Source organism: Polyodon spathula, chromosome 9, assembly GCF_017654505.1.
Source record: "Polyodon spathula isolate WHYD16114869_AA chromosome 9, ASM1765450v1, whole genome shotgun sequence".
Classification (NCBI taxonomy): domain Eukaryota; kingdom Metazoa; phylum Chordata; class Actinopteri; order Acipenseriformes; family Polyodontidae; genus Polyodon; species Polyodon spathula.
The window spans coordinates 39,193,642-39,308,516 of NC_054542.1; the positions used below are offsets into that span (position 1 = coordinate 39,193,642).

At 37.0% G+C, this 114,875-nt stretch overlaps 2 protein-coding genes across 9 annotated transcripts; one reads left to right on the top strand and one right to left on the bottom strand.

Annotated features, from left to right (window-relative positions):
• Positions 1 to 13,524: 13,524 nt before the first annotated feature.
• Positions 13,525 to 38,877, bottom strand: LOC121320818 (gamma-tubulin complex component 3-like). 2 transcript variants are annotated; one of them, XM_041259474.1, is made up of 22 exons: positions 38,662 to 38,876; positions 37,022 to 37,129; positions 36,142 to 36,209; positions 35,626 to 35,703; positions 34,425 to 34,642; positions 31,172 to 31,338; positions 30,495 to 30,613; positions 27,667 to 27,792; positions 27,265 to 27,333; positions 26,723 to 26,855; positions 25,926 to 26,092; positions 25,512 to 25,622; positions 24,858 to 24,966; positions 24,080 to 24,269; positions 22,741 to 22,876; positions 22,583 to 22,651; positions 20,698 to 20,833; positions 18,935 to 19,023; positions 18,719 to 18,850; positions 16,746 to 16,886; positions 16,031 to 16,147; positions 13,525 to 15,605 (listed from the first exon to the last, which is right to left on the bottom strand). In XM_041259474.1, exons 1-22 carry the CDS (start codon positions 38,735 to 38,737, stop codon positions 15,444 to 15,446), a joined length of 2,721 nt encoding a protein of 906 aa, XP_041115408.1. In that variant the 5' UTR covers positions 38,738 to 38,876; the 3' UTR covers positions 13,525 to 15,443. The 2 variants fall into 2 exon arrangements, 1 of the variants encoding a protein (XP_041115408.1); XR_005950882.1 differs by lacking the exon at positions 13,525 to 15,605 and adding an exon at positions 16,535 to 16,599 and having other exon boundaries at positions 16,056 to 16,147; positions 38,662 to 38,877.
• Positions 38,878 to 40,224: 1,347 nt separating this feature from the next.
• Positions 40,225 to 105,632, top strand: atp11a (ATPase phospholipid transporting 11A). 7 transcript variants are annotated; one of them, XM_041259475.1, is made up of 31 exons: positions 40,225 to 40,701; positions 68,551 to 68,673; positions 71,099 to 71,188; positions 71,373 to 71,453; positions 74,947 to 75,054; positions 77,793 to 77,921; positions 78,620 to 78,723; positions 79,720 to 79,770; positions 80,278 to 80,342; positions 80,682 to 80,763; positions 82,070 to 82,220; positions 82,379 to 82,576; positions 83,611 to 83,784; positions 85,427 to 85,596; positions 85,999 to 86,070; positions 86,171 to 86,244; positions 86,477 to 86,580; positions 86,907 to 87,088; positions 88,663 to 88,914; positions 89,125 to 89,299; positions 90,245 to 90,347; positions 90,979 to 91,124; positions 91,404 to 91,463; positions 91,597 to 91,724; positions 92,028 to 92,163; positions 92,567 to 92,590; positions 94,897 to 94,962; positions 95,120 to 95,223; positions 96,153 to 96,318; positions 102,032 to 102,141; positions 104,067 to 105,632. In XM_041259475.1, exons 1-31 carry the CDS (start codon positions 40,663 to 40,665, stop codon positions 104,074 to 104,076), a joined length of 3,477 nt encoding a protein of 1,158 aa, XP_041115409.1. In that variant the 5' UTR covers positions 40,225 to 40,662; the 3' UTR covers positions 104,077 to 105,632. The 7 variants fall into 7 exon arrangements, with proteins under 7 accessions (XP_041115409.1, XP_041115414.1, XP_041115412.1 ...); XM_041259480.1 differs by having other exon boundaries at positions 82,115 to 82,220; XM_041259478.1 differs by lacking the exon at positions 104,067 to 105,632 and adding an exon at positions 100,521 to 100,621 and having other exon boundaries at positions 102,032 to 102,119.
• Positions 105,633 to 114,875: the final 9,243 nt, after the last annotated feature.

Consider the following 114,875-nt stretch of genomic DNA (forward strand, 5'->3'; position numbering starts at 1 on the left):
ATTTTTCCTTTCTTTAATTGAGCTAGGTTTCTTTCAGAGGAAAAAAAACATATGTTGCTAGTGTGGCCCATTAATTATAAATATATGGCAAAAAAAAAGTTTTTAAACAATAACTCATTTCTTTTTATTTTTACACAAGGGCATATATTTTAACAGGTCTGTTTAAAAAAAAACTGCATAATAAATGTACTGAAATCAGGTAATGTAAGACAAAAGGAAGAGACACAATGGAATGTAGATGATCTGTAATCCATGTGTTTCACCCTGGAATGCAATATTTTGATAACAAAAATAATTGTGCACTCCATGTATAAATAAATTCAGTGAATCCGCTTTTTCTACGGTATTTTGTAATTTGCCTTCATTAACTACCTCCTTACACAATAAAGAACAATGCAAGTTTTAGATATCTGTAAACATGTTCCAAAATAACACATTTTCACAATTACCATTGGGAATTATACCAACAGTCTTTGGAGTCACATTGTTCAGGTTGGTATGCCTCATATTGACAGAAATTGTTCAACTAAAGATGCCCACTTACCTAAATCATTAAATACCTTTAAATCTTGAACAGCAGAATGAATAGAGTAGTGTTGTCACATACAAAGAAACCTGTGTATAAGGAGCGCCCACATGACTCTAAAAATGTGTCCTTTGTAGCTAAATTCTTATTATATACAGGTTGTTTTACCCCAAACTTAAAAACACAACACAGGCTTCACAGCATTTCAATATTATTTCTCCCCATCACTCTAACTGTACACAATTATTGATTTTATTTCTCAATGTTTTTATCAGCTCGTCCCACAGATGTAGATCTCTTTTAATTCTTGCAGTCTCTTTCCTTGTACTAAAAGCAGCTTTCATTCCAGATGATATTGTTATTGACTGTGGCTGTTATCCTTGATAAGGGGAGGCATAAAATCTGTGGCTTCAGTAGAATACCTCGTGAACAACACAAATACTTGGCTGCATGTTAGTTGAAAAGACTGAAATTCTATGTGCAGCTTACAGTGATGTCCTCTCACCTTTTAGTTTGTGAATATTGAATGATGTCGATGTGTGTTTTTAATAATATAAAATATAATTAAATTTTATTAAAAGAAATACTGAGATGTGCCTTTTTTCTCCCCCACGCTGGGTTAAATGAAGAAACACGCAAATGTTTTTTTTTCTTTACTTGCCAGGATGCATATGTTTTGCTGTCCAAAAACGGAAGCTTTCTCCTATATTGCTGCTTGGATAGTTCTGGCTGAATATACCAGAAAAGAAAATATTTGACTTCAAATAATGACAGTGATAACAAAGGGATCCCTTCTATTATAGTTGTGTAAGTATTTTCTTTCTTTGTTTACACTCATGAATATGGGTCAGCATAAATATATTTAGACACATCCCCTTATTTTTCAAACAAATTGTATATCTTATTGTTTCTCCTGTGGTATAATCACCATACAATGACATTAAGTGCATGGCGTGTGTGTGTGTATATACACAGTGCCTATAGAAAGTCTACACCCCCTTGAGCTTTTTTCACATTTTGTTGTGTCAGTGCGTCAGAGTTTCATGCATTTAAATGAGGATTTTTTTCCCACTCGTCTACACACCATACTCCACACTGTTAAGGAGAAAAAAGTTTTTATTGAGAAAAAAATCAGATGTTAAAAATACAAAACTGAAAGATCATAGTTGGATAAGCCTCCTTCCCCCTGAGTTAATACTTGGTGGAAGCACCTTTGGCAGCAATTACAGCTGTGAGTCTGTTGGGATAGGTCTCTACCAACTTTGCACACTTAGATTTGGCAATATTTGATCATTCTTCTTTACAAAACTTTTCAAGCTCTGTCAAGTTCCATGGGGAGTGTTGATGGACAGCAATCTTCAAGTCATGCCAAAAAATTGACCTGTCTTGGCCATAAAAGCCTGTAGCTCTTGCAAAGTTGCCATTGGCCTCTTGGTAGCCTCTCTGATCAGTCTCCTTCTTGCTCAATTATCCAGTTTGGAGGGACGTCCTGATCTAGTCTTGGTGGTGCCATACACATTCCGCTTCTTAATAATCGTCTTGATTGTGCTCCAAGGGATATTCAAGGCCTTTGATATTTTTTTATACCCATCCCCTGATCTGTGCCATTCAAAAACTTTGTCCCAGAGTTCTTTTGAAAGTGACTTGGTGCTCATGGTTGAGTCTTTGCTTTGAAATGCACTACCCAGCAGAGGGAACCTACAGAAACTGCGGAAGTTATCTTGAAATTATGTGAATCACTACAATTTAACACAAGTGGAGGCCACTCGAAAATCTGTGGTATGACATGAAGATTGCTGTCCATCAATGCTCCCCAAGGAACTTGACAGAGCTTGAACAGTTTTGTAAAGAAGAATGGTCAAATATTTCAAAATCTAGCAAAGCAAAGTTGGTAGAGACCTATCCCAACAGACTCACAGCTATAATTGCTGCCAAAGGTGCTTCCACCAAATATTAACTCAGGGGAGGTGGAGACTTATCCAATTATGATCTTTCAGTTTTGTATTTCTAATATATAATTTTTTTCTCAATAAAAACTTTTTTCCCCTTAACAGTGTGGAGTATGGTGTGTAGATAAGTGGAAAAGAAAATTATCATTTAAATGCATGAGGCACTGACACACCAAAATGTGAAAAAAGGAGGTGTAGACTTTCTATAGGCACTGTATATACTACCGTCCACATTGACACAAATAAAAGCTCCAGTAATCCCTTTTGTATTAATATTGCTTAATTATAATGCTATCACAGTATAAATATATTTCTTCAGTCCAGACCCTTTATTGTTGCAGTATGTAAATCAAAGCTGTAAACTATTGACTAGTCTCACTTTTAACCTGTTTTCGACTTATAAGTATCTATCTTTGCAACTATACTACTGATATGAAAGCTGGCAAGTTTTGCTAAAATGTCTGTAATTTCACAAAAAATAGTCACTGCCTCTCATAACAGAGTCTAAGTGCCTTTTCTGGAGATCAGACTTCCCACCCCCAACTTCCCTGAAGGAATTAATGGTAATCACTAAATGGTCACATATCCCTGCAGAACAAATTAAACCCTTTGCAGACTTGTGGTGTAAAATCTTGTTGCTGTCCTGACTGTCTGTAGTGAGTGCTCCACCCGATTGACAGTATAATACTGTACCATACCAAATTCATTGAAATAGTGTCCTTCACGTGCAAGCATCCCAGGGCGCTTTACAAGAAGAAGCTGCCCGACAGAAGAGCTCCACACTTCCCACTAGTGAAAGGCTTCAGCATTCCAGAGAACATTCCAAAGTGAAGCAGCTTGAAAAAGAAACGCCCTTGAACCAGAGGTTTTTAATCAAGTTCTTGGAACAACCAAGAGGCCATCGTTGTCCGCTTTTAAAGTGCAAGGCAGTTTGTAGGGAATAAGTAACTCATGAAGACAGGCAGGGCCAGAATCATGAATTGCCTTGTAAGTGAGGAGCAGTGTTTTGAAATCAAAGCTTTACCATCCCCTGCATATACTAATTTCACATTGTTTTTTTCATGATATTCACACTTTCACTTTTCATAATATCACAAGATCATGTATAAAGGTATAGCAGAACAAGGAGCTTTTTACCTGCATCCAGATACATTGTGTAATATGTTGACTTACTGTCTCTGATGAGTCACAAAACAGTCACTATCTGCTATGCTTTAGGCCAGCTATGCTGATGGTCTCAGTACAGTATTATGTTGCAGTCCAGTAGTTTTCCACTGAATTGTGTGTTTAATTGAGTAACTTCAGGACCCAGATGCAACTTTTATAACCCCAGGCTGTTGACTGTTCACACTGTACACCCATTAAAAAAAACATATATCTCTATTCACCTTCTTTCCCGATCTCTTATCCACCTCCAGATCAAAAATCTATTTCCTACTGCAAACATTTTTGAAAGCCAGGCTCACATTACAACCAAGCAGTTGCTTTTTGGTGTCTTTTTCTTGACAATTCAAATAGTAAGTGTAATGGGTCCCATGGAAGGTTGTGCTACGCAGTATTATCATTATTTTTGTTAAAGAGCTAACAATGACGTATAATGAAGAGATTTACAATACGGCCACTGCTACAATGGATGCAGCAGGCACAAGATTACAAGATGAAAAAGACATCCTTGCACTTTTCAGTATGAATGCTGTTTAGCAGTCTGATACACTTTGTCTGAACTTTGTGTCTTAAGCTGGCACCTCTATTCAGTACCTAAGCTTTTGCAGTTAAGTTTGTGTTGAGAAGTGTGTATGGGTTTCACTGATCACAGAAAGTTAACACTAGATACTTACTAAGTTCTGATTTCTTTTGACTTTGTCTTTGTTGATTTTACACAAACACAAGATTCCACCTCCATTTGGTAGTGGAACAAACAATCCCAGGGAGCCTCTTTTTTATTTAAATGATGAATTGGAGGAACCAAAATAAACATAAAATAATACCTTGGTCTCAAAACAGTGACAGATTAAAACAAATGCTTTACAGAGAGCAGAAGCATACACCTCACCATGCTGCTCTGACTGAAATGAACTACAGAAGGCATACAAACAAACAAATGACAGAAGAAAATTTGAAGAAGGTTCGCAATCGGTAAGAAATAAAAAACAAAAAGTTATTGTTCTGAGTATTTTTTTTTCTATTTCTATTTCTAGTATGATTTAATCCTTGCAGAACACTTTGCCTCTGCTTTTGCACTTTTCTTCAAAACCAAGCCCTTTGTTTCTTATACCAGAAAGGCCATGCTATAAAAAAAACTGTTCGTAGATTTAAACGGCAATTTATATCATTATCTGTAAAAGTCCTGGACATGGGATATTGTTTACTGTACCTTACAGCCCCTGTCATCGAAAGCAATAATGGACCGCACTGCGATGAAATGATTCAAAAACAATCTCAGCAAATCACAGTGCAATTTTAAAACCAATAAAAAGATTTCACAACTGAATACCTTGGCATGCCCAATTAAACACCTTCAATGTAAACCCACAGATGAAGATTATAACTCATGCCATGTTTTTAAAAGAAACATTGCATTAGCTACTGTTTCTATACTTATTAGATTGAATTACTTGAAGTCATTGAAATGGGAAATTGTTGGATGTGACCTGAAGGCACATATAATTACACAGCATTTAATCCATGGACTTCTTTATATTCCAATTGCTATACTGTGTTTCTTTTTTATTGGATGCATTTACACTGTATGCTACTACACTTACTACCAATTGTATGCAATAACCTTGCAGCTTAATTATAAAAAGTGCTGAAGCTCATTATTGAGTCTGTTCATTGGATCTGTTGTGTTGTAGAATAGGTATACATCGAATCGTACATGCATTTACATATGAAGGGTCCATCAACCACTGTACGTGCAGCATGTGTAGGTAATGTAAGGCCACCCTGACAATCCTGTGGATTTTTTTTACAGTAACACTGTGCTTTCAAAACCATATCTTTTTGTAACAACCTGAGGAGGGTATACACTCTTTTTAATATAAGCTGTCCTTATAAATGACACTGTTATAAATACTCCAACTGCCGCAGTGAAAATCTGAAAACAAATCATAAAAAAAAAAGATTTGGCAGACTTTATTTCACGCTTTTCCTATTCAGCATGCCATTCTCCAAAATCTCATCACATGGTGCCAAGCAGGCGTTTCTGAAGATCTCAAAAGTCCTCATCTGTAGCATTGAATTCCTTCGATTTCCTTACTCTTCTGCGTGCTTTTTATTTTCATGAGAGGAATGTTTCAATGTCAATTAATGACACAGTTTTACTAAGATGTACCAGTTCTTACTTTGTACAGATGAAGACTTTTGCCTGCAATCATATGTTTCAGAAACGATCAATGGCAGCATCTGAAGTGAGAGTATTTGGCCCCCATTTCTATGCTTTCTTTTTTCCAAAGTGTCCACTTTAAACAATCTGAGAAATGCCGTTTGTTTAGTTAAAAATATGTAATTAAATTGCATCACTGCAGTACCGCTCAGGAAAAAAAAACAAAAAAAACAAACATTTTAACTCCTTTCTACATCATGGGGGCTGGCTTCCAAAAAGGCACCTGCAGTTCATTAAAAAAAAAAGAAAAAAAAAAGAAAAAAGTTTTTGCAATTTAATATCGATTTTGGCAATGATTTTACATTCATTGTAATGTTTTTGAATAGCGGAACGAATTCAGTGAGAACAAAGCTGATGACCTGTTACTTTAGCAGCACCATTTCATTTAATCAGGAAGCCATTAAACTGAGCTAAGAACCTTTTTTTAAATTGAACCACCGCACCCCTCTAGGAACACCTGAAAGGAGTTCTGGAACCATTTCAAAAATCTTACCTGTTGTCCATTACGTAAGTATCACATGTAATTCTGACAGAAGCACAAGTCATAGCAAAAATGATATTTGGTCCAATACCAGATAAATAAAGCTCTCAAGCTGCTTGCAGGACTTTCAGGTGCCAACATTAAAATGAGGTGCTGAAAGGGCCTGGGGTCTAGGAAGAGCAATTATGAGAGACTACCTGAATGTAACGTATTCAAACTGAGAGAGTTTCATATATATGTTTATTAAAACCAAAGTATGTTTTAACATGAGCTTCTTTAACCCTTTACAAGGGACATATGGGTGCCACAAATACAGTGGTGGTAACTTTCTTATTTTTGCAACGAGGCACACACAGCAGGGTTGCAAATGTTACTGACAGGTTCGATCTAGTCACTCACATGGTCAGTTTCCTTGTGATACTTGAGTCACGCTCAAATGTATTATAAGAAGAAACAGTTTGAACAACCACTCAATTCCTTGTGTACCTTATTGGGGTTAAAAACTGCATGTGAGACCTACATAATGAATGTTAGTACACAGCAGGGAAGATTAAGGGAATTATTTCACGAGCAAAGATTTCACATCATTATGAAGAAAAAAGAGCACAATTGATCACGTTGCTCACATTTTATTTAAATAAGAGAGCTATATTTGGACTGGAAGAAGAAGAATATGTAACTGAAAGCTTTGGTTTGTCTATAAATCCTCAATGTAGTCTATTTACAGGTGTGAGAAAAATAACCTTATGTAGCACTGTACAGCGTAATGCAAACACCTAAACAGAACTTTGCTGCCATCTAGTGGTTCATTTTGAACTCCAGTAAAAAAAAAAAAAATGACAACAACTTTCCACATTTAAATTGCTCTCTACAGATTCAAAGTAAATGTACTTTTTACGGGCGTTCTTCAAATTTGATTACAAGAAAAAAATACAAACAAAAGACCCAGAAATAGTGGGTAAGGCTATACTGTACTTCTACTGTCTTCTCAACATTGATGAAACAACAATAATTGCAAAGCATATGACATGGTTTATTTAGATTTCCAGAAACCTTTTGACATAAAAGATTACTTCTCAAACTGAGAGCAGTAGGGATTCAAGGAAATGGACGAACATGGATTAGGGAGTGGTTAACATGTAGAAAACAGAAAGTACTGATTAGAAGAGAAACCTCCAAATGGAGCGAGGTAACCAGTGGCGTACCACAGGGATCAGCACTAGGTCTTCTGCTCTTCCTAATCTACATTAATGATTTAGATTCTGGTATAGTAAGCAAACTTGTTAAATTTGCAGACGATACAAAAATAGGAGGAGTGGCAAACACTGATGCAGCAGCAAAGGTCATCCAAAATGATCTAGACAGATCTGGGCAGACACATGCCAAATGACATTTAATATAGACAAGTGTAAGGTACTGCATCCAGGCAATAAAAATGTGCGTTATAAATAATATGACACTGATATTGAAGAAAGAATCTATGAAAAAGACCTAGGAGTTAATGTTGACTCAAAAATGTCTTCATCTAGACAATAATTCAAAGCTATAAAAAAAGCAATAAATCAAGGGAAGTAATGTTAAAATTTTAGAATGCATTAGTAAGACCTCATCTAGAATATTGTGTTCAGTTCTGGTCACATCACTACAAAAATGATATTGTTGCTCTAGAAAGAATGCAAACAAGAATGACCAGAATTTTTCCGGGTTTAAAAGGCATGTCATATGCAGACAGTCTAAAAGAATTGAATCTATTCAGTCGAACAAAGAAGACTACACAGTGATCTGATTCAAGAATTCATAACTCTAAAAGGTATTGACAATGTCGACCCAAGGAACTTTTTCTACCTGAAAAAAGAGAAAAGGACCAGGGGTCACAAATGGAGATTAGATAAAGAGGCATTCAGAACAGAAAACAGGTGGCACTTTTTTACACAAAGAATTGTGAAGGTCTGGAACCAACTCACAATAATGTTGCTACTAACAACCAAAGGAGCAAGATTGGCCAAATGGCCTCCTGTTGTTTGTAAACTTTCTTATGTTCTAATTATATGCCAATGACTTTCTTAGGTAATTGAGGCACTGTGTCCCTTAGCCACTACTGTCATTTGAAAGCACACACTGTACACAAATTATTGATACCTTTCTAGTGAAGGGGGGCAGGGTATTTGATTTTGGCACCCTCATTTGGGGGGGCAAGGGCAATACATTTGGTATCAAAAAACTTATTTATTTACACATTTTCGAGTTAACAGTGCCTCTTCTGCCTCCTCAGATGAGGCACCACTGCAAAGTAGTGCAGACCCTTTTTTATGGTTTCTGAATTGCAATGAAAAGTTTGCGTTCAAAGTTTAAAGAATTAAATATATAGGGTTGTTATTTTGTTTCACTCATGCCAGAATTACAGTTTTCCACTTAGTACCAACATACACTGAGTGTACAAAAAATTAGGAAAACCTTCTTAATATTGAATTGCACCTCCTTTTGCCCTCAGAACAGCTTCAATTTGTCGGGGCATGGACTCTACAAGGTGAAAAAAGCATTCCACAGGGATGCTGACATCTCTTCTCTGAATAGCTCATTCCATCTCATCCCACAGATGATCAATTGGATTGAGATCTGGTGACTGGGCAGGCCACTGTAGTAATCTGAATTCACTGTCATGTTCATGGAACCATTCCTGGACAATCCTAGCCTTGTGGCATGGGGCATTATCCTGCTGAAATAATCCATTAGCATATGGATACACTGCTGCCATGAAGGGATGTACCTGATTGGCAGTGATGTTCAGATATCCTGTGGCATTCAAACGTTGCTCCATTTATCAAGGGGCCCAATGTGTGCCATGAAAACACACGCCACACCATCACACAACCACCACCAGCCTGCAATGTTGACATGCAGCATGATGGACGCATTTACTCGTGGTTTTCTCCATACCCTAGTCCTCCCATCAGCGTGAAACAGCTGGAACAGGGATTCATCAGACCAGGCAATGCTTTTCCAATCCTCCAGTATTTTCGTTCCTTAGCCAACTGCAACCGCAGTTTCTTGTGTTTTGCTGAAAGAAGTGGAACTCTGTTAGGTCATCGGTTGTCATACCCCATTCATGTCAAGGTACAACGAGTTGTGCATTCTTTTATGGGTCTTTCGGAACCAATGTTGTACTGGACTGTCAGTTGACTAGCTGTAGCCCTTCTGTTGCTCTGCACAATTCATGTCAGCCTCCTTTGGCCTCTTTCATCAATGAGCCATTTTCGAACACTGGCCTGCCGTTGGCTGAATGTCCTTTGGGTGGTGGATCATCCTTGATACACATGGGAAACTGTTGAATTTGAAAACCAAGCAGTGTTGCTGTTCTTGACACACTCAAACCGGTGCACCTGGCACATACTACCATACCCCATTAAAAGGCACTTAAATCTTTTGTCTTGCCCATTTACCCTCTGAATGGCACACATACACAATCCATGTCTCAATTGTGTCAAGGCTTAAAAATCCTTCTAACCCCTTCATCTACACTGAAGTGGATTTAACAGGTTACATCAATAAGGGAACATAGCTTTCACCTGGATTCACCTTGTCAGTCTATTTCATGGAAAGAGCAGGTGTTCCTAATGTTTTGTATACTTTCCAAAGATGGGAAAAACTGCAAATATGTGGTGACAGAATATGTTTAAGGACATTATTATTGTTTCTAAAAAATAATAGGCATAAGATATCGAAGTGAAAATTTTGTTTGGGGTAAGTGTGCTGTCACTAGATTTAAAAAAATAATAATATTGAGAGACGAAAATGGCAATATAAGATATGCAAAATAAATAGACGCAATATGTAGAAAATAATGATAACAGTGGAGATGAAAATATGAATGACTATCAAGAATACTGGGGATGATGATGAAGATGATGAATTATGAGTTGAGTGACACCATGAAGGTCCAGATCATGAAGATGAAGACGATGATGTGCTCCATAATGATGAAGACCACGGTGACGAAGAAGACGACGACAGTGGTGAACACGGTGGTGATGATGAAGATAGTGATGAAGAAGAAATACGATGGTGATTGTGACAAGCTAGCATCAGGGAGGAGACTCAGAGTCAAGAAGCTGCAGTAAAAGCGCTGTTGGGCACATTTATTTACAAAAATGCTAACAAAACAGGAGCAAAATAAAAAGTTAAACAAAACACAGGAACAAATGCCAAAAGCAACATTCACCTTGAGGCTGGGCTGTAGCCTACATTAAATTCTTTCAATTCTTCTCCCCAAACTCCAATCTCCTCCACCAAACAAAGGATTTTCCCTTCCATTGTATACATGTAGCCATTCTCAAATTACCACTTAATTATCTAACTAGGGAATGGTTGTATTCCTCTTTTGGGTTCTGGCAGATTTTGTGTGGCTTCTTGTGGGGCTGGGTGCAGCGGTCCAGACACCGGTGCCTCCACCAGGAGACCAATCACTAGCAAGAGGGAACCCGGTCGACACAGATGAGCTGTCAGGAGCACAGACCGGGAGGAAGCAGCCCCAGGCAGATGTGCAAGCACCAGTGATTTTGTATTATATGTGATACAGAAATGGGCATTATATGGTTAAGTATAGTTCAGCCTGTATTTTTCTGGACACCTACCACAATACAATTATAGGTGTTACTTCTTATGCAGAACACTGGATCAAAGCATAGAGACGTGATCCTGATAAACCATGTTATCTAATCCCAATGTAATTACTGAATTCCCATAATGTCTCTTTTTGAGTTCTGGTCAGGGCAGGACTTTGGGTTGGCCATTTAACAGATGATTTATGTTCTGTCCTAATTTCTTTTTTTTCCCCTGTATTTGCAGTGGCTGGTAACTCGTTGGTTGAGAGCGCTTTGATTGCTGGGACTGTGGTTACTGTGCTCTTGATGGCGTCAATGTTTTTTTGCATGTGTGTGCTGTTTTATCTGTGTATGGAAATGATGTGTAAGTACTATATACAAATTCTAATGTATGTACATTGTGCGATAAACTAAGCATATAACATTTATTGGTAATGTTGAAAAAAAAAAAAGGTACAGACTAATGGACTGCAGTAATTTGTACTGGTTTTATTTGTATTTTCTTAATAAATCAAATTACAATGTCAATGCATCATGCATCATCACAAATGACATATTTCCATACCTTTTCTTCAACTTGATGTTTTTTTTCAGACAACACCGCTTAGACAAACATGAAGAGGAACAGCAATGGCACCCAAGGCTATGAAATAAACAATGATAAAGACAGCAGCAGTGAAGAAAAACCAAACAGTGAATTGGAAAAAAAATCTTTGTTTCAGCTCCCCCTCCAGTGTCCCAACGTACGTCCTGCAGATTCTTTTGTAAAAATACCTTCTTCATCTTCAGAATCCTGGATTACTTGTTCTTCAGATACAAACTACATTAAGGCATAGATGTATTTTCATTAAGGAGGTGAACAGAACTGTTTAGTGTGCTGTCAGAAACACAAGAGCCAATCAGAATAATCCAATGGAAGCAGAGCCTAGTATTAGGGTGTAGCGCTCTCCAATGGAAGTGGATGCAGGACTCTGTGGTGTTTTATTTTCTTTGTGCTACGAATAACTGTACCAAATTATCAGACCTGCAAAATAACTGTAAACATGTTATCAGATGCAACCACATGGTATTATGCATTTTAAGGACATGTTCAAGGAACATTGTGTTGGTTTCAAAAGGAATCACTAGCACTTCATTGAGAATCACAACATACTAAATGATATGCTGTATATTCTAAAGCATCTCGGTCAACCTGCTTTGTAGGCACAAATGCTAATCATATCTTTGTTGCTACCGGTCATACATTGCTCTACATGGGAATATGTACCATAAAATAACCTATCTATATATATCAAACTAAAATCTACACTAGGATTGCTTTTTAATTCGGATGTATCCTTACAGTGGATTTTAAAAAGGAACACATTACAACTATCCTGTATATGCAATTTAATCTTATTTTCATTGAGAAAGACATATCAACGTATGTTCTAAGGAAATAAAAACTTGACAGAACTGTTGCCAATTACAATTTTATAGTGAGCATATAAACATCTTCAAATTGTTGGCTGTGTTTCCAGATCTTCACCTTGACTAACCAGAACCTGCTCTATTAATCCATCGTTCAATACAGACTAATTAAATACAAGGTCTCAATTGAGGGATTCAGCGAGATGGAATATCTGTACTCGTTTGCCTCTGCTGATAGGAGTGGCCATGGCCTGAACAGTGCCTTGGTTATTAATAATACATTGAACAGTATTTTTCGTTTTTATACACAATGTGCTGTGCAGCAGGATATCATGGTGAAGGTCAAGAGCTGCTAATTGGGTAGAGGCTGCTATCTCTATGGATTTGATGTTTCCTAATCTGCTTTAAGGGAAGACTAAAGAAAAAACAGGCTCTGAAAGGTGTGGGCTTCCAGGGTCACCCCAATGAAATATTGAAGTGTTTACACAAGAAGCCTACATTGTAGATGCTTGAGAGTTCAATACTTCAATTTTTCTTGTATTGTCTCTTGTATCACAATATATATCAAACAATATTTACTAACAGGAGATTCATGACAACCATGGATACTGGTTAACTGCCAGGGGTATAAAAAAACTGCAGTGTTGTGCCTCACGAATCCCTGACTGCTAATGTTAAGGAAATTTGACTTTTAGTTTCAGGTCTGTCACCTTTTTGCCAAATAGACCCTATGTACTCTGTGTTTTGGTTGGCGCTTGCATTGTCCTACATTGCTACATTAACTGTTTTTCTGCTTTAGCTTTGCATAGTATAGTAAGCTTTTTGTTCGGTTGAGCACACCAGTTACACTAACATCGTTGTATCTCTTTGTTCCAATTATTTTCAGTATTATATTTTGTTCTGATATTCACCATCTTGATTACTGCCTTTTTATGATTTTAGACAAGGCTTAGTATGCAGCAAGTTGATTTACTACAGCATTGGACAGATCCGGATAGTAAAATCTTTGCAGATACCTTGTTTGCCAATATAAATCTGGTACAGAATGTAAACACAGCACACCACACCTGTGAAATGCAAGTATCCAACAGCAGTTTCTCATTCAGTTAAATGTACTGGGTTTAAAAGGAAAAAGAAAAAACCAAAATGCCTGCAAGTATTTGCTTGCTAAATAAATATCAAAGCCGTATGGGTAGTTTATTTGCATGTATGCATGGTTTATTACTCTGTAAACAAGGTAAAAAAAAAAAAAAAAAAACATTAGTTCCAACACAGAGGCATAAAGTATTTACTAGATCAACATCTTCAGCCTACTATCTGAACATGGTTCAGATAAGAAAAACAGGCCATTGTGACCAAATATTAATGATTAAAATGTTAAGTATTTGTATTTAGGAGTCAGTTTTGAGCTTAATAGTCTTTCGGATGGTGTACTGATAGCAAAATGGACATAAATACTACTGTCTGCATTTTGTACTTCTTATTAAATGAACAACCCCAAGTTGAGTAACATGAGCATATTTCGGTGCATAAATCAATACTGATGCAAACCGGAGGAATTCCCAAAAATCATCACTTGAGCAAAGGCATTTTAAAATATTTTGGATTTCAAAACACAAATTGAAGGTTTAAAAATAAACAAAATAATTAAAATCATGAGCTCAGACATTCATATAAACACCTCTTTCATTAAAAGCACCTTTTCATCAAAAACACATACAAATCAAGAAATCATTTTATTTAAGAATCAGTGGCAGAACTGTTTTTTTTTTTTTTTGTTTGTTTGTTTGTTTAAATGTGTGTATTTGCTATATACATCTGTCCTATATAAATCTGCTGAAATATTTTCCTGATGCGTTGCTCCAGACTGCTACAGGCCAGAAACAACATCAGATCCAAGCCGAAAAGAGGTATGCTGTAACAGGAGAGATCTGCGGTCACACTGAATAAATACACTACTGCAGAATTTAAAAGAACCATACATTCATTCAGGCTGTATAGGCTGTTAAACACAACTTGACCCACAAGTGAAGGTGCTCAGTAAGCTTGTGGCATGTCCATTTCTAAGACATTTAACAGATAAGTGAATTACATTATGTTTGATGCTGAGTTATCAAAAGCTGCAACAAGAAAGACATTACTCAGTCCAAAAAGACAATGTCATTTGAAAATGTGATTGCTAGAGGAGCCTCAATTAAATTAGCAAGCTGACAGTCCCAAAGTTAAGCACATCTCTTGATTCAAGTTATATTTAACACCATTGTTGAACAGCTTTGTTAAGATAGTAATATGGTGCCAAAATAAATAAATCTGAAATTATAAAACTTGAATTCCTCTAATCCACAACGGCCAAAGCAAAGTGCCGCTTGGTAGTCTTCGTAGATCAGACACTGCAAGACCATCTGAACATCGAATACTCACGACATCAGCTAGTAGTCAGCATTGCTGCATGCTGTCGAATGCCCAAATGTATACTTACAGACTTTTATTTTAATTTTTTTTTAAATTGGCAAGTGATGGTTTTGTTAAATGTTGCCATTGCTTATATAAATGTTAAGAAGAGTCAATCTGTCTACTCCTGTTCTGAAAGAATAAATGTTTTTGCAATACAAGGACAACGTCTCTGCAATTGTAGTCTCCAATCCTTTTAAACATACGCACAACAAAGAATGTGTACACAAACCCAGTGCAACAGTAGCAAAATGTGGGAATTTACAGTGGGAGAAAAAAGCAACTTTTTACACAGTGATTTAGGAAGAAAAAAAACTACTCAAATTCAAACAGCAAACAATGTATATGAAGAATTACACAATGTATGCAATTTACTAGCACTGATGTGATGTCATCTAGTGAAGAGACTGAATTGCCATTTTTAGTCTTTACAAGTCAGCTATAAAAACAAGACCAAAAAAATTGAAATTGACCCTGTGCTATTAAATGACACATCATTTAGCCACGCGGTTTACTGGAGCAGTTTTGGGGTTGCTAGATTTTGGCAACAACACAGAAACTTTTCATAACCCAGCAACTGATAAACTTAAAATATCCATGTAGCCCTATTGAGTTGTTGTATAAAATGCTGCTGGCTGTTTTACATGTAGCTGCTTCGCCGCCCCCTAGTGGTCCCCAAGGACATCCGCAGCCGAGGTTCTCTTGCTTTGTAGTGCTCATTGAAATCGAGTCTGAAGCTGAGAAACTGAAGACTTTCATCTGAACTCGTCATCAGCAACACCAAGAACTGCTGCACAACACCCTGAAATAAAACGCAGTGTTATCCAATCTGCTAGAATGAGAATCTGGCAGTTGATATTAGTATTTCAAAACCAATTAAAACTAGAATACATAATAAATGCACAACAAAAGAGAAATATTTGCAATAAAGAAAAAACAGACCAATTTGGTTTGCAGATCGGGAACTTGTGCTACCAACCATTTAGTATAAGGGGTACAGATTGTTCAAATTTGATTATTCCCTTTAAGGTATTTGTCAAAATAACACAGTACACATTCTTCAGCATTATTAAGCAGCTTTAAATGTCATGTTTGTTGCTTCCGGTTATTCTTAGTAACTATTGAGTTTCACGTCTTACAACTCTTCAGACAGACTCAAAGCTAATTAAAGGCTTAGAAGAAAAAAGGCTAACAAGAAAAGACATTTATTGCAAAGTAGTGACATACCTGGTAGAAATGTGTAAGTATGCGTAGCTGAGAGCACATTTTTGGTATAGTTTCACAAAATTCTTGAACTCGTTTGTTTTCTACCTCTTCATCTGCTGTGGTTACTCCCCACTCACCCTGAAATACATGAGCAGGTTCAGCATTACATTTGTATTACAGTAGTGCTAAAGAAGAATCTGCAGTCGCTTGAGTGGTATATGAGAATAACATAAAACTTCAACTTTATGGGGATTTATTATTTAAATTCTAATTATTTTTCCTTCATAGCCTCAGATAAATCTAATTTAAATCTGCAAGGGGATTTTCTCTCTAATCACAGTGATAAATGGCGATTTAAAAACTTTTTTCTGCAATTGCTTTTTTGTTTTAAAGTGTGAATTCATAAATCTTTCGAAGTACAGTACAGCAATACAGAGTACAAAACAAAAACAATTGATTTGTTTTTGCTTTGCTCAAACAGCAAAACCATATTTTTAACAATGTGTATTTGAATGATTTGCTTACTGTAACTTGCAACTGTGGCTGCGGTCATATTAATAGTGTTTCTATGACCTTTAATGTAACAGGAGCTGTGAGGGCAAGACAGAGAGGACACATTGGCACCTTGAAGGTTTTTTTTTGTGAACATGTGTCTTGCACAATAGCCCTGAATCACATTTATACTTATGGCAGAGTATCACTGGCCCTAGGGATCATTGGTAGTTGTAAAGGTTACCTCAGATTGGAGCCGTTTCTTCTTTTCTTCAAACTGCAGTCTGAGTTGGAACTCCTCCAGTGCAGCCCGGTACAAGGTGTCCTGTGCATTCTGGAACTCAATAATTTGATCAAAGATGGCTCGAAGCTGATTCAGAAGAGCCTGATAGAAAGAAACATTTCAAGTACCATTTCAATTTCAGGAGAAGTTACTTTAGTTATGCCTTGTGTTAACTGTTTCAGCGTGGATTCTTGTGCGTGTGTAGATACCAAAATATCTCCGTTAAAATACAACATATACTACTACAAACATGTTTTGCTGGTCCTGAGGCAAACCAGGAGACAATGACATATATTTTAAATAGCACAAATGTACGTTCAAATAATAAAACGAAATAATGCAGTCAAATTTCATGATCCACCAAAATCCACACAACGGTCATATTCTGGCAGTCTCTTGACACCTTAGTATCATTAAAAACGCTTTCTTTAAGCAGTTTTACCAGTTTAACAACACTAAGATACCTAGCCTCTATTTGAAATCAAGAATAAAAACAACAATTATTTTGCACTGTCGGAGCACAATAACACGTAGAAACTTTCTATCCTTGGACTGGGTTGAATTTTAGGCCAGCTTTAAACACTGTATACAAATATATTTATAACTAGGCTTGCTACTTTGACATTAAATCAGTAAAGCTTTTTAAACAGCGAATTCACCAAAAACTGAAATAGATTTATATACGATAAACGTCGGTAAAACCACTCGCTATTTTTTTATTTTCTTAATAAAAATAATAATTTAGAAATCATCTCTAGTCTGTTGGTGTAGTTTTTATACTTACCGTCTGTCCCGTCTCCATTCCGCTCTGAATGGCTAGGCGTCGCTGTCAGTCAACTCAGTGGTCTGCTGTGGTTTCACTGTCATTTCACCCTGTTCTGACAGATCTCATTGCCAGAATGCTCTCATTCATTTAAATGCCTGTCAATCATCCGACCGGCACTGACTGTGCACTTTCATTTGCCAGCTACAATGTCTGTCATTCAATGCGCTGAATTTGAAATTAGCAGGTAAGGTTGTAGGTAAGCTTTTGCTATATACACACACACACACACACACACACACACGGTGACAGTACTTGTTCTATTTAAAAATGTGACGCAAGAGGAAAACACTAAATGAGTATTGTGCAGAATACCCTGACTTTGAAGTGAAAACTGTAAAGAAACGTGGCACAGGAGATGAAGAAATGATCCTGGTATGTAACAAAGCAGAAGTCACTGCAAAGGCAAACAGAATGGTTGAACAGATACAATCACTAGGTCAAAAAAATATGAAGGATAGCACCGAGAAACTGTCTTAAAGTATAATGGAAGCTTGCTTGGTGAAAATGCAGGAAAAAAACAAGAATCTGGTGCTGAATTTCCCTCCAGATTTAATGTGTGCTCTGTGTTTTGAATTTTGATTCTGCTCAATGCTGCTAGTTGAAGGGGGGGAGCGCAGACAAATAATAAGTGTAAATTAGATCTCTTTAACTATCTGTTTTGTTCAGTGCATACTTTTACTAGTAAACGTGTGCTATAAAAGAAGGTGTAATAAACGTTTATATGCTGCGTTTTCTCTGGTTTATTTGAGTTTTTTTATTTTTTTATTTTTTTTTTAATTGTGTAGGATCTTTATCTATACCAGGCATAGCTCCGCATTGACCAAACGTCACTTCAATTTGAATGTTGTTCTATTAGAATGTTGGTGACCATGGTTTTGTTGCATGTTGAACAATAAAGGGGTTTAATCATCAATTTGGCCAAAAAATAAAAATCAAACAGTAGCAAGCCTATTTATAACACTAAGTTACTGGGCATCAGAATATTGAAGAAACTTACATTTATAGGGCAGAAAAATAAGATAGGGATTAGGGAAAAAAAACCATCTTACCAGAAACCATAATCAACTATACAATTTTTGGGTTAAAAAAAAAAAAAAAACAGTCTTACTCGTGAGTTAGTGTCTAGTAGACACCGTGAAATGATGGTATCAAGGAACACTTCGTGAGCTGCAATGATGTGGTCCAAATCTTGCGCATGTTGCACCTTGTTCCAGAGTTCATCCCAAGAGCATTCCAGCACCTACAAACCCAAAGTGATCACTAATCAACATGGATAAATACACACACGCAAGCATCATTACTGATTACAAACAATGGAACATACCTCAAAGGTAATGTAATACTGCATTTGGTGAATAAAGTGGACCATTTCTGATGCCAGGATGTGACACTGATGCAGCACTCCAGAGAGTTCTGTAAAGAACGCAAAGTCACAATGAAGAAACCCTTGACCTAATTAGAAGAGCGATATCTATAGCTAATGGATATGGTTTACAATAACAACAAAGTAAAAGGCAAACACAAGACATTAGAGGACTGGCAGGTTGCTGCCGTTCATTTGATATTATTAGTGTATGAAGCACCCGTTAGCAAATGTATTTTGCCAAGAACCACCATGTAAGCAAAGTAATTGGCTAGAGTTACAAGAGCTATCAGAGCAGATCAAGCACAGACTATTGTGTCTATAGCAGAGCAAATGAAACTTAGCACTATTACATTCAATATTTAGATATTCAAATCTTATACTGTATGTCTTCAATCTAGGTTCCTTCTGCAAACAATTGGTGATCTTACAGACCCTACAGCCAATTGTCCAGAGCACATGAAACATTTAAAGATAAAGCAAACTGATATTTAATTCGGGTGACCCTGGGAGCCCAAAGCACCTCTTTCAAAGCCCTTTCGTCTCTAGCCTCCCCTTAAAGGAGGAGATTAGGAAACATCAAACCTTCAGAGGTTGTAGACTTTGCCCAATTAGCGGCTCTTGACCTTCACCCTGATATCCTGCTACAAAGCCTATACAGACTATATTGTGTGCCAAAAATAGAAAGTACTGTCCAATGCATTATTAACACCAGGCTCATTGCAGTTTGTCAAACGTTTGTAAATGAATGTGTGGGATTATTAACAGAGGTGGTCACTGAATCCTTCTAGGCCCAATGCTTGCTGTTTTTACACCTTACTAATTAGTCACCACAGGTGGGAGATTGGGAAATAACTAGGATACATCTGTACTGAAAAACTAAAAGTTCACATCTAAAAATAAATAAATAAAACAAACAGTAATGGTCATAAGTAGATTGTGAAGAAAACCAAAGGTTTCTGAATGTAAAACATGATAAACATTCCAAATACATCTATTAATCTTGCTTTTTGCATTTTTATTGTTTAAAACTAATGTATTGGCAAGGAGTTCAATTAAAGCATGCAAAATCAAGTGGAGTACTTGGAAACTATTTTGACATTTCACACATGATCCTACGTAATCAATCAGAAACATGTCACTGGTTATCGACTCTTAAGACAACGGGGCAACTTTACTGTGTGCTCTTTCCTAATATGAGAAGCTCTGACTCTGCAACCAGATGCCTGAGTACACAAGCATATTTCATCCCATATCCATGATCTCTGCTTGACTGTACTGAAGTTACCTCTTGCTAACAAATGCAACAATTTAACACAAGTATAATACTGCCACCTAGTGGAATAAAATGCTAAAATAATAATAATGAACAGGACCCACTGAGAACTATCTTTGGATCAGTAAAAGTGAAGTTTTTTGGTGGTGGTGTTGTCGTTTGTTTGTTTGTTTTGTTTTGTTTAGTGGGTCAAATGCTAGATGTTGTGCACAACTGCACATTTTGAAAAAGGTGTATCCCACAAAAAGTCCATTTAAGATCCAATACAACAGTTGGATTGCACACTAATATTGGACTCCATTCTGAAACCAGCCATATTGAAAATACTGATCGGGCTGTTGAGGCTAATCTGTCTTCTAAGACATAGTTGTGGACATGTTAGTCATCCACAGTAGGATTCCCTTATTTAAAAATCAAATCTATTTTCTATCTATTATTAGCTGCTTACCTGGCATGCTCTTGAGGAGTTTGGCATTGCACATTTGGCCTTTCCAAATATCAGTAAGAATATATTCCATTCGCTTAGCTCTCCAGAGGAAGTTGAACACACGCAAGTAATGACTCATGCACTCCCGAGTGAATACCTACAAATACATTCAATATTCAAAAGTGAACAAAAAAGTCTCCCAGCAAGATACATATTAGGGATCATAAGCCAAGAAAGTTTTTTAAATACATCACCCAGCCACTCTGCGAACTCTCTCCTGTCCTATTTGGCATCATGACCATCCTTTATTGAATGCCCCTTTTACACTGGCACACCCAAGCCCAGCCAGCCTGATACAGCTCAGGTATTACAGTGAAGAGCCAAGCCGACCGAATGAAGTCACGCGTAACGAACGTGCCAAGTAGCAGAGAATAGAGAGGAGGCGTATGGCAAAAAAGTGAATTTTTTTTTTCCCCCTCATGCTTTGTCGTTCAAACATTTGCATGCAGTATGAACTTTCTAGCCTAAAATTAGTAATAACAATCATTAAAAATAACACTGAAGTCATGCTTGAATATGTTGATTATTATAGCTCTATACAAAGATGGTCTTTAGTTTTCATTGTTATTTTATTTAAGATTAACTTATTTATAAAGCGATATTAAAGCCAAACGTCTTATCTAACATAAGTTAAAGGAGTTTCATTATTTCTGTTTAATATATAACAGAAGGGTCCAAGTTAAATCAAAACACTGACTCGCTCGTCAAATAATTATAAACTGCTAATGTATGGAGATTGACATTTAGTGAAAATCGACCAAAAGAAAAAGTGCAAATCCATGATACTTTAGTTTTACCCTTGTTAACCTGTAAAAAGACAACTTCAACGACAGTGTACACTGAAAAGAAACTTAAACATATTTAAACATATTTATAAAATAAAAGCAAAAGCAATAAGGTTACAGATGCGGCAGTCGAGATACACCAGCGTCATGACGAAAGTCAGTAACTCCGCCCATGGCCTGCTTCGGCCCAGAGCCAGATTCAGATACGTTATCGGGCCGGAGTTTCCCGGTACGTGTCGGTTCGGTTCGGGTCGGGTATATTGCCAGTGTAAAAGCAGCAGACTCGTGACGGTCCCAGGCCCTCACGGGTCGGGTGTGCCAGTGTAAATGGGGTATAATCTGATAGAATGAAGAGGCCTTGGTCCTTATATTTTCATTACCCTTGAGTCTTGGAGGCTGAGAATGACCTCAGCCACACAGCTCTCTAGGAAATGATGTTTGACTGTGTAAACATTTTAAAATAAATAAAAACAATGAGTGCTCTGTATTTAACCACAATGGTATATTGTATTCTTTTTTTTTTTTTTTAAAGGCTTGACATCAAACAAGATGAAAATATATTTAAATGAACACTAAGATATGTGATGAAGAAAAATGGTTTAACACAATAGGATAGGATTGCAACATGAATAAAAACGAAGTCCTTCTGAAACAGGCGAAAGCTCTACCCTCTGGAAAGGCCCTGTATAAATCACTTGAGAAACACTTAAATAATCTGGGTAATAGACAAGAGTTTAAGTTTTTATTGATTGCAGAACTTAAAATGTGACTACATTATGTATGTTAGCTTTTCGTACATGGTGGAATTTTACTAACCAGGCTATTAAAAAACTAAATTAGGATTCAGTCTTCACATGTAATATTTAAAACCACTTTACTGAAGAAACCTTTTTCATCCACGTCAATAATTAAAACCTAGTGAGATTAAAGAGTCAAGAATGTGTTATCCAAGTGCTTAGTACTTTTATGATTTGTTAGGAAATTTCAAGTGAACAGCTTCCACCTTCATTATTTAAAGAAATTCAGACATACTCTCAGAAATCACCTCCCGTATAACATACCGTTGCAATTGGCCCGTCGACGTGGTAGTCCATACTGAACACATCCCAGCCCGTATCACCTGGGGATACCTAGGAGAGGACAGTTTCGTTAGTACTTTACAATGCTTTATGAAGCTCACATTAAAGAGTTTCTACAACAACAATTTCTGAAATGGTACCTCCAGAAGTCGGACATCAAGTCGCTTGAGAATCTCAGGACTGTCAAACTGGGCATTGGTTGCTCTGACTGCCGTCTCAAGGATTCCTGTTAGATTATGCTGATACAAGGTAGTGGCTGGCCTCACCAATTCAGGCCTGCGAGTTAAGAACAAACATTCACCAAATAGAACCATAACTTGGTCTGGAAGCCCAATACTAGCTAAGCAGTGTAGAATAGTTAATCTGTCTTATATTTGATGAAAATTAGGTCAAGGTTACTACCTTTGATTCTAAAATAATTATCTCTCTATTCAAACTATTTGGCAAAAGTATTAAGCTTTTGGACATTATGACATCTTAAATTGCAAGAAGTTAAACGGGATCTTGATCAGACTTGAAAGAATAAATACAGTTCAGAGGGGTCTGACAACTTTAAACATGTAATTTCAGTTTACCACTGTGCTTACCATTTCAGACACTTGCAAGACTTTGATAACTCTTTGATGACATGTACTGACTGTGCACAGATGGCTTCAATTCTAAATATCACTGAATATACAGTAGTGAGTCTTGAATTAACTGGTACAGTGAGACACAAATTAACCTGAACGTGTGTGTTTTAGTGAACAGTTTTTTGGGGGTTTTTGCATTTTGCATCTGACAATATGTAACCCAAAAATAAAACAGCAAGAAGCCAAAAATGTGTGTTTAACTGAAAACCACTTCTAATTCAAAACTGAATCCAAAGTTCTAATCCGATGGTGCTGTACAAATTAGCTTTTTGCTATGATGTGGAAACACTTTCACCAGGTTTTTTTTTTTTTTTTTTAAGGAGCACAGAAAAAAGATGTGTGATTTCTCATTTAATACAAAAGGTGCTTTAAAAGCACAAAACATTTTCATATTAGATCACTGTATAATTGAACAAATAATAGCCTACTTTACCAATAAACTTTGTAATGACAATAGGATTTCTATTTCAAATTAACATAAAACAACTCTGATTCAGAGTAAATTGTCTTCAGGCAAACTGTAACGGAAGTGCGTTTGAGTTCAAGCACTGGAGTACATGCCAACTACAAACTCAGATTAAACATAGGACAGATTCTACTGCATGGATTAAATACACGTACACAAGAAAACTTGTGTACATATGTCATCCCATACATAGTAAATACAACACAATTCAAAAGTAAAATAAAAACAAAACAATACTTTTTGTTAGGAGTATCAGTTGTTGTGATTTATAGTAAGTAAATACGTCAGTGTAGGCTGTCTTATTATAATAGACAAGCACAATGTATTAACATGAACATTGTTAAAATAAAAGGGCTTTTTGCGGTTCCCTGGGACACTTACTTTAGCAGGTCCATTAAATGGCGTATGAAATCTCCTTGACCCAGAAGCAAGTATCTTCTCATGGCCTGCATGTGTTCCAGCAGGTGGTAATTCTTGTTTAGAACATCAAGCAGGTATTTACTTGTCTCAAAATAGGCTGCATCAATATTGCCTTGGAAGGCACCTTCCAAATCAGTAAATAACTCGGCAGCTAGAAACAACAAAATTGACCATCGGCATTTAAAAAACGAAATTATACTATCTATGCAAGGCCAAACATATTTCAATAATTGAAGTACCACTCTACACGTTATATCGATTTGTGACAAAAACAGCAAAGCCAATAGTTTACTTCACTGGAGACTAATGGAAAACAGTGATGAATGCCAAAAACAGAAACAAACAAACAAAAAATCTATTTGCATTTTAATATGCAGGTTGTTTTAACTTCCCTACCTTTTCCAAAACCACTGTCAGTATTTGGGGGTCATTTAAAGTGGTATTTCAAGGCGTTTGCAGGTATATGTGCAAAATGGAATGGAATGTAGTCAACATTGTGTACGTAATGCAAAATAATGGTTTATATATATATATATATATATATATATATTATATATATATATATATAAATATATATATATATATATATATATATATATATATTACTTTCAGAAGTAAAACATGCATTACAACTAATATTACTACCACTACCACCACCACCACCACATTAATTCAAATAAAGCACAGTTAAACCTATGCGTTTAAACAAACAAAACAAAGCAACACCACTGAGTCATACCATCCTTGGGAGAATCCGAAGATTTTGATGCAGCTATTATTTTACCAGGAGGAGTTCGGTCATGGCAAACTTGATGCAAGAAGTTAATAGATTTTCCAATTAGAAGCACCTGTCACGAGAAACACTGCACATTTACTGAAGTTATACTGGAAGCCTGAATCCAAGCTAAAAAGCTTATTTCAGTCAACAGTCCTACTGTAAACATCATTAATTAATGAGTGCTTAAAATTGTGATGCAAGACTTTTCACAACTGGATAAGCAGTTTTTCTAGATACACGTTAAAAATGTGAATGTGGCATAGATAAGAGACAGACACCTCCTTGATCTCTGCATTTTGATCCTTCAATATATTGTCCTAAAGAAACTCCTTACCCAAGCTCATCACAACTGGAGAAGTGCTGTATGTATAGTTGTGTCACTTCATGTCAGGATTGGCTTCAATATTACTATAGTAATAACACTACATAGCACGAACTAGGATTATGTAAAAATGTGTCGTGAAAAACTATTGTGGTGGATGCCTCAAGTTTACCTTCATTAATTTCTATACTAGACTAAAGTTAGCTTGGGAATCATAAAAAAAAAAAAAAAACAGTCCAAAGCAAAGAGACCTTCTATATACAAACACTCAGAATATCAAACAAATTATATACCTTTCTGGCCTGATCCATAGCTATAAAGGAAGGGATCATCGATTTTCTAAGAGTATACTTATCATGCCATAGTCGGTCAGTCTTCACTGTTGGGTCAGAGGCTACAAAAAACTGCAACAAAAGCAAAGATCATTTTTCAATATTCAGAACAAAACAGTTTCCTGTGTTCCTTTCCATTTATATAGATGGAGAAAATAAAACATTTTACCGCAGAGCTCTCACATTAAGTAACCAGGTTCAGTACAGATATTAAGGTCTTCTGTGTAGATAGCTTAAATAACAAACACAAACAATGCTTGATGAGCTTGATATATTACGACCTGGTCATTCATCAGCCTTTTTACTACTATCCAATTCCTGTTTTAATCAATACCCATAAAAAAAGGATATAACCTGAATACAAAAAGCACTTGCCTCATGGTACGTGTCCTCCAGCTCCCCATCGTAAATCCAGTGGTACAGAAAGTTTAGGATGGGATGGGAGACCAGGCTGAGAATGTGTTGCACTAGTGCCCTCATGTACGGGTCCCCTGTTTTACCGTAAGCATGGACAGCTGTCGCTAGCTCTCCCCCTTTTCTCCCTGCAACAACAAAGTCTATACATTAAATACCAATTAAATGAAAGAGAGAGGAGAAATGTACCTGCTGCTAGTGCTGCTGTCTACTCTGTGCCACTTAACATCGTTAACCAGGGTAAGCAAGAGGACGAAAATCTATACTCAGGTCCAACAAACTGACAGTTTCTCTTTCATTTTGTAAACCATCATACGCTATATAAAACAAAATGTCCCTAATGGAATGGAGCCTCAAGAACTGTCCCTAAAGACAGCTCAAAGGAGGGGTAGTTAAGCTGTTCTATAAATAATCTACAAGTAAAATGATTAAACCTTAAAACATATTTTTCTATTTCAAAATTAGAAAGAAAAGCGAGTATGACAACTACATGGGGAATAAATCCTTTATCTATTTGCAATAAACTGATTAACCCAGACAATCAATGTCCTCGCTGTGCACATAAGCACACAAAGAGGATGCAGTTAGTGATCACCTATTGCTTTCTTTGGGGTCAAGTTATGCAACAGCAGCTGTTAGTTTGGCTTAGTCATTTTTAGATTGTTTGACACAAAATAGTATCTTTAATTGAAAAGCTTTATAAGCAAAACTCCATGAAAAGGTACAGTGCATTTGAAAGCTATGTAAAATATCCCAACCTTGACAGTGATCCACAAGTGCTGCAAGGGTTTTCAGTCTGATCTTTGGATCATAAGTCCAAACAAGAAGGCGTCTGAGAGTCAAGCTGTTTTCAACCCCCAGGTTCACACCTTGGTCATCTTCAACCTGCATCTGATGATAAAAAATAAATAGACAAATAATTAAATAAATAATTAAATAAATAATAGTAATAATAATACTGTATAGGCTAGACTCACTGTCATTTCTAACACACTAAAAGCAACAAACAGTGCCCCCACCCCTCATTATTGTGTAACTACAATCAAACATTTTTTTAAAAACCTGCATATAACAAAAAAAAAAAATCGACAATTATACCCAAATGAAATCCAGAAATCTATTGGAGGTTATGAGTCTATGATGAAAGTTTGAAGACCAACAGGATCATTCGGTGCATAAGGGAACACATTTTGAATGAGACAAAACACACACAATAGGTTTCTCTCAGTACCTAAATAGCTTCCTTAAAATATATCCTAGCAAGCAGGCAATTGATTTCATTTCCTCCATAAATTCTTACCTGGGAATGCAAAACAGAGAGTAGTCTGTAGTACTCCTTAAGTTCCTGATGTAAAGCAGCACAAAAACTCTGAAACAAGTAAAGTGAAATTAATACAATGCCACACAGCAGTAAGAGTGCATCTTTATTTTTGCAGCGACTAATATTTATCCTTTCAAGTTGGGCATTTTCTTCTTTAACAATAACTGCATGTATTGCTTTTCCACAGTGATCTGTTACTGTTTATTGGATTTTCTTGTTTTTGACACAGTACTTACTGTATTTCATTTCTACAGTGGTCGACCTATTGGCATTTACCATTTATTAACAAACACTCATGACCTGTAATTGCAACTGATCAATCAATAACTAACATGCAATAATAAAACCTGAGAAAATCGAAAACAAATCTCAGTCTGTTACCTGTCCAACAAGTCCAAATGCCCGGTCTAGGCTCCTCTGATCTGTGTATTTTCTCACTTTGTTATGTAACCACCCCAATTCTGCTAGCCTGCTTGTGATGTCTCTCAGCGACTTAGATACTGCAATCTACAATACAGAACAAAATACATATAAAACACATGCACTTAGGCACAAAGATCATGAAATGTAAGTTTCACTCATGCTAAAACATACATGCCCATCCCTTTTATTAGCTGCATCAACACGCAGACTTGGGGGGATTTAATTAGTCTGACATTACTTTTGCTTCAAATGATAATTTCCTACCAATTTAATGATTTAAAGCAATAATAAACAAGTCCCTGTACCAAGCACAGTCAAACAGCAAAAATAACACTATGTAACACAATTTTTGTTCCTGGGTAGTAAGTGTTATTTCCTAATTGCTTATGTATAGAAAAAAAGTAAGTAGTTTTTCGAGATTTAGAAATATACTGTAAATACAGTATAATCGTAAATCTCGAAAAACTACTCACTTCTAAATCTTTTGTAGTCATTTTTGTATTACTTTAGTATAAATACATGTTAATTTGGATTCATATGTTGTTGTTTTTTGACAAAAAGACACACATTTGCCCGTTTTCCCATTGGAAATAGTGATATTTTGAAACATCACTGTCCTGGTCACAAAAGCAAAGTTTGTGGGGAATAACAACCTTTGTCTATACTTTTGAGGCATAAGCAATTAGGAAATAACACTTACTACCCAGGAACAAAAAAAAAAAAAAAAAATGTTACACAGTGTAATAATTCAAGGGTACATGCTGCAACCAAACACTTCAGGGTCATTTCAATATTTGTTTTTCAGGAAAGATTCATTAGCCTTGTATCACAGTTATAAATGTGACCTCATTTCTCCAGATTTTACTGGCGAATTGAAATGGTGTTGTCCTTTTTGGGAAGATTGGTGCCAATTAGAAAGGTGAAAGTAAAAGGGTTAGAAGGACATCAGCAGATTTGGCCTTGGTCTCTACTTTTAGAGCCAGGTATTTATTCAATACAAGCAATGGGAATATACTGGAACAGTTGCCATAAATAGAAGTTCTCTCTACTTAGTCTATGTATACATGTTACTGTTTGATTGAAAGCTGACTTGGTGAATGACATTTTCCAGAAGTAAGCTAATAAAGGCACTAGTCAAAATATGTCGTGACACTTTTATTCATTTTCAGAAAGAATCTATGCAGGAGGTAGCACGGAACAAGTAGTAGTATAACGTGCAATGACACCATCAAGTACAAATGCTAGAGGCACAGTTGCGATTCCCAGTTTAAAACCAGACAAATAGGATTTTTGTTTTTTCATTAACGATTAATTCCTTTAAATACACCCACAAAGCAAAAAAAGCCATGAAATAGGTGTCTGTCATAGTCCCTGAAAAACACTGGAGATTTAGAATGTTCACTGTGATTATAAACTGTGCTGTTACTGGATTTGAGAAGTTCTCTGGATGTATTAACCCCAGAAGAGTACTTTTGGGCAATAGCATTCCTTTTTCTCAGGGTATTAAAAAAATCAAAAGCTTTGACAAAGATTCATTGTTGTCTTTTCTATAAATACACGTATATAACACAGCCCACAGTTTCTCTCTACAAACTGTTATTCTGCGTGGTGGGCAAAGCAAGATGTCTAAAACAGGTGTACAATATACCTTGCGATTTATTCAGTTCAAATGCTAACTATGGCGTTGTTTCTGCTTCAGTCGAAATGACAGAAAAAACAAATACTGAAATCCGGAACCCTAAAATAATACATTATTTATCATGATTTTTTTTTTTTTTTTTTTTAATTGTAATATGTACATTTAGGCCACTTCTGGCAATATAGTCTGGAGCTCAAATATGAAACGCTGAAAATCAAGGTTTGCCGGAGCACACTGATTATTAGTCCCATTCAGGGAGATCAATTATGTCAGTTGGGGAAAACAATTTCTGCAAATTACTGACTGCCTTTCTCTTATCTTGTCCTCCAAATGTGAATCAAGGAAGGACAATGCTAGAAGTATTAAGTGTTCAAACTGAAGGTCATTGGCTTAAACCTAGGTGATTTTCAAACAAGTTTAAATCAATTATTTCCATTAAGATAGCGCAAAGATTAACACTGAGTAACTTTTGGGGGAAAATGTTAGACAATAGTAATATATACAAACTTTTAACATATAATGTGGATAGCCTCCAATTTAAGTGTACCAATCTTACAGTGTTTGGAGGCAAAAGAGAGAAAAAAAAAAAAAAAGCCAAACATACTATAAAAATAATTCAGTACAGAGGCTCCATAGTTGCAGAATATTGATACAGTTAGGTTAAAAGTTGAAGAAATAAGTCATGGAGGTGGATTTCCTTCCTGTGCTGTACATTGTGAATATTGGATCCGTTTTTTTAATCTTAAAATTTTTGCTGGCTAATCATTTGTTATATTTTCAGGTTATATATGTTGCCTTCATCTGAGCACTTCATTAGAAGTGGAGAGTCTAGGCAGACACAGTGCTACTTCTTCAGTATTGGCACAGCGCATGATACGTGTTAGTGACCAGTCTTACATGAACAATCTGTCAAAGTTATACAAATAACATTTACTTTTAAAATGTTATTATTATTTATTTATTTTTGAAGTTGTGAATTCACACTTTAGGTCCCTGTATCAAATTCTTTTACGTAAGCAATTTATACAAGTGGACACATCCCAATGTGTGTAATATGATAGTTATAAATTTAACAATACATTACAAACATGTTTTAAGAAAAATGCAAAACATAGAATAAGACATCACTATACTATATTTCACTTACCTTTCCATCTATTTTATAGCAGCTTTCAGAACTGCACATTTTGATGCATTTTCCATCAATTCCCTGGAAGACATATAAAATGTCTCTTACGAGGGCAGACTCACTTACTTCAACACAGCCTGGAGAAAAAAAACAAGAACAAAAAAACCCACAAAGTTTCACTGGAATATTACACTGTACAGTTTTGAAAAGGTCAGTAGTTAATCATTTAAAACAGGCCAAGATCTTTTAAAGGCTGAAAGCTTAAGTACCAGTAAATGTTTCAATTTGGGGAAAAAATATTGTAAATTGAAGGGCAATAAGTGAAACTGGTAGACTTTCTGTGCCACCTCACAGAATCTATGTTATGGATTTACTATTTGTCTGGACATTTTCTGGACTTGCAAGGAGCTTACTGGAGCATGCATTAGGCAATCATACTCTGCCATGCATGCAGTGAACAATGAGCGCTTGGTAATCACAGAATTATAAGATGGATATATCAGCAGCCTGCAGGCCAGAGTTGGCATGTACAAGCATAGATACTTTTAATCATTCCACAACAGACCAGACAGGTTGATGCGAGCAAGAATAACAGAAAGGGAATGATTCAAAACCCTTATTTGAATAGCACAATGTAATGAAGGTTTTTTCGACTGGCAGTGAACTAGTTTTTCAGCCGTAAACAGTCTACACACCGCTTCCTGTGTCCCCTTCCCTTCTAGACCTTGGCACACTGCGGGTCACAGAGTTTGCAAGGCCTCTTGAGGTAGAAGTTGGCACTGAAGGCGCTGCGGCAGAGAGATTCCACGCGAGCCGTGAGCTCAGCTGCTGGCGAAGACAGTCTCCCATGCCTTGAGTTTGTCTGAAACAACAAAACTGCATTAAAGCTCATACAAAGTAAACATTTACGAAGGCACTACAAACAGTCATGCCTCACATTTTAAGGATCAGCACCACACCACCACATCTTTGTAACATTCCTAAATACTGAACATACCAGCAACATTAGCCATCTGTTAATTGTTTTTTTTCATGAAACACTGTTACACCACTCCACCAGTACCAGTACACAAAATAACTTTATTTGGTTTAAAGTGAGTGTGTACAGGCATGGAGCTTACCTTAGTTTTGTTTAATATTCCCATTACTTTGAACAATTTATATATATATATATATATATTGCTGCATTCACGATTCACACGTACTGTCCTCATAGGGGATATTACGTGATTACGCCGTGTTCAGCCAAATATATGGCAAATGTTGTTATGGATGTTTGCTTTTTATTGCCATCAGTAGCTCCATCCACAAGAATTCTGAATGTTTTCCTTTCAAACTGTGAAGCATTGAACTTGCGTTTTTGTGGTTTGACAATTTTGTTTTACATACCACGGGTCTCTCGTCCGGTTCCTCAAAATATTTCTAAACGTGGCTTCCTTTGTTTAGCGAAGCCATTTTAAGTATAGAACAAACTCAGAAAAAATGCTTGTCATTAACGTTATATTACTTCGCCGTGGAATTGCTAACACATACAGTGCACCAATGAAGCACCAGATCGACCAAGAATAAAACCCGCCCCAGTGTCAATCTTTCTGTTGCACCAATTAGAAAAGCTACTTGGAGGCAATTGCCAAACCCCTTCCTTTTAATAATATCCTCCCTTACTGTGGCACTAGAGCAGTTTGATACGAAACAGACAACTGATGATAAATTACTAAAATTAATACATAAAAAATATGCATTTGGTGACATTTGTCATGTGACCAGTTATACGTCTAGCATACTATTAAACGTTTTATCACTTCTTTATAGTTTATACTTTTAAACTTCCCATCCCTAATTGATGCATGTTTTTTGATAAAAGAAGCAACTAAGACATTTTTAGTTATGCTGTAATTTTACTGTATTATTGTAATATTGTAATCTCCAGTTTAACTTTTTACACAATTCAAATGATCTGTCTGTCACACTGCATAACCTCACAAAAGGTTAATAAAACATTTTAAATATTATTTTATGCTCAGCACCCACAGCAGTTTTTTTTTTTTTTTTTTTTTTTTAATGTTAAAATGATCTTTCATTTTAAAAACATTGACATGTAACCAAGCTTTTGAAAAATATACTATTACATTTTTTTTTTATGAAGCACGGGCTCTGCAGAAGGCCCTTACATGACACATGACTGACGGAATGTTTTGCCCATCTGTCTGTCAATAATCTAATCTCTATGGCACCCGTGTTTTGAGCATGCCCCCCTGTTCGCTAAGGGGTCAATGTGTACTTGGCTTTAGTTACAGCTGGAAAAAAATTCGATTAGAGTAAGCAGCATTGCACAGCCATTCTTTATGGGGATTTTTGTTTACAATATCAGAGAAAATTGAACATACGAGCCTAAAGAAACTAGTCCTAATCAAAGTAATGGGAATATTAAACAAAGGTAAGCTCTGTTTTGGTAAACTTCCACGCCTGTAAACACTCACTTTAAAAAAGATACCGGTATATTACAGCAATATGAAATACAATGTGACAATAAGGAACACTTTATCCTAATTTGTCATTACATTTATACTTGAACATCTACATACCCCTCTGTTTAAATGGAATTTTGGCAAACAACAATTCAACTGCATAACCAAAAACAACTTGAAGGCGTTATTTTTCAGAAAGGCGATATTTATCAGTTTAATGATAGCCAGTTCACAAACATAAAAGTCTAATTATGGTTTTTGTTCAACTTTATGCAACAGCCTTCTAATTGCAACAGAGAAAATAACAACTACAAGTGATACCAGAGTGCTTCTTTAAAACTTAATGATGTGTAAAATCCTCACATTCCACAATTTACTGCCCTCATACTAGTACTCGAGTGTAGCATCATCACAAACAGGAATATATATTTTGCTCGTAAAATCAATACTTAAATGCTTACATACATATTTAATTATACTGTGTAAAATCAACAACACTGTAGATTCCAGCAACATTAAGATGAAGTTAAGATAGACTGTCCCTGCCTATCCTCATTATACTGTATACTTTTTCACAGCACCAGCCAGCTTTTCGTATAACTGTTTTGTTATTGAATGTTAACATTTTATTTTCAATAAATAAAAAACACTCGGGTCTTTCATATTAAAATCCATAATGATCCACAACTCAGGCAGAAAAAAAAAAAAACTAGCAAGAAAGTGGAACACATTTTCACTTTGTAGGAATTGCTTTCGGAACACTTTTCCAGGAAGAAGGTGGTATAGTTACAGCTCCCTTTGTCCCCGTGTTGCCATTATTGTAAAGACAGTACACACAGCCTATTTACCTCGACTACATTCAATTGTTTTGCTCAGAGCTCAAGGTACCTTTATACCATTGCCCAGAACAAAAAATGTATTTATCCCATTTCTCAGAGCTCAAGGTACATTTATCTTATCAATGTAGTATTTCTACACATATCAAACTGTATCAGGGGAAAACATAAAAATGAGGCTTGTATTCTAATGTAAGCTCATTTTATTGGACTCTGGTGTTTGACTTTTTACATAACTATCTTAATTAAAAGGAGGAGAATCCCACTGAAAACATAATGTTCAATGTTTATGTTGGGTTTCTAATATTTGCACAACTCTTAAATCTTTATACATTGTACACCACTGTAATGTAAACTGAAATAAAAAAACATAATAAATACTAAACTACTGAAAACCCCTAAACTTTTTTATTACAATGTTTTAGTGTGAAGGCACAAGCCATAACATCTTTTTTACCTTGCTGTTTATGATTGAGTGTTTGATGTAATGGATGAATTACTAATTGTGTATTTACTGCACACAAATGCTCCCTGCGTTTGTCAAATATGCCAAACAGTCCAACCTCATTCAACTGCAAGTTCCCTTCTAAATCCTTTAGGACTTGATATTTTCTTGGATGACAGCAAAAACACCACAAACTCACCCTGGAAGCAGAGACTGTGGGGTAGGTGTGGGCCCATTCGTTGCATATATACTGAGACTGCTGACCCCACTGCTGCCCATACTACCAGAGCTCTGTGCAGACTGAGTCCTATCAGGATAGCTTAGCGGGAGGCTCTGTGGCCTGGCACAGTAGTATTGTGGGGTAGACTGAGCATCTCTTGGCAAAGCCTGAGCAAACAGTGCTGTATAATTAGCAACCTAGAAAAAGAAAAGAAGAAAATCCAATTGAATCTTCTAGACAAATAATAAAAAAACAATTTAACAGACTATTCCTGCGAGTCCTACAGTATTTACTAAGCTTTTCTCCAGTGACTAGTTTGCACTTACTAATGTTTTAAAACTTAACTGTGTCAAGGCCAAAAATTAGAAGTCTTCCATGGGGAATTAATTTACTGTGAAACTACTACTATTTCTAAATTGGTTTTTGTTCTAACAATACTATATCACATAGATGACCATTACATCCACTTCAAAATTAGAAAATAACTATCCTAATTAAACACCAGTATCTCGCCTTTCACATTATAGCAAACAGTCAGTGTGGTTAATCATCTGCAATAAAACAAAGCAGGAAAGAATTACACTATTTCCACTCAACTGCATCTTTTATATAATCTGCACAGCCTACAATATCTGCCAACAAGGCTACACGAAAAGGCTGCTGCAAACCTGAAAGCCCTCCTCATTCCAGGGACTTCTTTAAATATTAGATACTTCAGTAATTAAAGAGAAATGTGTAGATCTAAACTGCAAAAGGACTAATATATTTAAAACTAGCATGCAAAATATAATCTAATACCAATTACTGGGCAGATACTTTTTAAACAGTTAACAGGGGCAGGAACAAGACCACTGTTGTATTGCAGTTTCATCCATTCCAGGTTTTCACTACTCCCCTGATAAGCCACTGTGTAGGTAACAAGCTCAGGTATGATTTATTAAACTCACTGTAAAACCAGTAATGGATTAACCTGCTATGCAATGATCTTATTTCCATCCCTGATTAATCGAACAAAATAGTTTCCACTCTTCATCTGAAGAAGAAAACTTTGTGGTCTTCAGGTGATACTACTAACAGGTATTACCAAAAGTAATCTTTGTTGTACCTTTTTTATGTGAATCAGCACAGTTTATCAAACTCCACAGACTTAATGAATGTATAAATTAAATCCTGCTATTACCCTGGCAGGTGGTTTACGTGGATCCTCACAAAGGCTGAGCAAGAGGTAGAGTATGGACCATCTGTTCTTTAACACCCCCTGTGTGGGAAAAAGTGAAATAGTACTTTTTACAATGTAATACAAATCTATGTTTAATGACCAGCCAAACACTATTATGAGGTCACAAAATGTAATTAAGCCAACTTAATTTTGTTTGTGTCTTGAACTTAGCTAAAATGTACTGGATAATAAGTGCATACTGTTACAGTATAGAGGGTGAGTTACAGTAGAAGTCACAGTTAATAATATACTGTTCAATTACTTTTGAGCCGCCCCATATCAAATTTTATTCAGCTACAGTGTATGGATTATACATCTACTAAATGTTTTACTGCATCCAACCAGACAACCTCAATACTGGTATATACCAGAGAATTGAATTATACACAATCAGCCCACAATGTAAAAGTGAAACTCTTGCAGGTTAAATTAGCTGGGTACTGCAGCACTAGAAAAAGATTAATTTTAAAAACAAACCTGTGACTGAAGTTTCCTGTGGAGCTCTGATAAAAGTGCAGCATCTGCTTCTCTTCTCTGCTTTACAACTGAAAGAATGGGCCTTTTTAACATCAGACAAAACACACACACACACACACACACACACAACGTACAAATTTTATGTTTTTGTCCTGAAGATGCTTAATGATGATGACAAAGAAGAGCGACCAGAATTATACAAAGTTTTACCTAAATCTTTTTCCGTACTAGTCTGTCTTTTATCCTCTCCCCTCCGGGCTTAAAAGGCATGTCATATGCAGAAAGGCTAAAAGAATTGAATCTGTTTAGTCTTGAACAAAGAAGACTACGTGGCGACCTAATTCAAGCATTCACAATTCTAAAAGGTATTGACAGTGTCGACCCAAGGGACTTTTTCAGCCTGAAAAAAGAAACAAGGACCAGGGGTCACAAATGGAGTTTAGAAAAAGGGGCATTCAGAACAGAAAATAGGAGACACTTTTTTACACAGAGAATTGTGAGGGTCTGGAATCAACTCCCCAGTAATGTTGTTGAAGCTGACACCCTGGGATCCTTCAAGAAGCTGCTTGATGAGATTTTGGGATCAATAAGCTACTAACAACCAAACGAGCAAGATGGGCCGAATGGCCTCCTCTCGTTTGTAAACTTTCTTATGTTCTTATAACACATTGCTTTAGTCACTTTAGACTTCATAAGATATTATTACTAAATACTAAGGGGGGGGGGGGGGGGGGGGGGGGGGGGGGGGGGGGGGGGGGGGGGGGTTGAATATAAATTCTGCAATGGAGAATCAAGTCTGCACAAAAAACAATGAAACACATCAGAGTTTCAGCTAATCTTCTGAAATTAAACATTAAAAACATCAAAAAGGTTAACTCACGTTCTTTTTTTATCTTTTCGACAACAAGAAACTCATCCTGTTCAATTGTAGGAGCGTAATTACTTCCAACAACTCGGACAGCATACTGGAACTGGTGTGCAACATCAACTGAGAAACAAATTCAAAACAAAACAAAAAAAAAACAGGTATGAATATTAAATATTCACTCATATTGCTCAATACATACAATTTCAAAACAATTACATACTTTAGAGGATTGTTACTATAGTTAGTATACAGTAAGCACTTGTCATGGACTACTATGTTACCATGGCCAAGATTAAGATCTTATAATGGTTGTTAAATTAGGCTCCAGAATTAGGTCATTGTAACTAGTACCAGGAGTGACACTTGAATGGTCAGGTCACATGCCACAGTGAAACACCCCCTTAAAACAGTTTTCCAATAGTACTGAAATCTTAAATTATATTGCATATTGCAGTAACAAACACTGACATAACTAAGAAATAAAAAAGTGTTTAGATTTTACTAATTGGCTGTATTATTTTACTCTCTGAATTATACAAATTCTAAATGAAAGTGATTAAACTAACACAACCAAACATTGTGCCGTGGGAATGGCATTGTAAGGGATGTTTCATTATTGCTATTTGCATTATGATAGGGATGTAGGGTGTGGTATCAAAACAAACTTCCTGCAGACCTTTCAGGTCAATACCAATGGCTCACTACCTGCATTCAACGTAGGGGTTACTGTGCACATCATTTGATGCCTTCAGGTGTTGCATATGTTTTCTTTTTACAGTTGCACAAGTAAAACAATTTGTCTTCTGGCAAATGTGCCATTCCATCCAAGCAGAAGTAAACATTTGTGTCTAACCACTTCACAGCAAACATAATTCACATAATTAATGACACCGCGAGGATTACAAACTACAAAAGGAAATACTGTACCAATTCAAAAGCATTTCAATGATTAGGATTCCTTGCAAACTTATTTATGCATTTTGAAACAAATGCAAAATAAAAAGTAGATTATATAGCCTGACAACTACACAGCTGTAAATTATGAATTCAGCTGGATTAATGCAGGCACTGTATTTGGTTTTGAGAAAGGTGATTTACAGCTAGGGCCCAGACTATCCTAGGTCTACTTGCCACAGATCAGTACAGAACAAACTTGTGCAAGGATTCCTATAGATTCCTGTCACTCACTTTAACATTTTTATTTGATTAGTTACCGCAGCGACTTCGGTCCTGTTGTCTTGATATCTAATACAGTGTACATAGCTCACCTCTGCAGTCGGAAAAAAAAAACACGCAAAGTTATAATGACAACACCGTTACAAAACTGTAACAATGTAAGTCAAACCTATCTTCTATACCATTGTTTGCATAAAGACAGGTAACTGTACACTGTGGTCTCTTTCTGTGTGCAGTGCACTCCACTTGTCAGTCTGACCGAGACAGCACTTTTGCTATGCAGTGCAAAATCACATTGTACGAGTCTTGATATGAAAAAAGGAGACTAGTGACAGTCTGGCCTATGCAAGGCCTATCTCATTCTACACTGTGCACAAGAGTAAACAGCCATTTGCCGTTACCATTTACTGTGTGATGCTGCTGAACACCGGGTGTCATCAGATCACATCTACTTTGTTTTTTGTTTTGTTTTTTACCTTCGCTCTTGCCCATGATCCGACAGCACAAGCTCTGAAGCAAGACATTCGGGGATTTCTGATCCACGCCTGCCATGGCGCTGCTAAGTGCAATAAGGTTCCGGTTCGGTGTCCAAATCTACCTGCAGCCGTTACTCTTGTCTTGACTATCCGCTCTTAGCAACGACGCCATTTTAACTGAACCCGCCGAAAGCGTCCCCACAATCATCCGATAAGGCACGGGCGAAATTAATGAAAACACTGCCTTCCAGCGAACAAAGTGCGCACTAGAGGTTCCGAGGGGAGAATAGTTCCTACGTTACTTTGACTGCACCCGCTGAAGTATTGGTATTGCTGGTGCTGTTTTCAGCAAGCTGCAAATAAATGGTTTTGTTCTATTTGTATATATTGTTTTACTTGGAATAAAAAAATATCAATCTGCCAAGGTGGTATGTGTCCACGATTCACCAAAGTATTGCAAAGTTTAACATTTGTTTTCCATATAACTTATCCAGCTGATAATTATTATTTTTTGTCTTGAACAGCTCGTTGAGCCCAGAATGTTGCTCTTTTGGTATGTTGAAAAATAGATGCAATAAATGTTAAATGATCAAATTCAGCCAAAAGGAATAAAGAATGTGAGACGGGGAGATGTTCCTCGCTACCAGCTTGTTGCATCAGTGTATTCTGGTTTACTATTTGTGTATTCTGGTTTATTAGACCTCGTTATCTAAAAAAAAAAAAATCCATTGCAGCAGCAGGGAAATTGACTGCTCAGTGTCTTATTATAAAGCTTATACATTTAAAAGGAAAACGGATGTGCTTGCAAAGAAAAGTGAGATTCCACCCAGTTTTGTGTGTGTTTTTGTATTTATTTTTTTAATATGTTATTTGCAGTAGTTGTACACGTCCAGTAAATTATAACACATTTCCATTCATTTTGATCTAAAATCAAATATCTATCTGTATTCATAACTCACTTTTTAAATAAATAATCGCAGTTTAAAAATACCGTTATGTACTTCACAATACATTCACCGTGCTACACTAGACTATAGCAATGCCAGAATGACACAGTGAGTGCCAAACAATGTAGTTAAAAAGTGCTCAACCCAAACCTTATTAGCCCCAGTAACACTGCAGTTTATTTCTAATTCATTGCCATTACTTTCTTTAAAAGTCAGAAGGTACATCACTGGTGAATAAGCTGTGTGCAGTACAGACAGCAAACATTCGAACACTGAAAAGTCGTGATTTAACAGTATACATATATGCATGCATTAGACTCTAAAACATTAAACAACCGGTCGTTTCGAGTTAGGTTTATAACACACAAAGTACGTCATCCATTCTATCTGACTCTTATTTTCCCGATTGTGGTAACAAAACAGCACCAATAAATCTAATTCCTGCCAGATGTGATCGGACACATAGTAGTCACTCTGCCGACAATTACGTTCTATAACAATGTATTTTCAGTCGATATTGTTACACATATCCAATACTCTGTAGTCAGTGGGTGTGACAATGAAGGGCGCAAGCGCACACGACTTCTCTGACGTACGCTAGAAGAGAAAAGCTGCCTGAGCGGAGCGACAAGACAGGATAACACAGGCACGGGAAAGGTGAGAATGAGGGCAGGACTCGAAAAATAAAAAAAAAGAAGAGAAGAGAAGAGAAAAACACAAGGAAAGAAAAGAAACAGACACAGACAAAAAAAAAAAAAAGTCAATACAAGAAAACAGTGCGGGTTTTTCTCACGACCAAATAAATACAAACGAGAGGAACCAGAAAACTATGAAGCACACTTATTAATACCTATCCAGAACCCACATAAAGAAAAAAGATTTAAGAGAAAGGACATTGTAAAGTCTCTCCTTCTTCGCATTGATACCGGTGTACTGCCAGCCACAATAGCCTCATGGATCTTAGAACAGAAAGAAAAGATAGGTAGCGTTTCAGCGTTTGAAGAACATTTGGAAAAAATATATAGCTACATATATATATAAATCAGTGGGAAGAATGGACTGCAGCCTGTTGCGGAGTCTTATTAATAGATACGTAAGTATAATGCACATGTATCTGTTGTTACTGTGTTACAATATACGTCAAAGTTGTTGTTCTACTATGTTATGTTACCCACATGTTGATATTTCTAATCTGGGTATTGTATTCTGCATTTCAGTTTAATGATAACGGTCCAGTTTCTAAGCGTAGGCTACCAATGGCAGGTATTTTCTTTCTTTTTTTTTAAGTTTTTTTGGTTTGATTTATTTATTTATTTATTTAAATTTAAAACTGGTTGGTGGGTAAAATGGTAATTGTGTTTATAAACATCATATGATGTCCATACTTAACCGCAAGTAAGAAAACGCGAAGTATTTCAAGTAGGAGTCAACAGCACAGCATCGTGCAAACTAGACTCCCAAGGCGGATTACACAGCGAACCCGCACTTCCAGTTGTGTTTTTTTTTTTATTTGTTTGTTTTGTTTTTTGTTTATTTTTTTATCTTGGTTTTATTCAACGGAGAGCACAATTAAACCAGTATCTACTGAAAAGATACTGCTGAAAGCCAAGGGTGGCTTATGTCATCGTGCAGCAGAAGATCAACCTGTTGATGTGTAATGTATTGCAAGATTTACACCAATGTGTGTGTGTTTTTTTTTTTTTTTTTTTTTTTTTTTTAGAAATATTAGATGTACTTTATCATTTGGTAGTGAAAATATAATGTAGCATTGTTTTGTAAATGGTGTAAAAGTAGTGTGTGCCTGTATCAACTAACCCAAAAGATGAACAGTTCATTGGTGGAATCCTGGACATTCATTCAGGAAAATTTAAATTAGCATGCATGTAGTAGTCTGCAGGTGTGTTTGTTTAGCTTGAGACTGTGGCCAGTCAAAGAAGGGTTCAGACACATTCCAGAATGGTTGAGGAGAGCCCAGTCCATTCTAGAATTTGTCTGGAAGCTTGAACCATTCCACCATTTGGATTGTTTCGCATGAAATACATAATTTTAAATCAAATCAAATCATATTTGTATTTCATACACAAAGTATCTCAGAGCACACATAATCCCAAGGCGTGCCAAGTACACAAAGCTGCCAACAAGTAGACTATTACATAAAAAAAAAACAGTCTTAATGTGTTGAAAACAGCAATTCAAAAAATGATACAAAATGTGGTTTTAATTGTAAAAGCAACTGTCTGTATCAATAAAACCGGTTTGACACAAAAAATGTAACAATATTAGAATTAAAAAATGCAGTTTAGATTGTAAAATAGGAACACTAAAACAGAAAAGTTATTTTATAAAAATACGCTTTCAATCTTGACTGAAAAACGGAGCCGGAGAACATTGCTGTTTTAAAGGGGGTAATTATCACAGCTGTAAAAACATACTAAGATTTATCTTTGGAAAACCATTTTTTCTTGCTTATTTTGCTTAAGAACCATGTTTGAATGTAACCAACTTTTTCACAGTAGAATCGTGATCTGTACATTTAAACAGTAGTAACCATAGGATATATGGTTTATTCAGGGTAGGTATGATCCCTGGGGTAAATCTGGCAGTACTTAAAATAGATTTGAAAACTGGATTTTACCCTGCAGAATCAGAGTTGCCCTGAATGACTCTATATAGAATGTTGCTCATTTCAAAAAGGGGACTGACAGAGATATACAATCATTTACTGTACATTGAAAAAATTGGTATGCATTATATTAAAAAAAAAATTAGAAGTATGTCAGTGGCAATTGTTTTCTATTTATTTTTTTTTTAATTTAGTGTGTCCAATTATTATTTTCCCCCTGATTTTTCTCTCAATTTGGAATGCCCAGTTGCTTTTCCCCTCACCACAGCAATTCCCCACACAGCTCAGAAGACCCAAAGATTCAGAAGGTGTCCTCTGATCCCATGACCCAGCCAGCTTCCTTTTTCACCCAGGAACTCGAGAGCAGATGTCAGCAAGCTACCAACCTCCGGTGGACAAAGGCCAGCCCTGCAGATGTCTGCCGTTTTGAGCTCACTGGGCGCCTGGCCAGCAGGGTTCGCTGTAGCGTGATGAGGAGAAACAGTCCCTGCTAGTTTTGCTACCCTAACCCACGGGAGCACTAGACAGTGCGACGCTCCCTTTGGAGTCCCCAGTGAAGACCGTCCTACTTCGCACAGCCAGGACGCGAACCCGCGCTGTGCGACTTTTTACTTTGTCAAGCCTGAAGATTGTTTGTATTTAACTGCGATTAGATTAACACATTTTATTCTCTAACTACCATTTATTAAAATCAAATTGACAGTTTATTTTATAATTTAATGACAATTTTTCTAACGTAGTGGTTTTACGTTCTACCAGGCACTCAAGGGTTGAGGATCTATGAACAGACATTAGTTTGATATGGAGTGTGATAGCAGATGAAGTGCCAGGAAGAGTCTTTCTGTCTGGTTATAGAGAATTGTGTGGAGTGGATTGTGTTGCTGCTTTGCTAAACATTTGTTTAAAATGATAGCTTACTATCCTGTCAGTGCCATCCTCTGTTGCTTAAATTGACATCTTTATTGAAATGTTCTCACATTAGTATAATACATAGATGTATGGAACTGAAATATACACAATAACATTGTCGGTAAGAAAAAAATATAGCCTATCAATGAACTGATTAATACATGCTATAATTAGCTAACTGTACTTGGCTATGAACACAGTAAAAGAGGCATAATTGAGTTATCAACACTTTGTGTTTAATCACCCTGATTTTGTAAGGTTTAGGGAGCTCATGATAAATTCAGCTTCACTTATGGTGATCAATAAATATTTGTTTTGGCTCATAAAAACAGCACGGGACATGAGCACTGTTGATGCTTTCTGAAGAACAGTTTTGAGAATCCCACAGTCTTCTGAAATCTCAAATTGATGAATCATTCATCAAATGTTTATTGTATTGCTACAGCAGTACACTTTGGGGGTATTGGTTCAACTCAGCACTATTGTGTAAGGCCCTGTGGGATTCTATGCTATTATATAGGTGAGTCCTAGTGTAAAGTGCAGGGGGAGTTGAGAGTGGCCCTTTTAAGTCCAATGAACTAAGCGACTGCTTGGAAAATGTTGATCATCCGTAGAGATGGTAATAAAAATAACTGCTCTGGAAATGTGCAATTATAAGACTGATCTAATCTTTTTGATACATGGCAGCCAGGCTGACTAGCAGGGCATTGAAAGTGATTTGCCACAATGGTCTGCAGAAGGGACTTGCACGTGTACTGTGCAGTCACATCCTCGGATTTAATTTCTGACACTTGGGGAGATGACTCGTAATCCTTATTGCATAAAGACAATGTAAAAGGGACACCTAAAAAACACCTGCATCAGTATTTAAGCTGATCTTTGTATGGTACTGTAGCTGGGGGCATTTTAAGAGGGCAAGATAATGTTAATCAAGGCACTGTGGAACAAAGCGCCAGCCATTTCCTGGTGCACATTACCAGTACACACATTACTCAAGTTAAAAACCGGTTTGTAAAAAAAAAAAATATTTGTAGATTTTTAAAGCAATAATGCACGCGTGCACACACACACACACATGTACACTGCTTTTGAATGTCTGTAAGCCTTTGGAGATGGAATTAAATATTTTGTAACCTTCCTACTGCTAACTTTGCCTTTTATGGCTACACAGTGTATAGCCTTTATAAAAGCTTGTTATTCCAGAAGATAGATGGAAAGTGTACAGTGTAATATCAGTTCCTTGATTTAAATTCAAATTGTATCGGGCACTCGGTGAGCCCACTTAAAGCTGCTGTTTCTCACAGTCACGCTTAGTTGTGTGCTGATGCATTTCCTTGGTGTATGTTTACTAGATTTTTCCTAAGCTTAACCTTTTGTGCACTTTATCAGAAAGCAGTGAATAATAGTCACATGAGGAAACATGTAGCCGGTATTCTCTGCTAAATCAGAGGCTGCTGCAATCTCAAACAATTGGGCTTAAGTGTTTTGATAGATTCATCACATTTGCAGGCACACACAAGTTGTACTTAAGGCAAATGGAGCCTGATCTGTGCAGTATACTCAATATTTATCCATTTATGTTGTGTGCTCTCTGTCTGTGTTTTCCTCTAGTGCTGTATCTTTGCACTGTTTTGTCAAAATGGAGGAAGCATTTGTCGTTCCAGTTTGTAGTTTTTTTAGCAGTTCTATGTAAATTGCACTGAAGGAAAAATGTTGGTAACTCTGACCCATTGGTTGAGCTGCTAGGAGTCAGACAAGTGTGTAAGCTGTAACCTCTATTTGAGTGTATTGTCAAACAAATGATGTACTTGGTCCTTCATTTGCTTTAAAACTGTTTTTATTTTAGATGCATTTTAGAAGGTCTTGAAGCTGCAGTGTCCCACAATGATGATGTTCGCCTAAAATATAATTTCTGTTTACTATATCATTCATAGTCTGACTTATGTGCATGAAACCTGCTATGCCCTTTTTTTCAAAGTGGTGGTTTGCTGTTATACTGATATCAGAAACAGATGCTATTTTCAACGTCCCCTTATAATGTAACAATTCGTTATGTAAAAACTGTTTTTAAAACTTTGCGGTTTTAATTACAGCTTCAGGTTTCTGATTTAAAAAAAAAAAAACATGCCAACTCAGTGCTCTTCACATGACGTAGTAGGATGAGAAGTGTGTTTGTGCTTCATCTGATGTCTGCTAAGAAATAAATAACAATAAATATAATAATGTGCATGTGCTTAAAAAGGTAGACTTCCTCCTGAGGGCATTGTCTGAATGTAATAATAATAAATAATAATAATCTTTATTTTTATATAGCGCCTTTCATAGTGGACCACCATCACAAAGAGCTTTACAAGATACGAGACTAGGGTGTGTGAACTATGCTTCAACTGCAGAGTCACTTACCATAAATGTAAGACATTTAAACTTTCAACACGTAAGAGTAGGAATTGTGACCTATAATAAAGTGGCACTGGATGATTTTAAAATGATATACATTAAATCCATACTTTTTCTATTTACAAAAATATACTGAAAAAAAACATTGTGAGTATGGCCATGAAACCTTTCTACTGTAAAAGTAATTCTGTAAGCACAATAGTAGAGAACATTTAAAAACACAAGAAGGCTGGACTAGACACTTCAGCAAATGTCGCTTTGTTAAACAAGGGGTGGGGGATAATAAAAATTCTACCTACAGAACTTACTGTACCCAGCTGTTTTAAATATAGATCTATTCTTTTTTTTCTAGGCAGTGATGTAACAATTGTTTTATCCCATTATACTTTGTAACCTTTGAAAACTGCAGTTGTCTCCCCTTCCTGGGGTTTAAATGTCTGAGTCACATTTGCATTCTGAAGAGATGTCATCACATTGGCTAATTCTGAACGATTACATGGGAAATAGACTGTATTCAATTCATAAAATAACTACAGTGTACGGTTACTGGAGTAAGGCTATTACAACAACTGCTCCTGTAAAGTATTTGGTAGTGCTGATCTGCTAAATATATTCTGAAGTACCGATTCTGCTTGCTGTATCAACTATTCCTCTAGTCTGAATGGGGAAGTAAGAATCTTGTTAACCTGCTTCCTGCAGAGGATTACAGACAGTTAGTCTTTCTTGCAAGAGTGGTTCCTGTAAATTATCCTGCTCCTTGACACTTTGTCATCTGCTGAGGCCAGTGAATGAATATCCCCCATTCCCAAAGGCAGTAGGTTTCATAAAATGCTTAAAATCAGAGGTACAATGAGGAAAAATGTATGGGTCCCAACTGCTTAACTTGTGTTCTCATTAGTAAAACGTAAATGCTTTTTATCGGTAACCAGTGTTTTTCCCGTTGTCACTTTTTTCCCAGCAGAGGATATAAGTTGATCAAATCAGACCCTCATGGGCAAGGAAGGAGCACAAAATGATGAAAATCTTGCTCAAGCATGAATCCCTCAAGATTTATCATGTGCATTTCTTTGTATAAGGACTTTTGCCGAAGTAACAAAGTTAAAAGTAATTATACTGTGAACGGTCCAGTAATTACCAGTAATTGCTTTTCAATAAATGTAATATGTGACAGATGAAAGCTGATTATACAAAGCCCTGGAATATCTGGAAATCAGCTGTAAAATTTAAGTTTAGCTTAAATTAAAATAATACACCTAGTGTAATTTCAGAACTGTGGCAAACCGTTTTAAACACTGCATCCTTAAAACAGTGAATAATTGTTTTTTTAAACTAAGCTTTATTTCTGTGGTTCTCAGACCAGCTGTCTGCTAATCAATCTTGAATCTGACTAATCAATGTCTGCCCTTTGAGTTTCAGTCAGTGGAGTTTTAGTACATTTATTCAAGGACGCTTACATCAAGAAGCTTAACAGAATTATATATATACACTCTTCCTTGCTGGGCATATGTCACTGTTTCATGTTAATTTATTTTTGTAATACCTTGAGAGCCCCCTTAGTGAAATTTAATAAAACTTGCTATGGATGTTATCTGAACACCAGTTTTTGACACAATCTGAATTAAGTCAAGATCAAAATCTTCCACAGGAGTTTATTTCTTCTCATTGGTTGGGCTAATGAAGCCTGGGAACTGGTGCTAACTTGGAAACTTGGGTATTCTTATTAAGAAGTTCTTCATCTTGAAAATGTAAGACATGGTGGTTGATACATGGAAGGTTATACAATGGCATTTATGACTAACTTTGTTTGTGGCATCTACAATATATACTGTGTAACAACCGATCTCATTTAGAAATATTTTTTGCATTCATGCAAATTTAACAACCCAATGACTGTGAAAATCGCATGGTTCCAGATCACGCCACATTGCTCAGTGGTTACGTGTCCTCTATCAATACTTGGTAGGGAGATGATTTTATGTGCATACCTTGTTTATTGTGTTATAAGGTTTCTCTTATAATAATAGATTCCGTTTGTAAAACATGATCTGAACAATATTTACTGCACTTCAAATTTAAGTGAGAGAATGCCCCCAGTGATTGTGTTTACCTTGCTTTCAAAGTGTACTGTGCTTTTGTTCTGTGAATGTATCTGTTTACCACTCTAATGCAGGTTGCTATGTGAGTCAGAGGTTGTGGAACTGTAGCCCTGTCATCCCTGCTACATTGTACAATGAGAGAGAACTGCCTTATGGAACTAAAACTAGACAATTGCCTGATCGTTTTAGAGCCACTTTGAAAGGCTGGTCTTGAGGTAAAACTAACCCTTGCTGTCTTGCAAGTCCCAGACACTTTAAAAGTGAGACGTCCTCCTTTTTTATTTTCAAAGAAGTGGTGGTGAGGGGTGGGAGTTGAACAGCCTTTCACCTCTGGAGGCCAGTGAGGGTGGCATTCATTTCAGTGTTAACGTGTGACAGAGTACATTGAACTACGAATTGGCAGACATTTTTATTTAAGGAATTATTTAATTATCTATACTACTTTAATTACTGTAAGTGGGGAGGTTGCAATACCGTTAATATTTGCTTAAAATGTTGAAATGTTGTTTAAATTAAATAGGAGCTGTCCACTCCTAGTACTATAAACACAACAGTGTGTTTGCAGTATCTTTTCCTTTCTTGTCTATCATATTTGAATATATATTGTTCACCCAGTATTTTTTTGGAAGACATGAAATTGTATTTAAGGATAAATCTATAAAGCTGCATCAACTTCGTTCGATTTACAGACTGCTGTTTTGCTTGTGCTGAAGCTACAATGTGGTTAATATTTAATGCTATGAACATTGTACTTAAAAGGGGATTATTGAAGATCAAAAGGAAGTTACAATGTCTTCCTAAATTATTGACAAATTTAAAGGCATAATATAGTTGTTGGCCTTGAAGCAGCATAGTTTACCATAGAGCAGTACATTTCATTTAGACATGCTGCAGCTTGTGGTAAATGGGTTTTAAATGGGTCGATTTCCAGTAAGGGACTAAAATGTTAAGTAGCTTAGTCTGGGTTAACCCTGATAATTTGTCTCTAGGTACCTTTGTGACAGCCAGAGTACAGGATTGGCAGAACCTCTGTCTTACCACCCAGGTGTGGCTGTCACAGGCGTGGGGCATGCGTTCAGACAGTGCAGTGTGGGTTAGAATGCTTTATGAATATCTTCGTGCTGCCAATACTTTAACTTGCATTAGGGTCAGCATCTTGTTCCACAATAAGTGCTAACATCATAACTGACACCCTAAAACAGTCACTCAACTGGAGTATTTGCAGAATATTAAATATCCTAACCTTTAACCTTCAAATGTTCAAATGCAAGCTAACCTCATTGCTTTACAAGAACCCATGTGTCATAGAGACACCAAAGTGAACAATTTACTTCCTGTGGATACAAAGAAGTCTTGATCCCTGATCCGCTCATTGAGCTAACTTGTTTCATGGTTGACAGCGAAGTTAATGAAGGGCAAAAGGGTGGGCCAGTATTTTAGCCAGTGTGACAACATCGAAGGTGAAACTTCTAATAAAAGGCCTCTGTTTCATCCAAGCAAGGACAGTTGGATTTCTGTTCATCATTGCTTTCGCAAAATAACTGGAGCATAAAATGACTCTTGTCTAAAAACATTTGATTTAAAGTCATTATAACGAGACCAGATTACTTTTGCTTTGATAATGTTGTGACAGTGAGAAGCCAGGAGTGCTACACCAATGTATACCGCTGCTAGGCTGACTGTTTTTCACACTTACTGTTGCATGAACAGTAAGTGCCACAGAAAACATGTTCATTGTCATAGCATTAATACTAAAAAATAACTTTTAGTTTAATATTCCCAAATATTAATTAAAAAGTTATGATGAAGACATGCAGTGCTGATTTTAAAAAAATAAATAAAATAATAATACTTACAAACTTTTCTATTTTATTTTAAATGCTCAAAGTTGTTTTTCATACTTGTCATTTGAAATCTTTTTTTTTTTTCATGTGGAAAGTCATTAGCTATCTAAGCATCAAGGCTGTCACATTTATGTGTATTTTTGTAACCATATATTTTTTTTTAAATGCAGTAAGCCCAATGGAAATGATACACAGGCTCAAAGTATATACAGAATTAAAATAAGTTTAAAAAAAAAAAAACATATATAACAATAATGGATTGCATAAATAAACCATCTGGCATGTTGCAAAAAGTTATGTGCATGTGTTCTGATAGAGCAATATACTTGTACAGTGCTTGGACATGGAGATGGCTGATTCAAGTAAGGTGCAGTGTTTTTTGCTCGCATACATGGCCTCCTTAGTTAACCAGTGCTTCCACACTGCACAACGATGATGATCATTAGATGTTCTAGAAAAACTAACTACGCAAACTAACAATAAAAGCCAGGAAACTATACCAGCAAAACAGCTACAGAAGTACACAAATGGGTATTTTAGCATGGTATTGTTTTTCCCTTAATTAGCACATGAAGGAAAGAAAGGACAGAAAATTACAAAAAACAACTTAATTATCCCTCAGCAAAATTATTCTGGTATGAACTGGTGGCTGCATTGGCACAGCTGGTGGCGAAATTTATGAATACAGTTATCAATAATTCATCACTGGGGGAATGCATGCATCTGAGTTACAATTTCTCCCTTCTTATGTTGTCTTTTTTTGTTTTTTTTAATAGTTTTCTCAATTTTACCCCCTTCTCCCCAATTGAGATATCCACTTCAGTTTGGCTTACCCTGGTCTCTGTGACAGAGAGATAGAATAGCTGAAAGGTGGAAGCCAGTTCTTTTCAGTGGGTTCTTATACCATCCAGCTGTTGCATCTGACACAAGAAGGTCACAGGCATTGCTTTGAAAGGGGCTGATGGCTGACAGTGGCTGCACACTTTTTTTTTTTTGTTCCCATCAGAGATCCCTTGGACGAAGCACAGCGTGTTCTGTATTTCAAAGAATAAATAGACTGAACTAAGCACCCACTGGAATGTGTTTGCATTCTTGTTGAGCATATGGCTACAATACTGATTTCATTCTCAAGGACCAGGGTTGGAGATTAATATGCATAACTCCAGGCCTTGTCACACGACATCCTTGTTAAACCTTTGATAACTATGCGGTATGAACTTCAAAAACAGTTTCTTTTATTTGTTACTTATTTACTTATGCTGCATCAGCTTTATTTTAAACGAAATATATAAAGTCTTTACTCTCCAACCTTGCCTCATTTATTTTCTTGACTGATCCACATATTAAATATGTACTGCTGGCTCAGCTCATAGTGGAAAATTAAATGCCCCTCGGGAAAACTATTGTTACCTCCAGGGTGCCTGTGGCTTCGGACATTATAGCCCACCGTCGCTAACAGTAGTCTTCCCTCGGGACAATAATTTTCCACTATGATCATCCTCTCCAGTCCATATATAGTTTTTTTTTTTTTTTTTTTTTTTTTTGTGTGCTACTGCTCAGGAGTGCTTGTTTGTATATTTGCATGTGTGTAGTTTAAGAACAACAATGTAATTACATATTTAGAAGTTGGAATAATTTGTTTAGACGAATGGAAGGATCATTTGACCAGCGTGTGACATTGGAGATGCCTCCAGCAGAACAGTCTCCATTGATGCTTCACAGCATAGGTTCCAAGCGCACTTACAGCTGGGGGTATCGGTACTTAGGAAAACTGCAGAAATGTTAAATGTGCTATGGCACTGCCGACCGTGGACGGGAGTTCCCAGGCGGCGACTCACAATTGGGCAAGCAGTGCCTGGGCAGGGTGGGGGTTAGGTTGTCTGGGGAGTCCTTGGCTCTCCACACACGTTTCCGAGCACGCGAGTGCTCGTCTTCGTCTATACCAAGTTAGTTCAGGGGTTGCATCTCTGTGGCAGGTTGAACAATTGGACATTCTAAAATTGGGAGAAAAATTGGAAAAATGAATAAAAATAATTGTTAAAAATTAAATTTAATACAATTAAAAAAAAAAAAGTATGGTTTGTACGCTTTATGTGCGTTAATCTCATATGCTTGCTGGTTTATCCTAAAATAAAAATGGCAGTGTATTTGTTCTCTGGTATTCCCTGATGTTGCTTTACATTTTTTATATACCAACATTAATTGAAAAGCACTAGCAAATACATTTGGTTTAACAATTTTATGTTTTGGTTTTTAATCTCCAGTAAAGAATTAAGATATAAGTATGTGCTTGATTTATCTGTGTTTTTAAAATGCTGCAAGCATGGTTGTCTTGTGCTGCTTGGTGCTTTTCCAAGTTTTTTTGGAATAGAACAATCCTTTAAATGCATTTTTAATTAAGAGTTCTATCATGCTGCGAGAAGAGTTTTTAGCTCTTCTTATTATTTAAATTAAACGCATAAACCATTTGTGTGAATGTCATTTACCGTTTTTAAACTAGAGCTTGTTTTAACCATTTACTGCCCTGGCTATGTTCCCATGCCTATTTTCTCAATGTCAAATATATTGGGCACGGGGCAACAAAGGGTTAATATGAAAGTACACTTTACTCGATTCATGCCAGTATTCATGATGGTTTGCATTCGTTTCATGTTCAGTTTTAAAGTATAATGCTGGTCAATGTCTTAAGATAAGATGCTACATTTTTGGTTTAATATTAAGTGCACTGATGTTTTGTTCTTCATTTCCTATTTAAATGCTTTCACTTTTTTACAACCTTCCTCCTATATTGTCTATCACACCATAATAGAGATAACATACCATACTTAGTAACGCGAACCGGTATTTTAATATAATTTTGCATTTAACTTTTGTGTTGCGAATGCCAATCAGCTGGTACCTTTTATACAGGTATGTGACAGTGTGGTGTAAAAATGTACTTAGAATATCTCTTGTGCATTGTTTAGAAGTCTGATAGTGGACTGTAGCCTGACTCATTTGCCATTAGTCAGAGCACAGAAAAAGCATAGACACAAAATAAGAAGGCTGCAAGCTTATTTTCAGTCTGCAGAGTTTGGAGCTGATTACCTCCTTCCTTTAGGAAGGCTGCTATTATGGCAGGCAATATCTTAAGATCACAAGCCGTGTAAATATGTATGGCGTAGCTTGTTTGCATTTTAAATTGTAGCTGGCCAAATGAGAGAATTATTGTCTGTAGTGCAAGCAATAAAAGGTATTTAAGTCAAGAATAATATCTTAGTGTTCAGTTCTTGTTTTTTAGTTTATTTTCTCCCTTTAAAAAAATACAGATTCTAGGTTAAATCTTCAATCTTGTTATGGAATTACCAGACCTCTGAAGGGGGTTCCACCTGAGTGCTTGTTGTTGGTAGATAGCATTTAATTTTAACACCTTGGCTATTACACCTTTACCTCAGATAACCTCCCCTGGTAATCTTGTATATTGCTTTAATAGCCACATCTGACAATGTTAGTTATAGGTTTAGCTGTGAAAGACTATACTGTGATAAAGTTAAGATTTCCTGGCAGGAAACTCATTTGGAATGATACTGACATTTTATTGGTACCAAGGTAAGGATTGAAAGCTCTTGAGAGTTTAATGTCAGAAATTGTAGGTGGTTTTTGTTGATTTTTACTGCTTTCTAGGTCTTTCTCCAGTATTTTCATGCCAGATTAACTACATTAAAGGATCACTGAAAGATACTTCCTCCCAACCCCTGCCCTTCAGTTTGATGGACTGTCCCCTATCACAGCCAAGCAACAGAGAGACTTCAGTTCCAACTCCCTTAGAGCATAGGGAGTGAGGGTGTTGGCAAGGAGAATATCGAGCCTTGAGAATCTTTGACACCCGCTTTAAAAATAGTCAGCTTCTGTTACACACAGCACACGCTGGTCTGACAGAGCTGGAGCCTGCTTGCTTGCATGCATGAGGAATTCACAAGTACTGTATGTGCAAGAAACCCATCCAAACAAACTGAAAGGCCGCTAGTTGTATGTAATATGCCGTCATACAATATGTCCAGAGCCACTGCACTTCTTCCTTTACATACCGTATACTTGTCCATATTACTTAGGGGTAAATTGGATTAACCTTTTCCTCACTGGGATAAACCAGAGATTTATTTCGAGCATTTTACAGCACTGGGGAATCGGCCTGGATTGCATCAGCCACCTGGCACAAATATACTGTAGATCTAAAGTCACTACCGTCGGTCTTTAATCCGTCCAAAACACTGAATTACCTACAGGTCTTGGAATGTATTTGTAGCAATTGAAAATGAATTCAACTTTAGCTCTGCAAGACATTATCAGTGTGTGATTCATTTTTCAAGACCTTTTTTTGAATCCCCTTGTGGTATAGTGAATATCCATGTGTTTCTTGGTAATCCTCCTATTTAACACTGCTTTCCTGAACAACTGGTCCCCTTGTTTCAATAAGTCATGAAGCTATCATGTGATAGCCTGGCACACACATTAGCCTGAGCACGTGCCCAGGGAATAGAACATGAAGTTGTGTCCACAGGATCCGTAGCCAGGAATTGTTTAGCTGTTTGGAGGCCTTAGAAAATGTAAATAATACGACTTCTAATCTGTTAAACAGTAATTTTGTAGTGTTTTTAGCAATCCTGTATATTTAACATCAGGAATGCAGCCCCTAAAGTGAAGTTAGTAGACGGCATGTATCGGAGTCTTTGCTTGTGGAGTACAGATGCAGGGGCTGCCCAGTAATTGGACCTGTCAGATATACTCAGGAGCCCAGGCTGTGAATTACTACACCTGACAATTCTGTACCCTGCGACTAGGTGATGTACAGTTATTGCCGCTTGTTGTTGGGCGCAGAATGTTTAGTGCTTTTAAAGTTTGTCTAGTTGTAAGTCTTGTATGTAAATATATCTGGCAATAATCGGACCACAGAGGAACCCGGTCAATACTCTTGTATTTGAAGAAAATGCATTGTTTCGCAAATTTAAGACCCCTTTCTGTCTGGGTTGAATAGAATATGAAAAACTGAAGGGATGTAAATTGACATTCACTTGTAAATGAATGTACAGCATCAACAGTTGTCCAGGAAGTAAGAGGCTTTATTTTACTGTATTTAAAACTTTCCGTGGCTGAAACGTGGCAGAGTTTTTGTGCATCCCTGGTGACATTGTTAACAGATCTTGCTCCGTTAAGATTGCATTGGATCAGCAGGGACGTTCTTTCTGGAATTCATTTAATGGTAAACCGTAGCTCCAGTTTCACTTACCCACTGTATAAGACCTTACTGAATCCCAGAAGTTTGTATTCATTCATTCATTTTAATCCTGAACACTCCTATTGAGGCAGAACATCTTATTTTCAAGAATGTTTTATTTGCTTTATGAATATCGGGATGGAAATAAATCACCCATTGCATATTAGATGTTTTGATCCCTTCCTGGTTTTACGAGGAGTTTAAGACACAATTGAGGTTGTTACCTATTTACAAACCACTAACTAAGATCGTGCAACAGTCTCTTGAGAGAGACAGGAGGTTTACCGACAGACTGGAGAATTGCAAACATAATACCGTGGAACATTACCTATATGGTAACAGTATCCTGGGAGACAGTCAGAATGGTTTTAGGAAAGGACGATCTTGTCTTACTATACTGCTTGATTTTATTGAGGATGCAACATCGACAATGGATAATTGCAAAGCATGACATGGTTCATTTAGATTTCCAAAAAGCTTTTGACAAGTCCTGCATAAAAGAAATTCTCAAACCTGAACGTAGTAGGGATTCAAGGGAATGCATGCACATGGATTAGGGAGTGGTTAACATGTAGCAAACAAAGTATTGACTGGAGTGAGGTAACGATTGGGGTACCACAGGGATCAGTATTAGGTCCTCTGCTCTTCCTAGTCTACATTTAGTGACTTAGATTCTGGTAAATTAAGCAAGCTTGTTAAATTTGCAGACAACACAAATACAGGAGGAGTGACAAACACTTTTGTATCAGCAAAGGTCATTCAAAATGATCTAGACAGCATTCGGAACTGGGCAGACACATGGCAAATGACATTTTAATATAGAAAAGTGTAAGGTACAGGCCACAAATGTCCATTATAATACCATATGGGAGATACTGAAATTGAAGAAGGAATCTATGAAAAAGATCTAGGAGTTTATGTTGACTCAGAAATATCTTCATCAAAACAATGTGGGGAAGCTATAAAAAAGGCCAAAAAAAAAATGCTTGGCTATATGATGAAAAGTGTTGAAATTTAAATCAAGGGAAGTAATGTTAAAACTTTACAATGCATTAGTAAGGCCTCATCTAGAATATTGTGCTCAGTTCTGGTCACATCACTACAAAAATGATATTGCTGCTCTAGAAAGAGTGCAAAGAAGAGCGTCCAGAATTATTCCTGGTTTAAAAAGCATGTCATATGCAGACAGGCTAAAAGGCTATATTCAGTCTTGAACAAAGAAGACTACACGACGATCTGATTCAGGCATTCAGAATTCTAAAAGGTATTGACAATGTCGACCCAGGGGTCTTTTTCAACCTGAAAAAATAAACAAGGACCAGCGGTCACAAATGGAGAATTGATAAAGAGGCATTCAGAACAGAAAATAGGAGGCACTTTTTTAAACATAGAATTGTGGAAGTCTGGAACCAACTCCCCTATAATGTTGTTGAAGCTGACACCCTGGGATCCTTCAAGAAGCTGCTTGATGAGATTTTGGGATCTATAAGCTACTAACAACCAAATGAGAAAGATGGTTCGAATGGCCTCCTCTTGCTTGTAGCCTTCCTATGGTCTTATACACTGTGGCTAATCAAGCTTCTATTAAAACTTGGAATGGGTGAAACTGCTATGCAGTAGGAGTATTATATTCATCTGTGGAATAACAATTGGTAACTGAGTTTCGCAAATTTGAAAAACTAATATTCATGAAACTACTGAACAATTTTAAATGCCTTAGATTTGCTGGCAGGCAAACTGATTCATTGCCAAAATGAAAATGCTGCAGGGTAACTTCGAATTTTGCATGCTGATTTGAACATTGTTCTGTGTTTAGCCAAGTTCCTTACCTCCACAGCTGATTTTACAGCTTGCAATGAACACAGAGACCTTTGACAGCCCATTTCCTGATAAGTCCTATTTTGAAAGACCTCTGCACTGATGTTAACATTTTGATACCTATAATTCCTAGAATTTTCTTAGAGAACAGTGGCTGTTTTAGAAAGCTTGTTGAAAACATTAAAACACTTTACTTCTCCTGTGTGTGTTATGCTAGTGTGCCTGATGATGGATTCAACTTCACAAGGGGAACATTAACACATGTCAAAGGCTTCTTCCTACGTTATTGTAATTCACATAGCTAATAAATTATTTCTATACGTCTTATCTTTAGTGGCCAGGAATTATATATGCAAATCTTGTGGTTTGAAAGAAGTACACATTGTCGTAAATCTCAGTTACTTCCTATTGGAAATCATTTTCACTTTATATATCGTAAACGGGGCATCACTCACGGTCGTTCATTTGCCCCTAATAATCAAGACCCAGGACACAGAAATTGAATTTTATAAGCGCTAACGTGCTATTTTTAATATTTACGCAAAAACTAACAAGCCTAGCTCCCATTCGGAGCACTAGCTAAACATAGGATCTTCCCTGACTAACACGGGACAGCTAAGCTGATTCCCCATCCACAAACCACAACAGACAGATTTACACAATACCTTTTTACGGTTGTACACACTCACAACCGGGCTGTTGACACCACAGCGGCCCTGAGCAGACTGACTGCTTTCTTTTTAAACCCTGCATCTGGTTCTAATCATGTCCAGGTGAGGGTGATAATTCCACAATTAAGTTCAACAAACATGCATTTGTACATGTTTTTAGCAGGGAAGAATCTGAGGGAGACCTTATAATATCTTACTACTATATATATATATATATATATATATATATATATATATATATATATATATATATATATATATATATATATATATATATATATATATATATATATATATTAATTTTGTGTGTGTGTGTATATATATTAGTTTGCAGAAGTATTGACCCCCTACAAGTAATGTCACATGTTTTTTTAATTACAAATAATTTTTTTTCAAAGTAAAAAAATTATTCAAAGCTGTAGTGGTTAAACTGAACACTGTTATATCAGGAGGAAGTTAAATGTCAGCAAAACATGCAAAGAAAATGTACAAAGTGAAATTTATTGGTTGCATAAGTATTCAGCCCCTTAAATCAGTACTTGGTAGAATCACCTTTTGCAGCAATTACTGCTGTGAGTTTTTGGATAGGTCTGCATTAGCATTGTACAGTAGGATGGTGAAATTTTTGCCCATTCTTCATGGGAAAATTGCTCCAGTTCTGATAAGTTTGTTGGGGATTGTTGATGGACTGCAATCGTCAAGTCTGGCCATAAATTTTCTATTGGATTCAAGTCAGGATTTTGACTGGGCCACTCAAGAACATTAATTCTCTTATTGTTCAACCACTCCAGTGTGGCTTTGTGCTTTGGGTCATTGCCCTTCTAAAATGTCCTCTCAAGTTTCGGAGCCTTGGCTGAGTCAAACAGATTTTCCTCAAGGATTTGCCTATACTTTGCAGCATCCATTCTCCCTTCTATCCGGACAAGCTTCCCAGTCCCTGCTGAAGAGAAGCATCCCCATTACATGATGCTGCCACCACCATGCTTGACAGTTGGGATGGTGTTGACTGGGTGATGTGCAGTGTTTGGCTTGCGCCAGATGTAACGCTTGCAGTATCATCTATATGCTTTTTCACAAACTTCATATGTGCCTTAAGATTAGACTTTTTGAGTAATGGCTTATTTCTTGCCACCTGTCCATACAGGCCAGCTTTGTGTAGGGACCGGCTTATTGATGATGTGTGAACACTGACTCCCAGATCTGTCAAGGTCATTGTTGTCTTCAGAGGGACATCCTGAACCAGTGTCCTGCTTGCCCGGCTGCTCAATTTGGGAGGGCAACCTGATCTGGGTGGTGTCTGGGTGGTATGATGCATCTTCCACTTCTTAATGACAAGGGCGCTAAAACTAGGGGTGCTGCGGGTGTGGCAGCATGGTGTTGCTTTGCATGGCTTCCATCATATTCAGGGGTTACAGTTTTGTTCAATGGCTTTCAGCACCCCTACTGTAAAAATCGTTCCAGTGCCACTACTTAATGATGGACTTCGCTGTGCTGAGAGGGATAATCAGTGCCGTTGAAATTTTTTTGTACCCTTCTCTTGCTCTGTGCCTCTACCACTTTATCCCTGATTTGTTTTGAAAGCTCCTTTGTCTTCATGGTTGCTTTGTTGGATCACTATGTGAGTTGCTGCTTGAAAGTCTTTATATACCTGAGGGAAATGATCTACAAGGTAAACCACTTTGAGTACACACAGGCTGAAACCATTTCACTAATTTTGTGACCTTTCAAACAAATCATTTGCACCTGAGCTGATTTAGGGCTGCTGTAGCAAAGGGGTTGAATACTTATGCAACTGAGATTAATCTGTTTTTCTCTGTAAAGCTTACTATTTTTATATTCTATATGTTTTTTTTTTTAACTTTATCAATGTGGAGTAGTTTGTGTAGATTCTACATGTAAAGTCTAATATGAAAGCGTTGTGGAGTACACCCAGGTGCCAATTAAATGTGAAAACTTTGCAGTGGGGTGAATACTTCTACAAACCACTGTATATATTGTATAGCCATAATAGTAGTACAGTGTGTCGTCATGTTCGATTTCAAAATGTCACACTTCAGTTGTTGTCAGTTTTGCATTAAGTATGTAGAAAACTACAAATCGGAATGTAATATGTTACTGTAACATTATTGTGCAGGTTTCATTCTATATAGAGGGTGTTGCTCTGTCTACCCCTCCTCCCCATTCTTCTTTGTTCTAGGATAAATAGATTAACTTATTTCAGCCTATCTTCTGAGACCATTCCTTTTAAGCCCTGGAATTAATCTGGTGGCTCTTCATTGGACTCATCAGGGCCCAAAAGTCCCTTTTGTGCTGTAGTGACCAGAAGTTTACACAGTACTGGGGGGGGGTGGAAAGTAGGAGGATCCTTTGCGAGGAATAAATAAATAAATAAATAAAATGGAGTAAAAGCTTGTGGTTCTGATTTCAAGTTTTCCAGAGTTGTATAATACATAGGTTTGAAATCTGCCTTCATTAAACCCGAGCTCCTGTATCAGCTGATGGTATTCACTGTACCTTTTTCTTTTCTTGAGGATGTCATGGGCCCACAGCGATTTTTACTTTTTTTTTTTTTTCCCTCCGGTAGAGCAGGGCAATCGCAATTATTTTTTTTTTGTTTGTTCTTCATTGTTCCAGTTTTTGTGTTGTCAGATGCCCAGTACCACTCAAAGTTTGATATGATGGGATGGCAGTAGTTGCATTTTTTAGTCATGTGCTAAAAAAAAAAAAAAAAAAAAAAAAAAAAAAATCCTGATTTATATTTTGTCCCACATTATTAGTGTATTAACACACAGTTCAAACGCAGCAAGGACAACAGCTTCAAAACCAAACATTTATCTAAATGTGTTTTTTCAGCATCAGATTTTGACATGCTTTACATTTAAATGAGAGGACAACACCCATTGGCTGTCGGGCAGTCCATGGACATGGCCTTGTCCCCTGGGATTAACCCCTCAACAGAAGAAACATGCAAGTGCTGTAGTAGTAACCCCTGCTTCATTACAAACTTTAGTCAAAAACGCATGGGAAGACTCACATGAATGGCTGTCAATGAAAGATAAGCAGGCAGTTGAGCACTCAAAGATCAAACCAATTACAAATAGAATGAGTAGTTTTCCTGCTCTGTTTGGACTGCAGCAAGCTTACTGTACATTAAACACAGTATTACCTAGAATAGAGATGAATAAAGGTTTTCTTATAGAGAGTGTCTGCTTTTATAACTATGGTTAAAGAAAATAACCAGAGTTGAAAAGTTTTATGAATATCAAACTGGTATCCTAAGATTGCTGTCACAATTTCACCCAAGGTACCAACATGCTGTTGCAAAGCAATATATCTGGTGTTGTATGGCAGAAATTTCACTCCTCAAATAACATAGGCCTATTGTCTGTGTGTAAGTGGGCGCGTACAATTTTAGAAGTTCGTATGAGGACAGCGTCTTCATTAGGCTAATGCTGACCAATCCAAATGGAATAAAGGTTAACCTTGGTACATTAGCTTAGGCTGTGGCTCTAATACTGTTACTCATCATGTTTGACAGCCACAATTAAGTTGTTAAATGTTCTCTCTGAGGCAAACTGGCTGCCTTTCCTTAGGACCAGATGTGGCCAATCAGTACTATAAATAAGCTTTTGTTGCAGAGGCAATAGGCACAGATGTATAGCAGGTGCCTCAATACAACGATTGTATTACTTTTGGATAAGCAGAAGATATACAGTACACAGGACCACTTTGGAACTAGTGTTGAAAATGTTTTTGTGTGAAAGTATTGTGAAGGAAGTCCTGTTTCTCACGCACCCAAAACATGATCTCAAACGCAATGTTTGTTTTGTTTATGACAGATCAGCCATAAAGGTGAATGTGCTTAACCAGCTTCTATTCAGGTGCTGTATCATGTTTGGCGCAAAGTGAACTGCAGCACTAGAAAAAGAAATGCCCATTGTGTAAATGATGGATCAATATGTGTGCAGCAGCCACCAGTGTCTTTATTTTCATCAGTGTAAACAGTTTACAAATGGACTCTACAGGTGTAGAATTATTTACAACATGATGATCTCTTGGTATTGATTCACAGGGAAGTCAATGGACAAGGAGCTTCAGGTTGGAAATCAAAATAGAGGTGCTTAAAATATATTAATTCAAGGTATATAGTTTGTTAAATGCACCAAATGGATTTTATATTTATTCACAACATGTACTGCAGTATAAGAATATAGTACAAACAGTGTTGTAACCAGAGCTGGCATTCTCCCGAGGTCAAACTTAGGTCTCAAACTAGAGCTGCAGAATTTATGACTGCTTTGAATTTACTATTCAACCTCCGAATCTATGTTACATGACAAACCAACAGAGAAAATGAAGTCTTTTGTACTTTGAGAATATTTACATGAGCATCAGCATTGATGATGCAAAACAAAACAACTGAGGACACGACCTCGATGTCCTCCTAGCTATTTACGGCCACGAGTACAGATATTCGTAACACTAATATCAAATTGACATAACTGTCTTCTTTATCCATAGAAAACAGCGACAGCACTCACTGTAATGGATAATGACAACAGGTTTGCTTTGCCAGCACCCATTGTACATTTCGACAGATTTATATTTCTTTCTTTATTGTTCTTAAGCTGGAGCCATTGAAAAGGTATTTTCGGCAAATTAGGGACAAATCTGTATCTGTTCCTCTATTTTCCTCATCTAGGGCTGTGACAGTTTTTCAGTTTGTTTAAGCCATGCCTAATTTATCACCGTTCCCCTCAGACATCTGGATGCAGTGATTGCTCTTATCTTCCAGGACCATTATTTGTCAGGTGGAGTGCACAGACCACTTCAGTGTCATTATTTCTATCTCTGTGCTGACACAGATTTGTAGTTTAATATGTCCAGAATGAAATAGTGCATGCTGGGATGGAGCGTTAGAATCTTTTCTTGGTGTTTAAGAAGAAAACATTGAATGGCGTAGTTTCGTCTGAGTTAATACAGTAGAACTTTGCTGTATCCGATTATCAGTCGAAAAAAATGTATATGTCAAAGCTTTATTACAACAAGTGAGCTGCAAGTTAAATGGATGCCAAGAGTAAAACACGCATACTTTGTTTTAAGATGATGGAGACAGGGGATACATTTTCTATATTGCAAGTTATTTTATAACATTTTATCAGCATTTAAAGGTGTCATTTTCTTACTGTATACTACCAACAAAAAAAATATGATTTGAAAAAAAGGTTTTATTCAACCATTTCTGTTTCTCTGTGTAGAATCATATATTGCCATTTTAAAGCACATCATGTTTTCAAGACCAGATGTTTAGGCTGAACTGCAAAGCAAGCAGGACTGAACAGTACAGTACATTTGTATTTCAAAGAACAGTGAATATGTTTTACATTTGATAAAATTGTGTACCATAAATAATATTCATAGTAAAGTCCTAACCACTGGTACAAGAGAGTAGCATACAAATACAGGTGCACTAGCCATTTCTGAAAATCATACACCAAAATTAATTTTATCATAGTATTGGAACTAAAGACATCTTTTTTTTGGGGGGGGGGTTTGATGACAACATATTGATGATATTTAGGATATTGCACTTGTGGGATGGATGGCTAATTTAAAATATGTGCATGCATTTGAAGAGGGATTAATTATCCTTTCAGGGATACCTGAAAAGGCACTGAAGTAGTTATACAGGCATCTCTGACCACCCCTGTCTGTCCCAAGACTCGTTGGAGGACTGTGCATTTGATAATCAGCTTTTGCCATGACTTGATTATATTACACAAAAACAGCTGAGCGAGAAAATTCCACAGCGTTCATGAAATCCAATCTTCATCTTCCTGTGTACCTGCCACAGCTGGTAATTTTGCCCTATTCCTCATATGGCATTTTAAATAAAATATTCATTCATTGTTCACTCAATGGCACTGGGTCAGTCATAGGTAACTTTGCAATTAAGAAGGGGTGCTGATACTAGTGTGAGGGGAAGGAATTGCAGTACTACATGTGGTCAGATGGCTTAAGCTGCTCTTAAAAGTCATTTTAAAACGCATGAAATGTGTAGTTATAGGCCATATGGTTAGCAGGGGAAACAAAAGAATGGTGGTGTACAGTAGTGCTGTCAACTGAAAGACATGATGTAACCGGAAAGCAGATTGGGAAAAGCAGGATGTTACTATAAAAAGCATAATGCAAAATTGCAACATTGGTTAATGCAAGGCAGAATTATTGATCTCCTTGCTCATAGGGGAAAAAGGTCTGCCCTTCTGTCTATAAATGGACTTTAAATGGATTGTCAATGTTTCTGATGCAGCCAGCTTTACAGTTACAGGGTAATTATGAAGAATAATAGCAGGCATACCATTATATAATAATGATAGTTTAGTGTGTTCAAGAAATGCACCAGCACAGCTGGAACTGTAATTGAATTGCACTCAACAGTAGTTGTCATTGCTGTTAAGTCGACACAATTTAATTTCTTACAATTTTCCAAAAACCTAATTAGCTACCCCACCACCACCACCACTCATGTAGGTTAAGCATTTGAAACAAGAAAATAAGGATAGACATTTTGATGGTTCATGACAGCAGTTTCAGGAGATTGAATTGTGAAAGCCCAGTTTGTGCTCCCCTCTCCCATATTACTATGTTGTGAGTTATTTTGTCAACTCCCCACTGTGCTGTTTTTACAGGCTTTACAGTTTGGACACACCCTAGCAAAGTATGTGTGCAGTTACAAAACAGAACATATATGTAATAGTTACAGGGAGATAATTGCTTTCAAAGGATATGTGTATGTACTTGCATTTGGAGTCTAAAGTAAGCCTGTTCAGTGCACTACAGTACAGAATGTGCATGGGCCTGGCAAAAGGGTATCTCTTCTGGAGTCTGTGGGGGAAACAGGAAATTAGTCGAGATTTGTATTACAAGAAAAATGATGGCAGCCCAGGTCCCCGTTCAATTTGATCACCTTCTCAGTGCTTCAGCATTAACTTTGGAGTTGCGCCTTTGGTAAGGCACCAGTCTTAAAGGAGCACTCAAATGGTCAATAGTAATAAAAAAAATTGGGACTTCGATCTGTAGGCTTGCAACAAGAGAAGTTATATAAAGAGGAGCCGCATTATTCCTGCTAAGATGATAGTCACGTTAACAGGGGGAAGTGTTAGGTACATGGGTCGTCACTGAATAATAATGAGGCAGACAGAGTATTGAGTGTTGCCATGCCGCGCAGGCGTGCAACCTCCTCAGACACGCCCCCCAGCCAATCTGGACCTCCTGATCAGCTCAGTGCCGGGCCAGTCTAACTGTTCAGTTGCTTGCCTAGCAACGCATCTATCTGTCTGTCCGTTCATCGGTACGTACGTCTCTGTCACAATCACTTATTTGATACTATTCTGTAACTAGTGTTGATATATTTCATGGTCATCATTTTTTTCATAATACTAATGATAGCTCTAACTTTGACTTCCCAGCTGTGGTGGGGGGAAGCTTGCTGCTAACATTCTTGTTTAACGAGGCTTCGCTATTACTACTGTATCCTTGGTTGTACCTGCTGATGTGAGCATGTGGTCAGTCCTGTCTTGCACATTAGAATGGTGGGAAAAACAAATACAGAATTTAGAATTTAGAATCCTGATGTGAAGGGGTGCCTACTCCTCCTGTCATTTCACTGTGAAATGTAGCCCAATGTAAATATTGTAGATCGTAAGATAAGGATGACAGTTTTGCTCTAGGCTGTAAATACAAGCCAAAATGCTTTCTGTACTGTGTATTGACAGTACAGTCTCTTTGGGAAGCTAGAAGCAATAGTGGCCTCTGCCTGGTGTTTTCCTACCAAGTCAGGCACAATGGAAACGATTCTCCTTACTCTTTGGTTGTTCTTAAAATAGAGTAAGTTCAGAGGGAGGCTAATCAATTATTACATTTATAGGTAATGAGTACCATTAAGTTTTAAATAATTGACTGTGTTAGTTTCTTTAATTATTGTTAATATTTGACAAGAAGTACAAGGTTAACTAGGGTTAAATAAACCTCTGTACCACCCTTTCTTTGGAAGATTAATTTGTATTGTCATTTGGCACTTGCTAGCACTTGCTCCATGACCCCACTGTAAAATGAGACAGTATATGTATATGGGTTTTGATTATTTTAATTAAAAAAATAATCTAGGGGCTTATATAATATAAATAATTGAATTAAGGAATGCTAAACCTGTAAAGTGACTGAGCTTAACAATTAACCCTAGAGCTAGATTTAAAACTGGGGCAGAGCAGTGTTTCAAGTAGGCCCGTGTACAATAATACATTACTGTCAATATTGATTAGCCATGAGATGGGACATCTTTGGAACAGTCTTAGCTGTTTAGACAATTTGCTACAAATTCTTAATATAAAAATATAAACCGACAAACTGCCATTGCTGCAGTCGCAGGTACTCATACTGTACTGTATAGAAATATTTTACTGTTCTTCACAGAAAAATGGTGCCGTGGGGCCTTTTGCACTCTAAGCAGATAGGATTACTGCTGATTTCAGGGATTCAATAATGCCGAACTATATTATACCAGCTGTTAGTGTTCTCAATCCCTAAGCTGCTGTGCTGTACTGCAGCACGTTACAAAGAAGCATTGGCTTTTGTTAGCGCCTCTTGTCTGCTGTACTGTAGTTGAAGAAATGCACTGTTTAGGGTTGTCTGGGTAAAAATAAAAGTTTTAGTTTTTTTTTTTTTACAATACAATGATGCATTGTCCATTAGAAATGAAGGACTGGGTTACTGTGCATGCACATTTCAATGAGTTGTTGTTTTCGGATCTGATGTCGCAGCTGCAATACAGTATATGTCATGCATGGCAGTCTTTGCTTGCTTGTTTCACTGGTGAGGTTCATCTGTCGGGTTCTTTATTAATTAATTCATTCATTCATTCATTCATTCATTCATTTTTAATAAATTTAGTAGTCACCAATTGATTTTAGCCTGTGTTTTTTGTTTTTTTTAGCTCAGCTCACTGCTACCACCATGACTCTGCAGCGGCGAAGATAAACACGCACTGTCCTCCAAAGCGTATGCGCTTTTATTCACTCTGCAGCTCTGCCATGCAGCCAGCCTAAAGCTACAGTGTTGGAGGACACCGCAGCTCTGGGCAGCTTACAGGCAAGCCCGCGGGCGTCCGACCAGTCTGGTGTGTGGTGAGCCGAGGATACCCTGGCCGAGCCATTTTGCCGGATGCGCCACTCGGGAGCCCGTATTTATTTATTTATTTATTTATTTATTTATTTGTTATGCAGAGAGGGAAAAAGGATCCTGCTTGTGGGAGTTCAGTAAATGTCTTTTAAAATTTACCAGGAAGAACTAATCATGCTGTTGCGTGGGAAACTAAATTGAGATTAATGTCTTGTTTAAAGGGTCAGTATGTTGCCTTTCTTGTACTGGCCATGCCTGATCTCAACTGTAAAGCCAGCAAACTGTAAAAAATCTAATTGTCACATGAGGATGTAGTGCAAGCAACATGTCGGCAATGAAGCAGTTAGAAGGATTTATCTAAGCAGGTTCAATGCCAGGTAAAGGTACACGAAGAAAAATAACTGAGGCTAATCACTCCCAAAGTGAGGTGGAAGTCCAGTGCATCAGCCCACAGTGGCACGCCTTACTGCATCCCTTTACCAGTATTTGAAATTTCAGTGCATCCTTTTTTTTTTTTTATTGTTAAGTCATTTGCTTCATGATGTATAAATTATATAAAACAAATGTAATTATCTGCTGTGGTGTATCATCACTGCTGTTCCCATGTTCTTCTGTAAATATTATTTAAATAAGTGCTTTCCATTCACTTGGCTTCATTTTTTAAATTAATTGAACACAAAGTGAGTTAATTTTCTATAAATATCCTGTAGGTGTTCTTGTGGTGTGCTAAACAAACAGAACATAAAATGAGAACATCGTAGAAACAGGTACAGTGCTCTTGGTCATTTTCAATTAACTTAACGTCACAAACCCTGAGCGATGTATTTAGCCTCCCTGCATCGAGCAGAGCTGGCGACAATATTCAACAGTCGTGATTGCGATTATGTCAAGATATGAACATTAGTACAAAATTAACTGCAGCCCAGACACAGAGGTTGAACACAGTCTCTTTTTCTTAAAATCCTCTGAACCTTTTATTTTCTATAGTTGAGATGTGCAGATCAGTGATAGAATAAATACTGGAGCAGATAAATAAATAAACTAGTAAAAATCACATACAGCAAGATTCCTTAAATGAAAACTATTTTTAGTGTTTTTTTAATTGAATTTTATTTGCTATAAAATATGAGTACTGTATGTGGTTTGGGTAATTTTTAATTGGGAAATAAAACCACTACTCAGTGCTATAATTCCAGACACAGACTCTAGCTAGGATACTGTAGCACATAATTGCCTGTTAACATGGACCCAAATCTGTCCTACAAATATCAAATGTGCTTTTCCCCTCTGTTTGCAGTGAATATTAGCTATGCATCAAAAGCACCTCCAGGCTACTTTCTTGTGACACTTGGAGATGGTCTACTTCTGACAAGTCTAAACGAGTTCCATTTAATATGAAAAATGAATGCTAACCGCTTACAGTACTGGGGTAATATATGGCACTGCCTGGCTAAAAATAGCATCTGAAAAAGTTGTAGTCCATATTCTGGACATATGTAATAGTGTCTGAGCTACCATGTGATGCTCTAAAGAAACCGTCTGATAGTTTAACTTATGCAAATGCTTGCACATGTGTACTGTACTGTAGATTGTAATGTTTCTTAAAATGTGCACATTCATATATTTAAATACACACATACACCGTGGTATGCTTGAAGTAATTGAGTTAAAAGTGGATATAGTAGCCTGTTGCTGGCAAGGTTGTATGCTTCAAAGGTAATGTTCAATTAGCTGCTTGAAGCAGTATGTGAAGTATATTTTTTGGGCAACATGTCATTACATGTGTAAAATAAGTAGCTCTTTAATACTGCAAAGCTCATTTAAAGCGATATTGATTTGAAGAATCCTGGGTATTAAGAATTTGGCTATGAGCAGAAATAGAAGCTTGACTGTCACATTAGATTATATATATATATATATATATATATATATATATATATATATATATATATACACACACACACACACAGTTTTTTTATATTCTTATACAGTAGGAAACAAATGTAGTTGCTCTGGAATATATATTTTTTTTTTTTTAAAAGAAGTTTCTGAAAACATTACTGACAGAGCTGGCTTCAACAATGCAGCTTTGCAATCACTATGGGAGCAGGCAGTGCGGTTCACTGAACTGAGGTGACGTCTTTGTGTTGCAGTGTGCCGGAGAAGAAAATTGGGTGGACAGTCGGACAATATACATTGGGCACCGGGAACCCCCTTCAGGCACAGATGCTTACATACCACAGAGATATCCAGACAACAGGATTGTTTCTTCAAAGGTAAGGAGGATCACAAGTATTTTAAGCATATATCATTGGCCTGAGACCTGACCTCCCTTTCCTCCCTCGGTTAATAATTGAATCAATTTAACATGGGATCAGACAAATGATATATGCACTGAACAATTATGGAATCATATTGCAGCTGTTTTTTTAATCTCTCTTAATATTCCCTTTTCAGAAATAGTGTTCAATCCCATGAATATTTTACAGGTGGCTGTAATTTGTATATTTCTCAAAGTCATTAGCCTATGTTAAATCAAGGTAATTATTATTTGCTATTGAAATTGTCTTTTGGGGTCCCCTGTGGTTCAGCTAGTAAAAGCTCAGTTTGGAGCTCAGGGTGAGTCATGCATCCCATGTTGACTGGGAACCCATAGAGTACTGCATCAGCCACTGAGCCTCTGAAGAGTTAAGAAGGAAACATCTGATGGTGCCAGTTCTGTTGCTAATGTCTAGTGATTATTTAATTCAGTTATAAAGTTATTTATGGAAATGAAACTAAGCTAGTTTCTGACAATGTAGGTATTAACTTGTCACAACATTTAATTTTTTAGAAAATGTGTTCGTCGGCAGTTTTAGTAAGCAGTAAGAATTGGATCAGAGAATCAAATAGTGTCAAGTTGCAGGCAATTCTGTCTTTAAGGACCCTGTGTCATGCATGCATAAAATTATGTACCATAGTATTGTTTATTGAACAACGAAGGCCATACTTCATGTTCTGTGCTATTATTCTGAGGTCAATATAGAGTTCTTCATTAGAGATATTGTGATAAACAGTAAACACTGAGCTGCGTAAATACATCAGGTATGAAATGTGCAGACTAGGCCTAATGTATATCATATAAGAAAGACAATATTAATACCACCAATGCCAAATTCATTGATTCTGTTTGCTACAAAATTATATTATTAAATAAATAAACTCGATGCTCGCTATGCATAACATTTACCTTGCAAGCTGGCCCAGTGTTTGGAGCGTGCAAAGCGTTTGAGTGACGTATTGTACCTACATCTATACCCCTTGATTCTAACTCGCTTGCCAGATCTAAAGCAGCACTGTTGACACTGTCTTTTATGCTAATCCCACACACCACTTGCCATTTCAGAAACTGCTGCACAAATTCTGGCAAGGTGGTAAAATGGTACAAGGCAAAACACATTGCAATACGTTGTGGTTCTATTATCTATCAACTACAGGTACTGTATGTAATATATGGCAGACGCAGACATTGATTTTTGCCTTTGAATTAATGTGCAGCAGTCTTTGATCGAATATTCAGATATTTATGTGTACTGAAGAAAATAATATTACTCCATACTGCTGTTTTCACATCACACTACTAAAGTCTTCTCTCATTGATCAATTAAGGAGCATGGACACAAAGCGAAATGGGCAGAGATTTGTGATGCATGCCAAAATTAAATCTGATCAGATTAAACTGATGTTAATGCTGGTCAATAGCAGCTAACAGAAACTGAAGCTATATGAGGAATCAGAATGTGAGCAGCCTGCAGCATGAACAAAACCCAGCTGGTGGCTGTGCATTTGAGAAATGTTGCTCAAGACCTTCATAAAAGTAAAATAAACTTTCTCCAGCTTCATTATTTGAGCAGCTGCGCTCTCTGCAAAACTATGTAATATTTGACAGTTCTGTTTTAAGGAATGTTTAGCATCCACCCAAATCTAGCAGTTAGGTTGACTAGATTGCCATTTAGTGAACGATTTAGAAGTAGGGGCAGGGGAAGGCTGGCTAATTAATTAGGTTGTCTACATAATCTCTTGTATGCTGTAGAGGCAATTAAACCTGGTTATATAAAAACAAAGCAATAGATACATTTTCATTTTGTGGTGTTTTTGTTGTTATTAATGTCATAGTTCAGTTGCCAGCCTCTGGAATTACATATTAATTATACTAGTTTTGTAAAATTAGGTCACCCTCAGAGCCTCTCTGAAAATTAGGCTGTCTCAGTAAGTAATATCCAGGTTAAACCCAGTAATACATTAAATGCTGTCCATGTAGCAGTCAATAACATAACATGCAAGTGAAAAATATACACAGATGTGGTAGACAGCTGGTTCAAGCATTCGGTGTATCAGTGTGTTTCAGTAGATTTGGGAATGTTTCTTGGCTGAGCACTTTTCTTCAGGTCAGGCTGTATTAAGCTTGTGTAGGCTGTCTAGTTTGCCTCCAGGACTCTTGGAAAGTACAAAATGCCAATGCATTGGCAACAGGCATTGCAAGCCTCTAAACACATTTTTTAACATCAGCCAAGAACTAGAAAATCACTCATTTAGAATTGTACTCTGCAAAAACAGATTGATCAATCTAGTTGGTCTGAAAATATATATATATATTGGTATATGTAAAGTTTCAAATTTATAATAACCAATCTTTTTTTTTTTCCTCTTTTTTTTTTCTAGTACACTTTTTGGAACTTTGTGCCCAAAAACTTGTTTGAACAATTCCGAAGAATTGCCAATTTTTATTTCCTAATCATTTTTCTAGTACAGGTAAGGAATACAGTAATCTTTTTATTTTATTTTTTTTAGCTTTGCGCTCATGTAAAGGATGTAAGCAATACCTAATTTGCTCTATGTCATAAAATGTGATTACAGGATTATTTTTTCACTGTTAAAGTATCACATTTTTTTTACACTAAATTATTGTGCAATCTTTTTTTTCTTATTATTGCAGTTAATAATTGATACCCCAACCAGTCCAGTTACAAGTGGACTCCCACTTTTCTTTGTAATCACAGTAACAGCTGTTAAACAGGTGAGTCAAAGCAGAGATTTTTGGGGTGTTCTTCATGACGAATTGAAAGGGGAGCACTGCTGTGCAAGAGAAAGGCACATTTCCACACACCTGTCCTCTAGCGTCTTGCAATAATTTGAAACATTCCATATCTGTTTCTGATAGTGCTGTGTTTGACATCCTTGCCTTCTGGGACAAAATGATTCAGTGGAATCAGATGGTTCAATATGAAAGGAAAATGGTTTGGCATAGCAGCTGCAGAGCCAGGTGATTGTGTTTCAGCAGTCTGAGAGCCCAGGTTATAAATAACTCACTCATGCCTTTTGATACTGGTGGGTTTCAGGGATTCAGTCAAGAGGGAAGCTACGTTTTTCACAAACTAATGAAGATTGTTGTTTTCTTTTTCTCTTTCATACTTCGCAAACAGTTCTGTTCTCTTCTCTTACTGCAGAGTATGTCAGAGCGAACATCTTCATATAGAAATACTGTTATAACAGCAAAGATGCTGCATCTTGTGTGCAGGTTTCTTCTAAGTGGAGCTACAGCGGAGATTTGAATTGTCAGGATGCTGTAAGCATTACATTACAATAAGCTGAGTGACTTGTGCATAGACGAGCCAGTGAAATGTCTTTTTTTATACTGTTTAGATCTGACAAAAGCCCCAAGCAATTGTTTGGGACAAGCAACATTGTTAAAATTCATACTTTAGGAAAGAGTACATGGATTCAAATAAACCTTTGCATGTATCGTCACAGCAGATCACTCGCTTGAAAGCGTTTGCTGCTCCATTGAACTCTTGGGTAAAGTCACAGGACAGCTAGCGTACTGATTGTACAATAAAAAGAAAAAGCATGTAAAGAGTTATGAGGGAGGTGTGGTTCGTTTCTGTGTTCCAGTGTTCTGCAGATGTGGTCCAGAGATAATTCATTAACACACAGTATTGTGATAAATCCCTATTATGCAGATATGACTGGAAATAGCCTATTTCAAAGCCATGAAGCAATGAGCTATGTCTTGTAATGCTTTGGAGTGTGAATTTCAAATTGTACTCCCTGTGAGAAATGCTTAGGAGGTGTTTTTATGCAGCTTTTCTTCTGAAGTATTCATTATATGGACACTTGCATTAGCTTGAGCTTAAGCTGAAGCTGCAGTACTGTAAATATATAGCTCACAGCAGACTAAGTGGCCAACAGAGTGAACACAGAGTGAAATAGCAAGAAAATAAAATTCTTATCAAAGACAATTCCTTTAGTTAGAATTAACAAAAAGATAATGGGTTCTATTTTACTGATCTAAACAGAGGCAGATCTAAGTACTGCTCCCCTACATTATATTAATGATTATTAAGTGTTTCAATAAATCAGCCCTGGGGGAAACACCAGCACAATTAGTACAGGGTTAAAGAGGGGTGGTATTAAAATATGCCACTGTTTAGATCATTAAGATAGACCCCAATACTGTATATTGGAATTTAAGAATAACACTGTATACAAATAAGATACAAAAACATCCAAACATTTTATTATATATTTAAGGGGTAATGGCATTACTGTGGCATGTTACAAGATAGTAATGTAACAGAGTCATTAAAGAATTTGAAAGAGGGAGTTTCAATATTACTGAGGAATACCACAGCAATGCTGTTATCAGTGTCGTACCAGAACTGTTTAAACGTATTTATTTATTTACCACTGTCTTTTAATAATCATTGTAGTCCACTGTTTGAGAGAAGGGCTCGACCGTCAATGGGAAGTGTTTAATCAGGAAGCAGTGGTTTTAGAACAGGAGTTAGTTAATGTATTTTTTTCCTTTATTGAGTAATATCTGAACGGCTGACCTCCATAGAAGACAATGGGATATAGGTGCCCAGTTGTATTTAGGGTAAAACTACTGTGAAGCTTGATGAAAGCATTAGCTGAAACCTTTCTCTATTAGCTTTGTACAAACATTAAACAGTGTAACAGTTCAATCAGAAAACATGCATATTTCATTAAGCTAATAGCTACTACTTAAGCGATAGAGCCCTCTCAATGCAGGCTGTACTGTGGCTATGACCGCGACTGGATTTATGCGTCTCGAGCCAAAGGCAAGGGCGCTTAAGAAAGTCAAGGTCATCTACCATACGGTAAAGCCTGCATCGAGAGGGCTCTATCGCTCTTAGAAAGCTATTTATTTCTTTATTTTCTCTTTTAAAAAAACTTTAAAACCTATATGTACCTTGATATTTCTGCAGGTAACATTCCGTTGAGGAGAATAGTCCCTAACATAATTAGAATAGAAAACGACATACACGTAGAGAAAATATTATCTTACACTTTCTTATTATAATTTATCTGGCATGTACAATTGTTGAATAGTCCGTGTAGTATTGAGTCGAACTCGAAACTTGTTGCTGGGGACGGGGCATCATTCAAAGCAGGCAGGGAGTGAATTGGCTGTTGCGGAAAGAACTGAAACAGAGTTGTCAGTTTGACTGGCTGGTTTTAAGGGAGGGTGTTGTTTGGATCCAGCCGACAACAGAAGTGTGGATCAATTGTGTCAACCCTGTTGATTTACTGTCCAGTAGCTGCGAATTAAGCCATAGTTACGGTGTCCTGTCACAGACATGATTTTTCTTGTTTAAGTAGCTTTTTATGTTATCAGATTAGTTGTCGATTAGAATGTTAAGAGAAAAAGCCGGTATGTATGCGCAGATTGATTTTAAAAATTAATTCACTGTAAAGCACTTCATCTTTCCAGCGGGCATCTATGCAAAATAGAAGCCCGCTAGATCTGGATGCTGATTGGCTGTTCGCAATCAATCGTTTTCTAACACACAACTGTACAGTATTCGCTAAAAGCATTTAATTTGAAACACATGCATGCTGTGCCTTTATGATGTTATAGAATTTTTAAGCAACACCTGTGCTATATACACCTTTATTGAATTCCCTGCTTAGTATTCACCTTTAACATATAATAACTTAAAGGTGAAGCTAATAATGACATTGTTTTGAAGTACAGTATAGTAACAGCAATATTAAGTATGGTAATAATTCCAGTAACAGTCATATAAATAGTAGTCCAAATATGAATAATGATATTAATAAATACAATTGGAACTGTGATGAAGTAAAACTATATATGTAATGCAAGGAGTATTTGTTGCGTTCATGTTTCACAAAGCTTATTCATAACTTGTGATAAGCTGTTTCATCAATCTGTTTAGCCTGTGGTGAAGCTGTCATGTTTAAACACAGATTAGCATTTTAACTCCTGTGCAAAGACAAGATCTAGTTATCACCCAAATAAGCATCTTTTGTTTTTATCTTTAATAGCTTGGAGCATCAGTGTAAACATATGTCGTCTTGCACAGCGAACAGCTAAGAGCCCAAAAGCCACGTTTCTGTTTGAGGCATAGTCAAGCTTTGTAGGAACTTTGATTGTTCAAACAGATATTGTACCCAAAGAATTAAAAACAAAAAAAAATGTATCCAAATGCATCTTGGTCTGTGCTGATTCCACTGTTTTCCAGGGCTATGAAGACTGGCTCAGACACAAAGCAGACAATGCAGTGAACCAGTGTCCTGTCCACATCATTCAGCATGGCAAAGTGGTGAGGAAACAAAGCAGGAAATTGAGGGTGAGTACTACTTCAAACAAGAGAGATAGTCAGACAGCAATGCCAATAAAGTGTAGCTGTTTGAATTTGTGTATTATGTTTATATTACTTGTAAATGTGTGCACCCCCTGGACCTTACATAATCAACACAGGGCTTAGGCCTGTGAGCAAAACAGTGGATGAAAATAAGTTCCCTGGCAGACGTGGTAACAATACAGAAATATTTTAACCTTGTCCATCAATTTACATTTAGGGTTGTGTGATTTTTAAAATATATATATTGTAATGCAGAATGTGTGGTTTTGGCAGGAAAGGGGTTAAAATCACCCTGCCAAATGTAATTGTTGTTTTCAATCCATCCATCCATCCATTGATCCATTATCTGTAACCACTTAATCTTATAGAGAGTCTCAGCAAGCTGGAGCCAAACCCGACATAATTGTTATTTTGTTAATTGTAATTATTAGTTGCAGCTGGGAAATTATCAATTGAAACTAGCTGCCAAAGTATAAAGAGAGAAGAGTCAGCCTATTCGGGGTCTGTCCTGGGTGAAGAGCCCTGACTGTGAGTTGTAACGTAAACAGGTGCTGTGTGTGCTGTTTTGTTTCGTGTGTAAAACGTCTTTGTGTTTTAATCAGGAAACATCTTAGCCATACGATTGTATAGATTTGTGCATAAATAAATAGTGCAACCACGCATTTAAAATCCCCTTACTGTATGTTGGGGTAGTTGTGTGCTGAAAAGAACTCCGAAACGCTGAGGCTCCATTACAGTATGTGTGTAAAATATATATATAAATATATATATATATATAATATATATATATATATATATATATATATATATATATATATATATATATATATATAGTGCACTGCCATATTAAAATGAGCATCCAAAATATCCACAATACTTCCATACATGTGGTATAAATATCAGCCATCTGCATTGTGGAGCTCAGAAGTATACAATATGCCTCAGAGTAGGTGCTTGTGATATTTCACCTTTAACACAAGGTCATGTAATTGGGCATTCTGATTGGAGCAAAGGGCTTTCTAATGGGTGTGTGCATTACGCTATTGTGACGTATCATTAGTAGAGTCTTACCGCTGCACAACGTTGGCCTTCCGACCCTTACAAACCGTGCACAATGAGCACTTGTTCATCTGGTCCATTCCAACCCACGATAGCCTTGTGGACATTGGCAGCTCTGCAAATATGAGCCAATGCATGGCACAAAGGGTTCTGCGTAGGCTGGGCTACAATGGGTGAGTGGCCAGCGGAAACACCCATGCAAATGTACAGAGCAGGAAACACAGGGCTGCAGGATCGTGGTCTGTGGTGCGATTTGGTTCATTGAAAAGACTGAGTTGGTGTTCATTGAGGGAAGTCTCAATGTGGCATGTTACCTCGCTATCCTTCATAACCATCTCATGCCATTGTTCAGCCAAGGGGTTTTGCAGTTTACGCTGCACCATCTGCAGGAAGATGAAACCACATGCCAGACGTCCAGAATCACCACTGCCTGGAAGAGACAAGAGAGGCTGCAGCTCCCTGGACTCAGTCAATGTAGATCCCTGTTCAGTTAAATTTTGGGCATAGTTATTTCAAACTCAAAATGTATTCCGCAAGAAGACTATCTTATGCTACTCTATGGAGCTGTGGATAATACAGTAGTAAAATCACTATCACATCAACATCCACATTGATTTAATTACATCAGCTTAATTCTTTACAAATTATTATTATTATTATTATTATTATTATTATTATTATTATTATTATTATTATTATTATTACTTTTTGTATTAAGACAATACAATGCATGCTGTTGCAAGGACCACTTTGCCTGTACCAAACTCTAAAGAATCCTTACAACCCACCATCCCCAAGCTGTTCTTGGTCCAGCTTGTAAATGCAAATTAGGTATTAGGGACCATTCTACTCTATTGTGCACAGCCCTAGAATTGGTCCACTAAGACACTTAAAGATTTTTTTTTTAATGGAGTTTCTTGGCTAGGGTGGCAAGGGAATTAATCTTCTTTCTTTGATTGACCTCGGTTGAATGCAAATCCTGGCGGAAGCACATTTATCTTGTTAAGCGCACTATATAAAGGTAGTTAAATCCATACAGCCACATCATGCCACATCCACCTGATGGGTGGCTAAGACCAACAGTAAATGAGAATCTAAGCTTAATTGATCCACCTTTTATTTTAACAAATAAAGAAATGCATTATTTATGCTGCCATTAAGATTAGCTAATTACAGTAGAGACTGATAGGCTTGCTACACAAATTGATTGCTCATTAAGCATCGCTGTAAGCACGAAGACCCTGAATGAGCCCACTGCATCATCAGCTCTCCACTTAAGGGGAGTCCTGCTTTCCTGTGTCTTTTGGAATGGTTTTTCATTTACTGATGCAGGTGGCAACTCAGGTTGATCTGCTAGGTTCATGCCCTATGTTTGCAAACTAAATAAAATAAGTACCCACTGTGAACCATTGCTGTTTCCTTTTCAACGTAATGCTGAGTAATGCATAATGTGGTGTTGTGCATCACAAAACAAATAGCTAGGGAGGTTTTTTTTTTTTACACATTATATTACACTTTGTGATTTTTTTAAGATACCTTCAACAAGTTGAAACGTCTGCCAATTGTTTTATTTCTGGGTAGAAAAGCAATATTTCCAGCCTTTCTTGTTCGTCGTCATTTTCAGACTCCAATCTGATAGCCTGCTGTGCTTGTTCTCCTCTCAGGTTGGAGACATCGTCTTGGTTAAAGAAGATGAAACTTTCCCATGTGATTTAATCTTCCTGTCATCAAGCAGGGAGGATGGGACGTGTTTTGTAACAACTGCCAGTCTGGATGGAGAATCTAGCCATAAGGTAAAGAAATGTGCTTAATATGAAAAGACCAGGGAAAATAGAGATCTCCATTAAAAAAAAAAAAAAGTTAAATCCTGAGACTTTTTAAATCATCCCTGTGTCTATTGTATCTACACTATACTGACATTATGCAAGATTTGTTATGCATGTTGGTTTGCAACAGAACCCTTAAAACAGAGACCCGTCTAATACACAAGACCATGAAAGAATGATAAGACATAATACACGTTGAACTTCAAAATGTGTTTTTGAACTTACATAGCTGTACATGTTTTTTAGCTATAGGATTGTATTTTCCAATACACAGTAGCATCACAACATTGAATGGATATATAATAGAGCATGAGAGGTGTTTGTGGGCTATTTGAGTCACGATCTGAGTAACCTGCCACATCCTATTAAATTTGAGGATTTGTAAATGTTAAATAACTAACAGGTACATTTTTATTTATTTATTTATTTATTTATTTATTGGTTCATTTTAGAGGGAGAAATGAAACCAGAATGACATTGGAGCAGAAATTTAGAGAAGCTCACCTAGGACCAATTATTACCAATTATTGTTCTAATTGAGTAATTTAGGGCACAGTTGGAACAAAAACCAGGAGGGACACCAGCCCTCCAGGACCAGGATTGGACACCCCTGCCTTAGATCAATGTGGGATTATTATAGCTCTTGTTAATGTTTTTCTTCCAAGACCTACTTTGCTGTACAAGACACAAAGGCATTCCATACAGAGCAAGAGGTGGATACGATAAACGCAACCATTGAATGTGAACAGCCCCAGTCTGACCTTTACAAGTAAGATTACAAAACTTGAGTTTGGTACAAAGTTGAGTCTGACAGTCATAGGCAAATCCTTTAAGAGTGCGAGAAAGCTGTAGAGTGGTATAAAAGCCAGTAAAACAACATTAAAAAAATATAAGTTTGTATGAGTCATGAATGAACTATTACGTCTCGCTCACAGTTTTTGCAGCCTGGAAGGAATTCAGGCAGTTCCCTGGCAAACCCTTTGTGATCAATAAGAAGTCTGCCTATCCCAGCTAGTGCTTTTAAGTAACAAAGCCCCTCAAAGCACAGCAAGCTTTAACATCAATTAATACACAGTAGCCTGTTAATAGGGCAGTGTTTGTTTAATTTATCAAATTACACAATTTAATCTTCGTCCTGAAGTTGCTGGAGCAGAAATGTCTAGAGAAGGATTTAAAACAAGAAAAGTGTAATGATTTGTCACCTTGGTTTATTTGTGAAAATGTTTTGCAATTTGTTATGTCTGTTTAGGTGCACAGGAGTAAGTAATTTGTCCATTTTTTATGCTGTGGCTTTTACAATGTAACGTTTTAGTACAGAAATACCCTGGAGCCTTTTCTAACTGGATCAAAGACATAACCGTGATTGTGGAGTTAGAGTCATCTTCCCTTACCTTCTGATGCAAGAGGATCACAACAAAGAAGCCAAATAATATAGACATTATTTACAAAAATTCAGAACCCTCTAAACGTGTTGTTCTTTATAAGAAAGTCGCATAGAGAAATGTTTTGTATCAAAGACTTCTCAAGAAACACTTCTTTTTTTAAAGCTTTGGTTTTTATTGAAAGGATACAGCCCAAGCATAACACATAATTTAACCTGCACAGCAAAAAGTTAAATCAGTTTCGATCATGTAATTTGTATGTACATGTAATAGTAATAAAAAAGATTATAATTTTGGCCTTGACACCTATATATATATATATATATATATGCGTGTGTATGTGTAGCCAGACTAATATCTTCCTTTTGTTTTGTTGCCTGCAGATTCGTTGGCCGCATAAATATTTATCAAGGCCAGGATGAGCCTATTGCCAGGTAATTAGTTTTTTTTAGTCTCATGGTTAACTTAATAAAGTTAAATGTTCATTGTCCAAGTTTTGTTTAATTAACTGTTGGTGTAAAACACTTTTTTCCAGTTCAAAGATTGCAAATAAAAAATTTTGAAATATTTTACTCTTCCAGTGATGCATAATGATTCAAATGAATCTTATTATACACCACTTTATCTTGTTCAGTCTTGTAAAGCCATGTTTTCTTGTTTTTATCAAAAGAACGCAACTGTATTTCTTTAAGGAAAGCAATGTGGTTTTGTTAAAAGCTTTGGCTAGTGATGTGGCTCGGAGTGCATCAGTATAGTTCAGTTGAGCAAAATAGAAATGTTTCTGCAGTTTTATGGTGATACTTTTTAAATTGCTTTTATGCACCCAAAATTGTAAGCAAAATGGGCATGCCCTGCCCTGCCCACTAACTAATATATTGCATTTCATGTGTTTGATAAGAAACTAAGAAACTCTTTTATTATATTTTAATACACGTTTACAGGCCTTTGGGATCCGAAAATCTACTTCTTAGAGGAGCTACCTTAAAGAACACAGAACACATTTTTGGTAATTTAAATCATTTTTATGTTTTGACTTTCGATGTTTCATCACAAATGTCATTCATTTTTGTATGATCCAAGAATTTTGTCTAGAGTCTAACTAATTAACTAATCCTAGTCTAACTGCAGTAATACAAATGATACTGTATTTTCCAGTTAAATTACTTTAAAATAGTAATAACTTGCAATATAATAATTTTCAATTTGTTTTAAAAAAGAAAAAAAATGTTGTGCATATGCTGGTAAGAGTTTTATAGTTTGTTCTGTTTTTTCCTGATACTGTATTCCTCTTGCTAGTTTTTAATTAACATGGTCAGTCTGGACTAACTCATTCCTCTCATTTTAGCTGTCGTCATATACACCGGCATGGAGACCAAAATGGCTTTGAATTACCAGTCTAAGTCACAGAAAAGATCTGCTGTGGAGAAGTAAGGTTACCTTCTAAAAGTAGTTTTGTTTCCCCAAGTTAAAAAGCAGGATATGTGCTCCGTATACTGTATTAATTAATGTCTCTGTTAGTAATGCAGCGCTGAAATATTTCAAACCAGACATTTTCCTGACAGCCAGTGCCTCATTGTTTAAATGTGACCTGCAGTCAGATAGACATTTGCACTAATTGATCTTGTGGTGACAGGAAACAGACTTGATAGAAAATCAACGACTTTTCAACTCATTCCTGCTGGAAGCAAGAGCGTGAGTCACTGTGCTCAGTGATGAGGTTAAAAGCTGCCCTTTGGGAAGAGAAAGAGAGGGAATTACTGAGAAACTGGTGCCAAATATTTTGTGCCTGACCACATGACTCGCAGATGATCTTGGCTGTCAGGCTTTCAGCCACATTAGTGATCTGCATTCCACAGAAACCCATTTTTACCTCCAGTTCTCAATGTTGTATGCAAATAGAAAGACAAAGAAATCCTACTGTGTTCCAGTTAGACTCGCAGTATTCCATGTATTCTTAGTCAAGATATCTGAAATCCTGCCAAATTGCTGTCAGAAATGCTATCAAATGTATTACAAATACAAGGTAGGGGTTTACTGGAATGCATATTACAAATACTCACTTGCATGCAGATGTTGAGATTTGAGAAATTGTTCACTGCATTCAAAGACCAATCTTAGTATTGTCAAATTTAATTGCAGCAGGAAACCAGTTCTCTCACTTACATTGCCTAGCGATGTTGTTATTCATTCCCTCGGTGAAGGTCAGGTGTTCCTAAGTAGCTGTTTAGGGGGTTCAAAGGTATGCCCTGAGCTAGTCAGACCTCCTCAGTTCCAGTAGGGGGCTTATATTTACATTTGCTTCTGAAGAATTTGATGTTGTAGTAAGTATATTTCATGCAATATTAAAGAGAGATGTGATGAAGATGTTCGAAGTGAGATTGCAAATGTATGAATTGATTAATGTTAATGTTGTGTTCATGTTATTTTTTTATTTATTTACTCTATGAAAAAGTTGTTTTAGATGCCAGTCAGAAAAGCATTTTTTTAATGGGAGGTGGTGAGTAATAAGGTCTGTATTCTAGTATGTAAAATGAGCAAGGAAGTCTGTAATGAATTTCCTTTCTTGACATTTTAATTGCAGTAAAATGCTGTTTTCCATGATGATGTTGGCTGCTTTGTTGATCTATTTACTTAAACTTCATTTCTTATTGTATTTCGAGTGACTTTTTGTCCTGAAGTTGAATGAAAAAGTGCAGTTACAATGCATGCTCAATATTGTGTTTGCCCACACAGGTCTATGAATACCTACCTAATTGTCTACCTATGTATTCTGATCAGTAAAGCTGTGATCAATACAGCAATGAAGTATGTTTGGCAGAGCGACCCTAACCGAGATGAACCTTTTTACAACCAGAAAACAGATTCAGAAAGGCAACGGAACACGGTAAATGACCAAAAATACATATAGGATTATATTTATTACCCAGTTCATTTGTTTACCCTTGATTCAAACAGTTTTGTCCAGCAACATCAGAGGGGGTGGGGTGGTGGGGGATGTATTCAAATGATGTAAACACACACACTGTTTTGTTTCTGTTGCAGCTCCTTAAAGTGATTACAGATTTTCTGGCCTTCATGGTTCTATTCAACTACATCATCCCTGTGTCCATGTACGTCACCGTGGAGATGCAGAAGTTCCTGGGTTCCTATTTCATAACCTGGGATGACGACATGTTTGACAGTGAACTCGGAGAAGGTGCTGTAGTTAACACCTCTGATCTAAATGAAGAGCTGGGACAGGTATGTTAAAGCTCAGCACCTTTGAATGTTGGATAGAAGGATCTTTCCGAAATAAATGTTCTGCTCAATACTGCTGAAATGTATCCATTGTGGCCCACTTTCCTGTTATAGATAGAACATTTGGACCAAGTATTGTGTTGCATAGGGAGGTGTTAAAGTCATGCTGCTCAGTGGAAAGGGAGAGGGGGAGAAAAGGGTTGAGGAAAACTGTTATGCATTTCCATCAGGAAAACATTAGTCTATGCATTTCCATCAGGAAAACATTGTTTCACCAACAGTAGTGGATTTTGGATTTATTGTTTCACTTCTTCATTTTGTATTGTTAAATATTTTCTTTCTTTTGGTCGTAACATCAGGTGGGTTATGTCTGGTAGTCTGGTTGGTGACAAGGCTGCAGTTCATCACATGTCAGTTTCCAGTGGTGGTTTGCTTTTAGAGTGTTGTTTATCAGCTGGTAAAGATAATGGCTGCCTTGCTCGTGGAAAGCTGGCAGGAATTGCAAGTTAAATACCATTTGGATTCCTATTTATGGAAATGAAAAGTGATGTCACCCGATGCTGACTTTAACATTGATTGCTATGGATGAATATTAAAGGGGGAGCAGAACATCTGCTTCTCAAACATAAAAAGCCCTTTGCACAGGGAGAATGGGTTGGGAATGTTAATAGGAAAACAGCCGTAAAACAAAGGGGATGTTATAGCAGAAAATAAACCACCTGAAGCCTGTCTAAATAGCTTTAGACATTGTCTGAAAAGGGGTATCAGAATGTAAAATAAAGCTGGGTGAATGTATTTATGCAGGGTATAACTGTTGACCATGTGTCTTGTTGGTTTAAATCTGCCCCAGAACACAATGCTGAACACCCTTGATAAGCTGAATACTTGCAAAGCACACTCACACTGACCTGACAATCTCCTCATGCCAAGCTAACAAACTGAGTGGGCTGGAGCACAGCATTCCACCAACTCAATGGCACTGTTGGTGTTGACCCCTACGAAATGAAAATAATAACATGGATTTGGTCTTTTTGCAGATTGAATATGTTTTTACAGACAAAACAGGAACCCTAACAGAAAATAGCATGGAGTTCATTGAGTGCTGTGTAGATGGACATGTCTATGTACCTGACGCCATCTGTAATGGACAGATTCTGACCGGTACTGTTGGCATGGACATGATTGACTCTTCCCCTGGAGCAGGTGGACAGGTAAGATTGACAGGAGAGCAGGATCAAGAACTAAAGTGTGTGATCTCATTGTGTTTTGAGGATTGAGGGGGTATTGCATTCTGCAGCATGCTTCCTACCCTGTCAATTTCCACATGTGGACTTGGAATTGTGAAATGCAAACCAAACATGTTAGACTACTGTATAAAAGAGATTGAAGCATAAATCATTTGAAACACGTGTAGCGGGACAGAGACAGAGCAATGCAGGTTATGCAATGTCAGGGTAACCTGTACAGATGCAATGTGAGTTCTGAGTGGTTAGTGTTTTTTTTTATGTTTGCATATTAAGCCAATAATGGATAGTAAATTAGTACTGGGTCATTGTGTGGACTATGTACTGTAAATGACTTTTAGTTCATTATGACTAGTTCAGCATGTTTTTCAAAGCGATATATGCCACATTTGAGATCATCAACCACTTGTGACAGCAGAATTATGTGTACACCCCATTTTTTTGTGTATTACCTCTTTGTCCTGCAGTTTAGAGAAAACAAGACTATAAGGTGACTACTATATTCAATTAAGGCTATAATTACTCCATTATTAGAAATAGTACCAAAAACAGTTAATGGATGCTGCTGTCCCAAGACCGTTATTTTTGAGCTCATCATAACTATGTTAAGGGAATGTTGGTACACCATACTCACTTAACTAGACTAATGTATTTACTTAATGTCTTCTAATAAAAAAAGCCTTACCCAAGTACGTTTATTAAATTGAATAGGACAGCACAATTATTTGTAATACCCCTCCTAGCACACTTACTGCTTTTAGGGCTTGAATAAGGGGAGACAAGTTATGTAGTTTGAATTATTTTCCCTTGGTAGCCCAATTAAGATGGTGTTTCTCACTTCTAGTCAGGGGTCTGCTTGTACTCAATCTTCTCTCTGAGAGAGACATTCAGGTCAAGTGACTTTGCCAAGGTCACACAGTAATCAGAGTTGGGATTTCAACAGGATCTCCTGGCTGCCATTCCTCAGTTGTAATCTACAGCGTGTACCGTCTCCAGACAGACTGTAGCCGACCTGCGGGCCAACCTGATCTTAGGAGAATTGAGTCATTATAGCTTGGTATTGTGTTTTCTGGCTTTTTCCTCTAAGTTGTGAGAGTGCATCACTCTGCTGCCATCTACATGAGAATCACTCCTGCATTGCGATGCAGGCTGAAATCTGATAGTTATTAAGGTAAACGAACAGTGTAGCGGTTTGTCTTTGATTAGGAGTGGTGGCTAGTTATAACCTGGCCTTTCTCCTATAGGTTACCACTCTGTTTATAGCCCGGATAATTGGCAGAAGTCATTTGGAATTGGAGTTCTCCTCTTAATATGTGCATAATTCATTCAGTACCCCAAACTGTGACTGACCACCAGCTGAAATTGAGAGAGGGGTTCTAAACTTGATGAAAGAAATCAGTTTGAACTCATTGGAAAATCATTAGCATCACCATGGGAACTAAAATACCCACAAAGGCAGGCTTGACTAATTTGTAGGGTAGTATTCTTTAAAGCTCTGAATGACTTAATTCTGTTTGCTGTTGATCAAGCAAAATGTAAAAGGATATTGGTTACTTATTTCCAGTTACCATTGCTGATTATTAACTCTGTGCCGGCATGTTACCCACAGGAGAGAGAGGAGTTGTTTTTCCGGGCCCTCTGCCTTTGCCACACAGTCCAGGTGAAGGAGGAAGAAAGTGTGGATGGGATAAAGAAAGGGCTTCAGCCGTGTGGAAAATCCTCCTCTGTTTACATATCATCCTCTCCAGATGAAGTGGCCTTGGTCGAAGGGATGAAGAGGTAACGATTGGCTGCTGGTGCTGTCTGAAACAGAAGGCTGGCGTGGAAATAATTGAGGCAAATAGATTACATTTCAAGGTTTCCAAAGAAGTCAAAGTCTCAGCTTGTGCACCTTACATCTTGATCAATTTCAGTTCATATGTCTTAATATCTGCTTGGGAGTAGTAACAGCCAATTAAATCAGCCCAGGCAATTCACCAACAGGAAGGTCAAAAGACAGTGCCCCATTGCATTTATTACTTTCCAACAAACACATCTCACTTAAATGCTGCTGACCAATAAGTATTCTAAAAACCTGTGTCAAGTACTTGGCAAAACATTACAAAATGCCAAGGTAGAGTTGCTGTTGCTAGAAACTACTTTCTGATATATTTTCATTTAGATTTTTTTTCTCTCTTTTAGACTTGGTTTCACATATTTGAGACTCAAAGACAATCATATGGAGATATTAAACAGGGATGACGATATCGAAAGGTAAGTATCCCTAACTGAGTTCAGGGTCGATTCTGCAAACCTAATAAAACCTGAAAATGTGCTAAAATGATCTAAAAACAATTGTATTTGCTTTTGCAAGGTTTGAGTTGATGGAGGTACTGACCTTTGATTCAGTTAGACGGCGGATGAGTGTCATTGTGAAGTCAAGCACAGGTAAATGCACTCGTCAGACCATCTCTAAAGTTTTGTTTCTTTTCCTGCAATGCATAATGACATACTGTAGGATGGATGTGATCAGGGTTTGTTGTAAAGCTAATGAATAGATGCAGTAATTCTTACCTATATGAGAGTCTCTTTCAGCACTGCATATTGCTTGTTATTGTATGGTAAAATAGTTTAAGGTGGGTTTGGTTAACACTCTATGTTTTTGTTTTTTTCATTGCAGGAGAATATTATCTTTTTTGTAAAGGAGCAGATTCTTCCATTTTTCCCAGAGTTATTAAAGGCAAAGTTGACCAAGTTCGAGCCAGAGTCGAGCACAACGCTGTGGTAAGATAGAGCTTGGGATCCTATACAAATAGATATTCACGCAAGGTGGGGTTTCTATTGACCCAGTGACACTCAATCAAAAATGTGACATAAACTTAGTCAAAGCAGACAAATGCTTTGAGTCATGTCTTCATCATGTATTGCAAGATAAAATGGTTGGTATGGAGTACAGTATGTAGAACAAATCTACTATGTGGAAGTCACTGGTTTACCACCTTAGTTGTGTTCCTATTTATGTTTTTTTTTTTTTTTTGGTGGCATGCTCTTTAGCACCAGTTGGCAGCCCATCAACATATTTAAAACCTATTTGTATTACTCTGTTTCAGGAGGGCTTGAGAACACTTTGTGTTGCCTATAAAACTCTTGCACAAGATGAATACGAGAGTGTCTGTAAACAGCTAAACACTGCGAAACTGGCCTTAAATGACAGGGATAAAAAGTTGGCTGAGGCTTTTGATGTTATAGAGCGAGATCTGATTCTGCTCGGTGCAACTGCTGTGGAGGACAGGTTAGCATTCTTCTTTACTTTTACACACAGATCTATTAGCCTCTGGGTATTTGTACTGTGCGTGTGTGTGTGTGTGTGTGTGTTTAATTCCCCCTACGTTATGAAGATGTTGTATACACATTTCAACTGAAGCCATGGGAAAAAAGAGCTTTGCTCCTTTGTTGGTACGTTGATTGAAGAGCCTTGGTGACTGAACTACCCCTTTCCATCCTTAAGAGGTTGATCCCTTCTGGGCCAAATGTGCGTAGCATTGTAATCACTGCTTTAGCTGAAAGTGTTCTGCAGGCAAACAAACTACTTCAGCCAACAAGGCAACAATTCCTACCATTATACAAATTGCAAAAGAAACTGGCAAATGTGGTGCTGCCAAGACTCCGTGTTCAGAGCTGTTCTTTAGCTGCCCAGCTGTTTTAGTTATTTTTTTGTTTTGTTTTTTAATCTATCTCTGCTCACAGGACCAAGAAGTCTCCTTCTGGTGTCTTGCAAAAAGCCAATGGCTTCTTGTCAGAAGCAATGAAAATTGCAAGATGATAAGTAAGGAAAGTAGGAAACATGTGACATTGTGACGAATTTTCACTGCCACTTAAACACTGTGACACGTGGGCACATGTCAGCTAATGCTCAACCATGCATTCAGCATAATGTTCACTGTTTCAGCCTTATCTTGTCCTGTTGACATTGTTATGCTTGATCTGTCCCAGCAGCTGGACTGTGTTTGCAAGCAAATTGGAGACCTCACCGTGCTGGCACTGTGCCAATGATGTCATTACGCTTAAGGAAACCTTCGAGTATTTAGTTACTGTCTGTTCATACAGATTATGTAATACCCAATTTGATGAGCAATCAGATGGCATTGTGTCATGGTCTGTAAGCATGAATTAGTGTGAAAATGGGTCACCTATGAGATACACATTATTCTGGCAATAATAGTTTTTTATATGCGCTGCAAAAGTTACAAACATTACTGAGACAACAGCTAAGATTTAATATCCATAGTTTGTATGCTCTAGTTCAATTAAGCAAACATAAAATACATAAACATGTGACTTGGAGAAATTAGTATCCTTTATGAGTTTAAAGTTTTGTATAGTGTGTGTGTGTGTGTGTGTGTGTGTGTGTGTGTACAGAGACCTATCCAATTGTGGTGAAACCTGGATTGTACATTATTCATTAGTGACTACAAAGGTGGGGGTGAAAATTCAGTGCTGTACTAGTCTTTGCAGTCACCATTGCTACAACTAATTTTTGTGGGTAAAATGAAGAACAAACATCCCAGCCCGTCATTTTGCTTTGGTAGGAAATTGATAACATTTGGGGTGATACTGCACTTCTAGGATGTCAACAAAGAAAACCTGCAGCAGATTCATGTTCATTAATTAAAGTCGACAGCCACAGTAAAGAAATATGCAAGTAATACCATTTCTGTCTGCATGCTGCCATAGGATTTGGTTAAACTACTTCTCCTAGTTTATGTTAACTGAAGGCCTGTAGTAACATGTGTATTGGGACAGTCCTAAGTATTACGCGTGAGATGAGTGTTCAAGGCTCTTGGTGTGTTTCTATTTGTTTCTCAGACTACAGGATAAAGCTGCTGACACTATAGAATCCTTACACAAAGCTGGCATGAAGGTGTGGGTACTGACGGGGGACAAGATGGAGACGGCAGCGGCCACCTGCTACGCCTGCAGACTGTTCCACAGGAACACGCAGATCCTGGAGCTCACCACCAAGAGAACCGAGGAGCAGAGTCTCCACGATGCGCTCTTTGACTTGAGCAAGACCGTACTGAGGCACTGTGGCAGCCTAACCAGGGACACTCTGTCAGGGTATCTGTCCGTCATTTCACCCGGCCATTTCAAGAGTATTCAGTGCACTGTTTCCACAGGTCATCCTCAGGTGTCTCAAACACCCCAACTTTAAAGCACTAGTCTCTCAATTGTATATTCTTAGGGCACTTAAAACTACCTGGAATGAAAACACCAGTGACTAAATTGATATTCCAATTCAATGAAATCCATCCCATGTTTGTGTTTCAGGCTCTCTCATGACGTGCCAGATTATGGTTTAATTATTGACGGAGCGACGCTGTCTTCAGTCATGAAGCCGACAGAAGAGGGCAGCTCTGGCAACTATAAGGAAATTTTCCTTGAGATCTGTAGAAACTGCAGTGCCGTACTCTGCTGTCGAATGGCTCCATTGCAGAAAGCACAGGTTTGATAAGCTAGCTGTATTTGTCATAAAGACCACATTAGGCTGAGCAACACAGGTCACCTAAAGGGGGAAAATGACAGATGTGGGGGTGACTTTAACTACAATAAATTAGCAAAGAATCAATCTCTTCAAAAATAATTATGCTTCTGGGCATAGTTTCTATAATTTAGAACTGATCATATAAAATTAATTATGATCTGAGTTGGCTGACAACTGAAAGCATTTTTTTTCATAGGAAAAAATTAGCTTCATAATGGAGAATTGTTTTATAACATTAAGACTCTAAATACTTTTGGTGCAATTACAGGTAAATTAGGGCAAAGTGGTTTATGCTGCGAGGCTATGAGAATGTTGCACACTAATTGTCCTTAAGCAATCATAACTCCTTCACCCCAAGGTAAAATAAAATGCTTCACTATCTCACACTGATGTCGCAATATTAATGATAACGTCTGGTGCCAGTAATGACATCTGACTAACTAAATTTGCACGTACTGTGCAGTATGGGCCCTAAATGACAGAAGTTAATCATAATTACAGAGACATCTGTTGCAGCTTTAAATGAGCAGGTTTTTAATGAGAGGAAGCAGTAACTCTGTAATGGAAGTTTGTGATTTTTAAGCAAAGCGTTTCTGATTGCCATTCCCCACTTGATTACATCTTGGAGTAAAATTAACACATTGGTTATAGAAGGGAAACCCACTGTAATAGAAAGAGGAATGTGTTCAATCACTCTAAACCCACACTTCTGCTAATGTGCGCTATTAATCCAAGGTGCAGTCAATAATTTGGACGTGTGCATCATGCATTACTACATTGATGAAAGCAAACACTTACCTTGAAGCAGGCTCTAGGAAACTGTTATCGGTCGCCTGAATGAGTTGTACATTACTGTATGTGTGGCTGAAATTAGTCACTTGCTGATGTTAGACGTGTATGTTGCAGATTGTAAAAATGATTAAAACGTCAAAGGAGCACCCAATCACATTAGCCATCGGCGATGGAGCAAATGATGTCAGCATGATTCTTGAGGCTCATGTGGGAATAGGTAAGTCCTCTGTGTCCTGACTCCCTTCATTAAATGGAAATACACTGGGCTAGATGTATGGGTTAATGTATATAATGCTACAGCAATAGTGACAAACATTTTGTGCACACTATTGAATCCTTAAAGGAGCATCCTCAGGTTTGTTTTTCCATTCACAAACAATAGGGAAAATGTCACTTTTTTCTTGTTAATCTGCCCAATATGTTTATGCACTGTATTCATGGAGCCAACGCTACAGAGTAAACAGTTTGTACAGCATTACTTGTTGTAGTACCCAACACAAGGAATTACCAGAGGTTAACATCTGGATTAGGTGAGCAATGAGCCGAAGGGGACGGTTATTATGCCAAACCTGTATAATTGTTATGATATGTCAGTGATATGCAAGTTACCAAGGTGGAAGAGATGACAAATTGATGGGGGGGGGGGGGGGGGGGGTTACTGTAGTTGCCTGCATTGTTCGTGTAAAAGTTATGTTGTATTGTAAAGTTTTTCAAAGTAAATAGTTTAGAATGTCTCTACTAAACCATTTGCATTTAAAGAAAGTGGCATGCAAGTCCCTCACCACTGCTGCATTCTTTCTGAAGCAACAGTGTTTGCGCAGTGTTAACCACACACCTGGCTCTTTCAGGTATCATGGGAAAAGAAGGCCGTCAAGCGGCTAGAAACAGCGACTATGCAATTCCTAAATTTAAGCACTTGAAAAAGATGCTGCTGGTGCATGGTCATTACTATTACATTAGAATATCTGAACTGGTGCAATACTTCTTTTACAAGGTGCGTAACCACTTTTTCATGTGTATTTCTTTAATGATATCAAAGATGGTTAAGTCATAAAATTATAAATACTGTAAATGCAATTATTTATGCAATTTGACTAAAGCCAGATAATATGTTATGTTTAATGACCCTCAGTTGAAATTGTTCTACGTTTGGACCTGAATTTTATCATTTGCTGATTAAGGGAACGAGTTGACGAAACTGAAAAATGGTCTTATATTTCTAAATGCATTCTGATTGTTCTAAATACTGTTTTTTCTCTCCCCCCCCCCCCAGAATGTCTGCTTCATTTTTCCCCAGTTTTTGTACCAGTTCTTTTGTGGATTTTCACAGCAGGTTGGTAGAAACAACATAACATGAGGTTGTTTAAATACCCTTGGGGATGTATACACAGTTGTTTGTTTTATTTATTGGCCAACTGTTATTTTCAGCTTGTTTTAAACATATTCTTCTTTGTTTGCTTTTTCAGCCATTGTATGATACAGCATATCTTACACTGTATAATATCAGCTTTACTTCCCTTCCAATACTGCTGTACAGTCTAATTGAACAACATGTAAACATGGATATACTTAAGAGAGACCCGTCACTGTACAGGTAACCGTTTTTTATTGTATTACTAGCTTAGATTTTTTTCAGTTAATGCAATATAACTAGTTCCCAATGTACTGGGAATTGTTTTATAGAGTCTGTTGTTTCCACTAAGAAAATAAATAAATCCTTCCAGAGAAACTGCTTGAAATAAGAAGGATAATAGAATACTAACTAAACTGGGCTCCAGAGAACACCCTATCTTTGGTACTCCACCAGCCTCCTCCCATTGCAAGCACTACTGTGAATCAGTGCAATCATCTCATACTGTTAAATTGAATGTAATGATTTGTTTGTCATTCTACACAGGGATATAGCCAAGAACTCTCTACTGCGCTGGCGGATATTTATTTACTGGACACTCCTGGGGCTCTTTGATGCTGTGGTATTTTTCTTTGGTGCTTATTTCCTGTTTGATAATACCTCTTTCACAAGTAACGGACAGGTAAAGAAACAAACAGTTCATTCACAAAACAGAGAGAAATGAGAACAGCTCAGATTTCGTTTAAGTTATCCCTTCTCAATTTCACTAGCATAAATCTCCCAGTACTTCACATTTAAACTCCCTGTCCAGGGAATTATTTAATTAGATGATTTGACGAGGCAATAAATCTGATCACTGTGATTTTTTTATTTTTTTTCCTTTGCACATAATCATTAATGGGACATTCCATTCACGCGTATTACGCAATAGCATGTTAAGTTGCAGACATCTTCCTGTATATTGTTTATTTGCATCTTAATAACTTTTCGATTTTTTACTTTTTTTTTAATTCAGTTTTAATGTCTTTGATTTCTTTTTTTTTGTCTTATTTTCTTTTGCTATTTGCTTCTCTTTCTATCTTCAGTTAATGACAGCCAACACAAACATGGTAAGCCTATTCTGTCATTCTGTTTTAGTTCTTATTTCGCTGATTACTCCCTCATTTCCCTTCTATGCATAACCTTTTTATTATAATTTAACATTTCTACTTTTTCACCCATATTCCCCAAACTGACCGTAGACACCTGTATGTCTTATCGTTTCAGTGTGGTAACATAGATCATTTAGGACTTTATGTTGTCTCCTGTGGATAGTAATGCTCAGTCAAATGGAGTGTTATGCCTGTAGTAACATTTGTGGTCAAAAGTGGGAGCAGGGCAACATTTCACATGCAATGCATATTTTATATGTATAATACAATTTACTCAACAGAAATATAATCCCAGGTACATGAAGGTTTACTTGGACACAGTCCAACTAAACACGAAGCTACTACTATAGTTAGATTGAATGTATTTCCATCAGTTTCAAATCTGTAACATTTAAAAAATAAACATAGTTGTACGGTATTGCACACAAAACAGTATTTTTGATCACTGACTTAGTGTAGTTAATTGTAAAGTTGGTGTAACTTTCATACGGAAAGTCTGAACAATTCAGTTTCTAATTCTGTGCAACTCTACAGCTTATTGGAGGTGACGCAGTTGTTGGTTCACAATCTGACTATGGTGTACGTGTGTAATCCTCTGACAGCTCAAAAGCAACTAATCTAATACATAACTCTGATGAAACATTGCATCTGTTTACCCTCACAGTTGTTGTGTAAATGACCAATTCTTGATTTTTCCTCACATATTGATCATAAACTGAAGCTGTAAAAGAAAGCTCACACAGCATCTGACCTATACCTACAGTCAATTTAAAACTAATGTTATCTAACACCATAATGTATTCGATTATTTTAACTAATACTTACTGTAAAAACCTTTGTATAAGACTAATTTCGAGATATTTTAGAGGGTCTTAAAAAGGGGTAGCGACTTAAACACCAGTGGCTATATAGGCTTTTTCTTGAAATTGTAGACTCAAAAGGGGGTGGGGAGGAGCGCGACTTATACACCAGTTTTTACGGTAGTTGCAGAGTATTTGGCAGACAAAAATGGGATTCAATTGATTGAAACTATGTGCATTAGTTTTGCCCCTTTGTTTAACATACCGCTCTTTTGGACTTTGGTTCTGAGGCAGGTTATTAAAATCCCTTAACGTCATTTCAGGCTAATGGTAGGCTTCTGAATGCATTGTCAATCGATCAGAAAGTGGAGAGTTTTCTCTTTGTTGCAGCTCTGTAAAGAGCTGGTATAGTTTAAAACACAAAAGACCTATTTTATATAGGTTGGTGTTGTGTGCATATCTGTTTCTGCTTAAAGAAAGTCAGGAAAGTGTGCAAAGTTCAGGATCAGGTGATATATTTTTTTTAATTAAAATATGGCCTCCTTCTGCAGTGATTCTCTTTAAATGTTACTGTCAAGTAAGGCATTCATCAAACCTTTGTGTTAATGAGCTACACAGTATTCTAAATACAGTTGGCATTTCTTAAGGTGATCTTGTTTGTATATCCTCTTATTACTAACAGATAAAACGGTAGGTTTTCTATTGGATGAATTACAGGTTGTGCTTTTTTTTATTACAAAGCAGGCGATTCTGTTACAAGGGAATCTTATTTGGCCTTTTTAAGAGCAATTATAAGTGTACAACATATCCGCTTGCAATCACAAATAAAATGTGAAATCTACATTTTCTAGCCTTGACCTCTCACATTGTATAGGAAACTCAGCACCAATATGTTTCCTTGTTTGGATGCTTGAACTTCTATTGTTTCATCTACTGTAGTTTAGCAATCCTTTCTTGAACCAGGCAAGTTGGTCCTGGTGTGGTGTTATTTATTGTACTATGCACATATTAAGAGGTGAATTCTACATCACACTGCAGTGTCAATTATCATTGAAAAAGAATTAGTCTTCTAGTCGAAACATTTGTCATTTATCCATCAGGATAAATACGACCTGAGTTAGTCTTCCCCTTTTAACCAGTGATTCTATTAAGCTGTTCTCACTGTTTGTTATTTTTACTACATAAATGCATAGTGGTAATGTTAATTACAGCAATTACTTTAATCATTTTTAAGAAGAAATGTGGCAGTCGAATCCAGTTTGTGTGTAGAAAGCACGTTTTTTTCAATTTGTATTGAACTTCTTCCTCATACCCATGTGTTTTTATTGTTAGCTGTCTAAATTATCATATGTATAGATCATTTTAACAAAAATGCAGTACTTCTTTTTTTTAATTGTTCCTGCCTAACTAATCCATCTACATTAAAACTTGACATAATTGACAATTTTCACTTCCTTTCTGTAGATGTTTGGAAACTGGACATTTGGCACTCTTGTGTTCACTGTGATGGTCTTTACTGTCACACTAAAGGTAATTATTTCCATGCTGTAATCTTTTTCAGAAAATTGGCAGGCTGAACCTGGATTTTGCTGTTTTTGTTTTGCTTCGTACAGTTCAGTGACCAGTGAATCGTTTTCAAGTCCTAGCTAAGTAACCAGCTGTAACCAATTGTTTGTGTTTGTTCCAGCTTGCACTAGACACCCAGTACTGGACATGGATAAACCACTTTGTAATCTGGGGTTCGTTACTGTTTTACGTCGTTTTCTCTCTTCTCTGGGGAGGCATCATTTGGTACGTTACTTTGTTGTCTTGGGTAATTTTATTAGCTGCATTGATGACAGCCAGTGGCTCCTTCATCCTTTGGTTCTGCTCCTCATACCAAGCCATTCGTTCACTTTGCAATTTTAGTCAGAGAGGAAAGTGTAAGGCAGACAGCTGCATTCATAAAACAAGAAGCATAACAATACAAAAACATTTTAAATCTAATAAAAAAAAAAATACTGCCATTTTACTTGCAATGTTCCCTGAAGAAACTGTTTTAAGCATCATGTGAGGATACAGTAGAAATATAACATTAAAATAGTTTGTCTGGGGAACGTGATGTTATGAAGCAACTGGTTAAAAAAAAATATATATATATATATATATATATATATATATATATACATATATATATGTACAACCATTGGTATGTACAAGGTCACTGTGAGAAGATTTTTCTAAAGATGTGGGACTTTGATTTGTGGTTCGTTATGTGACGCGGACGTACACTGCGCCTTGTAATTCTGTGTTTAACGTCACAGAGACAGAAGCTCTTGTTAGGGTCTTAAGGAGAACGGGGTCTCCCATCAGAGTACCCAAAAAACCAGAGGGATTAACTGACATTACGTTACAAAGCAAGATATTGATTTAAGTCTTCATTTTTGAAGGTAATATAAATATATATATACTATATTTATTATCTATATATATATATATATATCTATATATATATATATATATATATATATATATATATATATATATATATATATATATATATATATAATATGTGTATATATATATATATATATATATATATATATATATATATATATATATATATATATATATATATATATATATGTGTGTGTGTGTGTGTGTGTGTATATATATATATATATATATATATACACACACACAATTTTTTTTTTTTTTTTTTTACCCTTGGTCTCACACAGGCCTTTCCTGAACTATCAGAGGATGTACTACGTCTTTATGCAGATGCTGTCTAGTGGTCCTGCATGGCTAGGCATCATTTTGCTCATCACTATCAGCCTCATTCCAGACCTGCTTAAAAAAGTGATATGCAGGCAGCTGTGGCCCACATCGGCAGAAAGAATCCAGGTAAAGGCGCAAACACATCTTTTCCTAATGAGCCCAACTAGCATTGCACATAACAGACTTGTTTTGTTACAATACACTGATTGCACTGATGTTTAACCATCAGAATCTAAACTTTATAAAATAAAATAAAAAGCTATTACATTTTATAAATTATAGACGTTGTGTTGCATTATTATCTTTTTTTAATACAAGTGTGCAATTTACACAGAATTAATTGGCCGACAGATGTTCATAAGTCACGGATTATTGCCGTGCATATTTGATGTAAGTTGTTTAAAACAATTATCTGTGTGATTTTATTTCCCTGTCCCTGATTGCATTTTACGAGCTCATAAATCTCTACTGTATGGAAATCATGTATAGAAAGAAGTCTTGGGGGGGGGGGGGGGGGGGGAATAAATGAATAAAACGGCAGCATTGTTTTAGAAGTGATTACAGGATGGAAGCTGTTTCCCTTTCATAACCCTAAAGAAATTCTTCATAGTTTCCTTATCCTCACCTCTCTCGTTAAATAAAGTAACCTTCAATAAGCTAAGATTCGATTCCTCTTTCCTGCTACACGCAGACTAAAAACTGACTGTTAGCATTCTAGAACAAAAGAACAAAATTGCCAGTGCACGTGATCGCTTAACCCTTTTTATACTGGATCCCCTAGTGGTTGTTAAATCAAGAATAAGACCGTATTCAGGGTTCTGACAGCATCTTTTGTTAAAGTGGAACAATTGGTGGGGGACCAATCACAGTAAAGTTAGAGCTGTGAAAAAAATATCAGAAAAGAAAGGAAGCTACACCAGATATCCAAGAGCCAGGATAAAAAGGGTTAACTTGTGTTTGAGATTGGAAGGTTACTGTAACTTTGAAAACAATGCATTCATTGTTTTGTATATCAGTAAGTTCTACAAAATACCCCTTGACATGTGCTTACCTTGTCTGATGTTTGCAATGTTTCTGCAATCTTTGCTTCATGTTAAAGACTCTATACTGTACCATGAAGCATAGTACTATAGATAAAGATGGAGTCAACAGTGTTGATAGATCACAATATTAAATGTTCCCTGCCACCAGATATACAGTACATTACACAAAGTTCCAAAAAATATATGTATTTGTGCAAGTTATAAACTATAATAGTGTTGCATTCAACAGATGGTATTATTATTGTTATTATTTCTGCATCAGCAAGGGTAGTGCAAACTGGCAATTTTTGGGATTGATTGAACATAGAAACCTGTGTGGATGTCACTGTTAACTAGTTTTGTTCCCCATGTCTCTTTCTTTCTTTCTTTCTTCCTTTCCCTTTCTGCCTGCTGATACCAATAAACTGCCCCCCTGTTACTTGTAAATAACGGGTGATCACGTGTGCCTCCTGCTGTCTCCTGGGGGAATCATAGGCAAAGCGTCAGTGCCTTTCTGTTGAGCCGTCTACCATCTTTATGCTTTCTCAGACTTCAAGCAATATAAGTTTCTAATGGAAACAGGAGGTGAATTTTCGTCCTTTTTGCATGGTGTCGTGACATCATTAGACACCACAGGGTACTGCCGAGACCTGGTTTCAGGTAAAGAATCTGAATTTTTAGTCTGTTATTTTTAATCAATCTCTGCCGTTCATGAAATAGCACAGTTACCAGCCATGTTAATTTGTCACAGTGCAGCATACCCTGTGGTTTCTATGGAATGCCTGATGTCTCTTCAGGCTCTGTGGAGTTATTCTGCATGCATTGTGCTGTACCCTTTTAATGACGGCCTTTGTCACCTCCTTGAACTTTATCTTGAAAGTGGGCTGCAACTAAAAAAAGAGACACTGAAAGCACTCCACTTTCCCCTAGGCCTTTGCCAGACCTTTATGTCTGAGAATCACATGATGCAGAGCTGCTGGTTATTCCTAGGATGAATACAAATAAGATGGGAGGTAGAGCCTTTTCTTGAAAAGCTTGTAAATTATGTAATGCTCTGCCTTCTGTCAGGGAAGATTGAAAACTTATTTTTTATAAAGTAGCTTTTCTGTCTTAGTTTTTCTATTTACTGCATTTTCTTTTTGTCCTTTTTTAAAATGCTAATTCTATTTAAAAAAATGTTCTTTTAAACTCAATTTAATTGTTCTATTGCTACAAACTAGCTTTTTTTACAATCAAAACCACATTTTTTTTTATCTCCTTTTAAAATTGCTGTTTTAAACAAATTCTGTATTAGTCTTTTTTAAGTTGGTGGTTTAATTGTTCATTTTTTTGCGTGTGACACGCTTGTTGTGATTCTTTTTGTTTTGTCCTGTACAGTTCTTTGAGATGCCTTTTGTATGAAAGGTGCTATATAAATAACATTTGATCTGGAGCCATTATTAGACTGACAATGTTTTGTACTGCATCCAGGTGACTCGGAGTCAGAGAATCAAGTCCTTCTTTCTTTGTTCCCATTAAGCATTTGTTTTCTTTTTAAAGACAACCTAACTAACAGGGACAGGTGGTTAAGTGCATTGTTATTTTTGAGAGTAATTGAGAGTGCAGTGGTAGATTGAAATACAGTTTAACACACAGGTTGATGTCTCACTGGGCATCAATGTGTTCCTAGTTGCTGCCTTTCCTCATTATTGTATCAAAGGGTTAAAAATAAGCAGGGTTTTTTATACCACTGATTGGTTGCCATCAATATACTGTTGAATACGGCATGAGTTTTGTTTGCATGAGCTCATCCTTACAGCCTTTCCTCTCACCAACAGCAAGGTGTTTCCTTGGAGTCTGCCTGTGATAATCCTAGTAATCACAAAATGTTATGCAAATGTTTTAATGAGCAAGCCATCTCAAAAGTGCTGTGATGGTTGTTGTTGTAGTAACACCTCCTACAATTACTTTCTGCAACTATCATGGGGTTTTCATGCAGGTCAGTTTACACATGAAATGGCGATGCATGTGCACGTTTGGGAGTTACTCGTGCGAATCAGGTTTGTGGCCGAAAAAACGCCGAAGAGAGGGATAAGGTAAATCTAATTTACTCGTGTAGATGACAAAGCACACAGGAAAATCCATGCCGTTTTGCATGGAAAGTAGCATTTCACTTGTAAATGTTAATGAGCGTGTTTATTATGTTAATATTGCAAGGGAGCAGGTCAGTTGTTACTGTGAATTCCAAGATGGCAGACAGTAGTGGCTGATGGGTGATTTTATGGTTATGGTTAGCAGTGGTTTGGTTCACAGCAGGCAGTGGCAATTTTGGGAACGAACTAATGCTGCACTTGAGTCCATTTCATCAGTATCTGCCCCCTCCCTTTCAAGTGCCCACTAACTGTATTTGCCCAAGCATGGTGTTGAATGCTTCCTCAGCAGCAGTCAGCCATCCAGACAGGTAGAGTTTCTAAGCCAGGGTAGTATACGCAGGATCACTTGATCCCCTATATGCTGTATTGCCTGAATAAAAGGAAAGGATATATATAACGTCTCTGCCGGTTTTCAGTCAGCAATACCTGTTGGTCAGTTTCATTTTATACCTCCCAAGTTAATTTTTAATTGATGAGTTGTAAGATAAATTAGCTGAAACAGTATTCACTACTAACAACATGACACCCCACTAATGACATTTGAAAAACAATTTGGGCAAGAGCAGTAAAACACATTATTAACCAACCAGGCACAAGGTATTTTGCTTTATTAAAGCAGCTTAGATTCACTCGTGTACCAGTTCTCTGCGCATGGAAACCACATTTTCACAAAATGTCACTAATAATCTTCAAAAACAGCAAGAGTACTTTACGCATAGCTAATTAAATATCATCCCCACAACCAATGCCCCTACCCCAACACCATAAGCCAGCACAAGTTTTTAGTGCTGTTTTTTTTTTTTTTTAAATTGAGAGTACATAAAAAGCCACTCTGATTTTATATTATCCTCAAGTACATATTTTTCACTGTGTTCCTGTTTCTCTGTGACTCTTTCTGACCTTAGAGCTAGTCATAAAGCTTGCAATAAGATAGGCCTCATCACAAGTGTTACATTTAGTTTAGAATACAAGTAACAAGAAGATTTTAATTCTAAAATATTTAGGGGAGCTTCACAAGTGGGTTTAAATTCCTTTCAGGTAAGCCTATTGAGTTGACCTATCCTAGTGCATGGCAAAGCTGTATAGTTTATTTTTGGCTCTCCGTTACTGAAACTGTTTAACATTTCCCTCAAAAGATATTTTAGTTCTTCTGTATTTCCCCTCATCATTGCAGAGGATTCGGGCAGATAAAACCTTTGAAAGGGTTTTCACTTACAGCCATGATTCACTTCTTGAAGAATCCCAGTTGACATCTGAAGCATAACTATAAGAATGGTAAACAAACAAACAAAAAAACAGCTGGGATGCATTTGGTTCCTATGTGGAGTTTCTTCAAATGCTGTGCTGTGCTATATAACACCTGGGGCTGCAAAGACCTTTTTTTTTCTTCCAAAGTTGTGCATTTCTATCGAAGGGTGTGTTTTATTATGTAAAATCTTTCAACATATGTATAATGTTTAATATGCGTTTATATACTTGCACCTTGCTTCAGGTAAGTTTCTTGCCAGTGTAACAAAAAGCTTTCATGCATGTGTCCGGCTCTTTTTTTGTGTCTATTGACAATTCCAGATTGAATGCATTATACTTTGAATTAACAATGGACAGACTGTAGTACTGACATACACAGAGACTTGATTATTGAATTCCCAGACTGATGCATGAATGATGTTATGGGAAGTAAACCTGTCTTGTACTATTGGATGACTGCCTATAGAGCTTGTAATTACATCATCAGGAGACATTGAGATGTTTTGTGTGTGCTAGCTCAGCCGCAATGGAGACAACTTAGCGTTTCCTCTCAAAAAAGACAGGGTCTCCACATTGCCCCTTAAGTGGTGTGCACCTTGAGTTGTGGGGTTTATTTTCACATTCTGTGACTGCACTATATTTATAACCAAACATTAAAATGGAATTTGATCACTATTGGCCCATATCAAGTGATTGGACGTTGCAAAGCTAGTATAGGTCATTGCATTGTGCCCTCCCCCTCTGGTGTGATGCCCTTTCCGGCACAAAATATTGGACTCCACCAAAACCCTACATTGCCCTTCCCTTCTTCTGTCCTGAAGTATATTATTGCCGATGGCAAAAGAGACTAAAGTTGCAACATGCAAGTACTTATCACATAACTTCATATAAGTTGCAGATGTATTTTGTGTGTGCCCAGTTTAACAATCTGGCTCACAGTTATCCTGAAGTCCCTGTGTGAGATCACCAGTTTCTTGTTAAACACATCAGGAGGTGCTGACATTGAAGCCTGGCCTGAGCGGGTATCATGTCCCATTAACATTTCAAAAAGCAGTTATGCCACAGCAGAAGCTGCTGCTTGGATATAACATTCACCAGCATGGGCAATCTCACAACGGAGCTGCCTTCCTTGGTGGCTAACATATCACATAGAAAGCATGCCATAGTCCAAGTCCAGCAATCGTACTATGAGCCAAGAACAAGGGTTACAAGGACACTTGCATTACCTTAGGCAAGGTGGTTTCTCTACCTGTAGCACATACAGTGATCAGTCTGAGAATACAGTTTTACAGGTGTGTGTGTGTGTGTGTTTGCCTGCCAGCATGTACTGAATATGTAATAAAAAAGAAACTGTTTGCAGTGATTGAGGAAACAACAATGTTAGCATGTATATTATACTGTACGCTTTTTCATTGTTTTTCTCTTTTTTCCTGACAGAATGCTTTAAAGCAGTCCAAGAAGGACAATGTCTCAGAGATTAGCCCTCTATCCAACCGTAAGACTTCAAAGAGCAAAAGCAGTGAACACAGGATCCCTCAGCCTACAAGGTCTGGTCATCTTTCCAAAAAAATGATGTGTACCCACTGGGGGGGCAAAAATTATTGCACTTTTAATTCCTTCTTCAGCTTTTCTGATAGCCCTTATAACTCCAGTGCGGGCTACTCTGACTGTGGTTCAGGCCTGGAAACTTCAGTGTAACCAAGACTTCACTACCTAAGCCTTTAAAATACACAATACAACCGTGTGCATTGTTTTACCAGCAGAGCTGGAATACTTATTTAGGCTCTGAAGGATCAATAAAACTATTCTGATCTAGGTATTGGCCCACGCCTCTCCCTGAGCTCAGTGTACTACTGATTTTAAAAGAACGTCCTGCACAGTCTGGTACTGTGTAGCCAGTGGCACTGCAAACCATCCTTGTCTACGAGCCCAGCATCTCCACTGTGGTTTATTCCCTTCCCTGTTCTTCACAAGATATTACTTGAATCGAATATTGTGACCTGAGCTTTATGATTACATTTTTATTATTTATTTTTTTTATACAAAAAACAAATGCGAGGCGTCATCAGGTGTTTATTAAATGGCAGTCGTCTGTATGTTGATATGTGTAAGTGTGTATTTGTGTTTGTTTCTGACTTAGCCTTTTCTTCTGCTGTTTGTAGAACAAACTGGTGTTGCCTGTGTGCAAATATTTTACCAAGAAACACGCCCTAAGACATTTTGTCATAACTGCTTACACTGTAAGTCGCAAGGTGAAGGGATTAGATTGTTTGTGCTAGACTGATCCCCTTTAATGGTAGTGTGTACATGCTTGAATGCTTATAGAGTAGATTTAAAGTTAGCAAATGCAACTGATTTGTCACGTCAGTGTGACCTTTCCTTAAACACAGGAGCTACCGCTGTGAAAACTGATTATTTTTTATTTCTTTGTCGAGTTTAATAAGAGATTGTATCTTGCCCAGGGCTACAATCCCACAATTCAACAGAAATTATACATATACAGAAAGTGAAATTGAAAATGATTTCATATCCAATGTATAAAACAATGGTAAGACATATAATTGCTTAAAAATATAAATTAGTTTTAGTTAGCTTGATCATGATCAAGTTATTTATTAAATAACACTGTCAGATTGTCAGTGAGTGAAACTCCATAATTTACTCAAATTAATTAATACCTGACAACTTCAAATTTCTTTCTAGGTAATTACTCAGAAAATATGAGTAAGTTTATTATGCAACAATACAACGTATTTGTACTATAGGAACCCCCCCCCCCCCATGCAAAATGAAAAATAAAAATAGCCATGTTAGAAGTACGCTGCGATAAAAATAGATCCTCTTAATATTAATTCAGTCCAGTGCCTCTGTAACACTATAACCACTTTAAGACAGTATTCCTATGCTTCCTAGTTAAAAATACACCTGTGCTGCCACAGCAGCGCAGAATCGGATTTAAAGGTGAAAAGCTATAGAAGTCCTTTACGCATGGTAGCCAGTTTACATTGTGTCTGTCCATTAAGCATGTCTTCCTTCCATTAGCCTTTGTGTCTTTTCCTTGTTTTGATTTCACACCCAGTGCTTTACTGAAACGAACAAGTGGTGGGGAAAAAAGTCTGTCCTTTCATTTAGATGAATTTCATTAAAATGGTGTATTTAATGGGATTTGAGGGAGGCTTTTTCAATACTAAATGTAATTCCAAGAATTGTATTAATTATAAACGTAAACAGTTAGTGTAAAACACTGGTGTGGTGGAATAGCATCAGCCTCTTACAGCACTAGAGGGGTCCGTCTTGTTTTAGCTTTCATTTTCATTTCAGCTCACATTACTGCATTTAACACTTCTTATTGGTTACACAATTAACAAAGCATCTGTTTTTTTGTTGTTGTTTTTTTTTTTTTTTTTTTAAATCATATTTTCATTTTTCAGCATTATTTCTTACTTTTGTTTTTCTCATTTCCATCCTTCAGTGATAAATAAGAAGACCCTTGCACAAACAGCTGCACTCCTGCTCTGCCTACTAACATTTCAGCTCACTGCAACCTCATAACAGCCCTCTTTACAATCATCAGCTCATTGATCTGCTATCAGCATATGGGCACAAAGCTAGCAAACCACAGTAGCAGAAAGTTAACTTTGGAGATGCGGGCTCTGATATTAACACCTTGGCTACCGAGATACTGGAGTCATTACTACTGTAAATCCTTCATTGTACTGCAGCCGGTATTACCTGATCTTTGCTTTGCTGTTAATTTAATCACATGCTTGTTTTCACAGACTTTTGAACGTATTTTATTGTCGATAAATCTTGACAATTCCATAGCTATGCTTACAGAAGATGTATTGTAAAGCGTGTGTTGTACTGTATAGATTGTTGCAACAGTGTTGAAGTGACAACACCCCTAGTGCAAAAAGAGCTGTTCTGTTGTTCAGAATGTATATGTGATGTTTGAAAAACTCTGAAAGCCAAAATGCAATGTACATTACACTGGACTTTAAAATTAATTGCAGGTGAAACCAACCTATGCTTTATTTATGCACGTATTTATGCTAAATGAATTGCAAGCTTACGCTGGCAGTTCAGCAGATTAATGACCACACTCACACCTACACAAATTACTGTAAAATATTGCACAGAATAAACCCACTTGAGTTCAATGAAATGTATCAAGGAACCACAGTACTAAACTGCTAAAGGGCACATTAGTATTTATGACGTGCACAGTTGCATCACTTCAATCCAGTGGCTGTCAGAATCTTTATCACAGACCTCATTGCATTAAACTCTCCCATTCTCCATTACTGTGCAAGTAATGCGGGATATATGAATAAAGGGTTCTGGTAACCCAAAACCACTGAGCTCCCTACATCAATACATCTTGCATACTCTGTTACATTAAAAACGAATGACGATAACCAAATTCTGACTACTCGTTCACTGCTATCCAGATCTTTGCAAACAGTAAGCACTGCTGTGTCTTTAAATGGATCTAGTGTGTAGTGTCTCTTATGTAGGTCTTTTGTAAATCTTACAAACTGAGTTTTTGTTACTTTTGTACACTGCTAGGAAGAACATATTTTTATTTATTTAAATGTCAACAAAGTGCTGCTTTGTTGGTTTTATTTTACTAAATTACAAACTATTATACCAACTGCAGACACCATGTTCTCTGTTGTGAATAGTACAACCAAATGGATTCAGTTTCAGTGATGCCTAAGATCATCTAAACTAACCCAGAATCTTATTTTGTACAATGGTGGGCAGAATGTAATCATGCCAGCTTGTAAATTTTAACAGAATGTATTTGTTTTCTTTTTCAATAAGTTGGCACTCTTTACTTAACTGAGAATCAGGTCAAATGTATACAATCTGGGGGAAAGGGTAGAAGATTAAATTACTTCATTGTTTGTTTGTGTACATTTTTTTTTAACGATTAATATCTGTAGATAATATCTGTCAATATTCCAGTCTTTCTGTAGCATATTCAAGCAAAGAACTGTAACTCTGCCTGTAATAAAGACAGAATGAAAAGCCAGAGTTGGGTGTTTTGCTTCGTTCTTAAAAATACATAAATAAATGTTTGTCTGTATGTACCTGAATTAAAGCCTATTTAGAAACTAATGTAAATAAGTCCCTGTGTAGTAAGTATTTATTGAATGGGGGTGTGAAGATGGTGGCAGAGAGAAAGTAAAGTGTGAGGAAATCATTTCACAAAACATATGGTTAGTAAATGCTTCGTATGTTAATGCTTCTTCCAAAAGGTGTCTGGCATAATTGCAGAACTGGCTGGCACAAGGCTCAGGAATGCTCAGTTAAATAAGGACATGGGATGAGTACCAAGGGTCTAAAATGAGCTTCATGAACAATAATTTAAGCCACTGTCGCCCCCAAGTGGTCAAGCTTTTGAATTCCTCCAGAACCAAATCTTGGAAATCCAGGAGACAGTTTTCCTGTTGGTCATTTGTATGGCACTGGCCTTTTAGTGTTGTTTGTAACAATACAATAACAAGAAGCGGCTTTAATGCTGTGTTCTCAATAGTTTGTTTCTACATTGTTCACTTTTTCACATGTGATGATGTCACACTTCCTTCTAAGCCCCATCCATTCATGGAAACAGTAAATGAATGGACCAGAAACATGTAGCTATTACCTTCCAATGTGAAGCAAAGAAAAATGCACAACATGATACACACACATCATCAGATGCATCAGTTTACATGCAAGTGGAATTTTCACAAAGCAATGCTCTATTGACAGGAGTCATTTGAGGTATAATTCATTATAATGAGTAAATACAAAGCAAGCCACACTTCAGTCCAACACTATGAATATGATGCTCATAGAGAAGACTGTAAAATGTTTCTCTGGTAAACTTTGTATATGTGCTGCATTTAGGGTGGCTATCTGGCTCCGGATTTACTGGACGCTTGTGAGACAATGGATTTTCAGAATTCCCCTTAAACTGAAAGTAACGGATGTATAAATTAGCTACATCTTTGCTGAGATTGTGGAATAGCTGTGCATCGCAAACAAGTCACCCTGATCAGCTGCTTCCCATCAGATATATAATGATTAGCTATGGATGAATAGATGAGAAACGGGGTGATGCTTTGCTTGGGAGAGTATTTGCATATTATTGGTGATTAAATAGGGACAAACAAAATAAATAGCGACTAAGTGGCTGCAAAAAATAAATACATAATAATAAGCATTTTATTCATTCTTATTCTAATTTTACACTTGTTTGATGCACATGGTAATTAAGCACCATTATTAATTTTAGTAAAGGTGTAATGGTTAATTTACACATTAAATGCTTTCAGTTTGAAATCCCACTCTGTCTCAAAGTGTCTGGTAAATCTGAAGCCAGATGACCACCCTAGCTGTATTTCTGTTTTATACTGCAGCTTCAATCTATTGAGCTTTAGAAAACACGGGCTGTTTATTTGGAATTAATTAACAACAATGAAGCCCAACATAATATATTTTTAAACTGTAAGCTATAACTCAACAGTGAAACAATGCAGTGTGGTAACTTCACCAGTCAGCGGTGACATACAGATGCTGTGTGCCCCACCCAGGTGAACTATTACTGCGAGTCACTGGCTCCATAATAGGACCGAACCAGGTTAACCAATACCAACCACAGCTTTTCTAAATCCCTGACCAAAGGGACAAAGCCTCACATGCATGGGGATAGAGGAAGCCAAGGATTTGGAATAGAACAGAATTCCTCCCTCAAGCTCTGTGGGGTTGCCCACACCACACCACTGCTCTTATTTCATAATTTGTTCATTGCCGACCTAAAACCCAATTTAGTTCTGATTAACAACTGCTCGGGACGAGGCGGAGTAATATTTTTCATCTGGACTAAAAACCCAATTTGTTCTGATACTTAACAAACTGCTCGGGAGAGGGGAGGGGAGGGGAGGGGGGCGATTCCATGCCTTGAGAGCATCTTTGGGTTTTTTCACTTCTCAATAACTGTTTTCCTAATTTTCTAAATGCAGTCACTCAAGTTATATCACACAGCTTGCGCTGCTCCACTGCACAGTCCCATGGCTCCCCCCCTCTTGTTCTCCTTCCTTCGCTAACTGGCCTGCTCGATTGTTTTTCCTGAAGGTGTTTATCTTTTCTGAATGAGCTTTCACTTTACACATAAACAGCAGATGCTTCTGTTGCACTCGTTCTCTAATTTCAGTACTGAATCAGCTGACAATGTACTAGCAGTTTACTTTATGAGGATCTAAACCCATATGTCTCCATGTATATATATATATATATATATATATATATATATATATATATATATATATATATATATATATATATATAAAAGGGTAAATCAAATCACCAAAGTGTCTGTTATAGAGCAAAATATTCTGTGACAAAAAGACCTCAGAAATGTTTACTGCAAGTCAGCGTTTACACAGTTCCAGTCTCAAACATCAAAGGCTTCAACAAATCAGACCTCTGACATCTCCTCCAGCAGCAGTACACTCTCACTGATAAGAGACCTATTTTTTAGTGTGCTCAATTATTCTATTCTATTCTCCCCCCAATTTGGAATGTCTAATATTTTTGTTGGTACCCGTAGCAATTTCTGGCAATTAAGATGTCAAAATTTGCCACCTTGTCAGAAATTGCCACCCTTCTTTATGCTATGGGGAAATATTGGAAGTCAATTCTGACAGGTTGTACTGCATTGTTACAAAATTCCATCATTGTTTATTCTATGGAAAAAGCAGGTAGTAGATTCTGAAAACCTGGATGTTAAAGCGTTTCTTTTTTTGTTATTCCACTATGGCCAGGGTCAGATTAACATAGGGGTGTTCAGGGCTGCAGCACAGGGCCTAGGATTATCAGGGGGCCCAAAAAATATACATACTTTAGAATACAATATATAAAATAAATAAGTAGCGCATGACTGTATGGATCGGAACAGGGCTGCATTTACCAAGCTGTATTCAATGGAGCCCGGCTGGCCTCCAAATAGAATTTGTTGAATAATTCTAAGGCCTCTTACTCCCTTGCTGTAACGGTACTGCACAGCAACACCCCCCGAAATGTTTCACATGGTAGACTGTATATTGCTCTACTTGTTTCCTCAGAATATGCAATAAACCGCAAAAGGTTTACTTCCTAGTCCGATTACCTTTAAATATACAGTCAGCACTCAGATATCCGTTATCTGGTCGGTCACGTTTTACCGCCCTTGTATTAAGAATAAAATCAATCCCCATTTTATATATATATTATCAGTGCCCTTACCCGTCACACGTGATTTCCGACTCCGTCACCAGTTTTGTGATCCAAAGCCCATCTTTTCAATGACACAATTTATTTGAATATCCGTCGCAGCCTGCGTTTTTTTTTTTTCTCTCTGCATACCAAATCAGTCTGAAGAAGTTGCTATTAATAGACAGAAAATAAAACTACCCGCTACCAAACCACTACCAGTGTTTACTGCTTATAAACATGCATGTCTGGCAATTTCTTTATATTTTATCTCTATCTTTTATTTGTTGCAGTTTGCCATATATTTGACTGTTTGCGGGGAGTCCAGCGTTGTTTACGTTGAGGTTTATCAAGCGAACCAGACTCGGTCTTTACGTGGACTGTCAGGTTCGTTTCTCAAGCACACTTTGTTCACACTTTACACCAAACGTACTGAACCCTCTAAATACCCAGTGTGAACACAGCGACTGATATAATTAAAATACTAATTAAACTTGTATACATGTGCGACAGTGCTTAGAAGCGTCAAAGTGCAAGCACCATACAAGGCTGTCGTACACAGGTGCATCCTGGAAGTTGCTGAGTGTTGGAGGGCGTGTTAATGATGATGGAGAAGGTAGTAGTGCCAAACTTCAGCAGCTATGTATCCGCGCTCTTTGCCACATTGTGAGTTATGTTAACTTTTCGCTACACCTGCAACGCTGTTGAAGCAGGTACTGTAATATTCTCTGCGCTTCTGTTAAGCGCAGACGTGTGTTGTTGTGCATACCTTTGCGAATAGACAAACTGCATCTGAGAAGTGATGGATACTATTGTACGAGTTCTGCTGATTCATTAGCTACTTATTCTAGAGTGATATATCGATATTCACAAATTGTGTTTATACGATTGTGTTTGTTTTCATCTCGATGAAAACAAACACAAACAAATTATATAAACACCAAATGATAAACACAAACAAATTATATATATGTATGTATAATTTAGCATACGGAAATGGCAAAAAAAGACGACAGTCCTTTAAACACCAGATTGTCTGGATGCTGGTTTTTATCAAAATAGTTATTAGAATTACACGTTGAATTGATTAGTGCTTTTTTAATATATTATTGGCTGACACTTTAATTTGTATCATGTTTTCGTAGCTTCTTCACTTCGTCCCCTTAGTTGAAATGCCTTATTGACTTGAGTCATTTGATTACTGATAGTTTTACGCGCCTCAATACAATATTGTAAGTTTAAACGTGATGGACATCTGGGGGGGGGGGTTGTTTGTGCAGGAGAGGGAGCATAGCAGTGGTGTTTGGAACTCGTAAGCGAGTTAAGCGTTTAACCTGTCTGTATCCGACCGGAATTTACGGTATTTAAATTGAACTACGATAATGTGCTGCTGCTGTTTCTCTCTGGTGTTCCCACGCCTGCACGGACATTGTGTGTTTTATTCTGATACCGGTCAGTGTTTGTTTTATTATTCCGTAATGTGTTTCGAGTAAGATAATACATTCTCTACCTCGAATTGGTGTACAAACCCTTTTATTGAAGTGTGCACTTTGATTTCAATCAACAATTTCAAAAATCTGTACTGACTCTGCTGGTAAATTGAATAGTCGTGGTCTTCCATAAGGATCTTGAACAATAGGCTGCTGCTACTCTTATCGTGCGGCTCGCTAAATACATTTCCATTGTTTCGTATGTATCGACTGTATTCTTGGTGACACTGTTCCCTGTGTTTTAGATCTGCTATCCGAATGAAAAGAACTCGATATCTTATGTAATATTGTATTCACACACACACACACAATTATATATAAAATATATTTTAAAACTACTTTTGTGTCTTGAATTTTGTAACCCATTTGTGTACATAATGTATTGTGTTCTGTAGACGAGGGACACGGTGACCAGTGGACACCTGTGGTGTTCGGTTTATTTGTTAATGACACATCTTGTGTTTTTTGACAACCACATTATAGGATACCGATGTCTCTCTTCATTTTAAACTGCTGGAGGTTCAACACCATTGGCCTGTTTAGTCGTCGCCTGTACGGCAGAAAGGGAAACAATGAAGATGGAATGGAAGATCCAGAACACCAAATGGAAGTATCTGACGTCACCCAACTGGTCCCATGTAAAGAAGTAGTTGTCAAAATAGGTAAGGACCTTGGAACTACTTAAAGGTAAAGAGGGAGATATTGACACAGCCTAAGGAAAGCACCCCAAAGATATTAACAGCATCAGTGCACAGATAAATATGTTAATCATAAGGATCCTATAATTTAAAATGTGTAATTAACAAAAAAAGTTCACTAGTTTAAAAAAAAAAAAAAAAAAAAAAAAAAAAAGAGGGCGTGGGTTTCAGAGTGTAATGCATAACAGATCCACAAGGTGGCAGTACAAGCAAAGTATTTGATGATGCTATTAAAGAAAATGTCTTTTGAATTTAATTGCTTGAATTTAACAACACATAGAAAATGTGTGCCAGTTCAATTGTGACCTTGTGTTAATGTTTGGAATTATTTTTTCCTGAAGTTTCTGTGCAGTTACACAATTGGATTAGATTTTGTTCAGATTTTCAGGGCTTGTTGAAGCACAGATTTCAGTAGAAAAAGCAGATGGAAAAACCCTTGAGCCTAGACGATAAACTAACGATTCTCTTCAAATGTCGCAGCAAAAAATGCTTGCCTTTTAATAGAGGAGCAGGATGACTGTTAATAACCTTTTGTTCAAGCAAACTGAATCTCCGTTTTGGGGAAATTAAAACCTAGTATACTAAATGTTTGCTTTCTCCAATGGTGTGCAAATTTGCCATTCATTAGTTACTGTTGTGGAAGTTGAAGACAAGCAAGATTGTATTGGTTTGCAGTGGTAAGCAAGTGACAGCTAGATGCAGACAGCTTGGCAACCACTAATTTACATATAAAGGAAGGTAGAGAGTTGGAAAATGAAAACCAAAATGTTCAAGCCCTAGTTATGATTCAGTTTATCTGGTAAGGTTCAGCGACTTATTACCATTGGGGCAGCCCACAGCACACACCACTGCTGTGGTATTGATTTTATTTTGTTAACTAAACAAGCAAAAACCAATTGCCTTTTTAATGAATGCTTTTGCATTACAAACCCAGTGGATACAGCATATTGTTATGGGTGGATCTCAAGGCAGATTGTTTCAACCCACAACAGTACAGTTTGTGAGACGTTGAAATCCAGTGCCCTCCAGACAGGAATTTGTTGGCTTGTGTTTTTGGTCAAACAGTATGAGAGGCTGTGAAGTGTCTGATTCCTCTGAATGCCTGCATTACAAAAACTTGTGAGTTAACTTCAAGTGTAAGATCAGGAATGCATCGGCATTTTCTCACAAGTAATGTAGGGTGAACATAGTCCCATCTGGAGGAATTGTATTCTTTTTCTGTGGGGCGTAACAAAGCTGGAATCTCCACATGCAGACTATTACTTAAAGAACAGCTTATTTCCACTGGTGTGTTTTCAGTTAAATGTTTTTATTTCCTGTTTCTGTCATCACTAGAGCGGTACAAACTGGTTATTCGATTCAGGTCAAGCTCTCCACAGGTGAGGGTCATTGGTGTTGACTGGGCTAATTTACCATTCTAAATGAAACAAGTGAAGAAACAGTTGCTTGGGTTTGTGTGGATTACTGTTCTCCACAGATTTAAGAAAAGCAGCAGTCCTCACAAACCAAAGCAGCTTTTGCTTCACTTGGAATGGTCAATTTAGCCTGATCAACAGCAATGACTCTCCTCCAATCATCCGCACCTAATTTTTGTGGAGAGCTTGAAAGCAAATCTGTTCGTGCAGCACTAGTCATCATATATTGTTTTAAACAGAAGTTTGAAGCACTCTTATGGCCTCAGAATCATGTCTGGTCTTCAAGTACATCTGGTACACCAGAGTGTTACCTTTTAGTGGATCTAAAAAAAATACATCAGCAAAAAATCCTACTTGGAACATATGTGGAGCATGCACTTTATTTTGTTCCATCAGTATTTAAATTGTTAATGACATTGCCAATGAAGAAACCTCATTGTTTGGCTTTACTGTTAATATCAGACTGTTTTCTCCTTAGAATATAGTTTGTCTAAATGTAGTATATGATCTTAAGTTTGTCCGGGCATCCTCCTATCCCAGGGTCTTGGGTTTGACCTTGCGGCTGAATTTCCAGCCAAGTCTTTGGATTGTCGATTGTTGTGAAACTTCACCGTTCCTGGAGGTTTTGCTACCTTTTTTATTATCAATATGAGCATTCGGGGATGGAAAGAAGACTCCCATTGCATAACCCAGTTAGGCCGTTCCTGGTTTTGCTATGAGTTTAATAACACACCTAAGCTTATTATTACCTATACACTGGGACTAATCAAACATCTATTAAAAACCTGGACTGCGTGAAACTTCTATGCAATAGGAGTCTTCTTTCCATCCCTGATGTTGTAAAAGAACTGATTTGGAATTCAGTCACACTGTAGTACGTATGTAAGTGTTGAAGTTTCACCCCTTGCACTGTAACAGTAAATTTCTATTGAATGGATCCACAGTGTTCTCTACTCAATGGACTACCAGCTGAGCGAACAGGGTGCTTGTTTGCTATGTTTTGTTTTTAGTAGATGTATTTTTAAACAGGTCCTTAAAGAACTGGACCAGCAATAATTACTTAATTATGATATTCGTCTTGGTCATAATTTTTAACACCTTTTGCAATCGCACACGGCACCTGTCCTGACACCATTTTCTCAAATCCCATGTATCGTTTACTGTATGTATCATCAACCTGACATGAATTTATGTATCATCAACCTGACATGAATTTATGTATCATCAACCTGATATGAATGGTTGAAGAGACACCGCCATACAATTTGGTCACGTTGAGATAGAAGGACCCAATTTAATGATGTAGCGACCCTTTTTTAATGTCTGTCTAGATCTGAGCAGAAACAGTAACTGAGTAACAGCTGGTGGAAGTGCCCTGGTCAGGTAGGGTTAGGTCCTTTGCATTGATCTCAAATTCTTGCCTGGCTGGAGTCTGTACCATCACTAGATATAGATAGATTGACTTGCTTTCCAGTTGACACCTTTTGCAATCTGTTTACACAAGGCTATTATCACACGAATAAATTACAATAGTCATGCCTGTGATGGAGATTACAAAATAATAACTATTTTATGATATTTATTTCACTCTTCAAAGGGTAAAGGAGAAACTATGACCAAAAAAAAAAAAACTTAGATTTTTGTTCTGGCAAATTCAAAATATATAGGTCGTCTTGTCTGTATAAATGATGCATATCTGTGGAAGTTATCTACAACCTTTCTGAGAAAGGAAATAGAACTCCTCTGTAGATGCCAAACATCCCACAGAATCGTTTTGATATGGTATGGTTTGAAGTCGTACTGGTTTGTAAGATTCTTCCGTAGGCGTTTGAGGCATCGCATCCTACACAGATAATGGTTTATCATTTTTTATTTATATAAGACTGACATGACTGCTACATATTTGGTAGTTCCCACGATGCCAGTCTGTAAAGATATGAACCATACGATTCTTGGAATGAAAAGCTGTTCTAGAAGCCATTAGAAAATGCAAGCCAGCCAATCGATGCAAGAGTTGACAAATTTCCCTATAAATTTAAATATGTTGGCCTCAGTTTTTTTTTTTATTCAACTTCAGGTTTAACAGGGTGTCTGTGAAGTGTGTATTTTGTATAACTAAATTTCTCATTTTAAAATGTTGATCGCTACATAAAGTATATTCCACTTTCTACATAAGGTAAGAAGACCAAGTTGTGACAATTTTTTTTTTACCACTCCGTTGGCTTTTTTTCACTTCTGCCATACATTAGAAACACCTGTAACTAAATCACCAAACCAAAGTACTGTCACACGAGGCTATAGTTTCATGTGACTTTGTTATGTGATATGCACCCTTAAAATGAGTCATTTTTAAATGAATCTATGCTTGCAGGAGAAGGTAAAATACAATGTGCTATTGTATTTGCAACTCTGGGCTGCTTCATATTGATTGAAAATG

Coding starts and splice junctions, on each gene's coding strand:
- LOC121320818 (XM_041259474.1), bottom strand. CDS start 38,737: ATGGCAGGCGTGGATCAGAAATCCCCGAATGTCTTGCTTCAGAGCTTG. Junction 24,967..25,511: donor CTATGGATCAGGCCAGAAAG/GTATATAATTTG, acceptor TTCTCGTGACAG/GTGCTTCTAATTGGAAAATC. Junction 24,270..24,857: donor TTCGGATTCTCCCAAGGATG/GTATGACTCAGT, acceptor TGTTGTTTCTAG/CTGCCGAGTTATTTACTGAT.
- atp11a (XM_041259475.1), top strand. CDS start 40,663: ATGGACTGCAGCCTGTTGCGGAGTCTTATTAATAGATAC. Junction 78,724..79,719: donor CCCCAGTCTGACCTTTACAA/GTAAGATTACAA, acceptor TGTTGCCTGCAG/ATTCGTTGGCCGCATAAATA. Junction 80,343..80,681: donor GAACACAGAACACATTTTTG/GTAATTTAAATC, acceptor CTCTCATTTTAG/CTGTCGTCATATACACCGGC.